Source organism: Oncorhynchus keta, chromosome 37, assembly GCF_023373465.1.
Source record: "Oncorhynchus keta strain PuntledgeMale-10-30-2019 chromosome 37, Oket_V2, whole genome shotgun sequence".
In the NCBI taxonomy this organism is placed as follows: Eukaryota; Metazoa; Chordata; class Actinopteri; order Salmoniformes; family Salmonidae; genus Oncorhynchus; species Oncorhynchus keta.
In genome coordinates, this window is record NC_068457.1 from 15,417,554 (window position 1) to 15,561,317 (window position 143,764).

General features: G+C 43.0%; 8 protein-coding genes and 2 long non-coding RNA genes across 18 annotated transcripts in view; 8 read left to right on the forward strand and 2 right to left on the reverse strand.

The window, feature by feature from the left end:
* Positions 1-2,363: 2,363 nt before the first annotated feature.
* On the forward strand, positions 2,364-13,349 carry LOC127916680 (uncharacterized). Its single transcript, XR_008095516.1, has 2 exons — positions 2,364-4,102; positions 12,715-13,349. It is a non-coding gene; the product is annotated as an uncharacterized LOC127916680 (long non-coding RNA).
* An 18,947-nt stretch (positions 13,350-32,296) lies between these two features.
* Positions 32,297-34,100, forward strand: LOC118372292 (transcription elongation factor A N-terminal and central domain-containing protein). 2 transcript variants are annotated; one of them, XM_052499245.1, is made up of 2 exons: positions 32,297-32,454; positions 32,809-34,100. In XM_052499245.1, the coding sequence occupies exons 1-2, from the start codon at positions 32,370-32,372 to the stop codon at positions 33,963-33,965; spliced, it is 1,242 nt and encodes a 413-aa protein (XP_052355205.1). In that variant the 5' UTR covers positions 32,297-32,369; the 3' UTR covers positions 33,966-34,100. The 2 variants fall into 2 exon arrangements, with proteins under 2 accessions (XP_052355205.1, XP_052355206.1); XM_052499246.1 differs by having other exon boundaries at positions 32,320-32,488.
* A 2,650-nt stretch (positions 34,101-36,750) lies between these two features.
* Positions 36,751-43,716, forward strand: LOC118372291 (ras-related protein Rab-9A-like). 2 transcript variants are annotated; one of them, XM_052499247.1, is made up of 3 exons: positions 36,751-37,066; positions 39,013-39,050; positions 39,585-43,716. In XM_052499247.1, the coding sequence occupies exon 3, from the start codon at positions 39,658-39,660 to the stop codon at positions 40,261-40,263; it is 606 nt and encodes a 201-aa protein (XP_052355207.1). In that variant the 5' UTR covers positions 36,751-37,066; positions 39,013-39,050; positions 39,585-39,657; the 3' UTR covers positions 40,264-43,716. The 2 variants fall into 2 exon arrangements, with proteins under 2 accessions (XP_052355207.1, XP_052355208.1); XM_052499248.1 differs by lacking the exon at positions 36,751-37,066 and adding an exon at positions 37,183-37,800.
* Positions 43,717-44,342: 626 nt separating this feature from the next.
* On the reverse strand, positions 44,343-83,843 carry LOC118372285 (neuronal membrane glycoprotein M6-b-like). 3 transcript variants are annotated; one of them, XM_035758121.2, is made up of 7 exons: positions 83,306-83,843; positions 51,502-51,688; positions 51,184-51,343; positions 50,313-50,481; positions 49,735-49,808; positions 49,387-49,452; positions 44,343-47,572 (listed from the first exon to the last, which is right to left on the reverse strand). In XM_035758121.2, exons 1-7 carry the CDS (start codon positions 83,307-83,309, stop codon positions 47,429-47,431), a joined length of 804 nt encoding a protein of 267 aa, XP_035614014.1. In that variant the 5' UTR covers positions 83,310-83,843; the 3' UTR covers positions 44,343-47,428. The 3 variants fall into 3 exon arrangements, with proteins under 3 accessions (XP_035614014.1, XP_035614012.1, XP_035614013.1); XM_035758119.2 differs by lacking the exon at positions 83,306-83,843 and adding an exon at positions 71,144-71,599; XM_035758120.2 differs by lacking the exons at positions 44,343-47,572; positions 83,306-83,843 and adding exons at positions 47,664-48,688; positions 71,144-71,601.
* Positions 83,844-83,997: 154 nt separating this feature from the next.
* LOC118372286 (gem-associated protein 8-like) lies at positions 83,998-86,236 on the reverse strand. The gene is made up of 4 exons (XM_035758122.2): positions 86,132-86,236; positions 85,811-85,856; positions 85,260-85,656; positions 83,998-84,998 (listed from the first exon to the last, which is right to left on the reverse strand). The coding sequence occupies exons 2-4, from the start codon at positions 85,811-85,813 to the stop codon at positions 84,739-84,741; spliced, it is 660 nt and encodes a 219-aa protein (XP_035614015.1). The 5' UTR covers positions 85,814-85,856; positions 86,132-86,236; the 3' UTR covers positions 83,998-84,738.
* Positions 86,237-86,313: 77 nt separating this feature from the next.
* LOC118372288 (uncharacterized) lies at positions 86,314-87,914 on the forward strand. Of its 3 annotated transcripts, none has more exons than XR_004823190.1 (4): positions 86,314-86,419; positions 86,732-86,803; positions 86,895-86,950; positions 87,299-87,914. It is a non-coding gene; the product is annotated as an uncharacterized LOC118372288 (long non-coding RNA). The 3 variants fall into 3 exon arrangements; XR_004823189.1 differs by having other exon boundaries at positions 86,321-86,419; positions 86,728-86,803; XR_004823188.2 differs by lacking the exon at positions 86,314-86,419 and having other exon boundaries at positions 86,660-86,803.
* Positions 87,915-88,876: 962 nt separating this feature from the next.
* LOC118372287 (motile sperm domain-containing protein 2-like) lies at positions 88,877-92,505 on the forward strand. Its single transcript, XM_035758123.2, has 6 exons — positions 88,877-90,249; positions 90,442-90,532; positions 90,622-90,718; positions 90,899-91,008; positions 91,158-91,260; positions 91,591-92,505. The coding sequence occupies exons 3-6, from the start codon at positions 90,713-90,715 to the stop codon at positions 91,600-91,602; spliced, it is 231 nt and encodes a 76-aa protein (XP_035614016.1). The 5' UTR covers positions 88,877-90,249; positions 90,442-90,532; positions 90,622-90,712; the 3' UTR covers positions 91,603-92,505.
* A 1,661-nt stretch (positions 92,506-94,166) lies between these two features.
* On the forward strand, positions 94,167-111,009 carry LOC118372284 (26S proteasome non-ATPase regulatory subunit 14). The gene is made up of 11 exons (XM_035758118.2): positions 94,167-94,330; positions 95,042-95,091; positions 96,946-97,017; positions 97,125-97,244; positions 97,366-97,436; positions 97,677-97,827; positions 109,392-109,499; positions 109,617-109,691; positions 109,990-110,115; positions 110,654-110,716; positions 110,831-111,009. The coding sequence occupies exons 2-11, from the start codon at positions 95,044-95,046 to the stop codon at positions 110,927-110,929; spliced, it is 933 nt and encodes a 310-aa protein (XP_035614011.1). The 5' UTR covers positions 94,167-94,330; positions 95,042-95,043; the 3' UTR covers positions 110,930-111,009.
* Positions 111,010-112,522: 1,513 nt separating this feature from the next.
* On the forward strand, positions 112,523-116,399 carry LOC118372277 (T-box brain protein 1-like). Its single transcript, XM_035758109.2, has 6 exons — positions 112,523-113,113; positions 113,369-113,523; positions 113,620-113,741; positions 114,008-114,160; positions 114,304-114,365; positions 114,957-116,399. The coding sequence occupies exons 1-6, from the start codon at positions 112,584-112,586 to the stop codon at positions 115,567-115,569; spliced, it is 1,635 nt and encodes a 544-aa protein (XP_035614002.1). The 5' UTR covers positions 112,523-112,583; the 3' UTR covers positions 115,570-116,399.
* Positions 116,400-124,248: 7,849 nt separating this feature from the next.
* The window catches only part of LOC118372283 (sodium-driven chloride bicarbonate exchanger-like), a 41,040-nt gene continuing 21,524 nt past the window's right edge, over positions 124,249-143,764 (forward strand). The window contains exons 1-2 of one of the 3 annotated variants that reach the window (XM_052499251.1): positions 124,249-124,597; positions 126,507-126,554. In XM_052499251.1, the coding sequence (XP_052355211.1) occupies positions 124,550-124,597; positions 126,507-126,554 (96 nt within the window). In that variant the 5' untranslated portion in view covers positions 124,249-124,549. Of the gene's footprint in view, positions 124,598-126,506; positions 126,555-129,501; positions 129,766-143,764 lie in introns of those variants that run through there. The other 2 variants (XM_052499252.1, XM_052499253.1) reach the window with 2 other exon arrangements.

Here is a 143,764-nt window from a genome sequence, read left to right on the forward strand (position 1 = left end):
CCCACCAGCCTCCTCTGCCGTACACGTATTCAGAACAGTTGTGAAACCAATGATACACTTGATGTCAGGGTGTGGCTGATACTGAAGTCTTTAGATTTGCAACTATTGGTGCTGCACTGATAAGGCATTGCTTAACTTAATGAAGATTGAACACAGGAGGTTGGTGGCACCTTAATTGGGGAGGACGGGCTCTTGGCAATGATTGGGGAGGAATAGGTGTAATGGTATCCAATACATCAATCCCATGATTTCCATGTGTTTGATGCCACTCCATTTACTCCGTTCCAGCCATTACTATGAGCCGTCCTCCCCTCAGCAGCCTCCTCTGTGTTTGAATAATGCATAAGGTGAATCAGATAGGATCTTTCCCATGTGGAAAACCTGCTAGCATGCAAGTGTTGACGCTACATTTTCTACATCATCTGAATCCTGCCTGCTCTTTAAGATTACATGGATACAAAGCGAGTAATGTGATTGAGAACTTTGTTTCTCTGAGAGGTTTTGTTGATTTGAGGTTGGTCCTCCTCTAGACTTCCTGAGCTCAGGTCTGTGTGACTGTGAGCTTGAGAAACCCCCTGTGGTTCCTCTCTGAGTGAATTTAAAACAATACACACTGTGATGTGTCTGAAGTTCTGTTGTCTCTGCACAAGGAAGTCGGCTTTGAGGAGCTGATTATACTTCCTGTTTTGGATGATATTCTTTGGCCACCTAGCAGCCTACTGTTCTCCTTTTGGATCAGTTTCCTCCTTGTTTGGAATTTGGTATTTTATTAGGATCCCCATTAGCTGTTACTCTTCCATGGGTCCACACGAAACATGACATAATACAGAACATTATTAGAAAAGAACAGCTACATTTTTTAAAGGCACATGGAGCCTACATATCAATGCATACACACAAATGATCTAGATCAAATAGGGGAGAGGTGTTGTGCCCTGAGGTGTTGCTTTATCTGTTTTTTAAAACCAGATATGCTGTTTATTTGAGCAATATGAGATGGAATGGAGTTCCATGCAATAATGGCTCTATATAATACTGTACACTTTCTTGCATTTGTTCTGGATTTGGGGACTGTGAAAAGACCCCTGGTGGCATGTCTGGTGGGGTAAGTATGTGTGTCAGAGCTGTGTGTAAGTTGCAAACAATTTGTGATTTTCAACACATTGTCTCATACAAAAAAGAAGAAGTGATGCAGTCATTCTCCCCTCAACTCTTAGCCAAGAGAGACTGGCATGTATAGTATTTATATCAGCCCTCTGATTACAATGAAGAGCAAGACGTGCTGCTCTGTTCTGGGCCAGCTGCAGCTTAACTAGGTCTTTCCTTACAGCACAGCACCACACGACTAGACAATAATCAAGATTAGACAAAACAAGAGCCTGCGGGACTTGCTTTTTGGAGAGTACGTGTCAAAAGGCAGAGCATCTCTTTATTACAGACAGACCTTTCCCCATCTTTACAACCATTGAGTCCATATGGTAAATATCACAAGGAATACCACTACAGAGGTGTGGCTTGGTGACTCAGTCGGCTCATGCTGGGAGGAAGACTGTTGAACGGCTGTGTAGTCGACTGAGCATTGGCCAACACTCTTCGGAACTTCAGATACTTAAGTCTCTTGTGACAGAGTGGGTCAAACATTACAACATTATAATCAAGTAGCTGGTTGTTGGTGCCGAGATTACAAATACTCAATTGCCCCACATGATTTAAAAAAAATGGATTTGCAGGGACAAGAGTGGGTCAAAACAAATGGTGCACTCTAGGGTTGTCGATGACAGTACTGCGTGTACCACTACAAACGAGCGTCCAGCATGCATCTGTTAATGTATTCATTTAGCATGTGTTAATTAGTTTAAAAGCAAGTCAACAAGGGTTGCCTGGGGGAAAGGAATCCAGATACATTGAGCTTTGGCGGGTGAAACGGACATGTGTCTCCCTCTTCATCAGAGAGGTCTTTGGATGGACGCGTGCCTGCATTCTCCCAACCCCCGGGGCCGGCCTCTCGCCAAACTCTACGCCCAACTCACCCTCTTTGCTTGCTGGCCTGGCGCAAGACCCTGTCTGGCACCTGGTCTCCAAACTCCCCCACGAACCCTTGTTCCCTTTTCCCAGCTCCCCCCATGCCCCCCCATCAACCCCATCCCAATGTGGGCACGGTGCCAGACTGTCCCCAACTACAATAGGCTACCCACTGAAGCATAGATAGAGAAAGGAGAATGCAGAGCGGACACAGTGGATTTATGAAGGCTCCGTGCACTGAAAAAATGTTTCCTTGATTGGGTCTTTTGTATAATTACTTTTTCAATCCATTCATATTAAATCAATTTGGCTTGGGGGGGAGGGGGGGGGCAGAGAGAACAGGGAAGCATCCGGATAAGGTTCAGTGGAGTAGTATAATAGGAATACGGGAGGAACCGGGAATAAGGTGGAGGAGACAGAATAAGAAGAGAGAATGAGGTGGAATAGAGGGAATAAAGTGGAGGAGAGGGAATGTCAGACATGGAGCATCCCAACAGATATTTCAACCCAGGCACCTCATAGCACAAAGGAGACCGATGAGACAGAGGATCAGGTCTGACGGCCTGTCTGTCCCCCTGAAGATAGCTGATGCTGCACCTGTCTGTGCAGTCAGTTGAGTGGAGTGTTGGGAGGCCTCAGCCGTAGGCTACACAGACAGTGTTAGAACTATTTCATCTTTCAAGTCCCCCCATGACTTCAGGAGATGTATTTTCAATCAGAATAAGCTATTCTGGTATTCTAGAGGTCGTATCAGTTTGACGACTGAAGTCGACTTGAGTGGTCTGCCGCATACCGACTCATTGAGACAAACATAATTGAAGCGTTTCAGGTCAACTTTGAGTGAATCCCAGAGAGCACAGCCTTTGCGGATTTCCCCCTTCGGTTCTATAATTAAACTGAGTGTACTTTTCTGTAGACTGGCTGGGGATACGCTCCTTGTTATGAACATTCATTTGCATCCAGTTCATACGGGAAATGTGAGGGGGGAAACAAGAGGATTATCTGAGAGAGAGCAACAGAGAGAGAGAGAGAGAGTTTGAATAAAGAAAGAACGGCCTCCTTCCCTCCAAACAGCATTCTTCCAAACCCCCAGGTTCTCTCTCAGAGAGGTCAGACTTGGGGTTCCTTCCCAGAAGTGGTCCCACCCTCCACAGCTCTCCATAACAAAGCTCTGGAATACTGATTAGGATAATACTGAATTATAATGTATTTAAAGACAGGATCATACAAACATTTGGGTTATATTACCACACTACGTGTACTATGTGGAAAAGAGGAAGTGTGGACCAATGTTAAATCAAAACAAACTTTCTACACTGACAGTGATCTCAACCATCTGGTGAGGATTTGTGATTTTGCAACATGTAGTTGCTACCGCACTAACTAGACTGTCTTCACCCGACTCAATCCAGTTAAACTGGCTTGATTATGAAGGTTTCATCATGTGTTTCATGTGGATTTCATAATGTGTTTCTATGTTTTTGCACACCTATGGGCGTTTATTAGTCTGTTTGAATTCCCAGTAGCCATTTGCAGGTACTTTAGCAAGAGCTATACTCTGCCTTGTCTCAGGATAGTAAGTTGGTGGTCGGTCGTAGATATCCCTCTAGTGGTGTGGGGGCTGTGCTTTGGAAAAGTGGGTGGGATTATATCCTGCCTGTTTGGCCCTGTCCAGGCTTATCATCGGACGGGGACACGGTGACTTCTGACCCCTCCTGTCTCAGCCTCCAGTATTTATGCTGCAAAAGTTTGTGTCGGGGGCTAGGGTCAGTCTGTTATATCTGGAGTATTTCTCCTATCTTATCCGGTGTCTTGTGTGAATTTAAGTATTCTCTCTCTCTCTCTCTGTCTCTCTCTGTCTCTCTCTGTCTCTGTCTGTCTCTGTCTGAGGACCTGAGCCCTAGGACCATGCCTCAGGACTACCTGGCCTGATGACTCCTTGCTGTCCCTAGTCCACCTGGTCGTGCTGCTGCTCCAGTTTAAACTGTTCTGCCTGCGGCTATGGAACCCTGACCTATTCACCGGACGTGCTACCTTGTCCCAGACTCTCTAGAGTTGACAACTGACATTTACTCCTGAGGTGCTGACCTGTTGCACCCTCTACAACCACTGTGATTATTATTATTTGACCCTGCTGGTCATCTATGAACATTTGAACATCTTGACCATGTTCTGTTATAACCTCCACCCGGCACAGCCAGAAGAGGACTGGCCACCCCTCAGAGCCTGGTTCCTCTCTAGGTTTCTTCCTAGGTTCCGGCCTTTCTAGGGAGTTTTTCCTAGCCACCGTGCTTCTACACCTGCATTGCTTGCTGTTTGGGGTTTTAGGCTGGGTTTCTGTACAGCACTTTGAGATATCAGCTGATGTACGAAGGGCTTTCTAAATACATATGAGTGATTGAGCTAGTTTTTAGCAACAGCTAGTGTGTGTGTGTGTGTGTGTGTGTATGTGTATGTGTATGTGTATGTGTATGTGTGTGTGTGTGTGTGTGTGTGTTGTTTGTTTGTTTGTTTGTTGTTTGTTTGTTTGTTTGTTTGTTTGTTTGTTTGTTTGTTTGTTTTAGAGCCACAAGTATTCTGAGCCTGTGGGCTGGACTGGTCAGTTAGTCAGGAAGCCTCTTTCCCTTCAGGGAAGTCCCTCCCGTTCACACTTTTCACCTAATGTGTGTAATGGTTAACCTCTTGGCAGGCTGGGTCATACCAAAATTCCCTTAGGTGCTTTTACAGAGCCTTGTGTGGTGTTCCAGTAATGTAAGGTTGTATATCCAGGCTGTATCACATCCGGCCATGATTGGGAGTCCCATAGGGCGGTGCACAATTGGCCCAGCGTTGTCCAGGTTTGGCCGGGGTAGGCCGTCATTGTATATACGAATTTGTTCTTAACTGACATGCCTAGTTAAATACAAAAATATAAAAAAATATAACATACTGATTTTACGAGGTACAACTAGCTTTCAGGGCAAGACCTCATCCAAGATGTCCATAAAAAAATAGATTGTGTAAAACAAATCTCCTTGAATTTGAGTGCTTTTCGGTAACGGGGTTGAAAAGGCCTCAGTTACTGTATGTTGACACGAGTTTCCAATAGCATCACAAAGAGGGTACTTTAAACAGCAGAGAGGTGCTAGACCAACACTAACCAATAGAATAGAATAAAACCGAATAGAATAGAATAGAATAGAATGAGAGCTGTGGACCTGCATTGGCACTTTTATCGTCCCAGGGCCCAAGAGTGGACGTCAACATGTTTATGAGGACTCCGATCTCCATTTCTTCTAACAGTCCCATGGCAGATATATAGATGAGATTAGCCAAGTCACAACAAGAGCCAAAACAATACAGTCTCTATCTGTCTCTATCAGATGGGCACTGTGAGATACTGAAACAATGGTCTAATGTTATGGGCTAGCTGGCTGGTAGCCAGTCGCCTCTGACATTCCTGCATTGTGCAGTCAGATAGATGGAGATAGACCCACTGACCATCCATTCAGACCCATTAAGAACCCAATCAATTTGCACAGGGACGGGAAGAGCCTTGTTAAATGTGTCCACCCAGTGTCACATTCTGGATGTGATGGCAGTGTCAGGGTGGATGGGTACAGTTAGAAGGCTGCTAGAACCCAGAGGGGTCCTTGAGTTAGTTGAGTGTTCGGTTCAGTAATATAGGGCAACTGGTGTTGCTATAGCTACAATAACAATGTCATTTCAGTCTGAATATAAGTGAAACAATTCCATGTTTAAACTGAAGCTAAGAGCCTTGTTTTCTACCATTTCTGGGAGTTTGGACGTTGGTGTCTGGAGGTTTACTATCTTTAGTTTTAATATGCTCCTCAAGAGTAGTCTTTAAATATACATGTCCCAGTGTGTTATTATCATCAAATATCGAGACAATGCCAAGTGGTTCTTATGAATATTTCAGATCTAATCAAGGGAATTCGGGCTTGTGTGTTAATTACTTTGCGCTCTTCCACTCATCTGATCTGGTGTTCAAGCACTTCTATTTTGACATGGCATTCCTTTATGAAGTGTGAAGCGTTTCATCCTGTACCATGACAGATAGACCTACAGCAGGATGCAGGGAGGCACACTTCACACACCATAAATGTCACTCAAGCTTCCATACGTCCCGAGGGTTTAGAATTGGGTGGAAACAGACGGGTTACATAACAGACAGGCTGGATCCAAGAGCCTGAGGCATGGTATGTTAACTCTCCCTAAAGTCAAGATATCCCCCTTCAACTCAGCTATTCTGTGAATAGCAATATAATACATTACACTGTAACATGGACGCTGTAATGTAAAGCGTTACCAAAGTGGAAAATCGTCACCCTTTTGAATGAACTGTTAACCCAAGTTGATGGGCCTTAGTTTCCAACAATATCATATGACTACCTACTTATACAGTATAGTCTGGCTAGTCAGTTAAGAACAAATTCTTGTTTACAATGACAGCCTACCCCAGCCAAACCCTAATAATGCTGGGCCAATTGTGCACCGGCCTATGGGACTCCCAATCACGGCCGGTTGTCATACAGCCTGTAATCGAACCAGCGTCTGTAGTGACATACACTGCACTGAGATGCAGTGCCTTAGACCGCTGCGCCACTCTGGAGCCCAAATTACCTGACCAGGAAGAGAATTGTATTTAAGTCTATAGAAAGACCCTTTGTAAGGAGGAGCATCAGCTAAACATAGTACATCTAGTTATAGCTATAGCTAATCTGCTACCTGGTCAAGTCTGACGTTCACATTTTACCAAGCTTAATTTGACAGATGGAAGGGATGTCCATTTTCCAAAAACACACACACACACACACACACACACACACACACACACACACACACACACACACACACACACACACACACACACACACACACACACACACACACACACACACACGCAAAGGTGTTCATTGTAGTGACTGGAGACCATTCACACCTATGACAGGGTGTGGAGGAGGAACCCTGTAGGAAACAAGGTGTGGAGAAAGGGAAAGGGGTTACCTAGTCAGTTGTACAACTGAATGCCTTTATCTGAAATGTGTCTTCCGCATTCAGCCCAACCCCTCTGAATCAGAGAGGTGCGGGGGGCTGCCTTAATCGACATCCACGTCTTTGCCAAGGAACCCTGTAGGAAAACAAGGTGTGGAGAAGGAACCCTGTAGGAAAACAAGGTGTGGAGGAGGAACCCTGTAGGAAAACAAGGTGTGGAGAAGGAACCCTGTAGGAAAACAAGGTGTGGAGAAGGAACCCTGTAGGAAAACAAGGTGTGGAGGAGGAACCCTGTAGGAAAACAAGGTGTGGAGAAGGAACCCTGTAGGAAAACAAGGTGTGGAGAAGGAACCCTGTAGGAAAACAAGGTGTGGAGGAGGAACCCTGTAGGAAAACAAGCTGTGGAAAAGGAACCTGTAGGAAAACAAGGTGTGGAGAAGGAACCCTGTAGGAAAACAAGGTGTGGAGAAGGAACCCTGTAGGAAAACAAGGTGTGGAGGAGGAACCCTGTAGGAAAACAAGGTGTGGAGAAGGAACCCTGTAGGAAAACAAGGTGTGGAGAAGGAACCCTGTAGGAAAACAAGGTGTGGAGAAGGAACCCTGTAGGAAAACAAGGTGTGGAGGAGGAACCCTGTAGGAAAACAAGCTGTGGAAAAGGAACCTTGTAGGAAAACAAAGTGTGGAGAAGGAACCCTGTAGGAAAACAAGCTGTGGAGAAGGAACCCTGTAGGAAAACAAGGTGTGGAGAAGGAACCCTGTAGGAAAACAAGGTGTGGAGAAGGAACCCTGTAGGAAAACAAGGTGTGGAGAAGGAACCCTGTAGGAAAACAAGGTGTGGAGGAGGAACCCTGTAGGAAAACAAGCTGTGGAGAAGGAACCTTGTAGGAAAACAAGGTGTGGAGAAGGAACCCTGTAGGAAAACAAGCTGTGGAGAAGGAACCCTGTAGGAAAACAAGGTGTGGAGAAGGAACCCTGTAGGAAAACAAGGTGTGGAGAAGGAACCCTGTAGGAAAACAAGGTGTGGAGGAGGAACCCTGTAGGAAAACAAGGTGTGGAGGAGGAACCCTGTGGGGAAAACAAGGTGTGGAGGAGGAACCCTGTGGGAAAACAAGGTGTGGAGAAGGAACCCTGTAGGAAAACAAGGTGTGGAGGAGGAACCCTGTAGGAAAACAAGGTGTGGAGGAGGAACCCTGTGGGGAAAACAAGGTGTGGAGGAGGAACCCTGTAGGAAAACAAGGTGTGGAGGAGGAACCCTGTGGGGAAAACAAGGTGTGGAGGAGGAACCCTGTAGGAAAACAAGGTGTGGAGAAGGAACCCTGTAGGAAAACAAGGTGTGGAGGAGGAACCGTGGAGGAGGAACCCTGTAGGAAAACAAGCTGTGGAGGAGGAACCCTGTAGGAAAAAAATGTTGTAAAGAGATAAAAGAAGGGAAAGGTCAGAGGAAGTGATGTAATCTCTTTAGGCATAACGGGGACAAGCCTGTTTTCATGGGAACTGCTGTGAGAGTAGTACTGTTTTGGTTTGCCCTGGTAATGTTCCAATCTTTTATGTCTCTGCCATCTTATTTCCTACCTCCCAGGCCAAATGTGACACAAACATCCCCCTTCCACCCCAACGGCTGTGAAAGTAGTACTGTTTTGGTTTGCCCTGGTAATGTTCCAATCTTTTATGTCTCTGCCATCTTATTTCCTACCTCCCAGGCCAAATGTGACACAAACATCCCTCCTTCCACCCCCCTTGGCGCGGTGATACTTATAGCACGTCCTTGGAGAAAATAATCCCATTGCAAACAGGAATCAAAATGCAGTTAAGGTTAGACTACACCTCAAAGTGTCATTCAATGGATGTGCAAGTTTTCCCTCTACAGTGATAAAGGAGAACAGTCGGCCTGTCATCAATATCAGTTCTAAGTTACTAGAGGCCCTGAGGTTTCCCTGACCATGTGACCGGACCAGGAAACCCAAACAGAAGTAACAAAGGAGAGATGGAGACTAACCAGGTGACATGAGACTAACACTGACTCAGAAACTCACTGTGACTTTCTTCACCCTTTGGAGGTGTGGTTAAGCTTCTTTCTCTGCTCAGTGTTTTATCTACTCAGTGTTTTCTCTGCTCAGTGTTTACTCTGGCCTGTGGCGAGGAGAGGAGAGCGGTCTCCTTGCCTAATGATCTACATCACAGTGGTTAGGTTATAAATAACGGAGCGGTCATGGATGATGTCAGTGCAGTGGTGGAAAACATTGTGCTCTCTCTCTGCTGAGCGAGAGACTCAATGGGGATGGGGTATACGGCATTGGGCGTTGCCACGGTAACCTCAGTGGGCAATTGAATTAAAATAAGTTGCTACGAGGGAGCATGTCATTTTGATGACATGAGCATATGGTACGCACTTCTTTTTTTACCTTTATTTTACTAGGCAAGTCAGTTAAGAACACATTCTTATTTTCAATGACGGCCTAGGAACAGTGGGTTAACTGCCTGTTCAAGGGCAGAACGACAGATTTTGTACCTTGTCAGCTCAGGGATTTGAACTTGCAACCTTTCGGTTACTAGACCAATGCTCTAACCACTAGGCTACCCTGCTGCCCCAAAATCAACTATATTGGTCAGTCAGTATGCTGGTAGAATGTTCCGGATTCACAGGGCTCAGGAGTTTCCATTCTATATCATTACAGAAAATGTACAATAATAAGCTTTCCTTTTACTTTGTCATGCTCATACTGTACGTGTACACAGCCTCTATGACTGAACAGTGTGTGAGAGAGAGTGTCGTTTCTATTCAAGTTCCACATACAGTGTATACTGTATAACTCTTTACGCATTCAGATTTTATGCAAATCACTGTTGAGGAATTTCGAAGAGGAACTTCCCTCTGGCTTCCCTCCTCTGTTTTAGCTGCCTCTGGCCTAATCTGGGATAGTGTCCACTTTGTAGCAGGCTTTACTTACAATTTTTTATTGGCCGTTGGCATCTTATCATGCAAAGAGTTGGTTAAATAGATATTATTATCATAGTGAATTCCTCAGGAGGGGAAAGAGGGGGAGTACAACCAGATCAATGTATTTCTTCTATTAAGAAAAATGGATAACCAATCCCATTATCAATTACAAATATTTTATTAAAAAACTATTTTACAAAGGAAGTGATGGAAATTAGATTTAGTTGTTTAGCGAATAGTGAACAGATTTCATTGGGGTTGAATTAGTAGCCTATATCTTTATATGTATCAACCCGGTGTTGTCATGGAAATTGATATTGAGCCAACATACAACAGATGGCATGTGAAATCAGTGGCATCCTTTCAACACACTAGCTTGCAGGGGTGCATTACTTGTACTTTTTTTAGGCCTAACTTAGTGGAAATAATTGGACAGTAGTTGTACCAAAGTTATTTTGCTGGACATGCTGGGTCAGTGTTTCCCATACCATTGTACTGTAGAGTCGGGGCTCTCCCTTCCACTACCTAGCTCTGTTCCCCCTGTCTAAAAGTATTTGACTTCGATTGTTTTCTATTGAAAAGATCTGTGAATAAGAGGCCCTGGACGTTGGTGTGGGGGGCCTAGGAATGGGGAATGACTGTTTTTGTACAGTACCCAAAACTTCCAATAGTACAGCCCCCTCAATATACACACACATACACACACCCCACGCACACACTTTTGCCTGGCTCTGGACACATACCAGATATAATTACTAACATTCCACCCCAAATCCAGGCCTGCGCCTCAGGTTAAAGCTTCAGCAGGACTTCCACTATTCCACTGACGTCCTCATAGTCCCCTATATGGAAGTGGGAGACTTGTACAATCAAAGTTAGGTCAGCACAATACCTACAGTGGGGCAAAAAAGTATTTAGTCAGCCACCAATTGTGCAAGTTCTCCCACTTAAAAAGATGAGAGAGGCCTGTAATTTTCATCATAGGTACACTTCAACTATGACAGACAAAATGAGAAAGAAAAATCCAGAAAATCACATTGTAGGATTTTTAATGAATGTATTTGCAAATTATGGTGGAAAATAAGTATTTGGTCAATAACAAAAGTTTATCTCAATACTTTGTTATATACCCTTTGTTGGCAAGGACAGAGGTCAAACGTTTTCTGTAAGTCTTCACAAGGTTTTCACACACTGTTGCTGGTATTTTGGCCCATTCCTCCATGCAGATCTCCTCTAGAGCAGTGATGTTTTGGGGCTGTTGCTGGGCAACACGGACTTTCAACTCCCTCCAAAGATTTTCTATGGGGTTGAGATCTGGAGACTGGCTAGGCCACTCCAGGACCTTGAAATGCTTCTTACGAAGCCACTCCTTCGTTGCCCGGGCGGTGTGTTTGGGATCATTGTCATGCTGAAAGACCCAGCCACGTTTCATCTTCAATGCCCTTGCTGATGGAAGGAAGTTTTCACTCAAAATCTCACGATACATGGCCCCGTTCATTCTTTCCTTTACACGGATCAGTCGTTCTGGTCCCTTTGCAGAAAAACAGCCCCAAAGCATGATGTTTCCACCCCCATGCTTCACAGTGGGTATGGTGTTCTTTGGATGCAACTCATCATTCTTTGTCCTCAAAACACGACGAGATGAGTTTTTACCAAAAAGTTATATTTTGGTTTCATCTGACCATATGACATTCTCCCAATCTTCTTCTGGATCATCCAAATGCTCTCTAGCAATCTTCAGACGGGCCTGGACATGTACTGGCTTAAGCAGGGGGACACGTCTGGCACTGCAGGATTTGAGTCCCTGGCGGCATAGTGTGTTACTGATGGTAGGCTTTGTTACTTTGGTCCCAGCTCTCTGTAGGTCATTCACTAGGTCCCCCCGTGTGGTTCTGGGATTTCTGCTCACTGTTCTTGTGGTCATTTTGACCCCACAGGGTGAGATCTTGTGTGGAGCCCCAGATCGAGGGAGATTATCAGTGGTCTTGTATGTCTTCCATTTCCTAATAATTGCTCCCACAGTTGATTTCTTCAAACCAAGCTGCTTACCTATTGCAGATTCAGTCTTCCCAGCCTGGTGCAGGTCTACAATTTTGTTTCTTGTGTCCTTTGACAGCTCTTTGGTCTTGGCCATAGTGGATTTTGGAGTGTGACTGTTTGAGGTTGTGGACAGAGGTGTCTTTTATACTGATAACAAGTTCAAACAGGTGCCATTAATACAGGTAACGAGTGGAGGACAGAGGAGCCTCTTAAAGAAGAAGTTACAGGTCTGTGAGAGCCAGGAATCTTGCTTGTTTGTAGGTGACCAAATACTTATTTTCCACCATAATTTGCAAATAAATTCATTAAAAATCCGACAATGTGGTTTTCTGGATTTTTTCCCCTCATTTTGTCTGTCATAGTTGAAGTGTACCTACGATGAAAATTACAGGCCTCTCTCATCTTTTTAAGTGGGAGAACTTGGACAATTGGTGGCTGACTAAATACTTTTTTGCCCCACTATAAATGTGCATTACTGATGTGCATAGTTCCTTTTCAATCGTCCAATAAGATAACCACAAAGTACAGTACAGTGGGAATTATCAAGTAACTATTGTGTGTCATGCTGTTAGTCCAGTCTCTCGTTTTACTGTATAATTGCTTTACATTTCTAGGAGTCTTCAAAGCTAAATCTAATGCTTTCAATTCTTTCTCCCTTCAAGGAAAGAATACAGTGAAAATATATCAATATATTATTTTCTCTGTCTCTCCTTGTACAGTATTAGCATACCCATGGTGGGAAAGTCCAGCATGCCATTTTCTGATTGGGGCACCAATGCCGAGGAAAACAGCCAACCAACGAGAGGACCCCCTGCAGGGACAGCTGCCGTGTCATTCAAATGAACTGAGGACATTTCTGCTCATCATGACTCTCTCTGTGTGTGTGTGTGTGTGTGTGTGTGTGTGTGTGTGTGTGTGTGTGTGTGTGTGTGTAAGTAAAAAAGAGAGAGAGAGATGGAGAAAGAGTCAGGGGGAAGCATAGCGAATTTGACCGATTGAAAATTGATGCAGACCGTTTGTTTTTCCAACATAATGGAGCATGAACACAGTGAAAAATGTCACTTTTCAACACTCTTTCAGTGTTCTTTCATCACTCTTTGTAGTGCCATCTGAGGCCACAGGCTCGTTCCCTTGTTTTCGGGGGTAGGCGTTCAAATGGGCCTTTTCCTCTGGGAGGCCTGAGTGGAACACATTCATCACATGGGCTCCAATCTCTCTCTCTTCTCACTTCTGACTTTTGGTCTCTCTTTTCTCTTGCTCTTTTCCTCTCTCACCCCATGTAGCACATTTGGTTCCTTGAAATATGTGGGAATTAAGCCATGAGTTTCCTGACCATTAAAATGTTTTTCCTCAACGTTCTGAGAACGGAAGTGAAAATGTCACCTGTTCTGGGAGCATACATTTTTAGGTTGCATGTAGGTTCTGAGAACATTTCTATGGTTCACTGAAAGTTTTCCTGGGAAATTATAGGTTATTTGACCTTTAATAACACTGCTGGCATAATTTGGGTTTACTGTTTTGAACTCCAAGCACAGATAAAAATTCAATATCGATTAGGCATTAATCATGCGAACACATTTCTTTTTTTATTGTAGCATGTTGTCTGTGAGACTCAAATCTATGATATTCTGTTCTCTAATCAGTCCACTGCGCCACCAGGATGGAGCTAGCATAACATGTTATTGTTTAAACTCATACAATCATGTTCATTTTAAATAGACAAGCCCTCATAAACATCAACAAACCTGAACACAAGATAGAGGATAGAGAGAGTGTAATGAATACTAAGGGAGAAAAAGGTGTAGATTCACACACAGATGTTTATTAGGCCTTCACAGAAGGCAGGAATTGTGGTCGCAGGTAGGCAATGATCAAACACAGGTAGGAAGTCAAAAACAAACAATACCTCACGACCATACAAACAGAAAGAACTGAACTAAATAGGGAGCTGATGAGATCAGGTGAGAAACAAACAGGTGAAATCAATGAACAAAAATGAAAGACAGGAATATATTCCAGATCACATAGAAACAGGGCTACGTTCAAGAACACAATGAAAAAGAACACAAGGTTGACTAAGAAAAAGAAAAGCAGAACCTTACAGGGAGTTTTGTTGATGCTAAGAATGAAATGTATGTTTTTGAATAACATTCTTAGAAAGTGTTTTGAACGCTACTCGTGTTTTCTTAATGTTCGAAGAACATGCCTTTAAACAGAACCACAAGGAAACCTGCAGGAAACGTTACACTTAAGTACTGGAATTCCCACAGAAGAACGTTGTTTCTTAATGTTCTCCGATTTTTCTGAGAACACGAGTTTAAATAGAATCACGAGGGAACCTGTAGAAAACGTTACGCTGAAGGACTGAAATTCACACAGAAGAATGTTGTTTCTTAGAACCATGAGGAAACCTGTAGTAACCTTCATGGGAAGGTTGTATGCAAAATAACTATAGGACAACCAAGCTCTAAGAAACATATGGTTCTCAGAATGTTATATGCTAGCTGGAGCTTTGCTCTTTCCAACTCCAACACTCCAACAATCAACTCCAACATTCATCTTCTGCACACCTGTTTAATTGCTAAATTGTAATTATTTTGCCACTAATGGCCTATTTATTGCCTTACCTCCCTTATCTTACCTCATTTGCACACACTGTATATAACCTTTTTTCTCTATTGTGTTATTGACTGTATGTTTGTTTATTCCATGTGTAACTCTGTGTTGTTGTTTGTGTTGCACTGCTTTGCTTCATCTTGGCCAGGTCGCAGTTGTAAAGGAGAACTTGTTCTCAACTAGCCTACCTGGTTAAATAGAGGTGAAATTTAAAAAAAATAACTCTCTCTCTTCCCCTGTCTAGTTATTTGGAGTGTTAGCACACACAGCCATATTAGGATGTGAAAGAACATGACCTTTTATCTGCACAGAAATGTCTCAATGTCTCCTTATCTCCCAGCACTCAGTGAAGATGATAACAAATCCTTCTGGCTGGGTACAAGAGCCAGCGCTGTGTTTCAGTGAGAGGGGAGGAAAAGAAAGGAGAGTGAGAGAGAGAGAAGAGAGCAAGTGAACGAGATGGATAGATATTATTCCATTAGGCACTAATATTAGAAACCAAGTAAAGGAGATCACGGGAGGAGTCTGAGCCTGCATTTCATGCCAAAACCTTGTCTCCTTCCGTCTTCCCTCCCTCCTCTTCACAGATCTGATAAGACAGGTTAGGTCAAAGCAACATGGACGAAATTAGGTTGATCTAAACAGTGAGGAAACTCTCTTGTCATTGTACAAACAAACAACAATCCTACTATAATGCACTTTTTACCATATCAACAGTGTTGTAACCCACAGCCCCAGAGATAAAACCTCTGTTGACATCGTTACAAGTAGTCTGAGTCACAAATGGCACCCTATTCCCTATATAGTGCACTACTCTTGAGGGCACCGCCATGGTAGCCCACTGTCCCTAAAATGGACAAGTTGTACAGATCCATTTGTCGACTTTCAGAATTATAAGGACAGCCCACATTCTTTAGCTCTGACTTCATTGTTTAAACCCACAGTGATTGGTTTAAAGTTTAGACATGTGACCCCACTCTATACTAGCTTAGAGAAAAATCTTGGTGCGAAGTGTGCCACAGCAGCTGTTATTTTGTAGTGCAGTCATAAGCAGCAGAGCATGCTTCCCCAAAACATGTTTGGATTAGAGGGAGAGCATTTTACTGAAACCATGAGGCAGCATTTCATACCTGAAAGGATTGGATGGGTTTAACCTGTTAATGATGATGGTCTCTGGTACAATATTACTGAAATGGTGTACTGTGGCCATCACAAATGTTCTCTTGCATTTCATGAACATGTTATATTAACGAAGGTGCAACCAATCCTAGTCACTTGTATGCAGTAGCCTATCTTTATCCACAAACTCCTCTCCGTGCACACAACTGAAAAGTAAACACAAAAGGGAGAAGGAGGAGGAAGAAGAGGAGGAATGGAGGGAGAACTGAAAACACTAGCCCTCATGGCCGACCCTTGTCCACTTCTGCATTCACCACTGCAGAGGAAGTAGGAGCAATGACCTCCTTTCGTGACGATGAACGCCACAGGTCCTCTACTACCCAGAACCCCTTGTGCCTCCTGTCGCGGTGATGAACATCATGGGTCCTCTACTACCCAGAACCCCTTGTGTCACAGCAGGCGGTAGAGCTACAGGAAGTGTGAGCTAGGGGGTCATACTGGGTGAACATTTCAGATGGACTGACCACAGGGTACACAGAGATGTGTCCTTCATGTTTCCTGTTTGATGATTGTCAGCAAATGGACTATAGTTTGAGTTAGGTTAAAGGGTGGTGTTTTGCTGTGTTAGAGTGGATCGCAGGATTGCAATATTCTGAGGCCTGGACCCAGTAGTCATGTGATGAACACTATTTAATAAACCCTTAGTGCAGCTTCAAAGTTAGAACCCTCCCTCAGACAAGTCAGCAAGGTAATAGAGGAAGAAATGGCAGACGGAGACAGTGGAGTGTTTCTCGTATGTCCTGTGCAGACGGGCTGATTCTCTCACATGGTCATGTGACGAAAGGCTGGCTGGTGTATTGCACTGCCAGAATTTGGGTTCGCACAGGAAATGGTGTCAAACTAGCTCAGCGGAGTAGTGTGTAGTGTGTGTGTGTGTCCTATTGTACCTTGTACCATATCGCTTTTATTTTCACTCTCTTAAAACTTCAGTGCAAAACTCTTGTCCTCGAGACACAGCCACAGTCTGTTAAAACAGGCCTGGGAAAGCAGGTGTGTGCGCTCTCTGGCTAAGCAGGGCCATTAATTGGTCAATTAAGAAACAGAGGGAAACCAAACCCAGCGGGACTTTGGCACTCGCGCACTTAAGTTGTGCCCCCCTGCCTTAAACCATCCTACCCCCTCCTATCCCTTAGGTCAGTCTGCCAGTAAAGACACAACTTCAAAGCTGCCGCTATTAACCTAGTTGACGGCTCCGAGATAACTGAGGTCAAGAATCTTTCTTAGGTATGCAGTGACCTAACCTGAAGCCATGTTATGGCATAAAACACACTGTAATTCTTGTGCTCTTTAAGATGCCAGATCCTGATAACGCAGGGTATGTTATTCTTAAGTCCTTTAAGTCCTAGGCTGGGCAGATGCCCCTTGGTCAGGCTTGGGTTGATAGGCTACTAATGCTACGCTAACTAATGCTAAGTTCGTCTTCGTTTGATAAAAACCTACTGTGGAATTTTGGCTCTCTGGAGCTTCCTTCCTTCCGCTCCGCCATTATGCTAAATATGGCCTGGGCTTGCCACATATGCTGAAATATGAAGCTGTGTGTGTGTGTGTGTGTGTGTGTGTGTGTGTGTGTGTGTGTGTGTGTGTTCACTATGTTTACCCCGCTGACTATGAGATATGACCCCAGCCACGTACTATGAAATGGATGACATTATCATTTCTTTCTCTCTCCCCCCTCCTTTTTGTACCTCTATCCTGCATTTTTACACGTTCTGTATAATGTAACTATGTTATACTGGCCAGGGAGATAGTGAACCTTTGCACTGCTCAGAGAAAAATGTTCTGTTTTTTCCCTTTTCAACTCTGCAGCCAGCTGCTCTGTTTTTTCTAGCTTTCATTGTGTGAGTAAAGAACGTCAACAAGAAATAGACATGTTTTTTATTTTGGGCAGAGTTTTCATTTACACTTAAAAAATATTTTAGAACTAAGCCTAAATTAGGAAAATGGAGAGTGTTGACTGGGTTTGGGGAAAAGGGGCCCTTCAACTAGAATTGCACAATGTGTGTCTGTCGTAGGATATTTAGAAATATACTACTTCTAAATTTGGTTGTGCATCAGCAGTTTTTCTCTTGTTATGTCAGTCACTGACAGTCACTCAGTTAGCCTTGTCAGCTAACAATTTTTTGATTGGTAAGTTAGTCTAGCCAGCTATCTAAGCTTAGTAGTAATCATGGCCAAATACCAACCGCATGGCATGATTTGATTTGATTGATTTTACCTTCAGGAGGCCCACATTGATTTTATTAGTCACTCAGATATCATTAACATGTCATAAGTCATGGTAAAATGTGTAGAATTGCAGATAATTGGCTTTAAAACTGCTAAAATTACTCTCTGCCCCATTGCAAAATGTGTAGAATGTCAGAAAACTTGCTTTAAAACTGCAACATGCTCATGTGGTTGGTGGTTGCATTAATATATACAGTGGGGCAAAAAAGTATTTGGTCAGCCGCCAATTGTACAAGTTCTCCCACTTAAAAAGATGAGAGAGGCCTGTAATTGTCATCATAGGTACACTTCAACTATGACAGACAAAATGAGGAAAAAAATCCAGAAAATCACATTGTAGGATTTTTAATTTATTTATTTGAAAATGATGGTGGAAAATAAGTATTTGGTCACCTACAAACAAGCAAGATTCCTGGCTCTCACAGACCTGTAACTTCTTCTTTAAGAGGCTCCTCTGTCCTCCACTCGTTACCTGTATTAATGGCACCTGTTTGAACTTGTTATCAGTAAAAAAGACACCTGTCCACAACTTCAAACAGTCACACTCCAAACTCCACTATGGCCAAGACCAAAGAGCTGTCATAGGACACCAGAAACAAAATTGTAGACCTGCACCAGGCTGGGAAGACTGCATCTGCAATAGGTAAGCAGCTTGGTTTGAAGAAATCAACTGTGGGAGCAATTATTAGGAAATGGAAGACATACAAGACCACTGATAATCTCCCTCGATCTGGGGCTCCACGCAAGATCTCACCCTGTGGGGTCAAAATGATCACAAGAATGGTGAGCAAAAATCCCAGAACCACACGGGGGGACCTAGTGAATGACCTGCAGAGAGCTGGGACCAAAGTAACAAAGCCTACCATCAGTAACACACTATGCCGCCAGGGACTCAAATCCTGCAGTGCCAGACGTGTCCCCCTGCTTAAGCCAGTACATGTCCAGGCCCGTCTGAAGATTGCTAGAGAGTATTTGGATGATCAAGAAGAAGATTGGAAGAATGTCATATGGTCAGATGAAACCAAAATATAACTTTTTGGTAAAAATTCAACTTGTCGTGTTTGGAGGACAAAGAATGCTGAGTTGCATCCAAAGAACACCATACCTACTGTGAAGCGTGGGGGTGGAAACATCATGCTTTGGGGCTGTTTTTCTGCAAAGGGACCAGGACGACTGATCCGTGTAAAGGAAAGAATGAATGGGGCCATGTATCGTGAGATTTTGAGTGAAAACCTCCTTCCATCAGCAAGGGCATTGAAGATGAAACGTGGCTGGGTCTTTCAGCATGACAATGATCCCAAACACACCGCCCGGGCAATGAAGAAGCATTTCAAGGTCCTGGAGTGGCCGAGCCAGTCTCCAGATCTCAACCCCATAGAAAATCTTTGGAGGGAGTTGAAAGTCCGTGTTGCCCAGCAACAGCCCCAAAACATCACTGCTCTAGAGGAGATCTGCATGGAGGAATGGGCCAAAATACCAGCAACAGTGTGTGAAAACCTTGTGAAGACTTACAGAAAACGTTTGACCTCTGTCATTGCCAACAAAGGGTATATAACAAAGTATTGAGATAAACTTTTGTTATTGACCAAATACTTATTTTCCACCATAATTTGCAAATAAATTCATTAAAAAATCCTACAATGTGATTCTCTGGATTTGTCCTTCTCATTTTGTCTGTCATAGTTGAAGTGTACCTATGATGAAAATTACAGGCCTCTCTCATCTTTTTAAGTGGGAGAACTTGCACAATTGGTGGCTGACTAAATACTTTTTTGCCCCACTGTATATATATATATATACAGTTGAAGTCGGAAGTTTACATACACTTAGGTTGGAGTAATAAAAACTTGTTTTCACCTACTCCACACATTTCTTGTTAACAAACTAGAGTTTTGGCAAGTCGGTTAGGACATCTACTTTGTGCATGACACAAGTACTTTTTCCAACAATTGTTTACAGACAGATTATTTCACTTATAATTCACTGTATCACAGTTCCAGTGGGTCAGAAGTTTACATACACTAAGTTGACTGTGCCTTTAAACAGCTTGGAAAATTCCAGAAAATGATGTCATGGCTTTAGAATCTTCTGATAGGCTAATTGACAACATTTGAGTCAATTGGAGGTGCACCTGTGGATGCTTTTTAAGGCCTACCTTCAAACTCAGTGCCTCTTTGCTTGGCATCATGGGAAAATCTAAATAAATCAGCCAAGACCTCAGAAAAAAATGTGTAGACTTACACAAGTCTGGTTCATCCTTGGGAACAATTTTCAAACGCCTGAAGGTACCACATTCATCTGTACAAAAAATTGTTGTGTCTTTGGCTATGCCGGATTAATTGATATGACATGATATTCTATAAAATAATTTCTCCGTAATTAATTTCACCTGATTGAGCTAATCATGTAAATGTAATTAACTAGAGAGTCGGGCAACACAAAATAATATTTATAGAGCTGTTATCTTCCGAATAAACTCTTAAAGACCTAGCAATATTTTACATCAATAGCAGTCAATATCAATCGTCATCTTAATTCAGTCTCATCTGAAAGTTGTAAATGATTTAATCTGCACAAATCCTGGCTAACAAGTTGAATCAGCAATACAAAATTGGGTTCAATTATTTATTTACTAAATACCAAACTAATCACACAGAATTACACATACACACAATTAATCATAACTTGATTACAAATTACGTCATAAAGGACAACATCCCTAGCGGGCGGAACGGATATGACAGCTGGTTACACAAAAGAAAAGGGCTGGGTTGGAGTAAAAGAGCAGGAAGACTGAGGAACAAAGGGAAGAAGCTGGGCTATCGTAAATACCGTATCTTATGCATTCTAATTTACTGCCCATTTGGAAAAGGAAAATGCAATAAATATTTACTCTGAGCTGTGCTGCAGTAGGTTGGTGGTAGATGGAAGGCCGTGTTGCCAAACCAAGTCCTTTGAAGAATGTCTCTGGTGGTCAATTGGATAAGTTGTAGTAACGTTGTTGTGTGATAGACGGGATACTCTCTGTTCCTTCCTAACCCTCGTTTGCAGCAGCTGTTGCTAACTCAACGGCTAGGAGGTATCACTTCTATAGTGAATAAGAGTTCAAAGTTCATACCATTCTCAACCAAAGCTCATGCTGATGTTGGCTTCATTCTGTAGTTATTATCTGAACCATTCTGACGTAGGACCCTCGTCCTCACATCATCGGAACAGGAAGTTATGTTGTCGTCAAGGGCTTATATAGGAAGGGAGAGGAGGGCGTGTTTGAAATGTTTTATAGCCCATGTCCCTTCACAGGGCGGACCACTGATTGAGCAGCCCTATTTTATGAAAATCCAAATCTCTAATTTTAGAAGCTAAAATCACATTTCATCCCATTACAAATAATTTCATATTCAAACATTTAAATTGAACAACAATTCCATGTGAATCTGATAACTCTGATGTGTAGACTTTCCACTGTAGAGTTTGTCATCTTATCATTGATGAGAATGTCTCAGATGACAACCGAACTGACATCATATTCATTAAGTACCACCGCATATGTTCAATTGTTCGGATTACCAGAATATAGTTAATTTCCCCCCACCTACTGATGTTCCCAGAATCTCTATGTTAACCAAGGGTTTTGCAAATGTAACTTCAGTAGGGTAGAGAGAGGAAAAGGGGGGTAAGAGGCATTTGACTGTCATAAACCTATCCCCCAGGCCAACGTCATGACACAATAGTATAAACACCATGGGACCATGCAGCCATCATACCATTCAGGATGGAGACAAGTTCTGTCTCCTAGAGATGAATGTATTTTGGTGCAAAAAGTGCAAATCAATCGCAGAACAACAGCAACGGACCTTGTGAAGCTGCTGGAGGAAACAGGTACAAAAGTATCGATATCCACAGTAAAATGAGTCCTGCTATATCGACATAACCTGAAAGGCCGCTCAGCAAGGAAGAAGCCACTGCTCCAAAACCGCCATAAAAAAAGCCAGACTACGGTTTGTAACTGCACATGGCGACAAAGATCATACTTTTTGGAGAAAAGTCCTCTGGTCTGACGAAAAGAAACAAAAATAGAACTGTTTGGCCATAATGACCATTGCTATGTTTGGAGGAAAAGGGGGAGGCTTGCAAGCCGAAGAACACCATCACAAACGTGAAGCATGGGGGTGGCAGCATCATGTTGTGGGGGTGCATTGCTGCAGGAGGGACTGGTCCAATTCCCCAAAAAGATGGCATCATGAGGCAGGAAAATTGAAATTGAAGCAACATCTCAAGACATCAGCTTTGACATTTCTTTAAGTCAAAGCTTGGTCGCAAATAAGTCTTCCAAATGGACATTGACCCCAAGCATACTTCCAAAGTTGTGGCAAAATGGCTTAAGGACAACAAAGTCAAGGTATTGGAGTGGCCATCACAAAGCCCTGATAAGAATCCTATAGAAAATTTGTGGGCAGAACTAAAAAAGTGTGTGTGAGCACGGAGGCCTACAAATCTGACTCAGTTACACCAGATCTGTCAGGAGGAATGAGCCAAGATTCACCCAACTTATTGTGGGAAGCTTATGGAAGGCTACCCGAAACGTTTGACCCAAGTTAATCAATTTAAAGGCAGTGCTACCAAGTACTAATTGAGTGTATGTAAACTTCTGACCCACTGGGAATGTGATGAAAGAAATAGAAGATGAAATAAATCATTCTCTCCACTATTATTCTGACATTTCACATTCTTAAAATAAAAAGTGGTGATCCTAACTGACCTAAGACAGCAAATTTTTACTAGGATTAAATGTCAGGAATTGTGAAAAACTGAGTTTAAATGTATTTGGCTTAGGTGTATGTAAACTTCCGACTGTATGTACATACATACATTTCCATTTTTCTCTGCCCCACGGGCTTGGACCTGGGGCTTTGGCCCCTGCATTAATCAGGCCCTGCTCATATGATCTGCCTCGTCTAACTAGTTTATATGCAGGCTACTATAGACCTGTATTAACACTTCTCCTTAAACATGAGATGTTGATTTCTCACTTGATCATCTCAGTTCCTGTTTGGCAATGAGGTGAGGTTGCATGTGAAATGTTCACAGGGAAGTGAGTGAGAGAGGCTTCTCTAAATGAAACTTGTCACTTCTACACGATTCCCTTGAAATTAGCAAAGTGACAGACAACTGATGGTTGTGCTAATGAGGGGAGTGAACAGAGAGATCAGAGATCAGACAACTTAATAACTGGCTCTGGTGTTTACAGTTCCAGACACTGATCTCAGTCCATAGATATGCAAGAGAAGTGAGAATTGGTAGAGTGGGCCTACATCCTACCAATACTGTACATCCAACCAATTGTCCCATCTACTCAAAACCAACCCCAACAACATGTCTGATTGTCTAAGTTGAACACGTGTTCTTTCTGTTTACTAGTCCTTTTTGGAGACAGATGGCCTTAACACTGGGTCAGAGGTTAAGTATCTATACATTTAACATTTAAGTCATTTAGCAGACGCTCTTATCCAGAGCGTTACTTACAAATTGGTGCATACACCTTATGACATCCAGTGGAACAGCCACTTGCATCTAAATCTTTTTTTTTTTTTTTTTTTTTTTTGGGAGGAGAAGGGGGGTGAGAAGGATTACTTATTTTACCCTATCCTAGGTGTTCCTTGAAGAGGTGGGGTTTCAGGTGTCTCCGGAAGGTGGTGATTGACTCCGCTGTCCTGGCGTCGTGAGGGAGTTTGTTCCACCATTGGGGGCCAGAGCAGCGAACAGTTTTGACTGGGCTGAGCGGGAACTGTACTTCCTCAGTGGTAGGGAGGCGAGCAGGCCAGAGGTGGATGAACGCAGTGCCCTTGTTTGGGTGTAGGGCCTGATCAGAGCCTGGAGGTACTGAGGTGCCGTTCCCCTCACAGCTCCGTAGGCAAGCACCATGGTCTTGTATACATTTGTGAAAGAGCTTGAAGAGGTTACTGGTTGTAGAGAGAGTGAGACGTGAAGTGTCTTTGGATGTCCTCCTGAGTTGTTTTTTAACCCCAGAGGGCTAAACTCCCCTTACACACACACACACACACACACACCAGCTGTGTTTGGTAGGCCTGCAGGAGTGGAACATCTTTGAGGGTCTTTCCTCAAGACACTAAGGGGAAGAGAGAGTGTGAGGGCTCTCCTCTTTGTTTATGCCTTTGCCACATGAGCAAGCAGGAATATAATGTGCTCATAGAGTGGCTAGGAGGTGTGTGTGCGGATGGAGTTGCATTGAAGACAAGCCAAACAACTTCCCCGCGACATACCCACGAAACAAAGCTCCTCCCTACTACACACATACTATAGCCCAATTGACGATTGACCCAAGAAGCTACATCAAAAACTGAAGAACCAGTCCAACTGAACGCACTCTCCCCACCTTCTGTTTCTCCCTCTCTCTCATTCTCCATTTTCTCTCCCTTTATACTCACTCCCCTTGTTTTTCAAAACACTCTTTTACCCCCTCCCTATCCACTATCTTTCTTCTCTTATTTCACTGTGCCCGCCCTGTTAAGTCACGTGACTGTCTACTGTTTTTTCCTTTCTTCTTCTTGCATGTTTGTCTATCATGCATGGATCTGCCTGTGGAGGAGAGGAGAGGGGGAGAGGAGGAGAGGAGGGGCGCTGTGAGTATAACAGGGGCCCAAGGAATGCACAGTTGGGAAATCTGCAGGGGAGGAAGTGGAGGAGGGAGGGCTGGGGGTGGTGAGAGATGGAGGGAGGGGGCAGTTGAGTAGCGTCCTACACACACCACAGGCCAAAGAATCCTCACTGTGGGATCTGGTTTTCACTTTTGAAATCAGGCAATGTAAATCATTACCATAAAAGACAAGGGGTGGGAGTGGGGGGGCAAAACAGACAGCAGTACATTACATTCAGTCTTTGTCCTGTCCTCTTGGGAAAAGTAATGTACTGTATATATAGTTCCAGTCAAAAGTTTGGACATATCTACTCATTCAAGGGGTTTTCTTTATTTTTACTATTTTACATTGTAGAATAATAGTGAAGACATCAAAACTATGGAATAACACATATGGAATCATGTAGCAACCAAAAAAGTTTTAAACAAATCAAAATATATTTTAGATTCTTTGAAGTAGCCACCCTTTGACCGCTTTGCACACTCTTGGCATTCTTTCAAATAGCTTCACCTGGAATGCTTTTCCAACAGTCGTGAAGGAGTTCCCACATATGCTGAGCACTTGTTGGCTGCTTTTCCTTCACTCTGCGGTCCAACTTATCCCAAACCATCTCAATTGGGTTAAGATCGGGTGATTATGGAGGGCTGGTCATCTGATGAAGCACTACATCACTCTCCTTCATGGTCAAATAGTCCTTACACAGCCTGGAGGTGTGTTGGGTCATTGTCCTGTTGAAAAAACACACGATAGTCCCACTAAGCGCAAAACAGATGGGATGGCAAATCGATGCAGAATGCTGTGGTAGCCATGCTGTGCCTTGAATTCTAAATAAATCACAGACAGTGTCACCAGCAAAGCACCCCCAAACCATCACACCTTCTCCTCTATGCTTCATGGTGGGAACCACACATGCGGAGGTCATACGTTCACCTACTCTGCGAATCACGAAGACACTAAAAATGTCCCATTTGAACTCATCAGATCAAAGGACAGTTTTCCCACCCGTCTAATGTCCATTGCTTGTGTTTCTTGGCCCAAACAAGTCTCTTCTTCTTATTGGTGTCCTTTAATAGTGGTTTCTTTGCAGCAATTCGACCATGAAGGCCTGATTCACACAGTCTCCTCTGAACAGTTGATGTTGAGATGAACGCTGAACTCTGTGAAGCATTTATTTAGGCTGCAATTTCTGAGGCTGGTAACTAACTTATCCTCTGAAGCAGAGGGAACTCTGGGTCTTCCTTTCCTGTGGCGGTCCTCATGAGAGCCAGCTTCATCTTTGCCCTTGATCGTTTAAAAAATAAAAATGTTTACCCCTTTTTCTCCCCAATTTCGTGGTATCCAATTGTTTAGTAACTACTATCTTGTCTCATCGCTACAACTCCCGTACGGGCTCGGGAGAGACGAAGGTTGAAAGTCATGCGTCCTCCGATACACAACCCAACCAAGCCGCACTGCTTCTTAACACAGCGCCATCCAACCCGGAAGCCAGCCCCACCAATGTGTCGGAAGAAACACTGTGCACCTGGTAACCTTGGTTAGCGCGCACTGCGCCCGGCCCGCCACAGGAGTCGCTGGTGCGTGATGAGACAAGGATTTCCCTACCGGCCAAACGCTGCAGTACAGCACCCTTTCCCACTGCGCCACCCGGGAGGCCTGCACTTGATAGTTTTTGCGACTGCACTTGAGGAAACGTTCAAAGTTCTTGACATTTTCCGTATTGACTGACCTTCATGCCTTAAAGTAATGATGGACTGTTGTTTCTCTTTGCTCATTTGAGCTGTTTTTGCCATAATTTGAACTTGGTCTTTTACCAAATAGGGCTATCTTCTGTATACCAACCCTTCCTTTGTCACAACACAACTGATTGGCTCAAACGCATTAAGAAGGAAAGAAATTCCACAAATGAACTTTTAACACACCTGTTAATTGAAATGCATTCCAGGTGACTACCTCATGAAGCTGGTTGAAGGAATGGCAAGTGTGTGCAAAGCTGTCATCAAAGCAAAGGGCGGCTACTTTAAACAATCTAAAATAAAAACATATTTTGATTTGTTTACCACTTTTTTTGGTTACTACATGATTCCATATGTATTATTTCATAGTTTTGATGTCTTCACTATTACTCAACAATGTAAAAAAAATAGTAAAAATAAAGAAAATCCCTTGAATGAGTAGGTGTGTCCAAACTTTTGACTGGTACTGTGTATACAGACAGCTACTTTTCAATCGGTATATTTTCTACAGTCGTCATAAACAGCTTCATGCATCGAATGCAAATATAATATTATCCAAGAGCTCCTGCAGAATATTCATTTTGTAACACTTTTGTGTGCAAATTCTGATATGTTCAAGTACACTGCCCACAAAAAAGTATTTGAAGTCCAAAAAACACACCCCCTACCTATACATATCATGACTATAAAATGTGCATGCATTCTAAAGTGACTAGAGTAACGGGCCAATTCAAACCATAATACAACAACCATGTTACTTATAGTGGAATAGTTTATGACACACAGGGTGTGACCGTACAAAACAAAGTGCCACTGTCAGACCTCTTATCAGACCATGGTTATCCATCACACCTGTGTACACACAGTTAAATAAGTAAATGTGTTACCACAACTGATAAAGTTCCTTCTATGTCACACCCTTCCCTTGGAATACATATGAGGCTGGACTTCCTGTTCTCTTCAAGTTAGGAGAAGTGAAGGTTGTGTAGTAAGAGTAACGGTTTAGAGCGTTGGACCAGTAACCGAAAGGTCGCTGATTCGAATCCCAGAGTCTACTAGGTGAAAAAAAGATGTCAATGTGCCCTTGAGCAAGGCACTTAGCCCTAATTGCTCCTATAAGAGTGTCTGCTATATGACTAAAATGTAATGAATGTAAGCGATTGAGTGTGGGAAAAGTATTGATGCAATTTGCAGCAACAGTAGACTGGGTGTCTGTTGAAACAATAAGGGTGCCTGTGGTCTCACTACGGTTGGAGTATGCAAAATAAACATATGCCTGATAGTGTTGGTGAACACAATACACACAGTACCAGTCAGATTCCGCCCCTAAAGCATTTAATTCATACCACATCACAGTGACCATGAATCAACAGTAAACCTCCAGATACATCATATGACGAGCAGGGTCAGGCATTGGAGGCATGACCTTTTTTTTGTACGATATTTTATACATTTCTTCAAACAATATAAAACAAACACACGCAAACAACAGCATACAGAAGCATACGAACATCAACGACATCACACCTACTGACACACAACCCCCCCCATCTCCAGCACCCACATCAACCTCTGCCACATGGTCTGAAACTGTGCCAGTTTGTTTCTCTCTAACGCCCACGCACTTTCAACATTTAGATAATAAAGCATTTGACCTTTCAATTTTATTAACGATGAAGGATTTGGTTGATTTCCAATTTTTAAGTATACGTTTTTTCAAGATGATTGACGAGAAAAGTATTATCCAAGCCCTCAGGCATTGGAGTCATTACTAACTTAATTTGCAGGCCCTTTTGGACTTATATGTAGATAGATATCTCTAGGCATTGTGGGAGGACGTGGGCGATTGTGTCTACAAGGACCCTGGTGGGCTGCGGCTTCCCGTGAGACCAATCATCTCTCCGATGTGAGTTCATGGGAAAACAATGTGATGAGTCACCACAGCGGCAAATCGTAAATACACTGTACAGCCGATCCGGTGGGCATGTGTTAAAAACCACAGCAGTGGCTGAGCAGAAACATCATCAATTTTTCCTTCCCAGAAAATACCTTACTGTGATCCGAGGCCTACGGTGAGCAGGATGGATCAAAATACGTAATTCAAACAATGTGAGAGTGGCAGAGATATATACTTTCGCTAGTAAGTGCAATCATTCCCATTCACTTGACAATGGAAAGGCAGTAAGCACAGTAATGGAATATGTTAAGTGCAGCACACTTGAAATTAGTCATACTTTCACCCAGATTTCCCATGGACAGTTTCGATATCGTCATCTGAAATATGGAACATGCTGTAGAGCAGGGGTACTCAACTCTTACACTACGAGGTCCAGAGCCTGCTGGTTTTCTGTTCTACCTGGTAATGAATTGCACACACCTGGTGTCACAGGTACAAATCAGTCACTGATTAGAGGGGAACAATGAAACAATGCAGTGGAACTGGCTTTGAGTTCCAGAGTTGAGTTTGAGGGCTGTGAGAGCCTCAATGCAGCTTAATACAAGCGGAAAGCAGACACCGTAGTAATAAATAAATAAAACACAACACACTGTACCAGTTACTGCACGGTCGGAACTAGAAGCACAATTATTTCGCTACACTCACATTAACATCTAACCATGTGTATGTGACCAATGAAATTTGATTTGATTTAATAACAATAACAATAATGTCTCTTATCAGACTAAGTGAAACGTCACCCCAGCTCAGACATAACAGTCCATAGTTTAGTCTCGCTGGCTGTTTGTGGAGTCTCATATACTGAGGCATGGGAGTTTGGGGGGTCAAACATACAGTAACAGACAGGCGGTCCAATAGTATCCTGAGGTGATGTACTCATGTCTCGTGAGACTCTTTGTTAGTAAACACACAGATGCGTAGGGGTCAGGCTCGGCGAGCAATGGTGAATCCCTTGTCGGAAAACAAAATCTGTCACACACACTAACCCACCCCCTCCCCATCCCTGTTGTCTGTCTGCTCTCAAGGTCACTGCGCGTGCTGGTGTGTGTTGGCCGGGATAGTCAGCCTCCCTCTCCCTTCCAGTACACTGTGTTGTCTGCAATACTGACTGGATCCATCTCTCCAGTCTCCCCTAACAGACTGATGCAGAGATGATGCAGTTATAGCACTGCTGTAAGTGAGTCTAATGTGAACTGGCTTAACAGACATTGTGACACATTCATCATAGACACAATCCTTTCACTAAATGTGATTAACAAATAACATAAATCCTTTTCAGAATAAGTGGCATTTAAAAAAAAAGTGTAACTACTGTAAGAGTACTTAGCAAGATGGCAGCAGGGGGAAAATGAAACATTTGTGGGAGGTACCTTGGTGCAGGCAATGGTAATATTTGGGTGTAAGGGATGGGGGCTTGGGGACTGGCCACATTCCTTTTCTACCTGCTCATTCTGTATGAAAATCTTCATACTTTAAAACAAGTTCCCTCCTTATGAGGTGTCAAGCAGAGACATTGGATGTGGTTGTGTGCGATGTAGGAGGAGACAACGTGACAAAGCAGATTACGCCATCACGTCTATCTGATCAAATCAGAAGGCTGAGAGCGCCTCCTTGTGGCCATAACACATCTGAGCGTCATCATCATCATCATCATCATCATCATCATCATCACTACAATCTGGTAAAATTCCATTCCCATGTACAAGGAATGAACCGAGTGCAGGGAGGACGGACTGCGGCAGCGGGCCAAGCAAATCATTCAATAAGATCCAAAGGAGCCTGGTGCAAGTTTTTAGGAAGTTCTGTCATTCCTGGTTGCCGTTAGATCAGCACACTGGGGCCAGTCATTGTTGTGGTAGACCTACAGCTGGTTTTCCCCTTGACTAATCAACAGACCAACCTGACTCCACCCATCTCCTTCCCCATATTGTGGCATGATAAGGGTGAGTTTAAAGTGTTCTGAGAATTAAGTTTTATTCCCGACTGATCCTTTGTATTTAAAAAAATATATATTCATACACAACCTCTGTATACCTGTCTACCTGCTGTAAACAGTACAAAAGGCCTAAACATATAGGAGTTGCAAGATTTTGTGAGAAGATTATGAGTATTGTAACTATCACCTGCAAGTAGGCTTTCAGAGAAAAGGTGAAACTCTCCCTTAGTTTATTGAAAAGGTCACCTTGTATTCATCAAATTAAAAATAGAGCTAAATCCACACAACACAAGAGCTCACTATACCAATGACATGTTCCAAATACCTTTAGTCTGCTTACCTTCTATGGCCAATGGGTGTAGCGCTAGAGCAGGGATTCACAAATTTGGTCCTGGGGCACCCCCTTGGGGCACATTTCGGTTTTGCCCTAGCACTACACAGTTGATTCAAATAACCAACTCATCGTCAAGCTTTTAACATTTGAATTAACTGTGTAGTGCTATGGCCAAAACCAAAACGTGCACCCAGGGAGGGCCCCAGGACCGAGTTTGGGAATCCCTGCTCTAGAGCATAACTGCATGAATATAAAAAATATATTTTTCTTCAATGCAAACGACGATGTCATGGCAAAACAATGCCAAATGTTGAAGTCAGGGTGTTTTTGTTATTTTTATTGATTTATTATACTATTTTCGTTTTTGTTATTTTACATTTTTTTGAAGTCAGTGTTTACATACAACCCATTCTCTGTTAATGGACTAAATGCATTGTGCACAGCTGCTTATGTAATATAGACCAGGTAAGTTATACCATTAAACACACTGCCCATGCAATAATAAAGGTTAAATTAAATTAAATAAATACAAATTATAACATTTGAATAATATAATATATGCCACATTCACACAGTCAGTGTGTTGAACTTTATCCTGGATAATTTAACAAGATAAATGTTTGTGTTGCATTTGTATTGGCAGACAAATACTGGTAGGTCTATAGTTAGAGCAGTAGGCCTTACTAAGGTGTGACATCGTACAGGTTTACTTAAACCTGTACGATGCCACACAAACATTTACCTTCCTTCTTTATGTCATACCAAACAGAGTATAGCTCAAATCCTATTCATCTAACACCGATCCTCATGCCTATTCTACTTTAGCCATTCTACCATTTGCTTAGCGGCAAACTTGCTAGCTACAATTTCACAACCCAGATGGCATTTTCCCCATTTCCACAGTTCTCCCTCAACTTGCTAACTTTATTACATAACATGAAGTTATTCCATTTCACAACTGACAGACTTGCCTCCTCTTGCTTGTAAACTTCCTTTTCTTAGCGTTCATCCATTGGCTGAATTGCAGAAAAAGTAACTGGTTTTAGCACTATTGCTTGAGAGCATGCTCCAACATGTCATCTACTGTCCATGAACAACTCCACAACAAAGCAACAAACACTATTATGGCTGACCAAGGTGTGACCTCAAAATAGTACTTTAAAACAATGTGATATGGGTAGATATGGCTGTATTTATATAATATGAATTATTATGATTTATTTTCTACTTAATACATTTTTCAACCTAGCCTACAATATATTTTCTATAATGGAAATGGAAACGTACATGGCAAAATGTCACATGGACATTATTACAATCAACGATGTTCTATTATATTGACAAGATAGTCGAGTGAACGCTCTAACAATGGAAATGTTCCTCAGACATGGAAGCAGGCGGGAGGAGTCACGATCAGGTGGGACCATTCTAGCCAATGAGAGGGCAGATACACGCGTGTGACCAGGCAAAACTCCAAAATAAAATCGTTGTTTTTTTTGGCCGAAATTCCATGTACGTCCACTTATATCAATACATTCGTAACAAAATAACAATTACGAAACTTATATTCGATCAATTAAGATTCACGTAGCAAATTATATATTCATTATTTTGTTTTTAGCAAATTCAACACTCTCATTGACCTCCATACAAAAATGTCTCACTTCACGTATTATTTTCGTAGACAGATTTTGGGCGGAGTAAATCCTCTCGCGTCGCCTCTTCCTCTGTGCTACAATGTTGCAACAAGTGCCAGTTGGACACCGCAAAACAAAACAAATATGGCGGCTGACGGCTCAAGAACTGCAATTCGATTCGAGTGGTAGGCCGCGCTATAATTTTCGAACCGAAAAGGGGTATGAATAACGTTTAGTGCTTTTCAATTATATTTGGTGTGATATAATTTAGCTAACATATTGCATCAAAGCTTCCGTTTCCCAACATACATTTTAGTGTAGCCCGCCCTGAAGTGCATTAGCTGCAATTTAGAATCTGGTTGCAAAATTCTGCTCAAATGTGTCTGCCACACTTCAAAGCATTGCATAAAAAGATGTATTAACTGCAGAAATGTTTGTAGGCCCAGGGGTTTCGGATGACAATATCAAACAAAATGTCTTGACCCTACAAAAGATGTAGCCTAAATTGCATTTACATATCAATGTCTTTCTCCCGCCAGTCTCTAAGAATATGACCACCATGGACATAAAACAGATCACTCATCATGCTCTTCAAATGGACAAATTTAACAGGGCAGGTAACTATGGCAACATTATGCCTCTCCTGACCGCCCTTGATAATGCCTGTGTGACTTGTGAGCAGTTGCAAGGCACAGACATTGTCAGGGTCCTTTACAGACTCCTCAAAACCTGCTCAGACAATTCAGTGAAAAAAACAGCCAAGCACCTGTTGTCAAAATGGAAGGAACTCTACAGTCACCCCTATCATATCTCAAAGGAGAATGGAAGTGAGGAAGAATCCACTGTCATTGTAGAGAGTATGCTGGCTGATAAAGCGTGTCTGGCAGACAGAGGTGGCCTAGCTGCTGGTGATGCTAGTAAACCAGTGGAGTTGGGTGTGTCTTGTGAACATGTGGTTTTCCATACTGGGTCAGAGGACAGAACACTCAAAAATGAGACCAAGTGTGGGAGAGCTAAGGGAGAAGGGTTGTCATCGTGGCAGGCAGCTGGTGATTCGTCTTCGGGGTCAATTTTTCCCACCCTCTCAAAGCAGTCAGAACCTCCTGCCACCACTTCCCTGGATACCCCTCCCCTCTGTAAGGATTCCTCTGATTTGAGTTTGAGGACAAAGTGCATCCAGCTTCTCCATGGTGCCCTCGATCCAGAAACTTCCAAGGAAGCAGAGGGGAAGACTGCAGATCTGGCCCGCGTCATAGAGGTGCACATCCACGCGCTGCACCATGCAAACCAGGCCAAATACAAGGCCTGCATCAGGAGTAAGGTGACCAACCTAAGGAACCCCAAAAATGGCCACCTTCGGTGTGGTCTCCTGGGCGGCAGCCTGGGGCCGGAAGTCTTCGCCAGGATGTCTTTGGAGGAGATGGCCAACGAGGAGCTCCAGCGTCTGAGGGAGGAGTACTCATCGCAGGGGGTGAGTGAGAGGCAGCTACCCCAGGGGGTGGAGGGGACGCCCACCCAGAAGTTGCGGTGCAGGCGGTGTGATGGGTCGGACTGCAGAGTGACGCAGGTGTCCCGGGGCACTCTGTTTCTGCCGGCGTGGGTCCGCCAGGCCACCGCAGACCAGGATGCCATGACCTTTGTGACCTGTAGCAGGTGTGGGGAGCAGTGGTACCACAGCGGCTGGGTGTGCCTCTGATAGGCCATCCTCACCACACTACATGTAAAATGCCTTCTTTGTTTTTGTCGAGATTCTGTTGAAATGGCTTTACCCTATCAAACTGAATAATGTCATGTTTTAATCACAGAAATAAAGGGACATTTTACCACATGATTATGCATTACATTGTCATTAAACTTGCTGCGCTACATACTGTAATACAAATGTGGTTCTCTTTCTTTTACTATTTATTTCTCAATCTGGCATTAATAGGTACTGTGTGTTTAGAATGGGGTCTTTCTGTGTGTGAGAACAGAAGATGTTGACATTTCTGTTGAGCTGCAGATTAAGACCCATGTGGCCTTCCTGTGGCCACGTGACCCTGTGAGCAGCACAAGGAGCATGTGACCCATTAATCAGCCCAAGATACAACTCTGGCAAGGTCATGTCTAGAAGGCATACAGTTTATGTCAAAAGTAGATTTTTATTTTAGCTAACCCTTTTCCTGACCTAAACTTAATTATCCTAACCTGCAGCGTAAATTCTCCTAACCTGCTCCGGCCAGAGGTTTGCTGATCTCCCATGATCCCTCACTTTCTAGCCCACAGCCAGTGCTAATGACTCAGGATCCCATCATTGTGATGACAGTGAAGTCTTAGAATTCCAGAAAGATCTGTGCTAGTTGGACAAAGTTGGCTAAATGAGCTATTCTCTGTAGGCAGGGATAGTGGTTTGAGAATATATGGAATGGTAGCAGTATTTTGTTTTACATAAGATTATAATAAATGGTTATATTGTTAAAGAATCAAATCAAATGAAATGGTATTTGTCACATACACATGGTTAGCAGATGTTAATGCGAGTGTAGCGAAATGCTTGTGCTTCTAGTTCCGACAATGCAGTAATAACCAACGAGTAATCTAACCTAACAATTCCACAACTACTACCTTATACACACAAGTGTAAAGGGATAAAGAATATGTACATAAAGATATATGATTGAGTGATGGTACAGAACGGCAAGATGCAGTAGATGGTACAGAGTACAGTATATAAACATAAAGTGGCTAGTTATACATTTTTACATCAATTAATATACCCATTATATTAATTAATGTTATGTTTAATGGGTATATATTTCATTGAAATGGCCATTGAACAGTAGGAATTATTGTATATTATTTGTTCTCATCTGTGTTTTTGTAATGTGTCTGTTTTATTTTATCTTTATTTAACTAGGCAAGTCAGTTAAGAACAAATTCTTATTTTCAATGACAGCCTAGGAACAGTGGGTTAACTGCCTGTTCAAGGGCAGAACGACAGATTTGTACCTTGTCAGCTCATGGGTTTGAACTTGCAACCTTCCGGTTACTAGTCCACTAGGCTACCCTGCCGCCCCCGTCTGTACATTAGAGATATCTGTATCGGAGTCATTGGAGATAACATTCTGTTTTATCAACTGAATTAAGTTTGTGTTTCACTATCAGTATGTCATGTGTATTTTCAAGGAGTGTCTTTTCCAAAGTCCATGCAGTTCCCTATCTTATTGATAGTTTCCCTGTTTATAGCCTTTAACTTTTCAATCATTGTCTGGCGACTTTCTTTCTTTGAGAGACACACACATGCATGCTCAGGCAGTATGTGTGTACTGCACATGGTGGTACTTACAAACATAGACACACCTTTACAATCATTCACATTCACACTGTTTAATACTTTGTGCATGCTTTTCTGCCCACTCCCACACTGATAATATTACAATAGATAAACATTATCAAGTGGAAAGTCCACATTCTCATATCTTTTAAAGAGCATACTATTGCTGATACGGTACATTGAGGTACAGCAGAATGAAATGTAGGGGAGAGTGGGGTAAGTTGGTTGAAAAGGGGTAAGTTGAGCCACCCTTGTTTCTAGGCAAACCATACACAAAATGTATATTTTTACCAAATATTTAGGGAGAGGCCATCCTTTCATGGAGTCTGTTAAGGAAGAAACCACATGGAAAAAGTGGCAGGCAAGTTATTTGCAAAAAAAACAGATTTTCACCAAGTTATAGGAATTTGTGTTAGAGGTTTCATGATTATTGTATCTAAACCAAAGTAGATCATTTTAAGATAGTTCTATACATCAGTTGGGGTCAATATGAGGTCCTAAACCTAGCATGAAATTGCATCATTGTAGCTGTGTGGGCTAACATAGTCAAATGTTTGCCTTGGGGTAAGTTGAGCCAATGGCAAGTTGAGTAAATTGAAGTGTTTTGTTCCCAGGCGCTGGCATATGAGATAACAACAGGGCCTGGTCTGTTAAAAGTTTAAAATAATAATTGTTTGGTGTTAAGCTTGTGTTAAAATATGCTTAGAATTATTAAAATATAAAAAATTATTGTGATTCTGTTGAATTGTGTTTGGGAAATAAATATAGACATGGTTTTAAACATTTGTATGCGGCTTAATTTACCTTCTCCCTGGGCTCACAACTTACCCCATACTACAATTTATCTTCTTAAAATCTGATTTTAAACCAAACCCTAACCTTAACTACACTAACGCTAACGTCATGCTTAACCTAAATTCATATTTAGACTTTTGTGGCCAATTCTGACTTTGTGGTTGTGCTTTCTAGTGTAAACCGTATTCTTGTCACAACGGGGCTTGGCTATCCTTGACAAAGTGCAGTGTTTGAGTGATTGACTGTGTCATCGACTAAAATATTGCTATAACATATGTTGTAATTAAAAAACTATCCATTGCATTGTAAGATCTGACATGTGTATGCAACTCCTGGGCAGAGGAAAGCGCCCATTGTATAGAACGTTACAGTAACGTCATTACAATATTACCAGAGATGTTTTGTATGGGCATTGCAATGGCCACATTCAAATGCCATGACGCATCAGTGTTTAGAATGTCAATTTTCTGCGATACTTTTTCAGTAGTAAAAGCACCATTACACACACATTAATAGCTTCCTTTATCCATTTAGCCCACAGTAGGCGTGACAAACGATCGGTCATATGAGAGTCAGTAGCGCTCGAGCAGTCCTGCCCAGTAGCGCCAAGTCACCGGGAAACCTCGGCCGCTCGTGAGGATTTTGCAAAGGGATGGAGCGGTACGGCGACGTACATTATAAACATCAAGGTACAGTTGCAACCAATTGATACTTTTCGTAGCTAGATATTTCAGACTTTCACATTTAACTGAAATTCTATTTGTTTACCAGTTAGCCTAGCCAGCTACAAGAAGCCAGCTGATGTTTAGGCTTCGCGCATGATCTCACAGACTACGTGGTTCATGGCAAGCGAGCAGTTCGAGACAACTGGGAACTGAAAAAAGAACGAGGTCAAATCAGTCAGTGATCTTCAGGTCGGAATGTCGGAGCTCTAAGAAAGATGCCCAAGTCTCCGAATTGTAATTCCGAGTTGGATGACCGTTCAAACGATTTTGTTCTCCAGTCAGAGCTCGTTTTTGCCTAGTTGTCTTGAACGCATTGAAGTCAAGGATGTCCTACTTCCCAGTTGTTTTTGAACGCGTATATTCATTAGCAGTCTTTATTCCTAATGTTTGTTTGTTATTTAGACCGTGGGAGTCCGCTATACTTACTCCATATGACAGTCTTGTTGTGTACCTGCTAATCAGCCTACTACCAAAGCAAGTTGGTTTCCAATAGCCTATAACGTCACAGAGCTATAGCCTACGTCCAGATCATCCTCGCGATGGATATGTGTTCACTTTTATCTAAGTGTGTCATCAAACAAACAAAGCACAAACATTCCAAGCTTCTGCGCATGTTCTATCCAACCAAGTTCTCTGTTGGCTAGTGATGGAAGTTATGCTGGGGATAGGACCAGAGTGTCTTGTTCTACAAATCTAAGGTGGGATATTTGAATAGGGCTCGTTGTTTAATAGATAGAGCATTACCATAGTTACATAAAAGTTTTAAAAAACACCATTGATTACAATGCTGATAATGCTCAATTTTTTTTTTTTTTAATTCGAACCAGAACAGTAGGCCTACTTCCCCTTTAAATCTTGTGACTGGTGAGAGCCAGTGCTGATATGGGCACATGACTCTCTCGTGTGTGTGTGTGTGTGTGTGTGTGTGTGTGTGTGTGTGTGTGTGTGTGTGTGTGTGTGTGTGTGTGTGTGTGTGTGTGTGTGTGAACCACAGCTGCAGAAAGGCAGCATAACAAAGGTGTAGTCAGTCAGTGTCCTCCCTTGTCCAGATATATTCCAGCACATTAATTTCACTGTAGTTGGCTGAGGCAGCTAACAATAGGCAGAGTCTTTAACCAATTTGACTAACAGGATGTGCGTCTGTTACCTATGTCTCTGACCTATTTGGGCTGATTAGCCCATTTCACTACCCTTTTGGATGTTATTATATCATTATGGAAATGGATAGAGGGCTAGAGAAGATTTCTTAAGTAGTTAACTCCATTGACTAAAGGTCAGTGGTGCAAGTCATTTCAATTTAACGGCACATTGTTTGTCACAGTATTTGTGGCTGCTGAACACTATCTCAATCAGAGACAAGGCATTGATCGATTATGTGATGGAGAGGCATTGAGGTGGTGATAAGCTCATATTTCCCTACTCTTTCTAACCCCTTTATCGCCAACCAGATAACAGTTGGAGCCCCATTTAAAATCGTCACTGGTCTCACAGGGATGTTAGGAATTGGATGATCGGATTTTCTATTTCTTCTCTTTAAAAAAAAAAAACTTGAAATGTAATTCATAGAATTGCAAGTGGGTTGACCCACCTGGTCTCTTTGACGAATTGGGGTCTTTGTTTGTTAAAGGATAACATTTGTCTTTACTTTCTCAGCAGCCTGCAATGTTAGTCATTGCTTAACCCTTCAGTGTGTTACTGTATTAACAACCAAGGCCTACAACAACCTGGAATTGTAATACCCATACCAGACATCTGTCAGACTAATAGAGTTGAAATGAACAACATTCACTCTAATTACAGGAATTTAAATTCCTCATTAAATGCACGTCATGGAAACCTTTGACATGTTCACATAGTTCATTATCGTCATGGTATTAACCTAACATCATACCTTCTGTTTTTTCTAACAGGTGCTGAATTAGGCTATGGTTTGCCCTGATACATAACGGTAAGAAATGACGTGTTAAGAATGTATTACTGTCACTGTCTCTTCTTGTGTCCTTACACAATGCTTTCTATACTCTACTGTGCTGCTGTATTGTAGTAGACTAAGCTTAAGTTTTAGGCCTAGGTCTGCTGTACTGTACAGTCGGCCAAACTCACCCCACGTGTTTAATGCATCATGTCTGCTCTGAAGCCAAGCATTATGCAGACAAAACGTTCTTGTGGTGTGTGGCCTGTGGCCACAGCTTTGCTCATGTGATTCTCTAAGAGATGGTCACCTGATCATTGTCCATGTGACACATGCTGAGAATATTACAGCTCCTACAACAGTTAATGTCGGCAGGAAAATGTTACGTCTTCATTGGTTAAGATATCAACTGTATAACATTGTGACTGATTTGACTTTAGCTGACTACAGATGAGGTTGTTAATCTATGTTTGTTAATCTGTGTCACATGTTATTTTCTTTTCTGACTGTTAACAGAGCAATCAATCAGTTGATTGATTAAACTGAATGGCTATGTCATCTATTTGTCAGGTAACAGCAGCTCTTCCCAGACCCCCCCAGCCAGCTACTCCACCAACCCTTCAGCCCAGGCCCAAGCCCAGCCATGACAGCCAAGTCGTCCCTGCTCAAGGTGATCCTCCTGGGGGACGGTGGCGTGGGCAAGTCCTCCCTCATGAACCGCTACGTCACCAACAAGTTTGACACGCATCTCTTCCACACCATTGGCGTGGAGTTCCTAAACAAGGAGCTGGAGGTGGACGGGCGCACCGTGACGCTCCAAATCTGGGACACGGCGGGCCAGGAGCGCTTCCGCTCGCTCCGGACACCTTTCTACCGTGGCTCCGACTGTTGTCTCCTAACCTTCAGCGTGGATGACAACCAGAGCTTCCACAATCTCAACAACTGGAAGAAGGAGTTTGCCTACTACGCTGATGTCAAGGAACCTGAGAAGTTCCCATTCGTGATCCTGGGTAATAAGTTGGATGTGCCAGAGAGGCAGGTTTCGGGCGAGGACGCCCGCCAGTGGTGCCGCGACAACGGTGGCCACCCGTACTTTGAGACGAGCGCCAAGGACTCGACCAACGTGGCGGCCGCGTTTGAGGAGGCGGTGAGGAGAGTGCTGGCGCAGGAGGAACGGGGGGAGCACCTCATCCCGACGGACACAGTGGACCTGCACAGGAAGCCGCGCTCTGGCGCCTCCTGCTGCTGACTCTTAAAGGCCCAATGCAGCTGTTTATCTCAATTTGAAATTGGCAAAAAAACTATTTCTCAAGCAAGAATTTTGCTAAGACTGGGAAAACTAGCTGTTTATTGGAAGAGGTTTGGAACAGTTTTTGTTATTGGTATATTAACCAGTCTACCGAACAGTGATGTCACCATTGAAAGCTGAAACTCCCGTCCATGCAAACCTGCTGATTATAATGTCCTGTGTAGATTGTATTTTCAACCACCAACTATCAGGAAATAAACTGATCACATTTTTTCACAATTTTACAGTATTTGTTTCATCAGCTGTTTATACAATATGGTATGAAACACAGGAAAATTATAATTTTTACTTGCACTGGGCCTTCAAAGAGTCAGTAGGGGCATATTTGAACTTCTGCTGCCCAACTCTGGCCGTAACTTGTGAGTTCTGATGATACCAACGGCCACTTGGTTCAAGTTCTCCTTTTTTAACTGTGGTTAATGCTTTCGTTCTGCTCTGTGCTCCTCCCTTGGTTTACCTGACTGCATGTGCACACAGACACACAACCTGTTCATGGCATTATACACACCCAACCCACTTAGGCTATATAAGTTTTATCATACACAGGAGTGCTCATAGTTGGGCTTGCTATTTGACATTCCTTTGCGCTGGCGAGTGTGTTTTATCAGTGACTACTACGATCAAGAGATTACTTTGTTCTGCGCTTGTCCTCCAGCAATCAAGTAATGACTAAATATTTACATTTTTAGTCATAGCAGACACCCTTATCCAGAGCAACTTACAGTAGTGAGTGCTTACATTTTCTGTACTTTTTCATAGTGGTCCCCCGTGGGAATCAAATTCACAACACTGCCGTTGCAAGCGCCCTGCTCTACCAATTGAGCCACATGGGAAATACTACATTGTCATCCCATCTATTAAATGGGCTGAATGTGCCAAATGTATATTAATATTGTTGATTGTTTAAAATAATCGTATTTTGTATTAACGTTAGTGGTGGTAGTCAGTACACAGACTGACTGAACTACAGTATGTGTTGGGGGGAAAACCAGAGGGTTCTGTCCAGTCTACATCATTGTACAAATGGAAAGAATTTCAGTCAAACTCATTTCTCTGATTATTCTCACTTGATGGGCTGATTTTAGATTTTAAACCCACTCAACCAAGCCATGCAAATTTTGGCTGTGTGAATTCGAAGCCGTTCATTGGCTGGATTGAGTGCTCTATAGAGACCAACGTATGCCCAGCCATCATAATGACCAAAATGGCTTTAACATGTTTAATCTCATCCAATTTCCAGATAAACTGTCAAAAGCCTTTTTATAGCCATGTTAATGTGTGTTCGTTAGGAATGTTAATTTATTTAAATGTATTTACAGTCACTCACTACGCAAACTTGTGCACCTGATGCCTCAGGACGCAAGTGCATTAGCTAGCCTAACTGTTTTCGGAGAGTTTGGAAATGAGAGGCTTTTTAATGTTATGTTGCCTGGACCTGGACTAACCATTTAGGAATTCAGCAGCAAATCCCGGGCCATTGCGCCACAATTTATTATAGTAGGCTATAGGCTGACTTGTGCCATCATGAGTTCTGTGTACTATAGCCCCAAGGAAACCAGTTGTAAATGCATACCAGTTGTTCCTATGTTTTGCTGTAAAACAAGACCAACCATGACACACTAAACTGTAGGCCTATTGTACTTTTTTTATGTAAAAAAAATATTGTTGTTTATTTGTCAAAAGACCCCCCAATAACAGTGATGTTACCAGTATTCAAATGTGAACCAGTAATTTCTACAGCAGGGTTCCCCAATTGGTAGCCCACGGCACACCAAGTTTTCTGAGAATATACAGTACCAGTCAAAGGTTTGGAGACACCTACTCATTCAAGGGTTTATCTTTATTTTCTACATTGTAGAATAATAGTGAAGACATCAAAACGATAAAATAACACATATGGAATCATGCAGTAACCAAAAAAGTGTTTAATAAATCAACATATATAAGTCGCTCTGGATAAGAGCGTCTGCTAAATGACTTAAATGTAAATGTAATATATTTGAGGTTCTTCAAAGTAGGCACCCTTTGCCTCGATGACAACTTTGGACACTTGGCATTCTCTCAACCACCTTTCCAACAGTCTTGAAGGAGTTTCCACATATGCTGAGCACATGTTGGCTGCTTTTCCTTCACTCTGTAGTCCAACTAGATCATCCGTTCACCTACTCTGCGTCTCACAAAGACAGTGTTTGGAACCAAAAATCAAAACTTTGGACTCATCAGACATATTTCCACCGGTCTAATGTCCATTGCTCATGTTTCTTGGCCCATGCAAGTCTCTTCTGATTGTCCTTTAGTAGTGGTTTCTTTACAACAATTTGACAATGAAGGCCTGATTCACACCATCTCCTCTGAACAGTTGATGTTGAGATGTGTCTGTTATTTGAACTTTGAAGCATTTATTTGGGCTGCAATTTCTGAGGCTGGTAACTCTAATGAACTTATCCTCTGCAGCAGAGTTAAGTCTGGGTCTTCCTTTCCTGTGGCAGTCCTCATGAGAGCCCGTGCTTGATGGTTTTTGCGGCTGCACTTTAAGAAACTTTCAAAGTTCTTGAAATTTTACAGATTGACTGACCATGTTTTAAAGTAAGGATGGACTGTTGTTTCTCTTTGCTTATTTGATCTGTTCATTCCACAATATGGACATGGTCTTTTACTAAATAGGGTTATCTTCTGTATACCATCCCTACCTTGTCAAAACACAACTGACTGGCTCAAATGTATTAAGGAAAGAAATTCCACAAATTAACTTTTCACAAGTCTTAATTGAATTGCATTCCGTGTGACTACCTCATGAAGCTGGTTGAGAGAATGCCAAGAGTGTGCAAAGCTGTCAGAGGCAAAGGGTGGCTACTTTGAACAATATATTTGGATTTGTTTAACACTTTTTTTGTTTACATGATTCCATGTGATATTTCATAGTTTGGTGTCACTATTATTCTAGGATGTAGAAAATAGTAAAAATAATGAAAAGAAATTGAACGAGTAGGTGTCTCAACTTTTAACCGATACTGTGTATAATATATGTATAGTTATTTTTTTGTTGCATGTAAGACTGTAAAAACACTGGCAAATCAGCTCCAAGTGATTTTTATTTTGTATGTCTTCCAAAGTATTCCCACGCATTATAGAAAGATGCATGTAATTGTATACAAATGTAAGCAAGGTGTGAAATGTATGTTTTCGTCAAATATTCGATCTTTGGACTTTGGTCAATTTGCAGTCTAAAAATTATTTATTTTCTGGCCCCCTGACCATCCGCTCAAGAACAAAAATTGTCCTGTTCCAGTGTCTTGCATTAAAACATGAACCACCCTGAAACACTCAATACGGTCTTAAAATGTATGTTTGTGTGTGTGTGTTGAAATAAAAAGTTGGCAATTTTTTAACCTATGTTGAAGTAATGTGCTCCATCTGTGGAGTGCGTTTGTTCTTCCACTGACCACTACTGTCGGTCAACTGTAGGCCAAATACACTGCTATCCTAATTTGAGCGGACCCCCTTCTTGGGGTGTAGTGGAAAGTTGCCCCTAGATGGGGATCTTGGGTCAGGTTATGTATTTCCCCCATTAATGGTTATGTTTATGATTTGGGGAGGGGGAGTGGATCCTAGATCTGTACCTAGGGGAAACTTCACTGCGGAGCTTTCCTTGGTCTTAATCAATAGCTTTGGACTACCATTTTAGGAATGGAACGATGCTACATTTTTCCACCAGGTGGACTCAGCATCTCACAAAACTCTACAAAGGCAACACCCCAAGGTTGTCCCATCACTGTGGTTGAGGGTGAGCGCTGGGGCACAACATTTTGGAATGTTCAGATAGAAATAGGCTATGTAGCACAAACACGCCTCTCTGATACGTAGAATAAGGAATCACATCAGCTATATAAATGACATTTCTATCTGCAACATTCTACAACGTTTGGCAACTGAACTGTTCAAAGCATATGTCATTCATCCCATTGTGTGTGTGTTTAACAGGAAGTCCAAACTTGTAAGAAAGCGACAGAAAGCAGCTCTTTCACGATAAAATATCGGTTTTACTAGAGAAGGTTACAAAAATCATCACTATACAGGAGTCATATAACTATTTAAAACTTTAAAAAGAAAAACAATGAAACAACTACAGGGTCTACAATGTCATCAAGATACAATGGATATCTTTAAAAAAGAGTTGAGTGGGGGCAAACGCTGCCTACCATAGTTGTCAGTACAATTGACTACACATCACCTGAAAAACTGTATTAAGACACAGTCATGTCGCCTTCATGCAATAACGAGGAAACGACAACACACGCATCTTATATGAAACGGCACATGCCCTTGCCTACATCAACCTGGTGGCAAAGCACACTGTATTATATCAAACATAACACACATGGGAATATAGTCCTTTTTCAGTATTTACACGTTTGCACCCGTGGACAATACCGACATGCCTTTTCATATGAAAGTTAAAGAAATCATCGTTTCACTGGTGTGAGGAAGATAACTTGGGACTATAAGGTTCTACTTGCAAAAAGATGATTCTGAGATAATTGGCTTTACAGTTTCGAGCCCTCGTTGGGTTGAATGGGGTCAGCCATTTTTTATCTTGTATTCTTTTGAATTAGTTTGAACTTACCCCAATTCATGTTAGAGTATACTGTATGTAGGTAGAGAACATTGAACAGAACAAGGCTGTGTCACTAACTCAATTTAGACTAAAATGCAGATAACTTATAGCCCGACGCACTTGAACTACTCAGTGATCATTATTATAGAATAGGTCATGATAATCAAATGATATCTGGGGGGAAAAAAGAAAATTCATGACTTGTTATATTGTAAACATCCAAACGGCATCTGTTCATATAACAGGCCTAAAAGTATGACAGATGAGTCACTTTCATTTGGCTTGCCATTATAAAGTAATTACAAATAATGTCAAAGACAAGTTATTCATTACTTTAGCACAGGGAAAGATTCAGCTGCCTAAAACTGATAAAAAACATTGAAAACCATTTTGTACATTTTTTTTTCTTCACATTTCAAAATGTATACAATACAAGCACCACCGCCATCATGACTCTGTATTTGCTTCCTTCTCACAACATACCGTTTTAAAAGATGTCACATTACTATTATATTTAATGCAGAACAAGTAATTGGATGCTAAACATATACTCCAAAAGGAAACATTTACATATTGATAATCAAAGGTAAAATAGCATGGTAAAACATTGACCGTGCTCTCCACATTCAGGACGTGTCAGTCAATAGAACTTCCTTTGGGGCGGTCCATATATATATACAGGTGAACTTCACCCCTTTAAGGGTGGACTTGTCTTGAGGAAAGTGAATGTATGATTCCAAAAACCGGGAGGAGAAAGAAATCCACCCTTCACAGTTGTGTACAATGAACACAATGAACAAACATTGGGCCTTTTGTTATGTTCACTTCAGCTGTGGCCTTGCCTTGTAACAAGTGTGTGCTTAATCAGTGAAATGTTAGCCTGGTCCCAGAGCTATTTGCGCTGTCTTGCCAACTCCTATGGTCATTATCATGCCAAACATAGGAGCTATAAAGCACAAACAGATCTGGGACCAGGCTAGTGGAGTTTTTATTTTGGTTTAGTACCTGAGGTATGAATAATGTATCACTTACAAACAGAACAAGGCAATCTGACCTTGAGTGTTGGTTAGTCCTGTGGGTTTAGAAGCAATGCCGTTTCCAGAGAAAAACTGCCATACAGAGGGCTAGGTGGCGGTTCACTAGCATGGTCCAAGATCAGTCTGTGCTGTCTTGCCAGTCAGCAGCTGTCTGCAGTGTTAACGCATTACCTTGACCCGCAAGGGAAACATCTAGCCTGGTCCCAGATCTGATCGTGCTGTCTTGCCAACTCCTATGGTCATTGTCGTGTTATTATGACCATAGGAGTTGGCAAGACAGCACGATCAGATCTGGGACCAGGCTAGATGTTTCCCTTGCGGGTCAAGGTAATGCGTTAACACTGCAGACAGCTGCTGACAGAACTGCTGCTTTGGGCCAACAGTCACATTAGTGAATGTGTCCAATCCGGTTAGGGTACAGCACACGTTTTTCTCCTCAGGCCAAAATGAAGGATTACTTAACAGAAATTGCTGGATGTCAACAAAGGAATGGGAAAGTTAACGTAATAGTAGGACTATATTCTATGAGAGGCACCCTGAGATGCTGTGTATGTAATGTTTACATGGGTTTTGGAAGTCTACTTTACTTCTTTATATTTTTGATACAAGCATTACCATAAAAAAATCAAAAAACTAAATCAGGTAAAACGTTTGCACAGGGATAAGATAACCAAAGGAGAAAAATACCAGAAATAAGAGAAGATCAGATAAATATAATAGTAAACCTGTCATATTTTGAAGTAGTATAAAAAAAAAACATTCATACATACACATTCGCACAATATATTCATATATATAAAACACCAAAGAAACAGGACATTTTGTGGCACGCTTCCTCAGGAGTTGTGCAGACGGTGACCTTATTGTTAGGCGGTTATTCGCTGTGTTAGTGCTGTGCTGTGATTGATTCAGAGCAGTTAGGCTATGGCAGCAGGGTTGCGCTCAGTAACGGTCCAATCGAGAGCAAACAGGAAGAGGTACCACCTAACCTGAGCTCATCCAATAGGAACTTCTCATATACCTGTTCCGTTTGAAAAATGTTTGCTCCTGTTTGGACAAAGGACATGATTCAGAGTTGAGAAAAGTGTGCTCAACTCAGACCTTAGCTTAAATTGTCCATTGATGTTAATGGAAGACATGGGCTGCATTTCATTTACACAGGCAGTCCAATTCTGATATTTTATTCACTAATTGGTCTTTTGACCAATCAGATAAGCTCCGAAAAAGAGTTGATGTGAAAAGATATGATTGGTCATAGGACCAATTAGTGGGAAAAAATAACAGAATTGTGCTCCCTGTGTAAACGTAGCCAACGTGTGAAGATTTGAGTTGAGTGAACATATCTCAAGTCAGAACACCGCCCATAGTGAAGGAGACCCAGGTGTTGGTTTTACCCAGAAGGGGGTTGGAGGTTAGGTGTGAGGAAGTGTGTGAAGGGGTGGTTGGCCGGTTCTTATGAGTAAGATGAGTTGAGACCCTCCTTGGAGCCACCTTCCTCCACGTCGTCGTCCTTTGTCTTGATGTCCTGGTACTCGTTCTGGTTGCAGGAGCTCCTCAGGTAGGCCCAGTTTGCCGACAGGATCATCAGATAGTGGATCTGTGTGGGGAGGGGGGGCACAGAGAGGAGAGAGGAGGGGAGAACAGAAATAGGGAGGGAGGGAGTGAGGGAAAGGAAAGTGCACAGGGTGGTGGCTAGTGAGAGGGTTAGTTAGCCAAAGCGAACTATATAAGTAGAAGATACATATCATGTTGACCAGTCTACCAGATGTCAAATGAGACATATTAGCATTGCTACTGTACAATGTCTATTTTTTGGTTAGGTTGGGTGGGTTAGTATTACTAAATGACAAAACACCAAGTCAGTGGGGATTAATTTTCTCCAAACAGTCACTATCCTAAAAAGAGAGGACAATGGTCTTGGTTTTCCTTCACATTTTATGTTTATTTTGCATAAACTAAAAAGGCACAACGTCTTTCATAACAAATATCACAAAAAGAGACTAGCCTAAACAGGCTAAAAAAGACTAACTTCAAGCTATACAATTGGAATTTGGCGGAAAGATATTGAAGTCTCATTGAAAAGAAAACTATATCCTTCGATTAGAATAACTACAGAATATTGTAGTAATCTGAAGCTAGATTACAGCAACACAAATATTCCCTTCTTCTTACACTGGCGTTGTCCCTTTGTATTGATAATCTATCCGTCCTCAATGCTCTGTGCCTGCTCTACTTGAATGAACGGGTCAGCCTAGCCATAGCCTTGACTGGTGGTCCCACATGGTACTGTACTCCTACTGTACTGGATCAGTACTTATCCTGTCTGGAGAGAGAATGTGAGGGACCTCAGCCATGTTTGCTAATCATGCACTCACTAGTCCCTCAGTGTGGTTCAAAAGGCGTGTGTGGCAATAGGCTTGGACGCAAAGGCACATAGATCTATCTGTATTACGTTATTAACAGTCGCACACATTTTCTATACGTGCTGCAGTACATACTCTCCTCCCCACCCTCTCGCTCTTTCTTTCTCTTCATCTTTCTTTCTTTAACTATCTTTCTTTTTTTTTTGCTCTCTCACTTTCTATCATTTCTCTCTCTTCTCACATTCTCGCGCTCTCTAATACGGCTCGGAGAACTTTGCAGAGCGGCGGTTGCCGTGGCTCATAAACTTGAGAACAGCGTAGTTATACGTGGTGGCCATCACGTAGATCAGCTGGGAGGGAGAGATGAGAAGACAGACTGGGGTGAGAAACAAAGTCAATGACCAGGAGGCCTTTGGGAGGCCAGTGCTGTTCTTGGGTGGCATCTGGCTAGATTGTGCAGTACTGTACCTTCATATTGCATGGATCTACATCTACAAACAAAGTTAGACTGCCACAGCGCACACAATTTCAGATGGCCGTCTATGTGCTGAATCTTCTCACACGCACTAATGAGCAATCCAAGTTTGGTAGAGTAGCTGAAAGACCTTATTAAGCCCTGTTGCCTCAGTGGAGAGCATGGCCTCATGACCCCATTACGGAGTTCAACTAGCCATCACATAATGACAACCACACCGATGGGATAAAACAACTTAATTATTTGCAAAAAAATGTTTATGTACAAATCATTAGCTCCACCTATGAAGACATGCAGTTCTTGTTCTATCATCTCTGGTACAAAATACTGTATAGTCAGAGTCTTGTGAGGCATTCCTCTTTAATGTGTGTTAGGCCAGATGAAAGAGCTCCTGGCTATGTCAGTGTGTGTCCAGCCAGAAGCTATAGGGCAGACTTACACCCTCAGGAAAACTGAGTCAGAGCCATGAAGCAGGGAGGAGGGATTACCATGGCAACAGATCAGTGTACCATGGCAACGCATGCAAATTATTCAAACATGGGGAATTCGGGATATAGGGCATCCAAAGCTTACCAATGCAATGAGGGTGGCACCTGCCCCAGCACACGCAACAATGTACAGGTGGAAAGACAGGTAGAACTGGAAAACATGGAGACCGATCTCTGGTTAGTGATGATACTTTGATTGCCACTCATAAAATATGTCCTTTCCACAATCAGCCTCTGTATAATTACAATACAGTGATGAAGAATGTTCTATTTTTGCGCTTTTGACAAATGTATAAAACATGTGTTTAAATTATTATTTTTTTTTTAAAGTAGTGAATAGGAAGGTTTATATGATATTCCTATAATATGAGGTACATGAAGGTTCATATGATGTGCATAAAGATTTACAGGAGGAGGGGGTTGCCGTTCTCACCTCGCTGGTGCTACAGATGTCTCCTAGTGTAGATCCGCAGGCTTTGCCGGGTGTCGCATTCCATGGAATAATACCTAGACAATCAGGAACAAGAGATATCGGTTAGGACCAACAGACAGGCCCTATTCAGCGCAGAGTGATCAATCACTTCACTTGTACAACATTTGTTGGAAAAAACAGTTGAGTTGACCTCATGTGATAGTAAATGTTAACTGTTTATACCATCTGCCATTTAAGTGGACAGATGGTGATGGCGCACTGCTTCAGGGTGATGGTAATAGTTATAAACATGACATAGATATCGATGCCGTAAATGACTTAAACACCCTATAGATATTGACATGTAAAGGCTAAGTGTTATCAGCACCCGTAGCGAAGGCATAATGTTAATAGGATACATCCACTTGGCAGTGGTAGGATGTATGTCACACATTAGGCCCTTATGCAGGGCTATATCGGGATGTGACAAATCTATACATGGGCGTGTTCTGCTGGATGCTATAGGCAGAACTCCATACTCCAACCAGGTTGAAATGTTACTACACGGACCAGTGTGTGTGTTACTGAGTGACACTCACCGTACTGCCTGACGTCCACACAGATGGAGTCGGGATCGGTGATGTTGGCCATGGGGGACTTCATGGCAGCACAGGTAGTCCACATGTTGTAGAAGAGGAAGACGGGAATGGCTGAGAAGCCAAAGATCCCCAGGAAGGCCAGGCCCAGGATATACGTAAGGAACACAAACTGATGAAGAGGGAGAGGAGCTAGTGACATAATCTCCCTCGTTGTAATCCCCATCGTTGTCGTCATCATCATCATATAAGCATTTTGCAACACCCACAATAACATCTGCTAAAAATGTGTACGTGACCAATGCAATTTGATCATCATCGTCAGTTATCATCATCATCCTCGTCATCGTCATCATCATCATCATCATCCTCGTTGTCTTGATCATCATCAACCTTGACATTGAAATCTACTGCTATGCCTAACATAACACTGTACTATGTATAAGTATCCATCAGTACGACATCACCTAATGACAGAGGATATTTATAACCAAGCTCGTCATCATATTCATCACCATATCGTCATCCACATTTCCCTGATACATGACACAATACTGGTTAGAAGGGTGGGAAGATAAAAAAAGTTTCATCCGACGTTAGCTTGACGACACTCAGGAGGATACCACCGTCCTCATATAGCAGCCTTAAAGGCTGATGTTACTGAACATCTGCAGCGATTACACTCATCAGGCTAGAGAGTACAAACTGTGCCAGTTACCCTCCGGGGTGTGTGTGTACAGCTGTATGTGTGTAAACGCATGCACGTCATGAACGTCATGTGTGCGGTTGTACGTGTGTGCGCATGTATGCATGCACGTGACTGTACGTGTGTGTGTATGTATTCATGAGTGCAACGTGTGTGTTCATGTCTCACCGTGGCTGTGATGCAGCGGCCACACACGGTGGTCTTGAACTGGCTCTGCAGCTCCTTCTTGACGGCGCTGGTGGTGTAGAAGCCCTCAGCCAGCAGGATGATCCCATAAACAAAGAAGAAGGAGGCGATGCCGTAGATGACGTACTGCATGGTCTGGATCCTGCTCGGACGGATACAGTAAACAATGTGAAGACAGGCACATTCATATTGAATAACCTGGACAAGACTTGTTCAAAGACATATACCTTAACAAATGGTAAAGGTTGACATATAGGTAAAGACATATAGGAGATACAACACACACAACACACAACTTACACGATGGTGAGGGTGGCGTGGTCAGTGGTGATCTGAGAGAAGTGATTCTCCAGCATGGTCAGTGTGCCGGTCAGCGCCACGTGACCACACCCGCAGAACAGAGCCACGCCCGAGAAACAGAGGATGGTGGCCACCAGCGAGGCGTAGGGCACGCCGCCCAGACACTTGATGCAGCATTCGAAGCAACCTGCAGGGGGAGACAGAGAGCACCTTGCTTAGCTACACAGTTGGTCAATGTTTTTTGTTGTTGAGCTACATTAGCCTATAACTTGCTACATTATAATGTAGGCATACGTTGGAACTATACTATGTATGTTTTATGTCCTGGAGAGCAACCGTCACTGCTTAATTAATCATGAATTAGTGAATTCATAAATGCTTAATGTGATACGATTTAGCTGCCCATGTCATATTTGACTGAGAAAGGGATTCACTGTATACTGTAGCCTGAAAGCCTTGAGAATACGCATTCCTGCTAACCTGTGTGGAGTAAACAATGCTTTGACAGAAACAACCAAGTCACATTTACAGTAAAGTTGACAGATACAGTAGTGTCACTGTCTCCAACCAAGAGCCACAACATGTACTTCATTCATCTTACCATATCGGAACCATTTTCACTTCATCATTGCAACTTTACCAGTTAGAATTGACACGCTCTGGCACCCAGGAGTGTTAAATATTACATGTGCTCCGTAGTACAAGCTCCTATCTTCCAATCTACTCCCCCCAAAAGATCCCTTTCCTTTGACTTCATAGAGAAACATACACAAAGCACTTTTAACCAATGGCATGAATAATGCACCGTCTAATTCTAAATGAATCCCTTTTAACCAATGGCATGAATAATGCACCGTCTAATTCTAAATGAATCCCTTTTAACCAATGGCATGAATAATGCACCGTCTAATTCTAAATGAATCCCTTTTAACCAATGGCATGAATAATGCACCGTCTAATTCTTAATGAATCCCTTTTAACCAATGGCATGAATAATGCACCGTCTAATTCTAAATGAATCCCTTTTAACCAATGGCATGAATAATGCACCGTCTAATTCTAAATGAATCCCTTTTAACCAATGGCATGAATAATGCACCGTCTAATTCTAAATGAATCCCTTTTAACCAATGGCATGAATAATGCACCGTCTAATTCTAAATGAATCCCTTTTAACCAATGGCATGAATAATGCACCGTCTAATTCTAAATGAATCCCTTTTAACCAATGGCATGAATAATGCACCGTCTAATTCTAAATGAATCCCTTTTAACCAATGGCATGAATAATGCACCGTCTAATTCTAAATGAATCCCTTTTAACCAATGGCATGAATAATGCACCGTCTAATTCTAAATGAATCCCTTTTAACCAATGGCATGAATAATGCACCGTCTAATTCTAAATGAATCCCTTTTAACCAATGGCATGAATAATGCACCGTCTAATTCTAAATGAATCCCTTTTAACCAATGGCATGAATAATGCACCGTCTAATTCTAAATGAATCCCTTTTAACCAATGGCATAAATAATGCACCGTCTAATTCTAAATGAATCCCTTTTAACCAATGGCATGAATAATGCACCGTCTAATTCTAAATTAATCCCTTTTAACCAATGGCATGAATAATGCACCGTCTAATTCTAAATGAATCCCTTTTAACCAATGGCATGAATAATGCACCGTCTAATTCTAAATGAATCCCTTTTAACCAATGGCATGAATAATGCACCGTCTAATTCTAAATGAATCCCTTTTAACCAATGGCATGAATAATGCACCGTCTAATTCTAAATGAATCCCTTTTAACCAATGGCATGAATAATGCACCGTCTAATTCTAAATGAATCCCTTTTAACCAATGGCATGAATAATGCACCGTCTAATTCTAAATGAATCCCTTTTAACCAATGGCATGAATAATGCACCGTCTAATTCTAAATGAATCCCTTTTAACCAATGGCATGAATAATGCACCGTCTAATTCTAAATGAATCCCTTTTGACCAATGGCATGAATAATGCACTGTCTAATTCTAAATGAATCCCTTTTAACCAATGGCATAAATAATGCACCGTCTAATTCTAAATAAATTATTGCTACTTATTGTCAGAGCAGTGGTTTCTGGGCCACAGGCAAACAGACCTGGGCTGTGTTCATTCGGCACCAAACGGAAGAAAACAGACAAACAGGGAGGAACTACCTGAACTTGTTTTCATTTTCAGCTTGTTTTCGTTTTCCTTTGCAACGCGTTTTCCTATGGTGTGCCCTAATGAATACCACCCAGATGTGTGGAACTGCTGATAGCTCAAATCCTCCCCAAGATCTCCTATTGGATGTTCATAGAACGTATACAGAACCAATGCTAACCAGTGGTAGCAACACGAGATTCTATCATTAACCTTTGACTTCACATATTGCTAGATTAGATCCCTGACCAGTCCTCTGTGCACAGCACCTAGTCATACCATCTAATGGACACTACTAGTTCAACAAAGGCAGGATGAGAGAGTTATGAGGGTTATGCTATATTAAATGATACTGTGTCATATGGTGAGTCAACGGTACAATGCTTTGCCTACGGCAGCTACAAAACCAAAACTCTACAGTGTAACCATGACTTCTATCTTAAATCTGACGTCACATTGGCAGTGCACAGTGATAAGCTCACAAAGAGTTACGGGCAGGGTTGTAATGAAGGACCATTGTGGGAGGCAGTGGAGCGGGTTTGGCAGTGCTATGGTTGCTGGTACCTCGGAGAAGGTGGCAACAGCAGTGTTGTTAGAGGGGAAAAGAGAGAACGAAGGAACCAAAAATGAGAAGAAAAAAAAACATTGCACTGAAGACAAGTGTTCAGGCTTATGTAACTACACATTATAAATAGCTCTGCATTGCAAACGTGGGAAGTTACTCTGGGATGATTTTGCACTCCCTTACATGTGCCACTGTTTCCATGACAACCTGCTCCAATTGGCATCTCTCACACTAATTACAGACCAGCAAATTTCTTCAGGAGTGTTATGGCTCTTTCTGTTACAATTATTCCTCCAAATAAACAAATCAATTGTGATTTTATATTTTAAATTTTGGAGAATGTACCCATAGTTTATTTTTTAAATTCAATTTATGAGGCTGAAATGAATGTCGGGACAGACCCCGGCTGAAAAGAAGGGGCCTATAGGCTATTTCTATAGTGACGGGTGACCGTTTCTATAGTGACGGGTGACAGAGTTGACTGTTAATGACATCCACATGCCAACATCAATGGAATCCCATAATATCCGGCAAAGCATTTAGTCGCCCTCATTAGTGTTGCTTCCAACTGACGATTCACAGGACTATGGACTACAACGTCAACTGGATATGAACAGCTTGTTACAGGCATTGAGATAAGAGTGCTACAGAATCTTGTCTGCATGCTATGCCTAATGGTAATACTTCCAGACAGCACTAAGGTTGGCTTATCCAGAAAATACAAAGGGTTAAACCTAGCAGGCAGCTGCTGCTGAGGGAGAAGCTGAAACTCAAAGATGAGGCGTTAGTTGGTTGCATAGTACGAAGACGGAGAAAGCGTTGCGTAACGGATCTCTATCCCATTAATGTTAATGAAGTACCAAGGCAAGGAATGGATGGATGCGAATGGGGCACTAACTACCCTACCATCTCAGCAGAGAAACTGGCTAAACGACCAGAACTCAAAGCGGGTTTGTCGACATTGGACAAACAGGTCGGGCCCCCCCTGAGTCTTGTGCCCCCTTGTCAAATGGAATCTTCCACTACTACTCCACTTCCTGCTTTAAACGAGGGGCCTCATCCGGGGCTAGGCTGCTTGTGGCGATGCCAGCTGAGCTGAGCGTTTATCATCACAGTTAAAGTGCACTAATGGGAAACAGCAAGGCATGAGCGGACGGCCGCGGCGGAGCAGAATGGAAATCGATGGGCTATTCATTAGAGGAGAATTTAGGTGACAGAGCGAGGTCGAATCCATCTCTCTCACTCTGCCCTGCTCTCTCTGGGGCAAAATATGAGAACTACAGGGCCCCAGTAGAGCTGGCACAAAGCTATATGGACATATAGACACAAGGCTATATGTCTGTATGCCCAGTAGAAATATAGACAGAGGCCTCAGACCAGACACAAGGCTATATATCTATATGCCCAGTAGATCTAAGGACAGAGGCCTCATACCAGACACAAGGCTATATATCTATATGCCCAGTAGATCTAAGGACAGAGGCCTCATACCAGACACAAGGCTATATATCTATATGCCCAGTAGATCTAAGGACAGAGGCCTCATACCAGACACAAGTCTGTCTAGTTCTCCACCTTCAATGATGTTGTTTGGGTGGAATCTGACACTATAATAAAACCAACCTTAAACCCATTCAGAATGACAGAGTATGAAATATTATGGGTATATTTACAATTATAAACTGGATGGTTCGAGGCATGAATGCTGATTGGGATAGCGAATGGGGCAGAGAGAGAGAAAGCAAGATGGAGAGAGAAAAACAGATAGAGAGAGAGGAAGCAAATGGCAGAGAGAGAGAGAACATGTAAGATGAAGTGAGAACGAGAGAGAGAGTAAGCAAAGAGCATTTTTTGGCCCGGGGGCCAGTGAATAGTGGTTGCCATGGCAGCATGTTACCCACGACCCAGTTGAGCAGGGCCTGAAGCTAGCTGACTACATCCCTCCGCGGCTCCTTGCTTTCCTTCCCACGCGTAGACAGCAAAAGGACGTGAACTCCCCCTCGGGGTTCAGAGTAGAGGGTTCAGGGATGAGGACATGACTCTCAACCTCAACCTGGTCTGACCACGTTTCAAGCAAAGTGAGACTGAACAGGTAGAGGAGAATGTGCGTGGTCCAAAAGTGGTCTGAGCACTCTTGTCAGCCGGTCCCAATTCACTCTCTTCCCCTTTCCTTTGGCACTTCAATGCAGATCTGTAAGATGGAAGCAATATATGCTTATACCTATCCAGACCCTTCAGATCTGCAAACATCAAACAGTTAAGGACGGTGAGGGAGCGTAATGGGACCAGCTGTGAGAGTACACTAAAGCTGTTGTGACTGCGTTTAGAGTGACAACAGACAGAGAGAATTGTGGCTGTGTGACTACACCTACATCCATTATTCAGTAGCCAGGTGATTGGTTTTGGTTTTATCCCTTTTGGAAAATGGGCCATCCCCAGCCAGAGGAAACACCACTTTAACGTTCATATGTTAATGGGTAAAAAAACGAAAGTCCTGCAAAAGGACATATCTATTTAAAATAGCTACTGTACTTGATACTTTTCCGAAGGCTTTTCCTCCTCCAAATTATGAGTCACATTATGACACGACTAAATATTATGAGACGTTACAGTGACACAGCAAATGTACAACATATTTTTCAACTCTACATTGACTAGTTTTAGCGTCTAATAAAGTCGGTTCTCTTGCCTCAGGATCTATTCCAGTTTAGAAGCTCCGTATTCATTACAGGACAGCTTCCACTTGCATTGCATTGTGGGAAGATTCCTAACAGAGATCTGTGGATCACGAAGAGAGACACATCTCCTCTCTACAGCAGGGGGAAAAATGTCCGCTTCAATGAGGCGTTGATGAAAGAGAAACCCCATCTGTTTAAAAAGTGAACAGGCTTGGGATAGAAAACAGGTACACGACACATGTCATGATTTGAGATTATTAGAATTTTGGTAAATTATGACTAATACTTTCAGCATGTTCTGATATTTTAGACTACTCTGTGTTTCTCATGTATGTTATATCCTTATTCTACAACTGCCAGTCACAATAACATAGACCAAATAAATATTGTGAAATCCAACGGTTTTAGCGACACGTGACAGCATGTTTCGGGCTATTTCTGTCGGATATCAAAGGACGGTACAGTTAGAGGATCACATGTGAAAAGTGACCTTCATCAAACTTCTGCCATATCCATTGAACCTTTCCCTCTGAACCTACTAAACTGGTCTACATCCTATAGCCAAGTTTTACCCTGGTCCAGCATTAATATGAAGGACACCGGGCAACAAGGTCAGTATCTGCTCACGCATAATTAAGTGTACAGCTTTTAAATCCCCCCTCAGCACTTGTCTACTACACTCCTATAATTTGATCAATCCTTCACCCCAGCAGTGATCCCTAACCGTGTGGACTTACTGTAACCTTCACTCTTTAGCTGTCTGTCTTCCTGCCTGACTCCCTGCCTGCCTGTCCACCCCCATCAGCCAGTGTACTGGTATGGGAAATCTGGGATAAACCTAGCCAGCTGTGCAGGGGACTCCCATCATATACTTATGCACACAGAGAACTAGCTCTATTCAGTCAGGCACATATACATGACATACAGTGTACATCATGTACAATATTGCTAGCTTGCACATTAAGTTTATTGGAAGTTGTGGGAATGTACATTTTTGGTTTCCCATTGATTCTGGGAACAAAGCCATACGTTTCCTGGCCGGTAAAGCTGAGAACATTCAGTCTATTCTGGGAACATACATTTTTACATTACAGGGAGGTTGAGAACATTTGACTATTGTTACCTGAATGTTGTATTAATTAATTTGCTTAGGCATTAATCATGCAAACACATTTATTGTTTATTGTGGCACGGCATCAGTGAGATTTGCGCCACCAGGATGGAGCTAGCATGCCATGTTATTTTTTTTTAACTCAAAGCTGTTCATTTTAGTATATTCAAACAGACCCCATTTCAAAGGAAACATGCACTCATTAAGATCAGATGTGGCCAATTAGTGGGTGCGGCCAACACACCTGAAAATACTTAATAAGACAGAGGATAGAGAGAGTTTTGTAGAGGCTGAGAATAGAATGTTCATATTTGTTTTATAATATTCTTTGAACGTTACTAGCATTTTCTTGCGGTTTTTATGGAACGTTTTCCTAATGTTCTGAGAACATAGCTTTAAGTAGAACCATGAGGAAACCTGCAGAAAATGTTATGCTAAAGTACAAAAAGTCACACTAAAAAACATTGTTTCTTAGCGTTCTTGGAACAATTTGAGAACGTTACTTTAAATAGAACCCTGAGGAAACCTGCAGGAAACGTTAGACTGGTATTCTCACCTAAGAAACACATGGTTCTTAGAACATTATGTGCTAGCTGGGTATCCTGCACCATTCCCAGAACATTATGGGAAGGTTGTATGCAAAATAACCATAGGACAACCAATCTCTCGCCAAGCTCTAAGAAACATATGGTTCTCAGAATGTTATGTGATAGCTGGGGAATCACGTAAACACACACACAAGCAACACTGAACCATGCATGAGAGCACAAGCAGTTCTGGACAACTGTGTGATCACACTCTCCGTAGCTGATCACAAGATCGCAGGGCCAGATGTATTGGAGCAAGTGTCTTCTCTGATATTACCAACTTTGCCTGTCCCAGTCTGTTATACCCACATGTTTCAAGCAAACCACCATCGTCCCTGTGCTCAAGAAAGCCAAGTGACAAATGCCTCTCCCGAATGTCAATATGCCTAGTAATTCTTGTCTTATTTCACTGTAGAGCCTCCAGACCTGCTCAATATGCCTTAGCTCGCCCTTATACCCCCCCCACCCACACACATGCTGTGACCACACCTGGTATAAATGGTGTCTCTAGAGACAAAACCTCTCTCATCGTCACTCAATGCCTAGGCTTACCTCCATTGTACTCACATCCTACCATACCCTTGTCTGTATATTATGCCTTGAATCTATTCTTCCGCGCCCAGAAACCTGCTCCTTTTACTCTCTGTTCTGAACATGCTAGACGGACAGTTCTTATAGCCTTTAGCCGTACTCTTATCCTACTCCGCCTCGGTTCCTCTGGTGATGTAGAGGTTAACCCAGGCCCTGCAACACCCAGCATCACTCCCATTCCCCAGGCGCTCTCATTTGTTGACTTCTGCAACCGTAAAAGCATTGGTTTCATGCATGTTAACATTAGAAGCCTCCTCCCTAAGTTTATTTTATTCACTGCTTTAGCACACTCCACCAACCCGGATGTCCTAGCCATGTCTGAATCCTGGCTAAGAAGGCAGCCAAAAAGTCCTGAAATTTCTATTCCTAACTATAACATTTTCAGACAAGATAGAACTGCCAAAGGGGGCAGAGTTGCAATCTACTGCAGAGATAGACATGGATAGTATGACAGAACTATGCAGGCTGTGCCCAAACAATTCAAGCTTCTACTTTTAAAAATCCACCTTTCCAGAAACAAGTATCTCACCGTTGCCGCTTGTTATAGACCCCCTCAGCCCCCACTTGTGCCCTGGACACCATATGTGAATTGATCGCCCCCCATCTATCTTCAGTGTTAGGTGACCTAAACTGGGACATGCTTAACACCCCGTCTTCCTACAATCTAAGCTAGATGCCCTCAATCTCACACAAATTATCAAGGAACCTACCAGGTACAACCCTAAATCCGTAACCACGGGCACCCTCTTTGATACCATCCTGACGAACTTGCCCTCTAAATACACCTCTGCTGTCTTCAACCAGGATCTAAGCTTCACTGCCTCATTGCCTGCGTGCGTAATGGGTCCGCGGTCAAACGACCACCCCTCATCACTGTCAAACGTTCACTAAAACACTTCAGTGAGCAGACCTTTCTAATCAACCTGGCCCGGGTATCCTAGAAGTATATTGACCTCATCCCAACAGTAGAGGATGCCTGGTTGCTCTTCAAAAGTGCTTTCCTCTCCATCTTAAATAAGCATGCCTCAATCAAAAAATGTAGAACTAAGAACAGATATAGCCCTTGTTTCACCCCAGACTCTTTGATTATAATCACCGTATATATTCCCCCCCCCCCAAGCAGACACATCAATGGCTCTGAACGAACTTTATTTGACTCTTTGCAAACTGGAATCCATTTATCCGGAGGCTGCATTCATTGTAGCTGGGGATTTTAACAAGGCTAATCTGAAAACAAGACTCCCTAAATTTTATCAGCATGTCGATTGCGCAACCAGGGCTGGAAAAACCTTGGATCACTGCTATTCTAACTTCCGCGACGCATATAAGGCCATGCCCCGCCCTCCTTTTGGAAAAGCTGACCACGACTCCATTTTGTTGATCCCTGCCTACAGACAGAAACTAAAACAAGAAGCTTCCGCGCTGAGGTCTGTTCAACGCTGGTCCGACCAATCTGATTCCACATTCCAAGACTGCTTCCATCACGTGGACTGGGATATGTTTCGTATTGCGTCAGACAACAACATTGACGAATAAGCTGATTCGGTGAGCGAGTTCATTAGAACGTGCGTTGAAGATGTCGTTCCCATAGCAACGATTAAAACATTCCCAAACCAGAAACCGTGGATTGATGGCAGCATTCGCGTGAAACTGAAAGCCCGAACCACTGCTTTTAATCAGGGCAAGGTGACCGGAAACATGACCGAATACAAACAGTGTAACTATTCCCTCCGCAAGGCAATCAAACAAGCTAAGCGTCAGTATAGAGACAAAGTAGAATCTCAATTCAATGGCTCAGACACAAGAAGTATGTGGCAGGGTCTACAGTCAATCACGGATTACAAAAAGAAAACCAGCCCAGTCATGGACCAGGATGTCTTGCTCCCAGGCAGACTAAATAACTGTTTTGCCCGCTTTGAGGACAATACAGTGCCAATGACACGGCCCGCAACTAAAACATGCGGACTCTCCTTCACTGCAGCCGACGTGAGGAAAACATTTAAACGTGTCAACCCTCGCAAGGCTGCAGGCCCAGACGGCATCCCTAGCCACGCCCTCAGAGCATGCGCAGACCAGCTGGCTGGTGTGTTTACGGACATATTCAATCAATCCCTATCCCAGTCTGTTGTTCCCACATGCTTCAAGAGGGCCACCATTGTTCCTGTTCCCAAGAAAGCTAAGGTAACTGAGCTAAACGACTACCGCCCCGTAGCACTCATTTCCGTCATCATGAAGTGCTTTGAGAGACTAGTCAAGGACCATATCACCTCCACCCTACCTGACACCATAGACCCACTCCAATTTACTTACCGACCAAATAGGTCCACAGACGATGCAATCTCAACCACACTGCACACTGCCCTAACCCATCTGGACAAGAGGAATACCTATGTGAGAATGCTGTTCATCGACTACAGCTCGGCATTTAACACCATAGTGCCCTCCAAGCTCGTCATCAAGCTCGAGACCCTGGGTCTCGGCCCCACCCTGTGCAACTGGGTACTGGACTTCCTGACGGGCCGCCCCCAGGTGGTGAGGGTAGGCAACAACATTTCCACCCCGCTGATCCTCAACACTGGGGCCCCACAAGGGTGCGTTCTGAGCCCTCTCCTGTACTCCCTGTTCACCCACGACTGCGTGGCCACGCACGCTTCCAACTCAATCATCAAGTTTGCGGACGACACAACAGTGGTAGGCTTGATTACCAACAACGACGAGACGGCCTACAGGGAGGAGGTGAGGGCCCTCGGAGTGTGGTGTCAGGAAAATAACCTCACACTCAACGTCAACAAAACTAAGGAGATGATTGTGGACTTCAGGAAACAGCAGAGGGAACACCCCCAACCACATTGATGGAACAGTAGTGGATAGGGTAGTAAGTTTTAAGTTCCTCGGCGTACACATCACAGACAAACTGAATTGGTCCACCCACACAGACAGCATCGCCACCTCAGGAGGCTGAAGAAATTCGGCTTGTCACCAAAAGCACTCACAAACTTCTACAGATGCACAATCGAGAGCATCCTGTCGGGCTGTATCACCGCCTGGTACGGCAACTGCTCCGCCCACAACCGTAAGGCTCTCCAGAGGGTAGTGAGGTCTGCGCAACGCATCACCGGGGGCAAACTACCTGCCCTCCAGGACACGTACACTACCCGATGTCACAGGAAGGCCATAAAGATCATCAAGGACAACAACCACCCGAGCCATTGCCTGTTCACCCCGCAATCATCCAGAAGGCGAGGTCAGTACAGGTGCATCACAGCTGGGACCGAGAGACTGAAAAACAGCTTCTATCTCAAGGCCATCAGACTGTTAAACAGCCACCACTAACATTGAGTGGCTGCTGCCAACACACTAACTCCAGCCACTTTAGTAATGGGAATTGATGGGAAATGATGTAAAATATATCACTAGCCACTTTAAACAATGCTCCCTAATATAATGTTTACATACCCTACATTATTCATCTCATATGTACATGTATATACTGTACTCTATATCATCTACTGCATCTTTATGTAATACATGTATCACTAGCCACTTTAACTATGCCACTTTGTTTACATACTCATCTCATATGTATATACTGCACTCAATAACATCTACTGTATCTTGCCTATGCCGCTCTGTACCATCACTCACTCATATATCTTTATGTACATATTCTTTATCCCCTTACACTTGTGTCTATAAGGTAGTAGTTTTGGAATTGTTTGCTAGATTACTTGTTGGTTATTACTGCATTGTCAGAACTAGAAGCACAAGCATTTTGCTACACTCGCATTAACATCTGCTAAACATGTGTATGTGACAAATAAAATTTGATTTGATTTGACTTGACTGCCCTTGACCAGCACAAAAACATCCTGTGGCGTTCTGCATTAGCATCGAATAGCCCCAGCGACATGCAACTTTTCAGAGAAGTCAGGAATCAATGTACACAGTCAGTTAGGAAAGCTAAAGCTAGCTTTTTCAAACAGAAATTTGCTTCCTGTAGCACTAATTCCCCAAAAATTAGGGACACTGTAAAGTCCATGGAGAATAAGCGCACCTCCTCCCAGCTGCCCACTGCACTGAGGCTAGGAAACACTGTCACCACCAATAAATCTACAATAATCGATAATTCCAATAAGCATCTTTCCACGGCTGGCCACGCTTCCACCTGGCTACCCCTACCCTGGCCAACATCTCAGCACCCCCTGCAGCAACTTCTCCAACCCCCCCCACACTTCTCCTTCACCCAAAACCAGACAACTGATGTTCTGAAAGAACTACAAAATCTGGATCCCTACAAATCAGCTGGGCTAGACAATCTGGACCCTCTCTTTCTAAAATTATCCAGCAAAATTGTTGCAACCCCTATTACTAGCCTATTCAACCTCTCTTTCGAAAGGCAAGTTAATAAACAGATCACCGACCATTTCGAATCTCACAGAACCTTCTCCACTTTGCAATCTGGTTACCGAGCTGGTCATGGGTGAACATCAGCCACGCTCAAGGTCCTAAACGATATCATAACGACATCGATAAAAGACAGTATTGTGCAGCCGTCTTCATCAACCTGGCTAAGGCTTTCAATTCTGTCAATCACTGCATACTTATCGGCAGACTCAATAGCCTCGGCTTCTCAAATAACTGCCTTGCCTGGTTCACCAACTACTTCTCAAATAAAGTTCAGTGTGTCAAATCGGAGGGCCTGTTGTCCGGACCTCTGGCAGTCTCTATGGGGGTGCCACAGGGTTCAATTCTTGGGCCGACTCTTTTCTCTGTATATATCAATGTCGCTCTTGCTGCTGGTGATTCTCTGATCCACCTCTATGCAGACGACACCATTCTGTATACATCTGGGCCTTCTTTCACTGTGCTAACAAACCTCCAAACGAGCTTCAATGCTATACAACACTCCTTCCGGAACCTCCAACTCCTTTTAAAATGCTAGTAAAACTAAATGCATGCTCTTCAACCGATTGTTGCCCGCACCCTCCCGCAAGACTAGCATCACTACTCTGGATGGTTCTAATCTAGAATATGAGGACAACTACAAATAACTAGGTGTCTGGTTAGACTGTAAACTCTCCTTCCAGACTCACATTAAGCATCTCCAAACCAAAATTAAATCTAGAATTGGCTTCCTATTTCGCAACAAAGCCTCCTTCACTCATGCTGCCAAACATACCCTCGTAAAACTGACTATCCTACCGATCCTTGACTTCGGCGATGTCATTTACAAAATAGCCCCCAACACTCTACTCAGCAAACTGGATGTAGTCTATCACAGTGCCATCCGTTTTATGAGCAAATCCCCATATACTACCCACCACTGCGACCTCTATGCTCTCATTGGCTGGCCCTCCCTTCATATTTGTCACCAAACCCACTGGCTCCAGGTCATCTTTAAGTCTTTGCTAGGTAAAGCCCCGCCTTATCTCAGCTCACAGCAGGTATATTTCACTGGTCACCACCAAAGGCAATTGTTCCTTTGGCCGCCTTTCCTTACAGTTCTCTGCTGCCAATGACTGGAACGAATTGCAAAAATGTAAAAAAAATTAAATTTAAATTTCAAAAGTTTTAAATCACTGAAGCTGGAGACTCATATCTCCCTCACCAACTTTAAGCATCAGCTGTCAGAGCAGCTCACAGATCATCGCCTCTATGGTCTATTTATTGCCTATCTCCCTACTATACAGATACAAGTGAACCAGAGTCTAAAGAGAATGGTTTTACTAACAATTTGGGAATAACACATAGTATCATGCAGCCCATTTCCATATAATAGATTTCCATTCAATGTTCCCATTAATACACCATAGTCCTCTTTGTCTTTCGCTCCATTTCCCAAATCTTTGTAGTCGCTGGGCAAAATCACATTAGCTCTCTCTCTTTATGATCCTGGATGTATTGATGTCATCGTTAACGATGACGAGAGTTAAATCGGGCACACTGAGGTTTATGGGATGTGAGTAGAGTGAGCAGATTGGGCATCAGTAGGTGATGGAAGAGGGCCAGGGAGACTGGCATTGCATAAGAACAATGCATGCTGCGCCAACCTGTCACTCAGTGCTATTCATATACCCACATAGAGCATACTGTAGACAAAATGAACACACAGCATAAACATACTAACATCCACATACAAAGGACTAAAACATACATCATTTCATTCACACAGACTAAGGAGCTGCATGTGGATACACTCCCACTAAAATACACATATTATGCATGCATGAACACACACACACACACACACACACACACACACACACACACACACACACACACACACACACACACACACACACACACACACACACACACACACACACACACACACACACACACACACACACACACACACACACACACACACACTCCCCAGGTGGAGGCTGACAGCGTGTTTGTCAGAGAGAGCAAGAGAGAAACGGCTGAAGGGCTTGGAGATTAATTAAGATAGTGGAGATGAGAGAGAGATGACAGTATGGGGGTGACGGAGGGATGTAGCAAGCTGAATGAAAGAGCAATAGGAGACGAAAGAGAGAGCGACAGAGAGAGAAATTAGAAGAGACTGGGTAGAATAAATGAACAGAGAAAAAGATAGAAAGGGAAAGATGGGGGGAGAGAGAGAGAGAGAAAAAAAACATATAGCCAGCAGCATGAAAATCCTACCAAGTGAAAGCATCACTCATAGTAGAACCCTTTTTGGTTCCAGATAGAACCCTTCTAGATAGCACCTTTTTTTCCTGAGAGACCTGCCGATGACAACCGTGACATGAGAGAGCTACCAAGCCAACACACGAAGAACTTGGAAGCCTGCTCACACCTTCCTCACCCCTTCTCACTCCCACCTCCGCCTCCCCCACGCTCATCAAACAGGCCTGAAGGGTTAGGGACCTTTATATACACAGGGCCTCAGCTGGACCTTTCCGGACCCTTCTGTGAGCCTCAATGACAGTGTGGGTGAATGTTTGTCTTGAACATGCCCTTATAGCACCTCCTTGGCTACATACAGTATGTTGTCATGGAGATAGCAGAACACCACCCTAGACACTGTGACATCGCGCCCCGCTCACGCCGATAGAGGCAGAGTCTCATCAAGAAAACAAAGACACCTAAGAAGTTCTCCATTGATAATCTTAATGAGACTCATTATCAACATTGGTCACAATATTTCACATAAGCCCACTCTCAACACTCTCAACACCATTGAATGTGTCTCAATCAGTACTTTTACATGCATAGTAATAATTATATATTAAACTGATTATGGCAGTAGGCAGATTAGGCAATAGTCATTCAAACACCTTCCTCTGCTTATCTTAATTGGGGTACGGTCAAAATCGAAGTAAGCATACGGCGATGGTTTTCTGAGCAATTTTGCTAATTATTAGGATATGTAAACAACTTAAAAATCGGCGTTCCATCTGTGTATTTGATCTGTGCATGTGCTAGAATCAGCCGAGCGAGCCTCGAAGTGAGTTTGGGACAACTGAATGTATGTGTCTTAAAGTATACTGAACAATAATATCAATCGGAACGTTCAACAATTTCAAAGATTTTACTGAGTAACAGTCATATGAAATAAATGAATTAGGCCCTCATCTATGGATATCACATGACTGGCCAGGTGTGCAGCCAGGGGTGGGCATAGGCCCACCCACTTGGGAGCCAGGCTCACCCACTGGAGAGCTAGGCCCAGCCAGTCAGAATTAGTTTTTCCCCACAAAAAGGCTTTATTACAGACAGAAATACTTCTCAGCATCAACACCCCCCCCCCTTTTATTCATGAAACATGGGACCAACACTTTACATGTTGCGTTTATAGTTTTGTTCAGTTTAGTTTTCACATACAAACTTTATATGTCCAAATTAAAAAAAGAAATGGTCGCTGTGGTAGAACGTTTATTTTGATTGGCGATGTTCTGCATTTATCCCATCAGTCCCATCAGGTAGTCTGGTTTCAGATGTATCCATGTAAACAGGATTATTAGGGAAATCATTCTTCTTCCAAAGCATGTAAACATTTAAATCAAACTATTATATTAATCTGACTTTCCACAAAAATGTCATTATTGTGTGCATGTAACAGCACTAAATGTAACCAGGGAATTTCACACACACACCACCTACAGTGCTACATTCCAATGGCATTCCGTACACTCGCATTAACATCTGCTAACCATGTGTATGTGACCAATATAATTTGATTTGATGGCATCCACTTATCCTGCAGTTGGACACATTGCATTGAGAATCTTTACACAGAGGTTCAGTACAGTAGAGGGACTAGTACAAGGGAGCATAGCGCTGCGTGTGTTCTGCCTGCGTTAAGCTTGAACGGTAGTGAGAAACATGCTCTACGACTCATATATTATACAGAACCCATCAGCTCTCCACTGTTACGCCCTTTCGCCATGGTGATGATGATGTAAACCCTCACGGTTGTGATCTGAAGATGTGGATGGCAACGCAGCGAAGCGTTACGTAAGAGAGAACATACTACCCCCTGCCCCCTCCCTACTTTGCTGTGCGTTACAGGGAGAATAGGAGGTGTATGCCTGGCTAAGTCAGTGTGACATCATAGAGAGAAAGAGAAGAAGAGGGGGAGGGAGAGACGGAGGTGAACTGACCGAGCGGCAAATGGTGGCAGAGAGTGAGTGGAAGAGGAGGGAATAGGAAAGGCCAAAGGAGAGAGAGAGAATTACTAACTATCCTGTATTTTACAAAAGGGTCAGGGAGGAGTCCCTGTACTGAGGCACCACAGGTCCAGATAGTAGGGATATAGCCTATAATAATTTAAACTCTCTCTCACAGCCTCTACTATATTGGAGTACAATGAAGCCCAACTGAAACTCCAAGGGGTTTGGCAGAAACACAGGGAGGGATGCCAATTGGGTGTTCGAAATCACAGCCAATGTGTGTGGTTGAGTTTGTCTTCAGCCTGAAAGGTGGGCGTGACAGATATGATTTATAGACTCCATTGCAAGGGGCTGGGATGTCAGGTCACATCTTTGATCGGATTACATTAGAAATTGTGACGGATGCCTCAACTGAGGTGTTAGGCCTACAAGAACGCTTTGGTTGGATACCTCGAAGCTGTCTGGTTGCCTGAATCTACAGCTGTTACTGTGCAACTGATGTTGTTGGATCCCCAATGGAGGCGAGGCACTTCAAACATACAAGACATGGCAGAGCTTCAACTGCTTGCCCTTGTCCCTATAAATCTCTTCCATTTTAGAGATGCTGAGGATTATGGTGGAATGTCAACAGTTGTGGTCCTTCTGTAGCACAGTTGGTAGAGCATGGTGCTTGTAACGCCAGGGTAGTGGGTTCGATTCCCGGGACCACCCATACGTAGAATGTATGCACACATGACTGTAAGCCGCTTTGGATAAAAGCGTCTGCTAAATGGCATATATTATTATTATATTACTCCAGCTGTAGATCGTGAAAAGATTGCCAGACACACAGCCCCTTCCCTCACTGTGAATGCCATCCACAGCCATACCCCTAACCAAACCATAGGATATCATGTTACATGACTTTTGTAGAGATAAGCTACATATCCTGTAGAACGTTAGTTCTGCAAGTGTCATGCAAGATTATTCACCACAGGAGAACTTCATAAGGAGTTGTTATACAATGTTGGGGAAGCTACTCTGAAAATACAATTTACCAAGCTACCAACTACTTCAAACTGAAGTTAAATGACACTAAAGCTACCCTTTAAGAAAAACATAGTTGACTTAACTAAAGTTACGTTGAAATTGTAGTTCACTACCTACAAACTACTTTTTGATCAATTATAATATCTAAATCTGAAATGTCATAGACTAGAAGATGCAAAAACAGACCACTGAGGAGTCAGATGTTAACATCATGTGTGATGTGGCCTATTACACACAAAAACCCTTTTAAGTGAGAATTAGGCAGGTCTGATGCTGAAAAAGCAAGGATGCTATAGCCTACTTCACCCATATTTCCATTTAGCAAAAACAGTAGTGTGTAGTTCCAGTAGTTAGCTACACTGCTATATACATGGCAAAACAGTAATTAACTACTGAAAACACTGTCAAGATCTGAATTTAGTTCAACTACCACCAAGCTGCTGCAAAATCTATATGTATAGTTCATTACTCCCAAACACGGATTTTGTTAGTGTTAGTAATTATGGTTAGGTCAATGTAGGCTTTTTGTTGGCTATGGAAAGCCCTATGACATACAGTATGTAGCATTTATGCCAACTGAATGTAAATCTCTATGTAAAACATATTCAAACGTAACCACATCTGAACAACGCATTGAATGGATGGGGGATGGAGTGAAAGCCTTGGTGTATGTTGTACACTCTTAAGGAAAAAAAAGGTGCCATCTGGAACCTAAACGTGTTCTTCGGCTGTCCCCATAAGAGAACCCTTTGAAGAACCCTTGTTGGTTCCAGGTATAACCCTTTTGGTTAAATGGTTCCAAATAAGTCAATTTCTACCTGGAACCAAAAATGGTTTTACCTGGAACCTAAAAGGGTTCTCCTATGGGGACACCCTAAGAACACTTTTGGAACACTTTTCCCCCGAAGAGTGTAGGGTTAAATGTCTAGAAACAGAAGGGTGGATGGATGGGGTGGCGGGGTAAAGGAGCAGCCCTGAGGACACCGCTTTAGCTGCTACATAACACTGCCCCCTAAGAACTGATTTAGGATCAGATTTGTGCATTCAACTCCTGACCTCAGCCACAGGGAGGTAATATAACCAACCAGCTGCTATTAGATTTAGTAGGCTGTAGCACCAAGGGATAGCCTGTATAAAACACATTGATTGAAATAGTGATTGTAAAATAGTGTAGCCTAATTGAGGTGATGGACAATTCAGCCTGTTATCTGATTACCGAGAGGTAATGACTGGGCAAGGGTGTTATTTTGCCCCAGTAGCCTATATCAAAAACAAATGTAATCCCTATGTACATTCCTATACATTGGGAAAATTGATTCGGCCCCACCCCCTGCTTTGTAGCTGGACAAAGGCAACGACACCCAACATATATCGGAAACAATATTATGTCTTGCCTAAAGGCTACCATTTATAATTTGTCATTCCATGAACAATGGTGGGCAAAAGCTGCTGTTTTTACGAGTGTTATCATGTGAAACGAGAGGACCGAGCTCGGCATGTGTCAAGTGGATCGGGACCCCAGTTTATGTGTCGCTGATCCCTTGTTCACAGAGGGATGTGTTTTATTTGTATTTTTTATCAACATCACACACGGGTCGTCAACACACGGGCGCGCTGCGCTGCATCCATCCTCTTATACTCGAACAAAAGACCCAAATCCTAATTGCTCTATTCCATAAACCAAAGATAACAATGACAGTCACATTGAGGACCACGTCTATGGCAAAATCCCTTTGTGAAACGGTTATTTCGCAATGATGACAGCAGTGGTCCATGCACCTGCCCATTAGCCCACACCAATACGCTCACCTGAGACAAAAACAAATACAAAGGAGACAACCCCGCCTTTGATGGGCCACCCGACTCATTTATAATTTTTACATTATTGAAAAGCAGGGTAATGGTGATTCTACATGGCTGCAGCAAAGCAAGGCAAATTGGCATTAACTCTACTCCATAAAACCGAGCGCGCGCCTTCCGCCCTCCCCTCTATCTTGGTCGCGCAAAACATGTCCAAATAAAAACCAACGTCGATGGGACACAAAAAACATGAATGTTATTTAATATTCTTTGTCATTTGCAAAAGGCTCTTAATTAACAAAACAGATGCCCCACGGTGCCGGAGGAGAAAACAGCGCGTTTGTGTCACGTGAAGCGAAGCCATTGCAAGTAGGTTAAATCGCGCAGTAGTCTAACAGTGCGGTTGAAACGCGCAAAAAATGCTACGTATCACAACTACGACCATTCCGTACCTTTGCTTTCTTCCCTCTCCTCTTGGTTTTCCTCTGTGGTAGACTCCATGACTGGCTTCGTCCCATCCATTTTGGAATGTTTTCCTTTGAATACTTTTTCTCCCTGTCTTTTGGATTCTGACTTTGCTCTCTCTTTCTCTCTCCCTCCCTCCCTCCCTCTCTCCCTTGCAAGCTTAGCTCCTCTGTATATACTAGGCTACAATCCCATTTCAAGATTCAAAGGTCTTGTCCGATTTTGCACAGATTAGTGGTCCCTAAACGATGCCAGCGAACGCTTTGGCTGTATGTCACTTGGAATCCCAATTCGGCGATGGATAAAAACGTTGATCACGGTAGATTTTTGAGCGCCCACCCTATTTTATAGTATAGAATGAACTCAACCACATGACCCATCCCTGCCTCCAGGCACATAGCAAAAACGGTTCCAACAGGGTTCTTTAGCTGTCCCCATATGATAAATCGTTTTTTTTATTTCAGGTAGAACCCTCTTTGGTTCCAGGTATAAACCTTTGGGTTCCATGTAGACCCCTCTGTAAATGGAACCAAAAAGGGTTATTCAAAGGGTTTTCCGGACAGCTGAAGAACCCTTGAAGGTTCTATATAGCACATTTGTTTCTAAGAGTGTACACACACAGGTGAGAGAAAGAAAACAAGAGAAAGAGAGAGAAAAAAGGAGAGATATACAGATAGTGAGGTGGTCACCCCCCTTAAATCGGGGTTATAGGTTACTGCGCCGCAGGCTGTATATGTTAGCACACACATGCACCAATGTGCAAACTCACAGTACTGACACACAAAAATACACACACGTCAACGCTCACATATGCACTTGCACTAACGCACAAAAGCTATCACACAAAAACACACGCACACACACCGCCCACTCTCCATCTGGTGACTAGAGGGCTAGAAAGAGAGAGTGGGTGATCTACAGAGAGTAGAGAATAGGAGAGAGGGAGAAGAGAGAGGTGAGGAGAGAGTGAGAAGAGGAGAGAGGGAAAAGAGGAGAGAGTGAGAAGAGGGAGATGAGGAGAGAGGGAGAAGAGGAGAGAGGAGAAGAGGAGAGAGGGAAAAGAGGAGAGAGTGAGAAGAGGGAGATGAGGAGAGAGGGAGAAGAGGGAGATGAGGAGAGAGGGAGAAGAGGGAGAAGAGGAGAGAGGGAGAAGAGGAGAGAGGGAGAAGAGGAGAGAGGGAGAAGAGGAGAGAGGGAGATGAGGAGAGAGGGAGAAGGGGGAGATGCGGGAAAAGAGGAGAGGGTGAAGAGGGAGATGCTGGAGAAGAGGGAGATGAGGAGAGAGGGAGATGAGGAGAGAGGGAGAAGAGGGAGAAAGGGAGATGGAGAAGAGTGAGATGAGGGAGATGTGGGAAAAGAGGAGAGAGGGAGATGAGGAGATGCAGGAGAAGAGAGTGAGAAGAGCCCACTCTCCATCTGGTGACTAGAGGGCTAGAAAGAGAGAGTGGGTGATCTACAGAGAGTATAGAATAGGAGAGAGGGAGAAGAGGGAGGTGAGGAGAGAGGGAAAAGAGGAGAGAGTGAGAAGAGGGAGATGAGGAGAGAGGGAGAAGAGGAGAGAGGGAGAAGAGGAGAGAGGGAGAAGGGAGATGAGGAGAGAGGGAGAAGAGGAGAAAGGGAGATGTGGGAGAAGAGGAGAAAGGGAGATGTGGGAGAAGAGGAGAGAGTGAGAAGAGGGAGATGAGGAGAGAGGGAGGAGAGAAAGGGAGATGTGGGAGAAGAGGAGAGAGGGAGATGAGGGAGATGAGGAGAGAGGGAGAAGAGAAAGGGAGATGAGGGAGAAGAGGAGAGAGTGAGAAGAGGGAGATGAGGAGAGAGGGAGAAGAGAAAGGGAGATGTGGGAGAAGAGGGAGAAGAGGAGAGAGGGAGATGAGGGAGATGAGGGAGATGCGGGAGGAGAGGGAGAAGAGGAGAGGAGAGAGTGAGAAAAGGGAGTTGTAGGAAAAGAGGAGAGAGGGAGAAGAGTGAGATGAGGAGATGCGGGAGAAGAGAGTGAGAAGAGCAGAGAGGGAGAAGAGGAGAGAGGGAGATACTGAGAGAGAGAGAGAGAGAGAGAGAGAGAGAGAGAGAGAGAGAGAGAGAGAGAGAGAGAGAGAGAGAGAGAGAGAGAGAGAGAGAGAGAGAGAGAGAGAGAGAGAGAGAGAGAGAGAGAGAATATAATACAGAATAGTCTAGGCTTTATTTGATCTGTAGTTCTGGTGTATAGGCCTACAGTTTGGGGGATGGTTACAGACTTCCGCATCCTAACAAAATATAAGATAATTCATGCTGGACAATAAAATTACAAAGAAAACTACATATTCATATTTAATTTGAATTAATTTTCTCTGTGTACTATTGTTCAGCTCATTTTCTAATACACACACATCCTCAAACAAAGGGACGCCATCTGCCCCGAATCCTCTTAAATAAGGTATTAATTCTGATGCACGTGGCCTAATGCAGCTCAAACGCTTGCTGTCTAGCTGGACAAAGCCTCGTGCTCTGTCTGTTGTAGCAGAGCCACACAACTGTCCAGGAAAGGGGCTTTCAGAGCACAAACAGGTGTTTTACAGAATATCATCAGGAGTCAGACTCTGAGGGTCCAATATGTGGTGGAAAAATCTTCACATGGAGGCTCAGGCTGAGCTGAGCACTGGGCAGTGCAGTTCAACACTATAGCTCCTGAAGGTTGAATATCGTCACACACACATGCACACATAGACATCCCCCCACCCCCACACACACCATCCAATCCAATGGTCATAGAGGGGGAGCAAACAGCAAACCTCCTGGGTGAACCTCAGGGTCCATTTCCCCCCACATCCAATAATCCCTTATGCTGGGTCACAGATTAAGCACTTGTCCAGAAGATGAGATACAGTGGGCCCTGGCACTCTCTCCTTCCGCACACATAATACACACACACACACACACATAATACACACACACACACATACATTATAGACACACACATACTACACACTCTTTGAAGTTCGGATCCAATCTGTTCCAATTTAGGAGATATAACAGGTCAAGCCAATACTGTATATCCTCTCTGGAAATCTCCTGCAGAGTTAGACATTGGGCTTTGGTCAAGTAGAGTAGATATCAGCCCCAATCATAGAATCCTTGACCATAGTGTCAAACCAAAAACAGCTGTTCTAGTTATTATATTTCTATGGTTAGTCTGTGGTTGGGAGGGTCATTGGGGAATGTAGGGATTTAATATCCCTGTATATTAATCCTCTGTAGCCATATGACTGCATACTGTATACTGACTGAATTATCCACTAAGGACTAACAAATGCGGTCTAGACAGGCCAATAACTAACTCTCTCTGTCGCTCTCTCTTTAGATCAGGCCACCCTGATCACTAGTCTTTGCTGACTCATTCTATGTCCCAGAAAATGCACTGAACCAAAGATGTCAGCTACATGGCTTCCCTTTATAAAAGAGCTCAACAATGGAACCGTGCCTTTAATTCCTCAGAGGAAATGACTACTTACTTTCTTATGACCACAAAATAATAGTTGAAAAAAACCTCTGAATATGAATTAAGGAGCGGGACCGGGACGCCTCTCCTTCCTCATTACTGTGGAACAAAGAGGAACTAGAGCCGCTGGAGCCACAATGGGGTCGTCACTCTCCCAGTAATGAGGCCATTACGGCTCCATTATGCCCTCCGATGTGGAGTTAATGGGGAGAAAGGAACAGCCTGGCCTCCCTTTGATGTCCCTGGAAACAACACTGCAGTTATGTTGGAAATCGGTTTACAAAACTTAACCAATTCTGTTAAAGGATATGTATGTGTGTCTGACTTGGCAAAATGGATCGGTCCGATCTTCTACAAGTCAACATGTGAGTCGATTCAAATATCGACTCAACAGAGAGATTATGTTAGGCCGAGGGGATGTCAATCGCTGTTGCTATGGTGACATGTCAACATGACGACAGTCATAGCTGGTTGAAATCTATTAATCTAATGATGCGATCGGTTCCTAGGACACGTCTTCGGTGTTCTCTCCGACAGCTGAAGTCAATGAAGTGCAAATCTTTGAAATCCCGAGCGAAATACAGATGGCTGTAAAGAGCGCCTGGTCAAGTTTGGAAAAGAAACAGCAGCAGATATAATCAGCCCTGTGGGTGGATGTTCTGCCTTGGTTATCAGCAGGTCAACTTATGGCATCATCTACAGACCTTCTCCCCAGAGTTAGTGGATAGCCACCCTGACAGAGGCTTTGGAACGCACGGTCATGTTTTTTTGTTTACGCCTCAAGCTGTCTCTGTCTCCTTCCCTCTTCAGAGTTATTTAAAGCCCCCGGGGACCTGCTCCCCTCCACCGATTGCGGGGCTCTCCATCCATTAGAGAAAAGAAGGAGAGAAAACAGGATTTTCTCAATGCACCAAGAACACCAAGCATACCACCCCTAGAGGCAGTCTGCATGCATCTGCATCATCCCAAATGGCACCCTATTCCCTATTTAATGGTTCTCTAAAAGTAGTGAACTACTGTATATTGGGAATAGGGTGCAATTTGAGACACACCCATGTTCTTGAACAAGTTCCCATGATTCTCATGACCCCCATTAGGTCACCCTACTCCAGCCTACTGCGTTTCCACTAATGGGCTGCCCTTGTCTGACCCCTGAACCCTCTCTGAACCATCGTCTGAGTCTCGTATCCTACTCACCTGGGATAGCAGCAACCTGTCCAGTGATGATATGCGTGTCTACTGCCTATCGGGTGGGGACGGAGTTTCATCGATACACATACGACTGATCACAAACACCAGCAACCAAAAAAGCTAACTAATACAGACACACACACACACACACACACACACACACACACACACACACACACACACACATGCACATTATCTGGGAGTGGGCATTAGGAGCCTCCTGCTGAAGCTTCATCTAATCCTGGCCGTTTTAATTGACTTTGCTCCCTGTAAAAGGGAAACGTTGGCTGGGAGAGTGCCTGTGGGTGTTCTGATTAAGTCAACCACAGCTGGGACTAGGGGGACATGGAGGGCTGTAACACAGCAGCGACTCCTAATTCTGCTCCCCTGGTTAGATGGGGCAGAGAGGACAGGGCCGGGCACACGGGACGTAATCTGGCAGGATGACCCACTTTCCCACCAGGCCATTCTCTGCACGCTCTCGCCCCGCCCCTATGCTGGCGGTCGCTAAGGAGACGCCGAGCTCCCTCTCATCAGAGACTCTGAACGTGGATGCTGGAGAGAGTTCATCCTTCGTAACTAAATATTGTAGGTTCTGGCGGCACCTTTCCCAATCCTGCTGACAACCTTACCTGCTCATACTCACTCCCCCACACAGATTAACTAGAGCACACACATACAGATCCACTCACACACATACAGATCCACTCACACATGTACATCCATGCAAACTCTGCCGGTCGCGTCTGACTTGGCTCTCAGGCGCTGCCCAACTGAAAACTCCTGCAACTCTAGTTTCCTAACCTTAACTCTGGCTAAACTATACTGTGTGGGCCGACAATTTGCTTAGCCAGCATCCATCCCTAGACATATAGGGATGTGAGGGGAGTTACATAGGGAAGGGAAGTCATATAGGGATGTGAGGGGAGTTACATAGGGAAGGGAGTCATATAGGGAGGGGAGGGGAGTTACATAGGGAAGGGAAGTCATATAGGGATGTGAGGGGAGTTATATAGGGAAGGGGAGTCATATAGGGAGGGGAGGGGAGTTACATAGGGAAGGGAGTCATATAGGGAGGGGAGGGGAGGGGAGTTACATAGGGAAGGGGAGTCATATAGGGAGGGGGGGGAGTTACATAGGGAAGGAAGGGAGGGGAGTCATAGGGAAGGGGAGTCATATAGGGAGGGGAGGGGAGGGGAGTTACATACACATTGGGATAAAAGTGTCTGAATAACTCAGGGGACAGGTCACAACTCTCCTCTCGAGACTGGGACTTTGCAAATGTCAATTTACAAAAATAAATGAAGTTTTCGTCTTTTGAGCTTCTAGTCATGAAATCTATGCAGCCTTCTCAATCACTTTTTATAGCTACTGTTTACAGGCCTCCTGGGCCATATACAGCGTTCCTCACTGAGTTCCCTGAATTCCTATCGGACCTTGTAGTCATAGCAGATAATATTCTAATCTTTCGTGACTTTAATATTTACATGGAAAAGTCCACAGACCCACTCCAAAAGGCTTTCGGAGCCATCATCGACTCAGTGGGTTTTGTCCAACATGTCTCTGGACCCACTCACTGTCACAGTCATACGCTGGACCTAGTTTTGTCCCATGGAATAAATGTTGTGGATCTTAATGTTTTTCCTCATAATCCTGGACTATTGGACCACCATTTTATTACGTTTGCAATTGCAACAAATAATCTGCTCAGACCCCAAACAAGGAACATCAAAAGTCGTGCTATAAATTCACAGACAACACAAAGATTCCTTGATGGCCTTCCAGATTCCCTCTGTCTACCCAAGGATGCCAGAGGACACAAATCAGTTAACCACCTAACTGAGGAACTAAATTTAACCTTGCGCAATACCCTAGATGCAGTTGCACCCCTAAAAACTAGAAACATTTCTCATAAGAAACTAGCTCCCTGGTACACAGAAAATACCCGAGCTCTGAAGCAAGCTTCCAGAAAATTGGAACGGAAATGGCGCCACACCAAACTGGAAGTCTTCCGACGAGCTTGGAAAGACAGTACCGTGCAGTACCGAAGAGCCCTTACTGCTACTCGATCATCCTATTTTTCTAACTTAATTGAGGAAAATAAGAACAATCCGAAATTCCTTTTTGATACTGTCGCAAAGCTAACTAAAAAGCAGCATTCCCCAAGAGAGGATGACTTTCACTTTAGCAGTGATAAATTCATGAACTTCTTTGAGGAAAAGATTATGATTATTAGAAAGCAAATTACGGACTCCTCTTTAAATCTGCGTATTCCTTCAAAGCTCAGTTGTCCTGAGTCTGCACAACTCTCCCAGGACCTAGGATCAAGAGAGACGCTGAAGTGTTTTAGTACTATATCTCTTGACACAATGATGAAAATAATCATGGCCTCTAAACCTTCAAGCTGCATACTGGACCCTATTCCAACTAAACTACTGAAAGAGCTGCTTCCTGTGCTTGGCCCTCCTATGTTGAACATAATAAACGGCTCTCTATCCACCAGATGTGTACCAAACTCACTAAAAGTGGCAGTAATAAAGCCTCTCTTGAAAAAGCCAAACCTTGACCCAGAAAATATAAAAAACTATTGGCCTATATCGAATCTTCCATTCCTCTAATTTTTTTTTAGAAAAGGCTGTTGCGCAGCAACTCACTGCCTTCCTGAAGACAAACAATGTATGCAAAATGCTTCAGTCTGGTTTTAGACCCCATCATAGCACTGAGACGGCACTTGTGAAGGTGGTAAATGACATTTTACTGGCATCGGACCGAGGCTCTGCATCTGTCCTCGTACTCCTAGACCTTAGTGCTGCTTTTGATACCATCGATCACCACATTCTTTTGGAGAGATTGGAAACACTAATTGGTCTACTTGGACAAGTTCTGGCCTGGTTTAGATCTTTCTTATCTGTCGGAAAGATATCAGTTTGTCTCTGTGAATGGTTTGTCCTCTGACAGATCAACTGTAAATTTCGGTGTTCCTCAAGGTTCTGTTTTAGGACCACTATTGTTTTCACTATATATTTTACCTCTTGGGGATGTTATTCGAAAACATAATGTTAACTTTCACTGCTATGCGAATGACACACAGCTGTACATTTCAATGAAACATGGTGAAGCCCCAAAATTGCCCTTGCTAGAAGCATGTGTTTCAGACATAAGGAAGTGGATGGCTGCAAACTTTCTACTTTTAAACTCGGACAAAACAGAGATGCTTGTTCTAGGTCCCAAGAAACAAAGAGATATTCTGTTGAATGTGACAATTAATCTTAATGGTTGTACAGTCGTCTCAAATAAAACTGTGAAGGACCTCGGCGTTACTCTGGACCCTGATCTCTCTTTTGAAGAACATATCAAGACCATTTCAAGGACAGCTTTTTTCCATCTACGTAACATTGCAAAAATTAGAAACTTTCTGTCCAAAAATGATGCAGAAAAATTAATCCATGCTTTTGTCACTTCTAGGTTAGACTACTGCAATGCTCTACTTTCCGGGCTACCCGGATAAAGCACTAAATAAACTTCAGTTAGTGCTAAATACGGCTGCTAGAATCCTGACTAGAACCAAAAAATTTGATCATATTACTCCAGTGCTAGCCTCTCTACACTGGCTTCCTGTCAAAGCAAGGGCTGATTTCAAGGTTTTACTGCTAACCTACAAAGCATTACATGGGCTTGCTCCTACCTATCTCTCTGATTTGGTCCTGCCGTACATACCTACACGTACGCTACGGTCACAAGACGCATGCCTCCTAATTGTCCCTAGAATTTCTAAGCAAACAGCTGGAGGCAGGGCATTCTCCTATAGAGCTCCATTTTTATGGAACGGTCTGTCTACCCATGTCAGAGACGCAAACTCGGTCTCAACCTTTAAGTCTTTACTGAAGACTCATCTCTTCAGTGGGTCATATGATTGAGTGTAGTCTGGCCCAGGAGTGGGAAGGTGAACGGAAAGGCTCTGGAGCAACGAACCGCCCTTGCTGTTTCTGCCTGGCCGGTTCCCCTCTTTCCACTGGGATTCTCTGCCTCTAACCCTATTACAGGAGCTGAGTCACTGGCTTGCTGGGGCTCTCTCATGCCGTCCCTGGAGGGGGTGCGTCACCTGAGTGGGTTGATTCACTGATGTGGTCATCCTGTCTGGGTTGGCGCCCCCCCCCTTGGGTTGTGCCATGGCGGAGATCTTTGTGGGCTATACTCAGCCTTGTCTCAGGATGGTAAGTTGGTGGTTGAAGATATCCCTCTAGTGGTGTGGGGGCTGTGCTTTGGCAAAGTGGGTGGGGTTATCCTCGGATGGGGCCACAGTGTCTCCTGACCCCTCCTGTCTCAGCCTCCAGTATTTATGCTGCAGTAGTTTATGTGTCGGGGGGCTAGGGTCAGTTTGTTATATCTTGAGTACTTCTCCTGTCCTATTCGGTGTCCTGTGTGAATCGAAGTGTGCGTTCTCTAATTCTCTCCTTCTCTCTCTCTCTCGGAGGACCTGAGCCCTAGGACCATGCCCCAGGACTACCTGACATGATGACTCCTTGCTGTCCCCAGTCCACCTGGCCGTGCTGCTGCTCCAGTTTCAACTGTTCTGCCTTATTATTATTCGACCATGCTGGTAATTTATGAACATTTGAACATCTTGGCCATGTTCTGTTACAATCTCCACCCGGCACAGACAGAAGAGGACTGGCCACCCCACATATGCTCTCTCTAATTCTCTCTTTCTTTCTCTCTCTCGGAGGACCTGAGCCCTAGGACCTTGCCCCAGGACTACCTGACATGATGACTCCTTGCTGTCCCCAGTCCACCTGACCGTGCTGCTGCTCCAGTTTCAACTGTTCTGCCTTATTATTATTTCGACCATGCTGGTCATTTATGAACATTTGAACATCTTGGCCATGTTCTGTTATAATCTCCACCCGGCACAGCCATGAAGAGGACTGGCCACCCCACATAGCCTGGTTCCTCTCTAGGTTTCTTCCTAGGTTTTGGCCTTTCTAGGGAGTTTTTCCTAGCCACCGTGCTTCTACACCTGCATTGCTTGCTGTTTGGGGATTTAGGCTGGGTTTCTGTACAGCACTTTGAGATATCAGCTGATGTACGAAGGGCTATATAAATAAATTTGATTTGATTTGTTTGATAAAACAGATCATGAATGCATGTTGCTTTCCCGTCTATCTCGTACAACATCTTCTAGTCAGAGAGCTCAAAAGCCAAGGAGCTGAGGATGGAAATTGAGGCGGGACTGTGGGGTCTCCCTTAACAACTCACAATATCTCACCACTGTCTTTGCTGACATGCTTAACCCAGCCCTCCTACCCCGCCCCCCACTGTTTTATCTGACTAGCCCCGTAATCCCTCTGGCCCAGATACTGCAGGCAGCTCAACATGATGTCACATCCCCACAGCAGGTACACCCCCCCATCATCCCCATTTCATATATCCACCAGGAAGCCAGGGTCACATGACCAGGGCCTCTGCTTCAAAACAACCCGCCCCCCCCCACCACCAAGGAAAATGTTAAAATGTTGCACCTAGTCTGTCGCTCCAATGGAATCCTTTACAGCGATCACTCAGAGGCCAATAATAAGTAATGTTGCAGGAGAGAGAACGTACAGGCCTCGGAGGTTAGTATTGTCATCATTATGGTTCCCATGTAGATGGAAAGAAAGATTGACAGGGCTCCAAATGGGCATGCTCGGCCTGTGTATGTGTATGTGTATGTTCGCGCACATGAGTGTTCCCAGATCACACGTAACAGGATTGAGATGGTGCCTTTAAACTCCCAGCATACATAGGTGTCGCTATGGCAACAAGTCATCTCAACGATCCCTCCATCTTCCATCTCAGAGCCCAGAGAAACCAATGGTTGCATGAAAGTCTCAGAAATGACTCCTACCACGGGATTGGCTACAGTAGCCAGACAGCCTATGGCAGTCATGGAGATTTCTTTACAGTGAGAAGTGGAGTAAAAGAGGAAAGAGAGAGGAGTAAGACCTCCGCTCCAGTCCTCTGATTACCCAAATATCCTACGTTAGTTCACCTAGGGTGTGTGTGTATCTGCTTGTGTTCGTCAATGTGTGTGTTTAAGAGGCTCTTCGCTGCTCAACTCACAATCAACAGCAGGCAGCCTAGTGGCTAGAGCGTTGGGCCAGTAACGGTTGCTAGATCGAATCCCTGAGGTGACAAGGTACATATCTGTCGTTCTGCCCCCGAACAAGGCAGTTAACCCACTGTTCTTAGGCTGTCATTGTAAATAAGAATTTGTTCTTAAATGACTAGTTAAATAAACAATGGCCATTTATTTTACCAGGTAAGTTGACTGAGAACACATTCTCATTTCCACAGTACCTGTGGAATAGTTTCAGGGGAGAGAAATGAGCCAATTGGGGCCATCTCTGTCTGTGAAGCGCTTCATGAAGCAGTAACTCAACAGCTTCCTAACCAACCAGAGAGGAGAGCAAAGAGAGAGGAGAGGGAAATGGTGTCTTGTTGGAGAGGTTGGCTGACGTCACAGCCTCCCTGGGTCAGAGTGTTAAAGGCTGCTGTTGCTAGAGAGCACAGCCAGTGTCATGCAAATCTGTCACGGTCAGCCATAACAACAGACCAAGGCTGAAACAATGACAAGACATGGCTAGAAACAAAGCTATCTGGGTTCCATTCAACAGAGAGGGCAGTGACAAATAAGTGAGATCCTCATGGGTAGTCAGTCAGTGTAGAGCGCGATAGTTCCCTTTTGATTATTCAGTCCCGTGTCACAAGTCAAACTCATTCATTGCATTTATAACTCAGCGCTCACACAGCAACGAGAATATCCCCAGGCTCTGTTGAGGCAGAGAGTAGTCTGCCATCAGACTCCATGGATACACGGCGGAGAATGTACAGAATTCAATGAATTATTCCAAGGCCACAGCTGAGACAGATCACTTGAATTCTGTCCCATCCATTTGGGCTACAACAGGGGCCAGGACACACACGAGGACGTGCACCCAGATTCACGCAGACACGATCTGTCACCGCATGCACTTCATTTATTAGTGTAAACAGAAAAAGCTGATATAATATCAAATATAATACAAAACAATAAAACGATTTAGTAACTGTAGGCCACTACATTCTGTAAACCTATTAGTTTATTGGATTATTATTTTTTATTGTTGTGCGTAAAATCAGTCAAATCACAGAACGTGCTCAGCATTCATTCATTAGCCTGTAGACTAGATTAGGCAAATGAACTATGAGAGCGCAGTTCAGATAGAATTTATACTTCGACACCATAAAGAAAATCCATTTAACATCGCCTTAATCTTGTCAATTGATCGTGCTTGTAGGCTACGTCTACGTGCCCACTAAATCAAGCACTCTAACCTGTTGAACACTATTGCTATGACATTAAAAACGTACCCAAGCATGAAGAAGTTAAAAAAAGACAACTTGTGTAGGCATGTCTTTTCCAGTTGACAAGAAAAGGAAAGTATTTGGGAATAATTGCACCTACCCATTGTGTTACTTTCGTAGAACTTCAGTGCTTGGCGGATGCGATGTGTCAAAAAGTTATGCAAGCAGGGAGCTGTTTCGTGCAGGGTAGCAGGTCGCGCGCTGGAGCACCAGTGCACGAACTCTCTCCCCGAATTCAATACACCCCATCCCGTGAGTGATGTCGATGCTGGGCCTTGTGAAATGTAATTAACTTGAAGGGGCAAGAGAAGTAAATTCAGGGTTTATGGTAGGGGAGGAAATTATCTATAAAATATCACATTTGACCTCTTGGCTTGGCAACCATGGCCAGTGGGCTAAGAGTGAAATGGCAGGTGACGGAAGACCTCTGCAACTCCTACCCTGACACAGAACGCCACCAATGGTTTGTTGCACCATGACCCAAAAGTAAATGTCAAGCGTGTGTAGACCTGGTTCTGTGTGCTGGCCTATTTTCTAGCAGTTGGACCACCTGGTTTCCTGTGACAGTAAGACTAAGGTTAGGTGAAGTTGCATTAAACAAAAATCAGGCCAAAACCTTCACTACAACTATGCCAGAATCGACTCAGTGGCTGGATTCTCATATATAAACAGAACACAGACCCAATGACATCACAATGTACCAAGATTCAATTTACAGGGCCATAAATGATCATTAGCCTCACTGACACAGAATTTGACATTTCAAATCTGATAATGTATTTAGAGTTTCAATTCATCACAAACATTCTTTATTCAAAACAAGATCAACAAGCTTACGATTTTGATATGAAAGACACACGGGAAGAAACCAACACATTGTTCTACCTGAGCACGCTGAGGCAGATGCAACCCGTCCGAATGTTGAGAAAGAAGCAGACAAACATCGAGTCGGAGGCTATTAAGCAGCATCTGAAGATGATATCAAAACAATCTAGTGAAACCAAATTAGCAGCAATCTTTCTTCATTTAGGGTTGAATTAACTAGGAATGAAATCCCCCCCCCTCAAAAAAAATAAAAACTACAATAAGAGGATCATAGATTGAAGGCTACCTGGACGTGAAACCATGCTTGTTGACCGAACAGGTGGCCTGAAAAAGAGATTCACTTTTGAGTCTGTAAACTCAATTTGCTGGGGAGCTTTAACATTTATGCAAATTGTGTATACCTGTCCTCTTCTTCTGCCTGTATCTTATGATTTTGTCATTTCATTGTGAAACCAGAAGAACGGAAATAACTGGCTAAGAACGACAGAAACAAAATTCCCCCAAAAATGTTGGTTGACATAAGATGTTATGGTGAGAGGGGAATGTTTAGGCACTTGTGATCAGGTTGCAGGGAGTACCTCTCCGTTTCAATCAGTTTCCTCCCTACTGAACATGACCCAGTTTCTCAGCTCTATGTTTCAGGGGGTTGTCTCAACTGGAACTGTGTCGGTGGGCTCCATTGGAAGAAGATGGACGTCCGTAGTGGAGCTACAGTTTTAGAGGGATGACGGGCCAGTATTTGGGCTGTTTCTTGTCACAGTTTCTGTCGAAGGTGAGCTGCATGGCCGCCTCCATACCCTGGACCTTTGCCGCGTCTTCCCCGTACAGCTTCTTCATCTCAGCGCCTCGGCGCTCGCCCGGCCGCTCAGAGGGGGGCAGCGACCTGCTGTGCCAGGATATTCTGTGCAGGTCTTGGTCGGCCAACACGTAATTATCCTGCTGCTCCGCCTCCAGCTGCTGCTGCTTCTCTGTGGGGAGGAACACAAGACACAAGGCGTTTAAAGTCAGCCTCAGAATACTTCATAATTCATGACATGTAATTAATTCATTAAATGTAGTTGTATTGGTGCATTAAGTTGTCTACTTATACAGCAATATGATGATAGAGTTATTAACACTCATTGTGGAACTTTTAAAAGTAGAGACTGGCTGACTGACACACACACACACACACACACACACACACACACACACACACACACACACACACAACACACACACTCACTCACTGAGCTCCTCCTTGTGCCGCTCAGTCTGGGCAAAATACTGGCGCAGCTCCTCTGTGATCTCCATGTTGCTGACATCACATTCGATCTCGCTGTCCGAGCCACTTTCTCCGCCCCCCTCCTCGTCATCTGTGCCCCCCTCCAAATCCTCTTCCACATGGTCCTTAGCAGCAACCGTCTTCTCTGCCCTCCTCCCCCCACTCTCTCCCCCATGCCAGTCTGCATAGCGTTGGGGGGCAGTGGGGTACTGTTGGGGGTAACCTGGCCTGTAGGCAGCCTCCCAGGATTTTCTGTAGGCCTGCCTGTGTCTCTGGTGCCAGTTCATAGCCTGCTGGTAATGCTGCCAGTAGTGGCCATACACAGGGTGGGCAAACCAGGAGTAGATGCTACCATGGTCCTCCTGTCCAGGACAACAGAGGATGGATGGCATTGTTATCACCATGATTCATTGATAACATCCAACCAACATACATTGTTTCATCAACGTTCACGTGCAAAACTAACCGAAATGTGCAGAACTAGGCTAACCAAAAAGGTCCAATGTGGTACCTTACCATGGTGGTGCTTCTCCTGCAGCGTGGTTTAGATCGCAGCTAGTGTCTGTAAAGGGAAATGCATTGTGGTCATAATACACCTCATTTCAAAACAAGTACAATCTAACGTTAGCTGGCTAGCATAGGAGCTCCAGGGAAGCCATAGAAAGCAAGTTATCAGCAGCGAACAACGAGATCAATCCAAAGATGGAGGCAGCTGGCGGTTAGACACACGCCAGAAATAAAATAGATAAATCCTCAAACATCAATAGCTATAACATCATTATAGACGGGATCTCATTGTGAATAAATGCACGATACATAACGTATATAGTTAGTTACCTTCATTTAGTGCAGTACACCCAAGCGATGACAAACGCACGCGCTGCATACAGCAACCAAGAACCAGGTGAAAAAAAAAATATATATATATATATCGTTCACGACTACATGGTGCCACCTAGTGGATAGTAGTTCAAACGAATACATATACAGCAAGTTTGTTATTTGAGTGTATCGCTATGGCAAAACCCAAAACGTGCAGTAATGGGGGGCCGGCCCCAAGACCAAGTTTGGTAAAACTCTGGTCTAGAGAAGTTCACCTGTCAATTGGCAGTGGCACACACACAGGTGCCGAATATTTTCTATATGCAATTTGTGCGTCATGCATGTGCTCTGCTACAGCTGTAGTCCAAATTAAATCGTTTGTTTTTGTTGTCATTATAATGTTTGAGTGTTCAGTGTTGACTACAAAATATGTTGAAAACTATCCAACCTCATACTGTACAATCATTGCATCCATTTTGTCTTTACCAATCAAAGTGGCAGGGTCAGACTGTCGAAATGGAATTGTGGCTTTTAAGCATTTTGAGTGTCAGTTTGTCTGTTAGTTGTCTGTAACAGTTGACATTGAAACATCATGATTCACTTCCTCCCAGACAGCGCGTCAGCCAACTGGTTTTGGTTTCTTGTCTTCTGAGCACGAGAGATGCAAGATCGGCTTTATCAGAGCAGGTAAGCCTAATAATAAAAATAGTCAAAGTTGACATGCTATTTGTAAAAGTTATAGAATTTGCGATATTTTGAAACATTTCTTATCAAACAGGACATTCAAAAGAAAACAGGAAACAAGAAAACGATCTCGTATCGTATATGTACAAGGTGAGCGCTCTGGTGTCCACTTGGAGTCCCGGGACAGCTGTTTGTGTATAGAGTAGGATAAAGTAGGATTGCGCAACATCAGCAAACATTTCTCCAGAGAACACTGAAATCCATGTGCATTTACACATTTTCAAGTGTATATCAACCCAGGTGTGCGTGTGTGTTCAGTATATGCCACTGTTTTGATGCTGCATAGTTGTCCATACCAATCATAAATCGAGTATTTTCACCTGAAATTATCACACATTTTTTTTAAAGACAGAAGCAGTGCACTGCAGCTCAACAGAATTCAATGTACCACACAAACGCACAGAGTAATAATACTGAGTGTCATCCATTTTCCCACAGACTCGTCAGACAAGTATGACTCCAGGGATGTGGACAGGTTATGGAAGGATGATGTTTTGGTTGACGGTTATCTGGAGTGGCGCCACTTTGTGGTGGAGGACACCTTGAAGATGATCGATGAGAGTCTTCAGTGGAGAAAATAATTCAAACAGAATGGTGGATTGACCTTTGCCTTTACAGGGACTTGATGTCAACCAGTGGACTTGTCCCATACTGTATAGCTGTATTAATGAATATATAGCTCCAACAAAGAACAGTAGAATAGCTTGGCTAGGACACGTACCCTGTTATTGTGCATTCTTGAAAATTGCTGACAAACTTCCACTGGTTGAACATGATGGTGTTGATAAGATGTTTCCCGATTTGAAATGTCTTTAAGTAATGAATAGTGCTTTATAAGTATAATATGTATGAATGATGTATTATTATTATTATTATAGACAGCATTGAGAGTCCAGTTTGATTCATGTTTTTAATATCCCTTTCTCTTCCATACATCATGAAAGCTCTGTTCAAAGTCTCTATTTGAGTCTGGCATGCATTATCTCCACGGCTATGATAAAGATTGCAACAAACTGTGTATGTATTTAAATAATAATAATAATAAATAAACACTGACAATCAAGAAGGTTCAGAAATGTTGTTTCTGAGACCTAATTTATGGCCACCCTCATCATTTTATCTCTTGTAAAAGCCTCATCCTCTGGGGTGCTGTGATCATTTTTCCATGCAATCTATTCAGATTGTAGTTTCCTGATTCAAGTTAGGTTTGGGATTGGCAATCTTGTGTTTTTGTATGGTGGATTACAGTTAGTCTTTTTGAGCTATTTGGGTATCTGCCTTGAAGGCGACTGAGGTTTGCTTGTATGTTGTCTGCCCAGTCTGGTTCAGGGTTAAGTTGCACATGAAGGATGTGAAGATGTTAACGGAGAAGAAAATGTACGTGGCCATCTGGTTGGAGAGCTACGCCCGGCGGGAACCGGAGATTCCCCTCACAGTGATCTTTGACATGTCCGAAGCGGGTCTAAGCTGCGTTGTAAGATGTCTGCTCTCCTCTCATTCCCCTCTAGCTGATTTGTTTTGTGGAACTTGGTATCAATGTCCAAACATTGTGTTAACAAGTCACTGAGTGGATCTTTACACACTAATGCTTGTCTTTTGGTTTCCGTTTAAACTACCGTTGGGAAGACACTAAGGTAAACCTGAACTTTCCTCACCAATTCTATACTCATTCACGTTCTGTTATTTATTTTCCATGTTATGTACTGTGCATGACAAGCAGAAACATGTGGTAGATGGCAAGCTCTGATGCTGACTATTACATGTATTATAGCATTTTTCTCTCTGAGTGGTTTCTTAGGAGCCTAAGACAGTATAAACAGTAGCATTGTCTGGAGTACATTGAGACAAAGTATTCTCCGTTGCCCAATCTGGGTCATGCCTTAGCTTGGGGCTCAAAATATGTCACGAGACATACAGTACAGCTATGTGCTTTCAAAACAAGTTTCTCATTCACATGCCGGGTTGAAAGATGTATTGGTTTATTTGTTGAAAATATTTGAACAATAGGAATTCTCTCTTTTCTTTTCTCTTGTAGGACATGGATTTGGTCAAATATATAATCAATTGCTTCCAGGTGTATTACCCTAGATTGTTCTGTAAGCATCCCTTTCTTCTGGTGGGCTTCCAACACAGGAGGCTGCTGAGGGGAGGACGGCTCCTAGTAATGGCTGGAATGGAGTAAATGGAATGGTACCAAGCGCATGGAAACCATGGGTTCGATACCATTCCATCAATTCCCATCCAGCCATCACTATGAGCTTGTCCTCCCCAATTAAGCTGCCACCAGCCGCCTGTGGCTTCCATCTGGTGCATTTGGTCCCATAGTGTAAAAGGACTCAGTGAATCCAATTGCATGCCTTTATTGCCTACAGAGGATGTAAAATGAATTGTGTTATTTATGTGTTCTATTTAATTTCAGCCAAGATGCCCCCCCCCCCATCTTCTATATATAGCGGCATTGAAAATAGCGAAGAACATGCTCAGTCAAGACGCCATCGACAAGCTGAAGTTTGTGTCCAAGAGTGACATCCAGAACTATGTTGATGGGGAGCATCTCCTGTCTTACATGGGAGGAACTGTGTGTAACTTACCACTCAATGGCCACAATAACCCCCATACATCCAAATATCTACTGAGCACATAAGCACATGCAGATGTTAAAACATCTGTGTCTGCCCATTGGCTAACATGACAACATGCGTGCCCGTTACTTTCAGTACAGTGACTATGATGCACAAGACAGACACATGACTGACATACAAGAGTCATGCATCCATGTTCTCATGTAAAGCTACTGTGAATGTGCACACACACGTACTTGCATGTATACAAACAACTCCATATGATGGTATCATACATACAGTACATAAACCAATACTATTTTGCATACACACACCTTGCCAGAATTCATCACCAGTACGTTATACTACATTGATAAATAATTGATGTAATACAAATGCATTGCATTTACTATGGAGTTATTTTCTCATTTTCTCCCAGTACCCAATCAATTTCAGTTACCCGCCGTTGCCTGATGACGTCTTCCAGAACCCCATACCAGAGACTGGACAAGAGGATGACACAGAGTCAAAGGATGATGACCTGGAGGCCAAGGACATTCTGGTGCCGAGCTCTCCTACACTCAGAACCAGAAATGTTGTCCTTCGTTCCCCTTACGACACTCCTTGGTTTTAATACTGAGCATTGTTACATTTTCGAATCTCATAAGTGCATTGAATGATATCAACAACAGTAACATTAGTGTCTTTTATTTCTATTTGTCTGAGGCAGGTATACTTGGCACAGGATGGGGAAAATGATGGCTCCATCAGATGGAAAGGATCCCGTAGGCCAACCGTCACTTTCAAAGGCACCTTACTCTATATCAGGTTAGCTTTGGATTCTGTGTATTTCCCCTGATACACACAGTATAGTGTAAACACTTCCAAAACGCATTGAGTTACACAGTTTCCAACCACAGACCTCACACTACCTTTCAAGGTTATGAGGCCACTGTTTACACTAAGTGCTGCTAGACGGAGATGATATGTGACTCCCACACTCTCGCTCTCTCTTTCCAGTCCTGAGGATTTGTGCTTTGGCCACAGAGAGGGTGAGAAGAGATGTCTGATCATGCTTAGTAATGTCACCAAAAACAAAGTGACCTTCAAGGTCAGTTCTCATGTTGCTCTTTTTAAGTGTGTGATTGCATCATTACAATGTAATCGTATGAGAGCACCCTTGTTTGTGTTTTGCCACAGGTGCGGACCACAGCCCCAGAGAAGTACAGGGTGAAGCCAAGCAGTAGCAGTTGTGGGGCGGGCGAGAGTATGGAAATCACTGTGTCCCTGCATGGAGGTACAACATATCGTAGCCCTAATTCTTTCATCTCCTCTGTTGCTATGTAATACAAACCCATCATTCAGGTTTTGAGAAGGTCAAGGACTAGCCCATGTGGAATTGTTGCTGTCCTCTGATTGTTTGTGGTCAAATTCCATCCTCTCTGATTGGCTCTTGGGGTTCCTGTGCTCTCCTCAGGATCGCTTCTTAATCATGGCTGCTGAGATGGAGCCACGTAGCGGTGGGGGGAGCACAGACCTCGCCCAGTTCTGGAAGGGCGTCTCAAAGGCTAAAATAATGGAGCACAGGTAGCATCATCCATTGTACACACATAGAACACAACTCAAACCAGTTTTTATGAGTACTGGTTTGTTGACTGTCACTAAAAGCAACAAGGCCTCGAGGACGCATGTGTAGGGACTGTTCACCAATGGTCTTCTACTTTCTTTACCTTCAGGCTGCGGTGTCGCATGCTGGAGGGCATCAAGTCGGCACTCAGCCCTTTGACTGACAGGTCTCACAAAATGGAGATCAATGGCTACCAAGACAAGCACACCATGGTGAGTTGTGAACTCAGGCGACAGACACTGACACACACACACACATCCTTATTATGCAAATGTATCAGTAGGACAATTTCATATTTACTATTATCTTTGCCTGCTGAAATGCTTTTCAATCTATCAAGTCCATCTGAAGTCAGTCTGTGGTCTGAAAAAGGTCCGATACTTCACCTGGGTCGTGTTCCATATGGAAGGGAAAACGTCTTTAAATGTTTTGCAGCTGAAGACAAGGGCAGGTAGTCCCACCATGTTTCGGTCTGTTGTCTTCCATTTGGTGCCAAATTAATATGCCCCGGTTGCTGTTGGTGCCCTCTGTTCCTCCCCCAGGTCATTCAGTAGATGGCCAGCAGCTCCAGGCTAGAACAGAAGATGGACTGCTGCCTGTGGTGGCAGAAGCTCTTGACTGTACTGGTGACTGCACTGACGGCCTTGGGCTTCTCCGCCCTCTACATACAGTACACTGGGGAGTGGCCATTTTGAAACTTTCCTACAGTGGAGGAAGAAGACCAAAGACCAGTTACAGTGGAGTCAGGATGAAAGTGGATTTCTGATTGGAGCAGAAATATGAGGAACTACTCGCAATCCACTCTATGGCCTTTGGACACTGAATTTAATTATATTTCCACACTATCAGGTTGGAATAATACTGTGAAATTATGAAAGTAATAATAATGCCCTTTTAGTGTAAGAGCTGTTTGAGTGGGTGATGGCTAGAAGGGATCTAGCTTTTGTCTTGACTTTTCGTAGCAGGTTAGGAAAATTAGGTTATGGTTGGAAACTTTTTACATTAATTTGACAAAAGCTGGAGCCCTTCTCGCCATGACCGTTTTGATGATATGGAGTTTTAGCCTGCCTGGTGACCATGTTTTCAGTTAAAATCACAGTAAGGTACTGTCACAACTTCCGCCGAGGTTGGCTCTCCTGCTCGTTCAGGCGGTGCTCGGCGGTCGTCGTCACCGTCCTACTAGCCACTACCGATCCCTTTTTGTGTATCTGTTGGTTTTGTCTGATTGGTTTCACCTGTGTGTTGTTTAGTTAATTAGTGTCTGTATATAATGTAGGTTGTCCCGCCCTTGTTTTGTGCGGGATTGTTTATTTTGTCATTCATTTTCGTCTGTCGGTGATATTGTGTTTCTTATTCTCCGGTTAGTCTGTTATCCTGTGTTGGATAATTTCACCCTGTGTGTATTTGGGTTGACCGTGTTTATTTTTGTTCACCGGAGAATAAACTTTATATCGCTATCTGCTCTCTGTGCCTGATTCCACCCACCTTGATTAGACATGACAGGTACTTAATTGTTACCCAGAAAATTATTTGATATTGAGATAAAAACAGCTGCATTGGACCTTTTCAACCTATCTTCTGAATTATGTCTAAATATAACTATTTACTATGGGTTTATATGAATGCAAGACCATGGATATAATTTTATAGCCAACATGTCATCTTGGTGTTTTCACAGTGTAATTTACGTTGTTACATTACATTGTAACAGTCCTGTAGCATTTCCCCTCGATTCAGCTGAAGAAGCAGAACCAGCCAAATACCTACATGTACTCTATGAAATAAACACATTTATTGATTTGATTAAAAGATAATAACACTCACTCACTTCTCTCCCATTGTCACCAATGCAAAATAATTGTGCTCTGATGCACATTCTGAGATATTTACGGAAGTAATCAATGGGTTGTTGTTTTTTAAACCACCTGTCTGTCACTATGCACTCCACATCCAACTCACTTCAAGGGATTGGGAGTGACACGTTCATACATTTTTCTGAACGAAATAGGCAACGTTGTTTTTAATTGGTCTACTCTACTGCACAGTGTGTGGTTGGCATCTTTTGGCGGAGGACCCCGCCTTGAGCAGATGGCGCCGGGGTGACCTTTCACCTCCGCTGATGTGACAGGCGTTCTGGAGGGAGGTGTAGATGGAGAGAGAAACAAACGTTCTACTGCCAACACCTCCACTGATGAGCTGGGGACATGGCGGCTTGGTGATACACCTCAGACAAAGATAGACAATTTAATGGCTGACACGCATTCCATGTGACAGATGTGGTCACTAGGTGTTTTTTTCTCTCACTGGTAGTTTGCTTGTGTAATTATCTTGACTGTTATTGTACTAATTGAGTGTGATTCACTATTTGACTCCCCCTTTGATGCTGAGGTACGGCCTTCCAAGAACAGATGTAGAGATCTACAGCAACTGGCACATTAGATACAGTGTGTGTGATTGTTAAGTGGTGATACTATTGCCCCCATCTTCTATTTGTCATTGTTGACCATGGTTCTGTAGCTTAAACTATTTTCATATACTTCTATTGGACACTTTGGATATCAGCTATTGGTCGGTCTTGGCTTGAAACCAAAGAACATGTTCCACAACTGTTTTGTGATGTGTCCTCATTCTGTGTAGGCTATGTCTGCCTGCCCCCCAAATGTTGGTTATACTAGAAATCCATAAAGAGAAGAGTATGCGAGGCATTTTGGGGGTGTAGTAAGAAGCTAATTACAATGTGTCAAAACCCCAGGGATGGAAATGGGGGGACCAACAGTTATATATTATGTGAGAAGGGAAGCAGAACAAAAACAGCTTTTAGTCATTGCACGACAAACAAGCTACAAATCTCAGGGGAATATAATGGTATGATTTGACAATTATAGCAGGCTGCACTAGGATGCCCACATTGGTAGCTAGGGACAATGGCAATTATACATTCTCACAAAGGTTGGAACAGGTTTGTTAGCCTAGTTTGTATCACACTAATATTTGGTGCTTTGAGCATCAATTTGGGTCTGTATTAAATGCACAAACTTCTTAACGAGCTGGTGGAGCTTAAGGGACACGGAGTCAGCTGCATTCAGCTCCCCCTTGCTTCTAGAAAGCGACCTACAGCAGAATGTTGCGGAGGGTGGAAGTGGTCATCAAGGCGCCGGAAGTACCCAATGTTCCGACGAATTTGTTTTGAATGAGGAATTCTGGCTGATTCATTGTAGCAAGCTCGACTTCAATAGTTATCACACGCGAGTATTCTTTCCAACATTTTTACAGATTGAATAGGTAAGATCGCACTCCCACAAATTTTTAGATCACTACCCTAGCAGAAAATAATCCACGCTGAAGAAGTTGCTATCTAATTAGTTCGGGTTTTCGACTCTCGTGCAACGAAAGAGCTAACGTTAGCTAGCTAACTGTCGCTAACGTTACCGCTAGCAAGCGAGCTAAGACAGTTTATCTGGTTAACGTTAGCAAACTTAGTCAAACATGTTGGATAGTTGACAGGGACCACTGTTTATTAAGAATTTGATGTTATACCGTGTTTTAACATTTATTTTATTTGTTCTGGTGGATAACATTAACTTAGACAGCTAGATGATTAGCCAACTACCTATAATATGTAGCTAACGCTAACTGTCAACGATGTGAGTTAGCGGAGTGACTTGACTGTCATTAACATTAAATGGTCTCATCACAAATTCTTGAATCTAGTTATATAACAGGCAGGAAAAATAACTAGATGGTACTGTCTGAAAGCAGACGTTCCAGATTAATCAGGAAAATCAGCTACCTCATATTGTCTGAGAGCTAACGTTACCTGTCAAACTATGCCATCATGTCATTCTATCCTGTTCTTTTTTACTGCCTTTTGGTGAAATAGATTAACTGTTTTGTAGTTTACTATCTAACAACAATGCATATTGTTTAGAAAGTAATCGGGTTGAAGATGATAAATAGGGTTGACATTCATTGCTGTTTTTTTCCCCTCAACAGAAATGGATAGGCTGCTGAGGCTTGGAGGAGGAATGCCTGGACTGGGTCAGGTGTGTTTTCAGCCATGACTTATTTCGCACCCTGTCGCTATGAAATGCCTTTAGACCTTGTCTCATTAATTCAATAATGAATCAGAGCTCTAATATTGGGCTATATCTATCCTAGCCTCACTACAACACCTATCGTATTCCTGATCACCAAACAGGGAGTGATGCTGACTTGAGATGGGTGGAATAGGCAGAAGCGACTACAAATGAAAAGTGAGGGGCTGTAGCCAGGGTAGACCTTGTTGTTCTTATCCACAGACTGAAAAGGACCTGGCACAGCTTAGCTGTCTTAAATATTGTAAGTATTGGAATGTTATGTAGTCTATAGCCCACAAAATCATGTTAAGAGTTAGTTATAAAAATGCCCAACTTATATAATTGTTTTTATTTAACCTTTATTTAACTAGGCAAGTCAGTTGAGAACACATTTTTATTTACAATGACTGCTTACCCAGGCCAAACTTGGATGACCCTGGGCCAATTGTGCGTCGCCCTATGGGACTCGCAATCACGACCGGATGTGATAGTCTGGATTCGAACCAGGGGCTGTAGTGATGCCTCTTGCACTGAGATGCAGAGCCTTAGACCACTGCGCCACTCGGGAGCCAATTGCCTCACTCAGTAACCTCTGCAAAGTTGAATAGTTTTCCTAGCTATAGCCTATTAGCTCTACACATTATTTTTCATGTGAACTGGATAGTGAGAATAGATTGTCAAGGCATTCTGTTCAATATGTATTAACAAATTCTAAGTCGCCTAATCGAAAGTAAAGAATTATGGTGTAGGCTGACCAACCACTGCAGTGTCTCCCTTGCACTATTATCGAGCATGCTTTGTTGGAACATGTTTTTAGAGTAGTGTAGCCCTGCCCAATCAAAAGAGCCCAGGGCGCTCTTTGGTGAGAGAAATAAAAAGAGCCCACTTTGTTGTGTTCGCAGTGGCCAAGCCTTGCAAGGCGAGGCCAATGAGGAGCTTGCTCCCAACTGGCGTTGAATTTGCCAATTAACACCTCCAGTAAGTGGCTGCCTTGGCACCCTACAGAGGTGTTAAAAATAGGGGGGGGGTGTCTTCTTTTAACCTCTTCCTCTCTGACATGCAGGGTTTCAGATCACCGTTTAAATTACTAAATTACTTTCAGGATATTGAACATACACTGAATGTAGAAAACATTAGGAAGGAACACATGCTCTTTCTGTGACAGACTGACCAAGTGAAAGCCATGATCCCTAATTGATGTGACTTGCTAAATCCACTTAAATCAGTAGATGAAGGGGATGAGACGGGTTAAAGAAGGACTTTTAAGCTTTGAGACAATTGAGACATGGATTGTGGATGTGTGCCATTGAGGGTGAATGGGCAAGACAAAATATTTAAGTGCTTTTGAACGGGGTATGGTAGTAGGTGCCAGATACACTGGTTTCAGTGTGTCAAGAACTGCAATGCTGCTGGGGTTTTCACTGGCTAGTGGCTAGGCTAATGTCAATTTGAAGGTGGTGTTTATTGTCAACAAAATATGTTACAGGTAGACAAAACGATATGACGTAGAAGCATAAAGTAAACAGTATAGTTGGTCAATTTCCGCAACAACTAAGAGCGTTGAAGCACGAGGCTCAACTTCCCAGTGGACGTGTGCAGACACTGTGAGAGAGCGAAGTCTTGCATCTCACTCATCTCAATATCTGCGGTGCCGCTCGTGGCAACATCATTTCGCTGAGTCTCCCTTTAAACAATGAACATCAGTTTGTCAGTAATATAATACTAATATATCATAAACTGCAGTGAAGCTGTATTTTGTCATCCTTAACCAGCTCTGTGTGATAGTCAACTATAGCCTAAAAGCTGTTATTTTCCCCTCAGGGCCCACCTACAGACGCCCCCGCCGTAGACACTGCAGAGCAGGTGTACATCTCCTCACTGGCACTGCTCAAGGTAAGAAGGAAATAAACCGCAGTTGCCATTTATAATTTATACCAACTTGTTACTTGTGTGTCCATGGCAGTCGTCTATGTCTCACCATGTATTTCCATCTCCTTCAGATGCTGAAGCACGGGCGTGCTGGTGTGCCCATGGAGGTCATGGGTTTGATGCTGGGCGAGTTTGTGGACGACTACACTGTGCGAGTGATTGACGTGTTCGCCATGCCGCAGTCAGGAACTGTACGTTTTCCCAGTCATTTCCCCTAACAGACCTCGCAGGACAATGTTGAGTAACTCTATAGTTATGCATGTGACGTTTTCTCCACTGGTGTTTGCGTATTAGCACTTCTCTCTCCAATAGGGTGTCAGTGTGGAGGCCGTGGACCCCGTCTTCCAAGCTAAAATGTTGGATATGCTTAAGCAGACTGGCAGGTAAATGCATATGGACTTATTAATACAAAATGATTAGTTAGTACGCCACTCTATTTGGCATAGCATCTCCAGGACAAAGTTACACACATGCTCTACACTCCAGGATACACTTAAAAACAGAAAAATGTCATTTGTAACAATAAAACAAAACATGTGTAAAATAGACACAAAGAAAGGCATCTGTGCAGTAATAGTGTTGAACTAAAATAGAGGTGGTTGTGTGGTGGCTCCTCCAACTAGACCAGAGATGGTGGTGGGCTGGTACCACAGTCACCCCGGGTTTGGCTGCTGGCTGTCCGGTGTTGACATCAACACCCAGCAGAGTTTCGAGGCCCTGTCGGAGAGAGCCGTGGCCGTGGTGGTGGACCCCATCCAGAGCGTCAAAGGAAAGGTACGTCCAACAACCTCAGGCATGCAAACTCGTCACATTTCAACGATATTCTACGTTTTGCAACCTGGCTGCAAAACAATGCTGTGACTATAGTTGATAAGAAGGATGTATGTTTCAATTGTACAAATAACAACTTTGTGTGTAATAAATGTTAGCTTGCTACATTAGCATCTAAGTTGGCAAGCTAGCATTACCACACACTTGCCTCGGCTAACTTTGCGTTGCTCGGGCTTACCTCACTTTTACTGTCTGTGTGTAACAACCTACTGGAACACGTATATTTAAAATAAATAAAAAATATATATATTTCACCTTTATTTAACCAGGTAGGCCAGTTGAGAACAAGTTCTCATTTACAACTGCGACCTGGCCAAGATGAAGCAAAGCAGTGCGACACAAACAACAACAGTTACACATGGAATAAACAAAGTACAGTCAATAACACAATAGAAAAGTCTATATACAGTGTGTGCAAATGAGGTAAGATTAGGGACGTACGGCAATAAATAGGCCGTAGTGACTAATTGCTAAATTGTAATTAATTCAACACTGGAGTGATGAATGTGCAAGTAGAGATGCTGGGGTACAAAAAAAACAATATGGGGATGAGGCAGTTGGATGGGCTATTTACAGATGTGCGATGTACAGGTGCAATGATCTGTGAGCTGCTCTGACAGCTGATGCTTAACCTCTTGAAGCTAGGGGGAACTATTTTTATGTTTTGAAAAATAACGTTCCCAAAGTAAACTACCTATTTCTCAGGACCATGTGCTAGAATATGCATATAGTTGACAGATTAGGATAGAAAATACTTTAAAGTTTCCAAAACTGTCAAAATATTGTCTGAGTATACCAGAACTGATATCGCAGGCGAAATCCTGAGAAAAATCAAACCAGGAAGTGGCTTCTATTTTGAAAACAACATGTTCCATAGCCTCCCATTGCTCCATTTAAAGGGATATCAACCAGATTCCTTTTCCTATCGCTTCCTCAAGGTGTCAACAGTCTTCAGACAGTTTCAGGCTTTTATCTTGAAAAATGAGCCAGAACGATAACATCGCGTCAAGTGGTCATGAGTTTTGCTCGCGCAACAGAGTTTGGATAGATATTGCTTTTCCCTCTCCTACTGTGAAAGACATTTGCGGTTGATATATTATCGATTATATATTTTAAAAACAACCTGAGGATTGATTATAAAAAACGTTTGATATGTTTTTGTGGACATTACGGATATTATTTGGAATTTGTCTGCGTTGTCGTGACCGCTCTTTCCTGTGGATTTCTGAACATAATTCGCCAAACAAACTGAGGTATTTTGGATATAAAAATAATCTTTATGGAACAAAAGGAACATTTGTTGTGTAACTGGGAGTCTCGTGAGTGAAAACATCCGAAAATCATCAAAGGTAAACAATTAATTTGATTGCTTTTCTGATTTTCGTGACCGAGCTACCTGATGCTAAGTGTACTTAATGTTTTGTCATGCGATCGATAAACGTACACATGCTTAGATTGCTTTCGCTGTAAAGCATAATTTCAAAATCTGAGACAGGTGGATTAACAAAAGGCTAAACTGTGTTTTGCAATATTGCACTTGTGATTTCATGAATATGAATATTTTTAGTAATGTTATTTGACTGAGGCGCTATGCTATTCGGCGGTTGCTGATGACAATTATCCCGCTTAAGGGATGGGTAGCGTCAAGAAGTTCAAGTTAGTGAGGGACATATGAGTCTCCAGCTTCAGTGATTTAAAAAAATGTTGCAATTCGTTCCAGTCATTGGCAGCAGAGAACTGGAAGGGAAGGTGGCAAAAAGATGGATTGGCTTTGAGGGTAACCAGTGAAATATACCTGCTGGAGCACGTGCTGCTTTGTGAGTTGAGATAAGGCGGGGCTTTACCTAGCAAAGGCGTATAGATGACCTGGAGCCAGTGGTGGGTAGTATATACAGGTCACAGTGGTGGGTAGTATATGGGACTTTGGTGACTAAATAGATGGCACTGTGATAAGACTACATCCAATTTTCTGAGTAGAGTGTTGGAGGCTATTTTGTAAATGACATAGCTGAAGTCGAGGATCAGTAGGATAGTCAGTTTGACCAGGGTATGTTTGGCAGCATGAGTGAAGGTTGCTTTGTTGTGAAATTAGAAGCCGATTCTAGATTTAATTTTGGATTAGAGATGCTTAATGTGAGTCTGGAAGGACAGTCTAACCAGACCCCTAGGTATTTGTAGGTGTCCACATATTCTATGTCAGAACCGTGCAGAGTAGTGATGCTGGGTGGGCGGGCAGGTGTGAGCAGCCAGGTTGAGGAGCATGCGTTTAGTTTTACTTGCAGTTGGAGGCCACGGAAGGAGAGTTGTATGGCATTGAAACACGTCTGGAGTTTAGTTAACACAGTGTCCAAAGAAGGGCCAGAAGTATACAGAATGGTGTCGTCTGTGTAAAGGTAGGTGGATCAGAGAATCACCAAGTAGCAAGAGCGACATCAATGATGTATTCAGAGAAAAGAGTCGGCCTGAGAATTGAACCCTGTGGCACCCCCATAGAGACTGCAAGAGGTCCGGACAACAAGCCCTCCGATTTGACACATTGAACTCTGTCTGAGAAGAAGTTGGTGAACCAGGCGAGGCAGTTATTTGAGAAACCAAGGCTGTTGAGTCTGCCCATAAGAATGTGGTGATTGACAGAGTCGAAAGCCTTGGCCAGGTGGATGAATACGGCTGCACAGTAATGTCTCTTATCGATCGATGGTGGTTATGATATCGCTTTAGTACCTTGAGCGTGGCTGAGGTGCACCCATGACCAGCTCGGAAACCAGATTGCAAAGCGGAGAAGGTACGGTGGTATTCGAAATGGGCGGTGATCTGTTTGTTTACTTGGCTTTCGAAGGCCTTAGAAAGGCAGGGTAGGATAGATAGATATAGGTCTGTAACAGGCTTGGGCAAGTTGCTGTGGGGGGTGCAGAGCTGTTGACTGGGGTAGGGGTAGCCAGGTGGAAAGCATGGCCAGCTGTAGATAAATGCTTATTGAAATTCTCAATTATCGTGGATTTATCGGTGGTGACAGTGTTTCCTAGTCTCGGTGCAGTGGGCAGCTGGGAGGAGGTGCTCTTATTCTCCATGGACTTTACAGTGTGGCAGAACATTTTTGAGCTTGTGCTACAGAATGTAATTTTCTGTTTGAAAAAGCTCGCCTTCGCTTTCCTAACTGCCTGTGTATATTGGTTCCTAACTTCCTGAAAAGTTGCATATTGCGGGGGCTATTCAATGCTAATGCAGTCCGCCACAGGATGTTTTTCTGCTGGTCAAGGGCAGTCAGGTCTGGAGTGAACCAAGGGCTATATCTGTTCCTGGTTATACATTATTTGAATGAGGCATGCTTATTTAAGATGGTGAGGAAAGCACTTTTAAAGAATAACCATGCATCCTCTACTGACAAAATTAGGTCAATATCCTTCCTGGATACCTGGGCCAGGTCGATTGGAAAGGCATGCTCACTGAAGTGTTTTAGGGAGTGTTTGACAGTGATGAGGGGTGGTTGTTTGACCGCAGACCCATTATGGACGCAGTGATCGCTGAGATCCTGGTTGAAGACAGCAGAGGTGTATTTAGAGGTCAGGATGATATCTATGAGGGTGCCTGTGTTTACGGATTTGGGGTTGTACCTGGTAGATTCATTGATAATTTGTGAGATTGAGTGCATCAAGCTTAGATTGTAGGTCTATCCTGGTCTGTGTTAAGCATATCCAAGTGTTAAGCATATCAAAGTGGTGGATTTTTAAAAGTAGAAGCTCAAATTGTTTGGGTACAGACCTGGATAGTAAGACAGAACTCTGCAGGCTATCTCTGCAGTAGATTGCAACACCGCCCCCTTTGGCAGTTCTATCTTGTCAGAAAATGTTATAGTTGGGGATGGAGATTTCAGGATTTTTGATGGCCTTCCTAAGCTAGAATTCAGACATGGCTAGGACATCCGGGTTGGCAGAGTGTGCTAAAGCAGTGAATAAAATAAACTTAGGGAGGAGGATTCTAATGTTAACAAGCATGATTCCAAGGCTTTTATGGTTACAGAAGTCAACACTTGAGAGCGCCTGGGGAATGGGAGTGGCGCTAGGTGCTGCAGGGCCTGGGTTAACCTCTACATCACCAGAGGAACAGAGGAGGAGTATGATAAGGGTACGGCTAAAGGCTATAAGAACTGATTGTCTAGTGCGTTCAGAACAGAGAGTAAAAGGATCATGTTTCTGGGCACGGAAGAATAGATTCAAGGAATAATGCACAGACAAGGGTATGGTAGGATGTGAATACAGTGGAGGTAAACCTAGGCATTGAGCTAATTCATTACCTTGACTGTAAAAGGCATCTAGACATTATTTCTACCATTTTGGTTTGCAACAACGGATGGAATGAACGGCCAGCCGGCTTGGCTAGCAACCATATGTGTTTTTGACTAGGCCTATATTTTCGTCAGGGATGAAATAGTAGCCTTTTTATTTAATTGGTAACCCGTTGTGCAGAACAACTTTAAACAAGACTGCTGATCTACGGTACTCTGCCTCGTACCTATAACCAAGGCACAGCGGTGCTAAAAAGGTAGTTTAGCACACCCTCTCGTTTACGTACAATTTCTTTAACCATGACGCGGGTGGTTTAAAACTACTCACGGGCCCTAGTTTTTGGTTTGATGAACTAAACCTTGTTTAGTGATGTTACCTCGCTAGCTAGCATGGTACCTTGGCTATGCACATTTGGATGGCACTGGAACAAGGGATAGATGCTTCAAAAGTAGGATTCATGTGCCTAATCAATGTAATTCAAATCTGAATCAAAAGTCGATCTCTTTTTCTGGTGATCCTTAAATTGGAACTGACAGCGTTTTAGCAACAAGTCTTACTAAAATCTGATCATATACACCCCCCCCCAGGAAGAATATAACACCATTGTTTTACATTTTCTGACAAGCGAGCGCTTAGATATGGTTGTTTTCATGAATTCATAGAATGTTTGCGAATGACGTATAGTCATGTAGGGCATTTGTGAAAAGTGGGAAAGCGGCCGTGCGTTTGGATAATTATTAGACGCTGCAGTAAATAAAACCTTAAGTCTTCGCAGACCAGTGCGCCATAGACAATCAGTTACAGTAGGCCTATATGCAAATAAGCCATTTGCCACGCGGGCCTTCCGTCATTCAATTTGAACTGGACTGTGTTTTTACAGGCAGTAGCAACAGCGTGACTTTATATCATTAGAACGCATTTGCCAAAAGCCATAAAATACACCTGAATGGATTTCTGCAAATGCCACAGGAGTCCTCTTACATTTGGGAACTTCAGTCCTACTGATCAAACAACCATGAAAAGGTAGGCTCTCTCTCACTCAGTTGCCTATGCACAGCATCAACAATAAGATTAACAACTAGCTAACCAGAATGTGATGAGCTAAAATCTAACGAGGGAACATTAGAGAAACCTTGTAAAACTTTTTCAGCTAGGTGGCCGTCTCAATTGCACTGATAAATTATGGGGAATATTAGCCTGCTCATCCTTCTGCAGCTTGCCTGCCAATGCATGCTTCTCCCAACTCACGTTTTGACAACTGAATGGGGACTTGCCTGCCTGCCAATTTGATCAATGCCAAATGTATACAAACGGAACTAAGCGATATGCTAACTGTGGATGTTGTTCAAATTCATCATAGCTCGATAGCAAAGCAATTCACATTTCTTGCTGACTGTAGTAATGTCTACAGAGCTGTTGCCAGATAATTGAATGGTAATTTCTCCAACAAATTTGGTAGTACGTCCAATCAGCCTTACAACTGCAGATCATGTGTATGATGTTGTGGTCGAGCAGTTTGCTGATCTCAACGTTGTGAACACAGTGGCCCATTAGACCTAGATAGTTTTAAACTTTCTGAGATGTAGCCATTTACTATTTTACACCTAGGGTTACTATACATACCTTTTTAACCCATTTTATAAGAGATTCCCCAAAATTGAAATATTCTAGGCATTTATATATAAACTCCAGCCGTACTTTATCAAAAGCCTTTTCAGAATCAGCTATGAAAACCAGGCCTGGTGTCCCCGATATTTCATAGCATTCTATTGTTTCCAGTACTTGTCTTATACACTGCTCAAAAAAATAAAGGGAACACTAAAATAATACATCCTAGATCTGAATGAATGAAATATTCTTATTAAATACTTATTTCTTTACATAGTTGAATGTGCTGACAACAAAATCACACAAATTATCAATGGAAATCAAATTTATCAACCCATGGAGGTCTGGATTTGGAGTCACACTCAAAATTAAAGTGGAAAACCACACTACAGGCTGATCCAACTTTGATGTAATGTCCTTAAAACAAGTCAAAATGAGGCTCAGAAGTGTGTGTGTGGCCTCCACGTGCCTGTATGACCTCCCTACAACGCCTGGGCATGCTCCTGATGAGGTGGCGGATGGTCTCCTAAGGGATCTCCTCCCAGACCTAGACTAAAGCATCCGCCAACACCTGGACAGTCTGTAGTGCAACGTGGCGTTGGTGGATGGAGCGAGACATGTGCTCAATTGGATTCAGGTCTGGGGAACGGGTGGGCCAGTCCATAGCATCAATGCCTTCCTCTTGCAGGAACTGCTGACACATCCAGCCACATGAGGTCTAGCATTGTCTTACATTAGGAGGAACCCAGGGCCAACCGCACTAGCATATGGTCTCACAAGGGTTCTGAGGATCTCATCTCGGTACCTAATGGCAGTCAGGCTACTGGCGAGCACATGGAGGGCTGTGCGGCTCCCGAAAGAAATGACACCCCACACCATGACTGACCCACCGCCAAACCGGTCATGCTGGAGGATGTTGCAGGCAGCAGAACGTTCTCCACGGCGTCTCCAGACTCTGTCACATGTGCTCAGTGTGAACCTGCTTTCATCTGTGAAGAGCACAGGGCGCCAGTGACGAATTTGCCAATCTTGGTGTTCTCTGGCAAATGCCAAACGTCCTGCACGGTGTTGGGCTGTAAGCACAACCCCCACCTGTGGACGTCGGGTCCTCATACCACCCTCATGGAGTCTGTTTCTGACCGTTTGAACAGACACATGCACATTTGTGGCCTGCTGGAGGTCATTTTGCAGGGCTCTGGCAGTGCTCCTCCTGCTCCTCCTTGCACAAAGGCGGAGGTCGCGGTCCTCCTCCACGTCTCCTGATGTACTGGCCTGTCTCCTGGTAGCGCCTCCATGCTCTGGACACTACGCTGACAGACACAGCAAACCTTCTTGCCACAGCTCGCATTGATGTGCCATCCTGGATGAGCTGCACTACCTGAGCCACTTGTGTGGGTTGTAGACTCCGTCTCATGCTACCACTAGAGTGAAAGCACCGCCAGCATTCAAAAGTGCCCAAAACATCAGCCAGGAAGCATAGGAACTGAGAAGTGGTCTGTGGTCACCACCTGCAGAACCACTCCTTTATTGGGGGTGTCTTGCTAATTGCCTATAATTTCCACCCACCTGTTGTCTTCCATTTGCACAACAGCATGTGAAATTTATTGTCAATCAGTGTTGCTCCCTAAGTGGACAGTTTGATTTCACAGAAGTGTGATTGACTTGGAGTTACATTGTGTTTAAGTGTTCCCTTTATTTTTTGAGCAGTGTATTATCGCCAATGTATTGTCCATGTAAAAAAAACTGTCTGATTAGGATGAATAATATCTGACAATACTTTCTAAATTCTATGCGACAAGCATTTTGCTAGGATTTTTGCATCACAACACTGAAGTGTAAGAGGTCTCCAATTTCTTAAATGGACTGGATCTTTATATATACCACTTGGGTCCTGTTTCAGTAATAATGTTATCAGACCTTCTGGTTGCGTTTCTGATAATCTACCATTTATATAGGAGTGGTTAAAACATGCAAATAATGGTCCTCTGAGTATATAAAAAAAGTGTTGTATACTTTCACTGGTATGCCATCCAGCCCTGGTGTTTTCCAATCCTTAAAGGCCCCAATTCCCTCAAGCAGTTCCTCCTCTGTAATTTGACCTTCACGAGTCTTTCTGTACAGATGTTAATTTTACATTATTATTAGGAAAAACATCCATACAATTAGTTTCAGTTAGTGGATATGGAGGAGTCTGAAATGAAAACATATTCTTAAAGTACTTTACTTCCTCTTTCAAAATATAATTTGGTGAATCATGCATGACTCCATCATTTGTAACAAGTTTTAATACTTTTTTTTTGGTAGCATTTCTATAATGAAGATTGAAAAATAATTTGGTGCATTTTCCCCATATTCCATCCAGTTCGCTTTATTTTTATAATATATTACACTGCATCTTTCTTGAATAAGTTCCTCCATTTCTTTTTGTTTTTCCTCTAATTTATTCTGTGCCTCTATTGCTATCTAACTGTACTGTTAGTCCTTCAATTTCCTTTGTTAATATGGACTCTTTTGATCTAAATTGCTTTTGTTTTATAGATGAGTACTGAATTACATGGCCCCTAAAGGCACACTTAAAAGTGTCCCATACAATAAGGGGATCTGCTGTACCTACGTTATGTCTGAAAAAGTCAGTTATAAATTATTCTGTCCTAGTTCTAAACAATTTATCATCTGAAAGGCTTTAATTAAATATGCCAATAATGTGATGATCCGACCTCATTCGACCCCGACCTATTAACACTTTTACAGACTTTTGGTGCCAGAGAGAATGGCATAAGAAAGTAGTCAAGACGACTAGCTTGATTAAGCCGCCGCCATGTGTATCTCACTAGATCAGGGTATTTCAGTCTCCATATATCCACTAATTCCAATATATCCATAACATTCATGATTTCCTTAAGTGCCTGAGGGTGATAGTTTGTAGTGTGATTTCTTTTCCAGTCCAAGGAGGAATTTAAGACCGTATTAAAATCTCCCACCATAATAATAGAGTCTAGTGTTGCTTGTAGAGTTGATAAATTCTTATATTTTCAAAGAAGCTTGGATCATCATTATTCAGACCGTATAGGTTAATAAGCCATATCTGTTTATTGTCCAATAACATATTTAAAATAATCCATATCTACCTTGATAATCTGTATGGGCAGATTACCCAGGTCAGCTTTGATTTACAACCTGCTAACAATATTTTTTGGACTACCAAGAAATGTATTGGTGAATATGAATCATCCATTGAACTGCATCCATCTATTCTGCCAATAATGCCTTACTGTATGCCATGGAATTCTGAGTCAACTATAACCTATTTTTAAAACCTCTTATAAAGTTGGTTTTGAAGCATAAAATGGGAATTTTATATTTTTCATATTTTGGTTGTCTGTTTGTTTCATATCTGCAAAGTAGTTCAAACACTGTCAGTGTCAATGTAAATTCTGTTTGGTGCCTAACATTTGGTGTGTGTGTGTGTGTGTGAGAGAGGTGTGAGTGTAGGCTGTGTGTAAAGTTGTCTGGAGAGTAGGCTAAATATGGTTTCATCTAGGCCTAGAGTGTTTTCCCCTTACTGCCACAATGGAAATAAATGCAGATCATTATGCAGTTGTATTCCTTACTGCATTCCTCCTGCCCATCACAGGTAGGCCTTTGGGTATGAACAAATTAGCTATTTTCTGCAGTAGCCATTTCTATCATACAGTAAAAAAGTGTGAAGTGAAAATCAATGTGTTGTATTGGGTAGAGTGAAGTATTGAGTAGAGGTGCTACACAAAAATCTGATAGTCACACGTATAGAAAATGGGAACAGGCGTTTACACAGATTTCTTTTCACGTGTTTCTGCTCAAAAAAAATGTCTCACCTTTTTGTGGCCTTCATCAGTTTGCATCCCTAAACCACCATGATTTATTCAGCAATGTTCCTATTTAATTTGTATGCAAATTGTGTGACAGGTTGACTTTCTCGTGGCTGCAAACTTCAATCAATCCAATAATAAAATCAAGTGATTGATTGGGTGGAAACTCAAATCGTTCGAGATTTTAGCTAACAGCGTTCTGCCCGTGTAGCCATCTAAGGTTGTTTACTCTTACATCTCCTGGGATTGAGATGTCTTCATCTAGAACTGATCATACACCCCCATCCCCACCACCCTCCTTTCCTTGTTATGTTTCTTTCTCTCTCTTCCACCCTCACGGGCCCCATATGGCACTTCCTCCATCTCCTCCTGCCTCTGTGCTCCGGGGAGCTGTCTATTATCACCTCCACGGAGCTGTCTGTGGGTGTGAGAGCCAATTCCATCTCAATGTGTTATCTCCGCTCAGAGGAGAGTGCACCACTAGAAATGAAAGTTAGCTCTCCAATGTTTTACATTAGAAATGGTTTCTAAGCACAGGCAATCTCATAAAGATATTTAATTAGATTGCTATTAGGAGTAGTGTGTTGACCGAGAGGATGGTTTAAAACCTTTTTAGTCTTAATAATATTTTGCCACCCAAGCGTGAGAAAGAGAGTATTAAAATATATATATTACATTTTTACAAACCTGCAAATACCAGGGCACATTTGCTAATCCTCGTTTTGAAATATTTGTGTTTTTAGCAGGTTTCACCCCTCTGCCTTAGAGGAAAGGGTGTCTCCCGGGCCAAGTCTTGCTGGTGAAAGATGTAGCCTCCTCTTGATATGCTCAGAACATGGCAGTGTCCTGCTTCCCTGTCACATTCACCGTCTCTCGTCACTCTGTCCGCCACTCGGAATATTGTTGTACACAATATATTACGGTCCATTGAATGAGCAGCCAATATAACCACATAGATGGAACATAACAATAATGCCAGTCGTTTCACGGCGCTCGGGCACCTTTCCTTCGTGTGAACCATTTCCTCACAAGACACGATAACCTAGGGTTAATTTGGAGCGATGCAGGTTATAAAAGTTCAGTACTTAATATTTGGCTAATGCAGCCAAGACCAGTGAGAGAAAAGAGCTAAATGTGTTTTAATACACTAATTTCCTATGCTTTGTAGTAAAAGGATTTCACAGTGATTTATGGACGCAGGTCTCAGGGTGACATCTACTAAACAAGGCATAAGTGAGTCAGGACTGCCATAAAACCATCATCCTCATCAATGTTTTAACATGAATGTAACCATGAGCTACTCATCTGTCATGCTTTCACACATAACCGCAGTTGGCAGAGCCCCTCATAGCATGGTGGCATATCTTTGCCTTGCTGTGACTATGCAATGTCTACTCACCTGGAAGGATGCAACTTAGGGCCTAGTAATAGGATGTGATTAGGGACATGTACGGCACTCAGGCAGAGCCGTGGTTTTGGTGTCGTTTACACACATCTGGAGTGACAGCCTGGTTACAGCAGTTAGTGAACATCAGATCAGGGACGGTACCATCTCTCTCCGTCCCCGATCATCTACTCACCCTTTCACATTATTCTCACACACTAACGCTACCCTCATGGCTTAGATCCAAAGCACATGCTTTCGATTTTTTTAGTTATTTATTTTATTTCTCCTGCTCAGGAATTGAATTGAAATGGAATTGACACAGACACTGTTCCTCTACTCTCTGTGAGATAACACGTGGTTCCTTTTTGTTCTTTCGGGCAGGTTGTTATCGATGCGTTCCGGCTGATCAATGCCAACATGATGGTTCTGGGACACGAGCCCAGGCAAACCACCTCCAACCTGGGGCATCTGAACAAGCCCTCCATCCAGGTAAGTAAGACCATGGAGCCGTTGACCAGCACGCACCTGAACACCTCTGTGTTTTTAACATGCACGTGAATGTAGAGTTTCTGTTCTTATTTCAATCATCTGTTGTCCTCCTCCAAGGCTCTGATCCATGGACTGAACAGGCATTACTACTCCATCACCATCAACTACAGGAAAAATGAACTCGAGCAAAAGGTGTGAAGAGTTTCTGAAAATCTACTATATATGTCAAAATGACATTTAAGGGGAGTATAGAATATCAGAAAAATATGAGGACTGTTGACTGTCGTAGTTGAATGAGTTAGTTATAATTACACCGCTGAGAGTGACATTTCATAATATGCCTACCGTATGTACTCCTGCCTGAATGACAGGTGATGTCATCTTCTGTGTGACCGTTAAACATATGTACACGGTGCCTCTATCCTCTCTTGGTTGCATGTGCCACATTAACATATGATCCTTGAGTTACTTTTGATCCTTGACCTCCCAGATGCTGTTGAACCTGCACAAGAAGAGCTGGATGGAGGGCCTGACCCTGCAGGACTACAGCGAGCACTGCAAGCTCAACGAGAACATCGTCAAGGAGATGCTGGAGCTGGCCAAGAACTACAACAAGGTGAGCAGGCAGGGATCAGAAGGGCAAAGTGGGAGGGCCTGGAAGTATTTTGAGACCAGGGGTCTGCGTGGGCAAACTGCATGAGTTCTCCCGGGTGGTGTTCATTAGTATTCAAATAGAATAAAATGGACTGAAACAGGGAGGGTCTACCTGGACTTGTCCAATCAGAAACACTCCCTTTCAAGATATAGGCATGGTGTATGGGGGTGTAGTGAGATGCGTGATGTGTTGGACGATTCCATTCTCATCTCTCGTCTTGAAAAAGCGTAAACTAAAAACGTGGAAATCAATCAATGCACCATCAGTAACAAAGGAAAATTGAATGATTTATTATTTAAATATTGAAAGTGAGCGGTCTGGCCAGGTGTGATGCAACTGATGTTTGTATGATTGTATGTTCTGTGAGGTCAAACCAAATAAAACACACTTTTTCATATTCTGTTGCAAAATGTGCAACATTTGCATGCCATAATGAACAAGACCCAGCTTTAAATGTTAATGTCTGAGTGAGAATCAATGTCCCCGTGTTCTAACCCAGGCGGTCGAAGAAGAGGATAAGATGACCCCTGAGCAGCTGGCCATCAAGAATGTCGGAAAGCAGGTATCTGTCCTCGCTGTAACCTGAATACAACATCTGTTTTGCGATCATCATAAATTCCCATGGAAAATCTTTGCAATAACCTTCCTTAACCTGTTAACTGCGTTCTTCTCGCAGGATCCCAAGAGGCACCTGGAGGAGCACGTGGACGTCCTGATGACGTCCAACATTGTTCAATGCCTCGCCGCCATGTTGGATACTGTGGTCTTTCAGTGAAGCCTCCTCCCCCCCAGCATTTAACTGTTCATATTCTAACTTTGTTTTGTTTTATAAAAAATAAATGTGTATGAAAGGTAGACCGTGGACTTGTATCTATAATATACAGAACAGCAGCATGGGTGACGTGTTGCGGTTCGACTGGTTGGTCTCAGATGGGTCTAAGAGAGAGTTTTGGTCCGTATATACAGAATGGCTGCATCTGAAATGGCACACTCATCCTTATGTAGTTCCCTGGGTCCTGGTCAAATGTATTGCATGTGCAGTTGAAGTCTGAAGTTTACATACACTGAGGTTGGAGTCATTAAAACCTGTTTTTCAACCACTCCACAAATTTCTTGTTAAAACTGTTTTGGCAAGTCGGTTAGCAATTTTTTATAATTTCACTTATCATTCACTGTATCACAATTCCAGTGGGTCAGAAGTTTACATACACTTTAGTTTACTGTGCCTTTAAACAGCTTGGAAAATTATCTTTCCTCTTTCCTCCATCGTGGGGAAATCAGCCAAGACCTCAAAAGAATATTGTAGACCTCCATAAGTCTGATTCATCCTTGGGAGCAGTTTCCAAATGCCTGAAGGTACCACATTCATCTGTACAAACAGTATGCAAGTATAAACACCATGGGACCATGCAGCCGTCATACCGCTCAGGATGGAGATGCGTTCTGTCTCCTAGAGATGAACATACTTTTGGAACTGAAAAAGTGTGTGCGAGCTACCAAATACTAATTGAGTGTATGTAAACTTCTGACCCACTGGGAATGTGATGAAAGAAATAAAAGATAAGTCATTCTCTACTATTATTCTGACATTTCACATTAAAATAAAGTGGTGATCTTAACTGACCTAAGAGAGGGAATTTTTACTAGGATTAAATGTCAGGAATTGTGAAAAACTGAGTTTAAATGTATTTGACTGAGGTGTATGTAAACTTCCGACTTCAACTGTATATAGTGAATAGGGTGCCACTTCCGACACACCCTGTGAATCTTGCCTAGCTGCCAGCTGTCACTAGCTGTCATTTTTCAATTAGTTATGCCATAGTTGACATTTCTGACACTCCTTGGAGCCTTGTTTTCCAATAACATTAAAATGACCCTCCATTTGATGTGAGGTGATGCCCACTTTCAATATTTAGTCATATTTCCTGATTTTAAAAAATTCAAATAATGAAATATGAATGTTGTCATTAACTATAAACATGTTTAAATATAATATACCTGCCACATGGTACTAGAGGTATAAAAACAGCAGTATTTTGTTCGTCCAGCAAAACCAACATGATCAGAGAGATTTATATAACTGTTATAAATATAACTGTTTGTACAGGCTACTTCTAAAACCTTATCCCTATTCTGTAATGTAAAGAGTAACAACTGTAGACGTTTCATTAGTTTCGTTCCAAGAGTATTTAGAGTTCATATTCCCTACATGTGATACGCGTAACCTTAACCAAATTGGTTTTTGTGTTGAGCGTAATTCTCCTTGCGCAGCTCCAATATCTTCGCATCTCAACATCCAACGCCCAATAATATGGATAGCGACTACCACAGGTCTGAACTCGCTACCCAGTACCACCCTATGCTCTCCTCAAGTGAAGGGCTGAACTGAAAAGAGGAACCTAACACGTTCTAATAAAGAAACCACAGGGATGACAAATCTGTCAGACGCAGACGACTTTATCGACTCGGAGGACTCATTTGGTGACGGCGACAAGGGAAGCAGTAGGCAGTCTGCTCAAGAGACCGTCTGCGACAATCGTCATAACTTCCATGGATCTACAGAGGGACCGTATCCCTCGTCTCAGCCCAGCCCCAGCCAAGCTCAGTCCGCGTCTGCTGCCTCGCCTGGTACCATGTTCCCACACCGGACACTGCACGGAGCCACCTACCCGGCCCTCGCAATCACCAGTTCGGGTCACTACATGGCACACCATCCTGTGGTCACGCAAGGCTCATATAATAGCCTCTTGACCACTACGTCACCTCAAGGCTTCCCAGCGCCCGGATATTTTTACGCCCAGCCATACGGGCATGGCCACCAAGGAGGTGCTTTCCACAAGACCTCAGCAATGCAAACCGGGATGGTTTTTGGTAAAGCGCAAGTTTATCTCTGCAATAGGGCTCTGTGGCTCACGTTTCACAGGCACCAAACAGAGATGATCATCACTAAACAGGGGCGGTGAGTATTGACCCGTTCACATTCTCGCTTGCCTTGCATAATGTTAGCTAATGTCAACATAGTGGGCAAACTGCCGTACTTATTTGGACTAAGTCAAATTGACCTGTTTATTGAAAACGCCTGGGGTTTATTAACAAAATATGGCCACAGCAATAGTCCCAATTAGAATGATTTTCGTTGTCTCATTAAGTAAAGTTTTAGCGGGCTTTAGGAAGTTGTAAAGGAAATAAAACTCTATATTTTTTATTCTTCCAGACGAATGTTTCCATTCCTGAGCTTTAATATATCTGGACTTGATCCGACGGCAAATTACAATATTTTTGTGGACGTCAGTCTGGCGGACCCTAATCACTGGCGTTTCCAAGGAGGACAGTGGGTACCCTGCGGTAAAGCGGAGTCAAATGGGACAGGCAAGTGATGTTACTTTTCTTGTCCCCCTTCTATCCTCTCCAAGTGAGGTTTTCTGACAAAGAAAGCGAGTAATGTCTTCAATAATCAATTTATAGGGAACAAGGCCTACATGCATCCAGACTCTCCGAACACCGGCGCGCACTGGATGCGTCAAGAAATTTCTTTTGGAAAACTGAAGTTGGCAAATAATAAAGGGGCATTGGAAAGTGCAGGGCAGGTACGTTTAATATAATCCTTATTTCGTACAGGCTCATATATATACGGTGAAAGACGTCTTGAAAATATGCTAAATTCAAGTCTAGAGACGTTTCATTGGGAGATTGTCTATATAAAAAAAGAGTTTATGTATTTATCAACCATATTGTATGAAATAATTCAGAATTTATGTCTTTTTTTTTTACACAAATCTTCAAATTGTGCTTTGTCTCTAGAGATGATCACAGATGCCCCAATTAACACCTGTTTTTCATGTCCTCTGTTCAGATGGTTGTCGTTCAGTCCCTCCATAGGTACCAACCCCGTCTTAATGTGGTCGAGGTGCACGAGGATGGGGCCGAGAACGCCAGTCAACCCAGACAGTCATTTACGTTCCCCGAGACGCAATTCGTTGCAGTCACAGCATACCAGAACACAGACGTAAGGAAATTCGTTTTTTCAAATATTGATTAATTTTTTAAATTGGGGCTAGGCAAATATTTTCCTATTGGGGTAAACGTGGTTCACAAATTGACATTAGACTAGGAGAGGCCTTTTTTAATGTTTTTATTTTCTTCTTTCAGATAACACAGCTGAAAATAGACCACAATCCATTCGCAAAAGGTTTTCGGGACAATTATGACAAGTAAGTAAAAAATATATTAGCCTAGCCATTGTTTTGTTTTTTAATATCCTTACATATTTAAATATTATTCTATTGAAATGATTCATATCACAAATTGTGACTAAAATATTAACACATTTAATGTAGTTTGTTCCGAAATTAGACTATGCTTTACGCACGACTTTTCCCCCTTTATTTGTGACGTTGCTGTCACTCCTAAAACAACCATATGTTTTTTTTATGATTTCTTCAATACCAGCTTTAAAGGTAAGGACTACATTATGATGTAAACGAGCTTGAAATGCATTATGGATTTGGATACGCGCATATTTTTGTTCAATTGGATATTTATGCGTTTGTGTGTCAGAATTCATGTAGACAGACAAGTTCAATTTTCTTGCCAATATTATCTTCAAATATTTAGTGTTTTAAATCTAATGTAAGAAACTATTGGATATGAATTAGGCTTAATGGTGTAAGACGTCCGTTAATTTAAAAATAATAATAATTGCATGCCATTGTTACTTCACCCTTGTGGAAGAGTTTTATTTTAGGTCTTTCTCATTTGTATTATTTTCCAATTTCCTAATTGATTGTTTTGAATGTCTCTAGAATCTACACAGGCTACGATAGTGACCGGTTGACGCCATCGCCGAGTGACTCGACCTACGCCCAGTTTGTGCCCGGTGCCAGATATGCACTTGCTAATTCTTTCCTTCAGCACCAATTCGTCAGCACCTATGCCAAATCCTGTTTCCGCCCTAGCGCAGGAGCTACATCTGGACTAGACTATAACGTCCCCTTAACTAACAGCATGCTGTCACCGCAAATCAGCGAAGAGGACACGATGGCGGCATCCCCGAGATGGTTTGTGACACCAACCAACAACAGACTGGACTATGCCTCCCGCACAAATGACGCGACTGGAAACACGGCAACTTTGCTGTCATATGCAACAGCTGGAAAGGCACTACAGCTGTCCGCAACGGACAGTTCGGGTAGAGACCTTACTTATTACGCAGAACCAACGGATTTTGCGCATACCTCACCCCAGTATTGCGGTGCGTCTAGCCCGGCTCTGTCCTGCTGGACTAATGGACACGCTATTGGTACTGCGGACTTTGACGAGGTCCTCTCACTTTCAAAGGAGAGTTTGCCAACGAGTGTCTCTGAAGACGCAAAACCACAAGATATCTCGGAGTCTAGTTGGATAGAGACATCATAAACTGAATTGAAGAGATATCCCATCCTAGGTTATTGGCACCAGTCTAAATAGTCATCTGGAAATCGTTCATTCGTTTTTTCATTAGACTGCATTTTTGGATTAGCCTGCAGTGGGCTGTGGATATGACTGAAGTATTAAAATGTTAACGACAAAATGGTCTATTTAAGCTATAATAATGTATCTATATAACATTAGCTGTAGTCCCACTCTAGATGTTTTCATTGAATCCTGTTTTCTAATTTGACTGATTTGATTGATTGATTTTGATTTGTTGAATACATTTCTGGAACGTGTTCATGTCTTAGCCTGCGTTGAGTTTCCTTGGCATTATGTTTTATTGTGCTGGCTTTAGTAGGCTATATATGATCCACAATGTCTTTACTAGCGCAAAAAAACAAGGTTCTGAGTTATAACAACTGTACTAAAAGTAAGTAGCCCAATGCTTCAAAACACAATGGACATATTAATAAATCAACGCCCAACGCAAAAAAAGGCGAAGAGGGAATTTGTTGTAGTCTTTGATAGGATGTACACTAATTAATTATCTAAAAATGAAGTAAAAATATAAATTCGATTAAAAGCAGATGGAGAAGTTGCAATTCCTTCTCTCTTTAAATGTGTTTATACCAGGTATGATGGTTTATCAGTGCTGTTGCTGCTTTGCTTGCAGATGCGTGAACAATGGAACAAACTGAAGATGAAAGATCTGAACTTGTTTTTTAATCCTTGATAATGTTTAATGTGTGTATTGTTGTACTCACATAGCTGATTCAACATCTGTATTTTACATTTGTCAAATAACTCAATTATTCGGCGACTATTGACGTTTTCTTTAAAAATAAAATATTTTGTGTTAAAATAACTGCCCAGTGTTTCCAGATTTCTACGAAATATGACCTATAATTTACAATATGAGTAAAACACTTTTCCTACCAAAAGATAATGAAATATGTTGAAAATAAGCTTTTCGGTGTTTGAATGATATGGGCGTAACCCAAAAACAATGACGGGGGTGTAAACAGGTCATTAAAAATATGAATCACAAGTCAACCGCTGATTGGCCAACACAGCCAGTGAGCCAACCTGACTTAACACTATATGTTGAAATAGTAAGCATTTTTGAGATGGGTTTTTTCTCAAATGCGTTGGCGTCAAATACGAGTATAGGACGAGTCAACAACATTATTTGAGAATGAGCTAACAAACAATGAACTTTTAAGTGATATTGTCACTGGACAGTTACTTTAACCTTCATTGAGGTATTTACAGAAAATTAATCTCGGTTAAACCAGAACAAAAATCTTGCGCAATTTGCTCAGCTGTGTTTACATATTTACATATAACGTAAATTATTTGCAAAGAGCTTCCTATTGGTTGTTTATGATACTTTCCAAGTGGAAAGGTATGAATGGCTATATAAATACATTTGATTTGATTTGAAAACTCGGCCAAAGTGGAAGTTTCCGAGTTGTCTTTCCAGTAGTCTTTCTATGAGAGATTAACAGAAAGTAGTCATGGCCCAATCCCAAACCAGGGACTGTTTACATAGCAGGTTTGGATAACTAATATGGCAGGTTAGGATAAAACACGTGGCAGGTTGGAATTAACATAACAGGCTAGGAAAATGAGGTTACGGCTAGGAAAATAGTTAGGTATAGGCTTAAAAACATTTTAAGGATCCGCCCCCTTTTTTCAATCGTAGCCTAAAATGACATACCCAAATCTAACTGCCTGTAGCTCAGACCCTGAAACAAGGATATGACTATTACTGATACAATTTGAAAGGAAACACTTTGAATTTTGTGGAAATGTGAAAGGAATGTAGGAGAATTGATCTGGTAAAAGATAATATAAAGAAAGAAAAAAAGCGTTTTTGTACCTTCATCTTTGAAAAGCAAGAGAACGGGCATAATGAATTATTCCAGCCCAGGCGCAATTTAGACTTTGGCCACTAGATGACACCACTGTATGCGCAAAGTTTTGAGTGATCCAGTGAAATCTTGCATATCTATTCAAAAGATGGTATCAAGACTACCCAAATGTGCCTAATTGGTTTATTCATACCTTTTCAAGTTCATAATTGTGCACTCTCCTCAAACAATAAGATCAAGATAGCACGAAATGAGGGAAAGGTTGCTTACTTGGTCAGAGGACGAGGCTTCATCAACGGTTCAGAAATCCATATTCCTCCCTAAAATCTCACCAGAAGAAACAGATTGATGGTTTCGCCCATGGTATTGTAATGAAACAGCATTTCCGCACTTATAAACCCAGGGTCGTTACACTATTCTCATTTTCCTTGCATTGTCTAACTTTACCTAACAAGCATCAGGTGACTATTTTTCGGAATACTCAGGTACTTCAATTTATTAGTTTGTTCTTGTATGACCAGAAGACCTATTTTGTTTATAAACTTACGAAGAAGCTGTATTAATTGTTTATGTATACAGTAACTAAGATACTGTTTCAAAGGGCATACAGGTCTGCTCTGACTTTACATGTTTATTTTTCTATTTCGTTATTAATACTTATTTCCACGTGAAAAAGGTCTCAGGAACGTTTATATGTAAAACATGTTTTATTCCATTTTTTATATGATCAGTTTTCATATGGACTTAAAATAGTAGGTACCCTTTTATTGAAATTATTATTTTGTATTTTATTTCTCAGAATAGTTCCTGATTACACTAAAGAGGGTTTTTAAGTCTCTCTTACTACAAGAACCCTTGGTTTGGTCTTAATTTTCTATTGAGTTGAATTTCAAAAGCTGGATAACACCTAGCTCAAAGTTGATAGAATAAGCTATTTTCACTTTATGTTGACTTAAATGGTGCAGATATCGGTTCCTTATCGCTTACGTTCACTGCTCCTACATTTGACTCATCCTACTACATTGCGCAAGACCTTATTTTTATTTGCAAAACAATTTCGAACAGATTTTTGCTTTTTTCACGAGTCTCACTCAATTTCGGCTGATGCCAACTTCTGGAGGTCACAGTGGGGCAACGATATTTGGCTTTCCCATGGATCTGAACGCTCTGCCGGTGTCACTACAATGAAAAATACCTTTGGTGGTAATATTCTACACTCGGAATGTGACCCCTTTGGTAACTTTATTTGTCTTGTGATCAGTTGCAATGACATTACGCTCATTACTGTAAACTTCTACGGGTACAACACCAAACATGAGAATGATGAGTTGCTTGAATCTATAGAGAAACATATACTTCATTGGTTATCTAAATTTCCGAATTCGTTATTATTGATAGGAGGGGACTTTAACATTACTATAGATAATTCAACTGATAGATGGCCCTCAGGTAGGCCAACCAATCAGAATTTGGGTTTAATACTTTTTATGGTAATGTTTGATCTTACTTGATATATGGAGAGAGTTTTCTGGCCGACAGATCATTCACTTGGAGTAACAAAACAGATTCCAGACAATCCAGAATAGATTTTTGACTTATATCCAAATGTATTGATAGTGTGTTACAACAAATATTTGTACTACTCCCCTCACAGACCATAGGGCCATTTACATTGATATCAAAATATTTATCCCTGATACTATCCTTGGTAGAGCATCCTACTGGAAGCTAAATAGTTCATTATTAAATAATGATATAGTTAAGTTTGAGGTTAAATATCTGCTTTCACACTTTTGGGAAAGGGCTTGTGAAGAAAAATCTTACTGCAAGAACTGTGAGCTCTTTAAATTTGAGGTGTCCAAATACCTTAGAAAATATGGTAGTAATCTTGCTAAGACCAGAAGAGCTGAGGAGGAAAAGGTGATCATTAAGATAACTTCTCTTTCTCAGAGGTTCCCAGTCGACCTCTTGGGGGAGGAGAAGATGGAACTAATTGAGTCACAAAATAAACTGGATAATATATATACATTAAAAGCAGGAGCCGTTATTATATCTAGGAAAAATGGATTGAGGAGGGAGAACAGAATTCATCCTATTTCTTTAGACTCGAAAAATTGCAATCTAAAAATAACACTATCCATAAGTTAAACATTTATGGTGTTATTACAGATGACCAAAACTTAATAGCTAAATACTGTAGCACTACTATAGCTCTACGTACTGTCAGGAACACAGATATGTTTTTTTAACTCACTGAATAATGTTCACTCTATCAGTGATATAGAATCTAAACAGTGTGATGAACCCATCAAAGTTGAAGAGATTATAGAGTCTATCAAACATCTATAGAACAATAAATCATCAGGTGTTGATGGAATTACATCAGAATGTTAAAATTATTTTCTGAACAAGTAGCTCCCTTCCTATTTGAAGTCTTTTTAGAGAGGATTAAACACTCCTACAATGAGTCAGGGGTTAATAACACTGATATCTAAGCCTAAAAAATAAGTGCTGCTCATCGATAACTGCCGTCCAATTTGTCTTCTTAATATTAACTGTAAGATATTAGCCTTACTACTTGCAAAAATAATTAAGGAAGTCCTGTATGCAATCATTGATGAAACACAGTCTGGCTTTATGAGGAACAGACATATTTCTAACAATGTCAGACTGGTATTAGACATACTTGACTACTCAGACCTAATAACCGAGGATCTCTTCATATTGTTTTTAGATTTTAATAAACCATTTGATACAGTAGAGCATCAGTTCCTCTTCCACTCCCTTGAGAGACTTGGCTTTGGGGATTTTTTTCTCTAAGGCTTTTAAGACACTCTATACAAATGGTAACAGCTCAAATTGAAAAATGGCACCTCAGCTAGATTTGAGTTAAAGAGAGGAATTAGGCAAGGTTGTCCTATCTCTCCATAACTGTTTTTATTAATCACCCAACTTCTAACAAATTCTTTAAATAATAGTCCTGTACAAGGTATTCCATAGCTGGTAAAGAAATTATTATTAGCCAGCTGGCTGACGATACTACACTTTTTCTGAAAGATGCTAACCAAATTCCTATATCGATCAATGTTATTACAATCATTTTCCAAAGCGTCTGGTCTATATCTCATAGCTGTCAAAGATTGTGTGACACCTTCATATTATGGTATTCCAGTAAAAGAAGAACTTACATATTTAGGCATAACCGTTACAAAGAATCAAAAGTCTTACTAAATTTTAAACCTCTTATTAAAAAAAAAAAAAACTAGAACAAGCTAAATCAATGGCTACAGAGTGACTTATCTTTAAAAGGTAGAGTCCTAATAACCAAGGCTGAAGGTATCTCTAGACTAACATATGGCACTCTATCTTGACAGTAAAATAAGCAAGGAGATAGACCAGATGCTTTTCACCTTTCTGTGGAGAAACCATACCCATTACATGTTGTAATGTACACTTATGAGAATGGTGGGCTTTATTTTCTGGACTTTACTACCTTAAACAATACTCTTAAGATCAATTGGATAAAACAATTCCTAAGAAGACCCACTTCTATGTGGAATTTTATTCCTCATCATGTCTTCTCTACTTTTGGTGGCATTAAAACATCAACTAAAATGGCTCCTTTTGTAATGACCACCTAGAAACAGTGTTGCATCTTTTTTGGCATTGTATTCATGTAAGAAAACTGTGGCAAGACATCAGTAGATTTATAATTTAACACATTTATGAAGATCTTACACTATTGTGGAGAGATGTACTGCTTGGATTCTTTACCTACGATAGAAATAAGCTGAAATATTTTTATGTAATTAATTTCATTATTCTTTTGGCCAAATTTCATATTCACAACTGTAATTTACAAACAAACAAAAAACACATTTTCTTATCTTACAAAAGGAAATTGAACTGTATTTTAAATACTTAAAAAGCTTTTAGGATTATATGTCCCTTAAGGTCCTTGTGTAATGTGATATTGTACCCCCTAGCCCAATTTTCCATTGTATATTATTCATATATACTTGTGTTCCCACGTGTACTTCCTGTATTGATTTGAAAAAAGTTTATTTTTATGTAAAATTTTAGATGTAAAATTGGCCGACTACAACCTGCAAAAACGTCTAAATTAATTAAAGATTTAAAAAAGATTCTCACTATTTTGACAAAGTATTGACTTTGTTCCTATGGTGACCCATGGGGGACAAACATCATTAACTACCACATCGAATCACACCCAAGACTGAAACATAGTTTTTTTTAATGAGCAATAGAAACACATTCGGGAATCTGAGGGGTGAGTGTCCAAAAATGTAATGGTATGCTGTCAAACAAGGCTCAAAAAAGCTAAAGGGGCTCTATAACGATTTGCTATGTATTCTCCTAAGGCCCATTGCTACTAGAGCAGTCCTTTCCCATACCAGCCGTCTGACTGACTTCCTAAAGCAAGGCCACTGGAGAGGCCCATTGGAAACATCAATCTACCATCCACTGCTCAGCCTGTGATGAAGATGTCAGGTGAGAATCAAAATTTGACTGGTTTAGGCTACACTTATACTGTTTAATTACTGTTTAATTGCCTATAAAAATGATGACAACAATGCTGTTTTCACTTTGCTTCTTAATATAAATCCACTAGCGTTCTATAATGACACTATTAGTTTGTGTTTCTTACATCAGCAAACAGCTAGTTTGTCTTTTCTTAGCAAGTTGCCCTAAATCTTGTGAGATGCTAATTGTTAGCTGCTAATGCTAATAGCTAGCTAGCTAATAAATGTACCGAGTAAGAGCAAACGTAGCTAGCTAATACATCCTGACAATACCAGTGATGGTGTAGACCTAAGTCATCATGTTTGTGCAACAGTGTCTTCTAAATCAAAGAGGAATATGCAAAGCAAGAATATGTTAGCTACATGCAGTAGCTAAAAGAAAACATGCAACGTAGCCAAAATGTATAGGGTCCCCTGGGACCCCAAACAACGCTCTATTCAAAGTGCCCACTATTATATTCTAACTATAGAATTAGAATAGTCATTCTATTTCCATGATTCCAACAGTTATACTCTAATTCGCAAGTCAGATCTCAATCGCAACATTTGGTTAAAAATAAATACTAGATTATTTGCCCATATCATGCAGCCCTACGTGGCAGTGTAGAAATTACTTTGAAGAACTGAAATGGCTCAAGGTGGAAATAGGAGTCACTCTGATTAAATTGGGGTTTACCCACAAAATTGTCCATAACTCTGTCTCCAAATATCTAGGGTTGGACCAATATGCCCTTTAAGCACTTTGACATGCAAATACAGGCCCAGTCTTACTCAGACATTTTAAGACCTTTGCACTATCCTGCTGATTTTTTTGTAAATATTCTGTAAATATCCGTAGCTTTTTTCCGTTGTTGTGTTTCCCATTTTAATATGTGATCTTGTCATATGAACTATGACTGCTGCGAAATGGAATTGCCTTGAGGACATTAAAGTTGTCTGAACCTGTAATTATTTCATCCGTATAAATGACACATCAGTACTTCACCAGAAGGAGCTCTGCTAACTTTGATCCCTGCAGATTTCAGTGGCCCATGGGGAAAAACGAATGTGTGTATTTTGCTGCAGTTCTGTGGAACAGTTTCCCAAGCTACCTAAAAACTCACCAGAGAACAGCTTTAAGGTGTCACAAACAAACCAAAAATATTTGAGAAACACCGTGGCGGTTTGATTAGGGGTATTCTCCCACAAGGTAACTCGTAAACGGGCTCCCCTGTGCTGTAGATGTCGTTGTTGTAAATGGATTGCTGTAAATTGCTTTTGTTGCTTTTCATTGCATTGAGTGCATGTGCAGTGTTGGTCTTTTCCACCTGCCATCTTGCTGAACAATGAGGACCACAATGGAACTAAGCCATCGGGTTTCATTGTGTTTTTATCCTCAATTATTTTTTGATGTAATGTTTTCTCCTGCTGGAGCAGCCTACTGCTTTTGATTATCCAATACATTTTATCAGTTGATCAACAACTTTATCTTGAGTTGTACCATAGAAATATAATTGACTTGAAACGGGTATTCATTTCAATCTAATATCTCGATGTGATTGGAGATATGTGTGTTTGTTCTATTGATAGTTGTTTTATGTTTGTAATATATTCCTGCTTTATTAATGTTGATCATTGCATTTTAAAGAAAATGAGCTGGCTAAAATTGGGCCAATTTATTAATAAAATTGCTCAGTTTGATATGACGCATCATCCCATTGAACACTAGGTGGCACCAATGTAACGTTTTTCAAAGGATGTCAGTCAACGACTTCACAAATGGGTACATGAATTGAATCAATGTGCTGTATATCCCATCGCACTGCGCACACATGTGGGCCATGATATAAATGGTTCATGGTTATCTGCATGTATTTTACAATTTATGAAGTAGGCCATTCGATGACGGTCCCAAATTTCCCTTGTCGATTGCAATAGAGCAAATTAATTACTGTATAGGCTCATTTCATGGGTCAGGCATCAATCCTAGGATCCTTCCTTAACCACCTAATACGGACAGAACCAAAATAGACAACAATTAAATATGGTAGCCTACGTGTTTTTGTGTGTGGTTAATTTGGATTACAATAGGACCATGGTAGAATGGCGTATAATAGCCTACCTAATTCTATATTGTCCCAAATTAACATAAATATCTGTCAACATAGCAACTCTGTTTTATCCTGAACTTCTCCGGTGTTGTGCGCTCATATCCTGTTCTATTGAGTGCAAATCGTCCTAAAACAATATTCTGTGGATCATTTTTAAGAATAGGTCGACATGTGTGCAATCTTGGGGCAACGCGCGCCACTGGACGAAATCTATATCGTGCTGCGCTTCATTGCCTCACGTGTGCTCCAACTCGTCATGGAGCGCAAATTGCACTCTCCAAGCTTGAGCGCGTGAATGGGAAATCGCTACCCCATGACTAAATTATGTAGGACTGGACGAGGAGGATGCTTACCTTCATTTGAGAAAATCGGCCCAGTTTATATAAGGGTTCACCCTGATATAGCCCGGCAACACTAAATAGAAGAATACATTAGGAGCGTATCAAGTCTACAGAGAAAGCGAGGAAAGGAAAATATGGACCTAACGGACCAAGGAGCACAAATGGAGCCGCTACTACCCTCGGTAAGGATGTCCCATAGACAACCTACGATAGGCAACCATTGTGTTCTCACTGAAAATGGATTTCATATCGTTGATTGAGAATGGCTTGATGTGGGGATTGAACACACCTGCGTAGATCAGCCTATGTGTGTAATACATTTGAAATAAATCCTAGATAGTCTATGTATGTTATTACATCGGTTATTTTATAGCGTTAGAAAATTACAAAACTGTAGTAGACCTAATATAGGTAAGTAGGTTATAACCTAGTTTTATAGACCGGTTTGCCAAGACAACTGTTTTATCGAAAATATCGAGACATCGTAATATTTGTGATGATTGCTTCACTCTGGACCATCCTGGATCTTATATTTGTGCTGGACCAATAGACCTGCATTAATATCGTCATCAACGTGGGCTAATAAAACTCCACAATGTTGACGTTTTTATTGCATAGTCTACTACATCAAGTACCTATAGAATACTGTAACTAACCTGACTTAGAAAGATATGGTTGTATTTATTTACCAATTACTAATGCCTCATTTTCTTTATATCCACTAATTTCTCCTCTAATGCCATAGCTGACACATGTTGTTATTGATAAAGGATGATGTAGGCCCATGTCTTGTTGATGCACCTACTGACAGTGGAGGATGCCGAGGGGAAGACGGCTCATACTAATGGCTGGAACGGAGCAAATGGAATGGCATCAAACCGTGTGTTTGATCTATTTGATACCATTCCACCCATTCCGCTCCGGCCATTACCACGAGCCCGTCCTCCCCAATTAAAGTGCCACCAACCTCCTGTGCCTACTGTGGTTCCAGTTCAATTGGACCCCCTGCTAGATTACCTTACGGTGGAGCCGATTAGAATGTCTGTCATCTTGTTCATCCGGACTCGGAGTCAGACACATCCCAAATGATAACCAAATACTTCATAGAAGCACTATGGTGAAGTCCTACTCAGTCTGTCTGCCAATCAGGGGTTATGATGCGAAGGAGATCAGGAAAAGAGGCCATTTAAGAGCTTTGGGACAGAGCCAGGTCCTATAATTGTGGACAGCTGTAAATTCATGGGCCCCATGTTTACCCTGTAGTTTACTACTAGACAGTAGATGTCGGCTCATCTGATATCTGATTGGACCCATTAGGATCTATAGGTGTATTATTAAGGAAAGCCACAGACAAGAACCAGAGTTTTTTTTTCTCTCTCTCTCTCACCCTATAGGACAATCCACGGTCATAGACAAGACTGATGAATCGTAATCTATACATGCTGAATAGAGACCACACCCAGTGGTGTCCAAAGACTGCCTGTTTCAGTGGTCAGGTCCTGTTTAGCATTCCGGTGATGGCTTGTTGAGAAATGGCCGCCGTGCTGGATTCTCGCCTCAAAGCCAGGGAGAGGAGAAATATGGCTTTTGCTCAAACACTGTTGAAAACATTGTTTCCCTTTATGCATAGGTCATTATAAAAAGGAAAACCAAACATGACATTGAAAAACTACATTGATAAAACAGGTCGCCCGTGCGAGCCTACTTAACCAGTGCTGTGGATTGACCACGGGTTGAATATAACATGGGATGCTTTTGGTCACTGGCTCACAATGCAGAGTGCAGTGCCCTGTCATCATAACTCTTGGCTGCCTAGCTGTAGCGTGTGTTCTGCATCCCAATGTGTTGCCATAGTTGCTGAAGGTTGTGTGTGGGTATGTGAGGGGATAGTAGGAGTGAGTATTATGTGGAAATCCTCAGTGTATGACAAACAAAAATGGCATGTAAACTTGTATTAGAAACCTGGTGATCGGCAGTGATTGCATAGCACTCAATGACTTCCAGTGTGAAGATGCGTAGCTAAGCAAGACTGGGTTATGCATGTAAACAATGTCCTGTGGATTGACGTTATACTGACCTTGTTATTTACAGGAACCAGGCCCCCAGAGCCCTCAGATACCTCAAGGAGACACGAATGTGGTGAGTACTTCTGCTTTCATACCAAGCCAAGCATGCAGGATAAGTCCTACTACTTTTGCTCAGTGATTCCTTTTGATTTCCACTACAGATAAAGCCACTTCATGCAGCAAATGTGTAGGCATCCATTTAAAACGGTCTTGGTTATGAATATCACTGAAAATCCTTCTGGCAAGCTTTCGAAGTCCTGAGTCAGACTTGAGATAAGAGCTCCCAACCAAGACTTTCACAGAAATCATTCATTGACGTCAATGGGAGACTTCAGCAAAAACTTGAGTTGAGTGTTCCGATTCCACATCAGAAATACATGGTATATATTGGGTAGAGAGAGGGAGTTGGGAGTTAGGGCTGGGGACAGGAGATGGAGAGGTTGTGATGTAGTAACGATGGGTCTGAATGCTGAGTCCTAAACCTGGGCACAGTGAGCCTGGCTGGTCTTCTGGCTGGAGTGGATCTAGTGTGAACAGACGGGGGAGGTCTGTAGAGCAGAGTGGGTATAGCAGGCAGAGCTAGGCCTGTTCTTTTGGACATAATGTTCTTGGATCAGTGGGACATCTCTGTCTGACTGGGTGATCCGACTGTGCAGAGCCAGCCCCACTGTAGTGAGCTAAGTGCCTGGACCGACTGTGCAGAGCCAGCCCCACTGTAGCGAGCTAAGTGCCTGGACCGACTGTGCAGAGCCAGCCCCACTGTAGCGAGCTAAGTGCCTGGACCGACTGTGCAGAGCCAGCCCCACTGTAGTGAGCTAAGTGCCTGGACCGACTGTGCAGAGCCAGCCCCACTGTAGTGAGCTAAGTGCCTGGACCGACTGTGCAGAGCCAGCCCCACTGTAGTGAGCTAAGTGCCTGGACCGACTGTGCAGAGCCAGCCCCACTGTAGTGAGCTAAGTGCCTGGACCGACTGTGCAGAGCCAGCCCCACTGTAGTGAGCTAAGTGCCTGGACCGACTGTGCAGAGCCAGCCCCACTGTAGTGAGCTAAGTGCCTGGACCGACTGTGCAGAGCCAGCCCCACTGTAGTGAGCTAAGTGCAGAGCTGGAGCCCTGACTGTGCAGAGCCAGCCCCACTGTAGTGAGCTAAGTGCCTGGACCGACTGTGCAGAGCCAGCCCCACTGTAGCGAGCTAAGTGCCTGGACCGACCAGAGCCAGCCCCACTGTAGCGAGCTAAGTGCCTGGACAGAGCCAGCCCCACTGTAGCGAGCTAAGTGCCTGGACTGGCACCGCCCCACTGTGCAGAGCCAGCCCCACTGTAGCGAGCTAAGTGCCTGGACCGACTGTGCAGAGCCAGCCCCACTGTAGTGCCTGGACCGAGCTAGCGAGCTGCCCTGGACCGACTGTGCAGAGCCAGCCCCACTGTAGCGAGCTAAGTGCCTGGACCGACTGTGCAGAGCCAGCCCCACTGTAGCGAGCTAAGTGCCTGGACCGACTGTGCAGAGCCAGCCCCACTGTAGTGAGCTAAGTGCCTGGACCGACTGTGCAGAGCCAGCCCCACTGTAGCGAGCTAAGTGCCTGGACCGACTGTGCAGAGCCAGCCCCACTGTAGCGAGCTAAGTGCCTGGACCGACTGTGCAGAGCCAGCCCCACTGTAGCGAGCTAAGTGCCTGGACCGACTGTGCAGAGCCAGCCCCACTGTAGCGAGCTAAGTGCCTGGACCGACTGTGCAGAGCCAGCCCCACTGTGCCTGCTGCCTGGACCGACTGTGCAGAGCCAGCCCCACTGTAGCGAGCTTGCCTGGAGTGCCTGGACCGACTGTGCAGAGCCAGCCCCACTGTAGTGAGCTAAGTGCCTGGACCGACTGTGCAGAGCCAGCCCCACTGTGCCTGGAGTGAGCCAGCCCCACTGTAGCGAGCTAAGTGCCTGGACCGACTGCAGAGCCAGCCCCACTGTAGTGAGCTAAGTGCCTGGACCGACTGTGCAGAGCCAGCCCCACTGTAGCGAGCTAAGTGCCTGGACCAGAGCCAGCCCCACTGTGCAGAGCCAGCCCCACTGTAGTGAGCTAAGTGCCTGGACCGACTGTGCAGAGCCAGCCCCACTGTAGTGAGCTAAGTGCCTGGACGGACTGTGCAGAGCCAGCCCCACTGTAGTGAGCTAAGTGCCTGGACCGACTGTGCAGAGCCAGCCCCACTGTAGTGAGCTAAGTGCCTGGACCGACTGTGCAGAGCCAGCCCCACTGTAGCGAGCTAAGTGCCTGGACCGACTGTGTGCCTTTGGATGTTTAATTATAGCAGAGAGAAGGGGAGGAAGAGAGAGGGGGAGAAAGAGAGAGAGGGGGAGGGGGAGAGAAGACACAGCTAAGAGAGATGCTAGTGCCTTTCCTTCACATTTCTGATAGTTTCCCCAACAATCCTATTTATCATCCGTGCCTAAATTGTTATTGATCCAGTACTACTGCCACTCAGAATGTATGTCATTAGGTAGTGTAGCAGAAGAATCGCTTGAAGCGACGGATCCATTTCCAGTACAGCATGTCTCTGCCACAGTGTTCCGCTGACCATGCAGCACAGACTGAGGACAGTAGTGTCCTAGGCAGGACACACACACACACACACACACACACACACACACACACACACACACACACACACACACACACACACACACACACACACACACACACACACACACACACACACACACACACAGAGAGGATGACTACAGAGTAGAACCGCCTCATAGCATGTCCCTGTGGATTTGGGATGGATCAGATGTGGCAGGTGCAGCGGTGAGGAGTCCTAGGGCTTTTCTCTTCAAACCTCACAGAAGAAGGGTCTGTGTGTGTGTTTTGCTTACCGTGACTTAGCTACAAGCTTCTCTTAGATAAGAGGGCCACAACACCACACAGCCCAGCATCAGTGATGTCAGAAGCTCGCTAATCTCACAGGGGATTGGTGGACGGATGCTTGTCAGAAAACATCGGAGCCCGTCTGGATCAGAGCTGGGCAGTCTGAGCGCTTGTTTGTGTTGCAAAGCTGTTGTCAGGAGGAGGCTGGCTGGCATGGGGAAGAGGAACCGGTGAGAAGAGCTTGGCTCGACCTTACTGCCAATATCTCCAGCCGACAAACACAGACTCTGTCAGGGGGCTTGGATTCTGAGCTTCCATCTTGCGGTCTCTCGACCACTGTACATCCAAGGGGAAATCTCGGGCTTCCTTGCCCACACTGACGCGCCATGTTATCGGGGAGCTCGGATCCCAACTCTAATGGATTTAACTGCCAGGTACGCCTCTGGGTTTAGCCTGTGCCACTTGAGGGAGGTTGGCACATAGGGGGTGGCACAAAGAATGGGATGGAAATGCTGGTGATGATCAGGTGGCCTAAACTATTGGTTGTTGCATCACAACATTGTTTGTGTTCATGTAAGAATATATCCTGATTGGAGTTTTAGCTCATATTTGGGTTTATGAAAATATACCACTGCAGACTTATCATGCACACATTCACGTCATCATTTCTCAACAGTGACATTGGACAGAAACACTATACAACATTATTGATGGATAGCAAACAGGCCATTTGACGCTTTCCTGGACACTCTTGCCTATTAACATTGAAGTCACTACAGAGAAGAGTGAATGGCCTCCAGTTCAGTAGTATAGTGTTGGTTAATGCGATGCTTGATCACTGCTGTTGGGGGAGATCGAGCTTGAGATTATACCCACTGCCATGAACCCGACTGGTCTTTGAGAGAAGCCAGAGGAAACCAAATGACCTAAACTGTTTGTGTTTGTCTCTCTCTTTGTCCATTTATGGCTACATCAGAAGTATTGCTGTTTGTTGATGTCTTTTAGGCTTTGGATTCAACTGTTTTGATGTCACAAAGTGAATAGGACGTCTGTGATTAGATAGGTATGGCTTTGAGAAGCTCTCCTGGGATGCTGATGCTGAGCACACTGCCATTGCCACGGTAACTACGGCCATCTGTAGGGATCAGACGCGTGACGACGTCTGCCCTTATCCAATCAGATGGCTCTGGTGTAAGGGGCTCCGCCCATGCTAATCCACTAGCTGCAGCTATATAGAATCCCCCCGGCTTGAAACACATGTACAGTACTCTCATCCACATTAGACTGATCTACAGTCAGTAATCCTCCATCCTGTAGTTGAGGCTTTGTGAAAAGTCACATGCTATATGCCTCTGACCTGTATTGGTGTTGTTGGTCAAAATAATAAGTAGAGAAGTTCTTTAATGTATACCTCATGGCCTAGATATCCTATGAAGGTAAACGTTGATCATCTCTGCAGGTTCCGTGCGTCACAGAACTCCCTGAGAGACATATGAGGAACGTGGAAATTGGGTCACAAGGCTGGTGTGTGTGTCCTGGAAGGCTGTATTCTCACCGAAACGGCTTCCTGGAAACGGCTTGTGTGAAATCTCCTAGTTGAAATTTCCCCTAGGTACAGATTTAGGATCAGCATCCCCTCCCCCAATCCTAACCTTAACCATTAGTGGGGGAAAAGCGTAGCTGACCTCAGGTCAGCGTCGAGGGGCAACTTCACCCTACACCCGTGTGAACAGATAGGTCTGTGATTTCTATTCGCAAAGATATGGGTACATAACCCAGGCACACCTTTCGGTCAACATTAGGAGACATCCTCTGTGTTTATTGTTTCTTAATGAGTTCCATAATACTTCCTCCCCCTGAAAGATAACATCAGCAGACCACCTCCTCTAGTGCAGCAGCCAATCATATTGTTCTCTCTGCCGGAGGTCGACCTGAAGTCCCAGGATGTCATTTTGATTTGTAGGTGGTTTACATTTTAAACAAAGACTTTGTTCACAACCGGGATGTGCCACCCTGGCCCTGGGGTTCCAGACTGTGTGTTAGCAGGCCTTTGTTCCAGCCCTGCATTAACACTTCTGATTCAACTGGTTACAGTGGGTGCATTATCAAACCAGTTCTTGTTCGAACTCAAGAAAACGATGTATATCCTGTGCTGAAAATCACAGTCTTCTTGAATACGGTCATTCGAAAATAAAATGCTCAAAGAAAAGGAAATCTCAAGCGAGGTTCGAGAGTGGTTCTCAAACAAAGGAATTGACGTCCAGCAGCGTGTGTGGGAGGTAAAGACGAGAAAGGAAGTCGTTTTTAAGCTGCCAGTCATTTTAAGGGAACTGGAAGTGTTGGGTGCAGTTTATTTCAGAACACATCAGTTGCTAGTTGAGAGACTCTTTGTTGAAAGCCACCTGACCATCTGTCGGTTTGATGAGAACATGTCATTATCACAAAATTGAACATGAAGAGAATGCTACGGTTCGTACTGTCCAAGGTGTAGGACCTGACCTAACATGAGGGGAATGCAGGTGCTATCGCTACACACACAGGGACCAGCTGGTGTGTGTGTGCGTGTGTGTGTGCGTGCACGCGCGTGTGTGTGTTGTTGCAACTGTGCCTGTTTGCGTGCGTGTGTGTTTGTGCTCACTCGGGTTCTGAAGAAAAATATAAACAAAAATATACATGTAACAATTTAAAAGATTTTTACTGAGATACAGTTCATATTATTATTATTATGATTATATATACAGTGCCTTGCGAAAGTATTCGGCCCCCTTGAACTTTGCGACCTTTTGCCACATTTCAGGCTTCAAACATAAAGATACAAAACTGTATTTTTTGTGAAGAATCAACAACAAGTGGGACACAATCATGAAGTGGAATGACATTTATTGGATATTTCAAACTTTTTTAACAAATCAAAAACTGAAAAATTGGGCGTGCAAAATTATTCAGCCCCCTTAAGTTAATACTTTGTAGCGCCACCTTTTGCTGCAATTACAGCTGTAAGTCGCTTGGGGTATGTCTCTATCAGTTTTGCACATCGAGAGACTGAAATTCTTTCCCATTCCTCCTTGCAAAACAGCTCGAGCTCAGTGAGGTTGGATGGAGAGCATTTGTGAACAGCAGTTTTCAGTTCTTTCCACAGATTCTCGATTGGATTCAGGTCTGGACTTTGACTTGGCCATTCTAACACCTGGATATGTTTATTTTTGAACCATTCCATTGTAGATTTTGCTTTATGTTTTGGATCATTGTCTTGTTGGAAGACAAATCTCCGTCCCAGTCTCAGGTCTTTTGCAGACTCCATCAGGTTTTCTTCCAGAATGGTCCTGTATTTGGCTCCATCCATCTTCCCATCAATTTTAACCATCTTCCCTGTCCCTGCTGAAGAAAAGCAGGCCCAAACCATGATGCTGCCACCACCATGTTTGACAGTGGGGATGGTGTGTTCAGGGTGATGAGCTGTGTTGCTTTTACGCCAAACATAACGTTTTGCATTGTTGCCAAAAAGTTCAATTTTGGTTTCATCTGACCAGAGCACCTTCTTCCACATGTTTGGTGTGTCTCCCAGGTGGCTTGTGGCAAACTTTAAACAACACTTTTTATGGATATCTTTAAGAAATGGCTTTCTTCTTGCCACTCTTCCATAAAGGCCAGATTTGTGCAATATACGACTGATTGTTGTCCTATGGACAGAGTCTCCCACCTCAGCTGTAGATCTCTGCAGTTCATCCAGAGTGATCATGGGCCTCTTGGCTGCATCTCTGATCAGTCTTCTCCTTGTATGAGCTGAAAGTTTAGAGGGACGGCCAGGTCTTGGTAGATTTGCAGTGGTCTGATACTCCTTCCATTTCAATATTATCGCTTGCACAGTGCTCCTTGGGATGTTTAAAGCTTGGGAAATCTTTTTGTATCCAAATCCGGCTTTAAACTTCTACACAACAGTATCTCGGACCTGCCTGGTGTGTTCCTTGTTCTTCATGATGCTCTCTGCGCTTTTAACGGACCTCTGAGACTATCACAGTGCAGGTGCATTTATACGGAGACTTGATTACACACAGGTGGATTGTATTTATCATCATTAGTCATTTAGGTCAACATTGGACCATTCAGAGATCCTCACTGAACTTCTGGAGAGAGTTTGCTGCACTGAAAGTAAAGGGGCTGAATCATTTTGCACGCCCAATTTTTCAGTTTGAGTTGTTAAAAAAGTTTGAAATATCCATTAAATGTCGTTCCACTTCATGATTGTGTCCCACTTGTTGTTGATTCTTCACAAAAAAATACAGTTTTACATCTTTATGTTTGAAGCCTGAAATGTGGCAAAAGGTCGCAAAGTTCAAGGGGGCCGAATACTTTTGCAAGGCACTGTACGTATTAACCAGGCAAGTCAGTTAAGAGCAAATTCTTATTTACAATGACGGCCTACCCCAGCCAAACCCGGACGATTGGGACTCCCAATCACGGCCGGATGTGATACAGCCTGGAATCGAACCAGGGACTGCAGGGACGCCTCTTTCACTGAGATGCAGTGCCTTAGACCGCTGTGCCACTTAGGAGCCCTTAGGAAATCAGAAAATTGAAATGTATTCATTAGGCACTAATCTATAGATTTCACATGACTGGGCGGGTGTGCAGCCATGAGTGAGCCTGAGAGGGCATAGGCCTAGCCAATCAGAATTAGTTTTTCCCAGCACAAGGTGCACCTGTGTAATGATCATGATGTTTAATCAGCTTCTTGATATGCCACACCTGTCAGGTGGATAGATTATCTTGGCAAATGGTAAATGTTCACTAACAGCGATGTAAACAAATGTGTGCACAAAATTTGTGAGAAATAAGCTATTCGTGCGTATGGAAAATCTCTGGGATTTCTTTACATCTGCTCAGGAAACATAGGACCAGTGTATACTACCTCATTTATCATCACCTCCAAGCCTCCCGTGCTCCTTCATGAGTCGTCCTTTTAACCAGTAGCAGTTAGTACAGCTTATCTAGAGTTTTGATTAGATTGTATATGCTGTAGCTACAGTGACTTTTTCGTAGCAGGTTAGGAGCACTTACGCAGCAGGTTAGGAGAATTACCCTAACCTTAACCCTTATGCTAACCCTAAACTTAACCCTTACCCTAACCATTACCCTCACCCTTATTCTCAACCTAACCATAACCTAACCAAGCATTTGCTTATCAACAGGTAGAAAACCCAATTTGGACCCAATTAGGTTAGGAAAAGGGTTAGGGTGAGCTAAAAGGCTCTCCTAACCTGCTACGAAAAGTAACTTCCGGTGGTAGCTGTACTCCTTTATCGAGGTCAGTTAGCTTCCTCGTGGTCCGACTCCTCTCAGGAAACACAGACTGACTTTGTTGATTCCTAAGGTCACAGTCACACTCACTCCATAATAGTCCATTGATGTCAGATTTCAGAACTCATCAGAATGAGTGGTGACTGGTGGGGATACAGACTACCAGGTTATCCTGGGTCAGTTGTTGTGTCCCAGGGTTGGGGACTGATTTGGGTCAGTGGTGTATTGTATTGATAGGCTAGCTGGCTGGGGGAATGAAAGCGCCACCTGTGAAACTGTAATTCTATTCCGTGCCACCTGCTGTTTGTAATCCGTAGAGGGATTTTGGTTTCGGAGGCTTTTGGCTTGATTCTTGTTTTTTGTTGCTTCGTCACTGTCACGGAAAAAAATCTACAAAAAGTATGATTTGACGGACAAAAACCCGGTAATCAAGTTACTGGAGTAAATAAAACAATTGTGTCAATATTCACTTTTGTACCTTTTCACTTAGTAAAGAACTGGTGTCCTTGATGGTTTGGATTCATGGCAGGAAACCTGCTTACAGGGTTTTTTAGATGAGATGTTTTCTTGTCACATACTCCTGATCGGTCCTGCAATAGACTAGCGCCCTGTCCAGCGGGAGTACTTGTACATCAATCTGCCTCACGCTACAGAAACAGGACAAAGCTTACTTACTAAATAGACGACCGATTCCCATCCTATCTCTACCGCCAAATCTGCATATTTATGTAAATATAAGCGTATTGGACGCAGTCCAGATTAAAGGGGAGATTGTTGTAAACTTCAAGGAAATAGTAGGATAAAGCTCTTCCTTGTCCCTGTTCTGTTCAGGGCTCTGTTCAGGGCTCTATTTTCAGGGCTATGTCCCAAATGGCCCTGTGGACCTACACTGCACAGATGATACATACAGTTAGTCAGCTTGATAGGAAAGAGCAGAGTGCATCAGTGAGCAACACGTGTAGGGACATGGGGGGGGGGGGGGGCTGCTGTAGCCCTGAACTGAATACCAAACAACTGTACGCGTTTCTCCTCCTCTGTCTCTTTCTGTCTCACAGAGAGACGCTTTAGGATAAGAATGAGACTACGCTTTCAGTAAATGGTCAAATGACACATAACAAATCATGGACAATTGCTGATGGGAAATGCAGAAAATGTAGCTACACGCTGTTTCTACTGCATCTCTGTGGAGTGCATAGAGAACAGGAGAATAAGCCTGGGAACGGCCTTGGTGTTTAGTAAACAGAGAGGAGGAGGGAGAGAAGCCAATGGCAGGCATCTTTCCAAGGTCAACCTTGAACTCGCCAAACGTGGAAATCAGATAGATGTCAAGCTCCTCGTCCTCCTTTGGTTTTCAGTCCCGGGCTACAGCAGCTTCCCCTTCCCCCTACATGATGTCAAGCTCCTCGTCCTCCTTTGGTTTTCAGTCCCGGGCTACAGCAGCTGTCCCCTACATGTGTTTCTCTGCACATTCCCATCATGCTGACTAACTGCCTGCAGAACTAGGCCTGGATATGCGTTTGTTAGCGTATGCATGGTGTGTGCTCATTTCTCTGTGCATTTATGCGTGTGTGTGCGTGCGTGCATGGAGAGCAACTCCCACCTCGCGCTGGCTGCTCTGATGTCGTCACCAGGCAGAGGGCATGATAGGAACTGATTTAGTCAGTGCTGTGTATGTCTCTTTCCAGGGTTAGATCCTGGGATATACACACCTAATGGCAAAAGGTTAGCATTTGTGGGGAGATGAAATCTTTGGCGGGAAGCTCTCTCTGCCCCTCTTCCATCAGTGTTCTGCAGCCTGCAGGAGATCCTGTCCCCACACCAGGCTATTAATAGATAGAGACAGAAACCTGCTGCAGGCCGGAGATGCTGTCTCATTTGTCAAACTGAACAGAAGACACGGAACACCACTCCGTCCTCCTATAGTGGTCCCGGCACAGAGAAAGACAGTTGGCGTTCTAGGATTTATTGACCGCTTTTCTCATCATGTTGATCTAACGAGACTTCAACATGAATTCATGAGCAAGTCTCTGTTAAGATTGTGTTGTGGGATCAGTGGTGGAGTCCACTCCATTCTAACTCCCTCGGATCAGGAAGTGAATTGAAATTTGATTCATTAATAAAATGAGTATCATGTAAGTTGAGTGAATGACACTTCAACTTCTGAAATGAACTGAGATTCATCTCCTGAATTCACTGAATTGAAATTGAATTGACACTCAACCCTGAAGAGGATAACAAATATTTGATCAGACCCAGAATTTATAACAAGACGTTCTCGTAGGTTATTTCATTGTTGTTATATCAGACCAAACATTTTTCTCACGGGCTAGCAGCCAGAGAGCAGGAGGTGGGGGATTTCATTATGGTGTCACTGAGAACGAGGGGATTTCCCAGGGGGCCGTGGGTCCTCCTGGGGATAGAAGCAGCAGGGTATGCCCCTGGTCACCCTTCACATTTCTCCAGGGGTGGTCTCTCGCGCTCCACACTCTGCTATGACAGCCATATTGCCTGATAAATAGAATGGGTATACATGACAGTTTTGCCCTACACCATTGAATAAACAAAAATATGTATTTATTACTTTTTACATTTCGTGCCCGACACCAAAAGGACTCTGGTTAGGATGTCTGTCTTTCATTCATTCCTCTTTTGATGCTTCTTCCCACAGCCTCTATACTAAAGATCTCAGTCAGACTGTTTCAGCTGTGTATTTGGAAGCAGCTTTGCTTGTGTCCGACTTCTAAGATAATCATTGAGCACACTGACACTGTCCACAAGATGGGTCAGTGGCCCATTCCTCGAAGCAAGATGTAAATTACTTGACATCCAATATCACATTCACAAACAAACCAGCGCTGAAAACGTTTGTATACTTTCTATTGGTAATTCCTTGATCTCCATCTGTCTAGGAGAAATCAACCTCCTGAGACTGTCTAATGTGATGTCTAAGCCCACCCGGCCACAACCCACCCATCCCCACCACCATCTGTCCAGAACATTCCCATGATCCTCTAGGCTCAGTCACATGGGCATCCATGTGTGGGTGCCTCCTCTCTCCAGCAACCTGGCCTGGGCTAGCCTAATCTTCTTCAGCACCCAGGACTGGCAGTGTAGGACGTCTTTGATTGGTCTGTAGCCACAGTCATCCAGTCACGGGATGCGTATGTATTGGAATTGTATTCCCTGTATAGTGCACTGCTTCTGACCAGAATTCTAAATGCAATGCAGATAATACACAGTCTTTTGTAATACTGTCCAGATTGATCTGAACTGCATAGATGCTTCACATTTGACTTCTGTGATATCATTTTGTTATGTTAATAGGCTCTGGTATCTTACCTTTGGAAGCTGTGGCATAGAGCCAGTGTCCAGGGGCAGGTTCTGAGGTGCTTCCACCAGCTGCAGGCCTGAAAACATCAACGAGTTCTAGAATTAAGCGATGTGATGTTGTATCTGTAGCTCATTTCCATGCCTGTTGTATTACTAATACACTGCTGTCGTATCTACACCGTCTAACCGAAGTGCTGTAGATTCACTGTCTCCCAATCACGTTGAGTGCTGATTTACATTCTAGTCTGATTAGATTGTCAAATGATGCAATATGGAAAAGCTCAGCAGTGACCGGAAATTATTTGAGTGTAGCATTGACTTGTTCTCAGAGATGATTGTGAATGAAGTGTGGCTGATTACCAAAGGGAATTAACTAGCATTACTCGGCGTCTGTGAGTATAGCCCTGCCTCTCATATTTTACCAGCTTACCGCTGGCACCCAGAACCTCCTATGTCACCTCATGTTATTTGGCAAAAAGATTAAGCCAACAACCCCCTGGACAGAAACATGTTATTTTGGGAACACTCACTAAGCGAATAGTACATAGACACAGTATAAATGCACACACACACACACATATATATATATATATACACATACAGTGGGGCAAAAAAAGTATTTAGTCAGCCACCAATTGTGCAAGTTCTCCCATTTAAAAAGATGAGAGAGGCCTGTAATTTTCATCATAGGTACACTTCAACTATGACAGACAAAATGAGAAAAAAAATCCAGAAAATCACATTGTAGGATTTTTTAAATGAATTTATTTGCAAATTATGGTAGCATTGCCTTTAAATTGTTTAACTTGGGTCAAAATGTTTTGGGTAGCCTTCCATAAGCTTCCCACAATGAGTTGGGTGAATTTTGGCCCATTCCTCCTGACAGAGCTGGTGTAACTGAGTCAGGTTTGTAGGCCTCTGCTCGCACATGCTTTTTCAGTTCTGCCCACAAATGTTCTATATGATTGAGGTCAGGGCTTTGTGATGGCCACTCCAATAACTTGACTTTGTTGTCCTTAAACCATTTCGCCGCAACTTTGGAAGTATGCTTGGGATCATTGTCCATTTGTAAGACCAATTTGCGACCAAGCTTTTACTTTCTGACTGATGTCTTGAGATATTGCTTTAATATATCCACATACATTTCCATCCTCATGATGCCATCTATTTTGTGAAGTGCACCAGTACCTCCTGCAGCAAAGCACCCCTACAACATGATGCTGCCACCCCCGTGCTTCATGGTTGAGATAGTGTTCTTCAGCTTGCAAGCCTCCCCCTTTTTCCTCCAAACATAACAATGGTCATTATTGCCAAATAGTTCTATTGTTGTTTCATCAGACCAGAGGACATTTCTCCAGAAAGTATGATCTTTGTCCCCATGTGCAGTTTCAATCCGTAGTCTGGCTTTTTTAATGGTGGTTTTGGAACAGTGGCTTCCTCCTTGCTGAGTGGGCTTTCAGGTTACTTTGATATACGACTTGTTTTATTGTGATATAGATACTTTTGTACCGGTTTCCTCCAGCATCTTCACAAGGTCCTTTGCTGTTGTTCTGGGATTGATTTGCACTTCTCACACCAAAGTACGTTCATCTCTAGGAGACAGAACCCGTCTCCTTCCTGAGCGGTATGACGGCTGAGTGTTTCCATGGTGTATATACAGTGGGGAGAACAAGTATTTGATACACTGCTGATCTTGCTGGTTTTCCTACTTACAAAGCATGTAGAGTTCTGTAATTTTTATCATAGGTACACGGAATCTAAAACAAAAATCCAGAAAATCACATTGTATGATTTTTAAGTAATTAATTAGCATTTTATTGCATGACATATATATTTCATACATCAGAAAAACAGAACTTAATATTTGCAATTACAGAGATCATACGTTTCCTGTAGTTCTTGACCACGTTTCCACACACTGCAGCAGGGATTTTGGCCCACTCCTCCATACAGACCTTCTCCAGATCCTTCAGGTTTCGGGGCTGTCGCTGGGCAATACAGACGTTCAGCTCCCTCCAAAGATTTTCTATTGGATTCGGGTCTGGAGACTGGCTAGGCCACTCCAGGACCTTGAGATGCTTCTTACGGAGCCGCTCCTTAGTTGCCCTGGCTGTGTGTTTTGGGTCATTGTCATGCTGGAAGACCCAGCCATGACCCATCTTCAATGCTCTTACTGAGGGAAGGAGGTTGTTGGCCAAGATCTTGCGATACATGGCCCCATCCATCCTCAATACGGTGCAGTCGTCCTGTCCCCTTTGCAGAAAGCATCCCCAAAGAATGATGTTTCCACCTCCTTGCTTCACGGTTGGGGTGGTGTTCTTGGGGTTGTACTCATCCTTCTTCTTCCTCCAAACACGGCGAGTGGAGTTTAGAGCAAAAAGCTCTATTTTTATCTCATCAGACCACATGACCTTCTCCCATTCCTCCTCTGGATCATCCAGATGGTCATTGGCAAACTTCAGACAGGCCTGGACATGCGCTGGCTTGAGCAGGGGGACATTGCGTGCGCTGTAGTCTGTTACTTTGAGTTCTTTGAGACTGTGGTCCCAGCTCTCTTCAGGTCATTTACCAGGTCCTGCTGTGTAGTTCTGGGCTGATCCCTCACCGTCCTCATGATCATTGATGCCCCACGAGGTGAGATCTTGCATGGAGCCCCAGACCGAGGGTGATTGACCGTCATCTTGAACTTCTTCCATCTTGAACTTCCTTCTAATAATTGTGCCAACAGTTTTTGCCTTCTCACCAAGCTGCTTGCCTATTGTCCTGTAGCCCATCCCAGCCTTGTGCAGGTCTACAATTTTAGCCCTGATGTCCTTACACAGCTCTCTGGTCTTGGCCTTTGTGGAGAGGTTGGAGTCTGTTTGATTGAGTTTGTGGACAGGTGCAGTTAATACAGGTAATGAGTGGAGAACAGGAGGGATTCTTAAAGAACAACTAACAGGTCTGTGAGAGCCAGAATTCTTACTGGTTGGTAGGTGATCTAATACTTATGTCATGCAATAAAATGCTAATTAATTACTTAAAAATCATACAATGTGATTTTCTGGATTTCTGTTTTAGATTCCGTCTCTCACAGTTGAAGTGTACCTATGATAAAAAGTACAGACCTCTACGTGCTTTGTAAGTAGGAAAACCTGCAAAATCGGCAGTGATCAAATACTTGTTCTCCCCACTGTACTTGCATACTATTGTTTGTACAGATGAACGTGGTATCTTCAGGCATTTGGAAATTGCTCCCAAGGATGAACCAGACTTGTGGAGGTCTACTATTGTTTTTCTGAGGTCTTGGCTGATTTTCTTTTGATTTTCCCATGATGTCAAGCAAAGGGGCACTGAGTTTGAAGGTAGGCCTTGAAATACTTCCACAGGTACACCTCCAATTGACTCAAATTATGTCAATTAGCCTATCAGAAGCTTCTGAAGCCATGACATTATTTTCTGGAATTTTCCAAGCTGTGAGGCAAGGTCAACTTAGTTTATGTAAACTTCTGACCCACTGGAATTGTGATACAGTGAATTATAAGTGAAATAATCTGTCTGTTAACAATTGTTGGAAAAATTACTTGTGTCGTGCACAAAGTGCATGTCCTAACCGACTTGCCAAAACTATAGTTTGTTAAGATGTTTGTGGAGTTGTTGAGAAACAAGTTTTAATGACTCCACCCTAAGTGTATGTAAACTTCCGACTTCAACTGTATGTGCGTGGGGTCGAGGGTCTCAGAGGGTTGATGGGGTGTGTGTGTATATATATAAAAGCCAGACTACACACACACACCATCAACCCTCTGAGACCCTCGACCCCATAACCCTCCTACAACAATCCTAGCCATTATCAGGATGGTCTGTTGGGTCAACAACAGTGTTCCTCTCGGCAGCTGTGTGAGAGTCAGTATTTATCTGACCACACGCATGAGGAAGCATCCTTGTAAAAAAATAAACGGGACTAAAACAATAAAGCTATCTGGGTAGTCAGGGAACATGAATTCATAAAAATTGTGATTGGCCACATTAGTTGCCATGGTGACTGTCTGATGAAGTTAGCCTCATGAAGCTGCTGTGTGTTTATTTAAGGATTCATCCTCTTGCAGCAGGAGGAAGGCAGGATGCCAGAGGCCTGTTATATAAGAGTTGTGGCTTTAAAAAAAAATGCAAATGTGGTTCTATGTACAGAATGGTCACTGGGACAAATTCACCACTGGTGTGTTTGGCCCGTTAAAAAAACAGCCCTCTGAGCTTTTTCTGTGAAAATCTCTTGATGTGCAAAAGAATGGTTCTCTTTATACTGTAAATACATGTGCATATTAAGTCGTTCTGACCATGATAGTTCGTTGGTGATGTGGACACAACTCTCGACCCGCTCCACTACAGCCCAGTCGATGTTAATGGGGGCCTTATCGGCCCGACTTCATCTCTCTCTCTTCTCTCACCGCTCCCCTCTCTCTCTTTCACTCTCCCTCTATCTTTATATCTCTCTCTCTCTCTCTCTCTCTCTCTCCCCTCTCTCTTTTGCTCCCTCTCTCTCTCTCTTCTCTCTCTCTCTCTCTTTATATATATCTCTCCTCTCTCTCTCACCGCTCTCACCGCTCCCCTTCTCTCTTTCGCTTCCCTCTATCTTTATATATATCTCTCTTCTGTCTCTCCCCTCTCTCTCTCTCTCTCTCTTTCGCTATCTTTCGCTCTCTTTCGCTCTCCCTCTATCTTTATATCTCTCTTTCGCTCCTTTCGCTCTCTTTCGCTCTCCCTCTATCTTTATATCTCTCTCTCCCCCTCTCTCTCCTCTTCTCTCCCGCTTCTCTCTCTCTCTTTTCCTCTCCCTCTATCTTTATATATATCTCTCTCTCTCTCTTCTCTCACCGCTCCCCCTCTCTCTCTCTCTTTCGCTCTCTCTCTCTCTCTCTCTCTCTCTCTCTTTCGCTCTCCCTCTATCTTGATATCTCTCTCTCCCCCCTCTCTCTCTTTCGCTCTCCCTCTATCTTGATATCTCTCTCTCCCCTCTCTCTCTTTCACCGCTCCCTCTATCTTTATATCTCCCCTCTCTCTTTCCCCTCTCTCTTCTCTCACCGCTCCCCTCTCTCTTTCGCTCTCCCTCTATCTTTATCTCTCTCTCCCCTCTCTCTTCTTTCTCTCTTTCTCACCGCTCCCCTCTCCCCTCTCTCTTTTCGCTCTCCCTCTATCTTTATATCTCTCCCCCTCTCTTCTTCTCACCGCTCCCTCTCTCTCTTTCGCTCTCCCTCTATCTTTATATATATCTCTCTCTCTCTCTCTCACCGCTCTCTCTCTCTCTCTCTCTCTCTCTTTCGCTCTCCCTCTATCTTTATATCTCTCCCCCCTCTCTCTTTCGCTCTCCCTCTATCTTGATATCTCTCTCCCCCCTCTCTCTCCCCCTCTCTCTCTTTCACTCTCCCTCTATCTTTATATCTCCCCCTCTCTCTCTCCCCTCTCTCTTCTCTCACCGCTCCCCTCTCTCTTTCGCTCTCCCTCTATCTTTATCTCTCTCCCCTCTCTTTATCTCTCTTCTCTCACCTCTCCCCTCTCTCTCTTTCGCTCTCCCTCTATCTTTATATCTCCCCCTCTCTCTTCTCTCACCGCTCCCCTCTCTCTCCCTCTCTCTTTCGCTCTCCCTCTATCTTTATATATCTCTCTCTCTCTTCTCTCACCGCTCCCCCTCTCTCTCTCTCTCTCTTCTCTCACCGCTCCCCTCTCTCTCCCCTCTCTCTCTTTCGCTCTCCCTCTATCTTTATCTCTCTCCCTCTATCTTTATACATATCTCTCTCTCTCTCTCACCGCTCCCCTCTCTCTCTCTCT

What these genes read in the sequence shown, in the direction of transcription:
- LOC118372292 (XM_052499245.1), top strand. Translation starts at nt 32,370, where the DNA reads ATGTTGCAACAAGTGCCAGTTGGACACCGCAAAACAAAACAAATATGG. An exon ending in ACTGCAATTCGATTCGAGTG is followed by an intron (nt 32,455 to 32,808) that starts GTAGGCCGCGCT and finishes TTCTCCCGCCAG; the next exon opens with TCTCTAAGAATATGACCACC.
- LOC118372291 (XM_052499247.1), top strand. Translation starts at nt 39,658, where the DNA reads ATGACAGCCAAGTCGTCCCTGCTCAAGGTGATCCTCCTGGGGGACGGT.
- LOC118372285 (XM_035758119.2), bottom strand. Translation starts at nt 71,213, where the DNA reads ATGGATGGGACGAAGCCAGTCATGGAGTCTACCACAGAGGAAAACCAA. An exon ending in GCCGCTGCATCACAGCCACG is followed by an intron (nt 50,482 to 51,183) that starts GTGAGACATGAA and finishes CCTCTTCATCAG; the next exon opens with TTTGTGTTCCTTACGTATAT. An exon ending in GTGCCACCCTCATTGCATTG is followed by an intron (nt 47,573 to 49,386) that starts GTAAGCTTTGGA and finishes CTCCCCACACAG; the next exon opens with ATCCACTATCTGATGATCCT.
- LOC118372286 (XM_035758122.2), bottom strand. An exon ending in GCGGCACAAGGAGGAGCTCA is followed by an intron (nt 84,999 to 85,259) that starts GTGAGTGAGTGT and finishes TCCTCCCCACAG; the next exon opens with AGAAGCAGCAGCAGCTGGAG.
- LOC118372287 (XM_035758123.2), top strand. An exon ending in GCTAAAATAATGGAGCACAG is followed by an intron (nt 91,009 to 91,157) that starts GTAGCATCATCC and finishes CTTTACCTTCAG; the next exon opens with GCTGCGGTGTCGCATGCTGG.
- LOC118372284 (XM_035758118.2), top strand. Translation starts at nt 95,044, where the DNA reads ATGGATAGGCTGCTGAGGCTTGGAGGAGGAATGCCTGGACTGGGTCAG. An exon ending in GAATGCCTGGACTGGGTCAG is followed by an intron (nt 95,092 to 96,945) that starts GTGTGTTTTCAG and finishes TTTTCCCCTCAG; the next exon opens with GGCCCACCTACAGACGCCCC. An exon ending in AAAATGAACTCGAGCAAAAG is followed by an intron (nt 109,692 to 109,989) that starts GTGTGAAGAGTT and finishes TTGACCTCCCAG; the next exon opens with ATGCTGTTGAACCTGCACAA.
- LOC118372277 (XM_035758109.2), top strand. Translation starts at nt 112,584, where the DNA reads ATGACAAATCTGTCAGACGCAGACGACTTTATCGACTCGGAGGACTCA. An exon ending in AGCGGAGTCAAATGGGACAG is followed by an intron (nt 113,524 to 113,619) that starts GCAAGTGATGTT and finishes ATCAATTTATAG; the next exon opens with GGAACAAGGCCTACATGCAT. An exon ending in TTTCGGGACAATTATGACAA is followed by an intron (nt 114,366 to 114,956) that starts GTAAGTAAAAAA and finishes GAATGTCTCTAG; the next exon opens with AATCTACACAGGCTACGATA.